Source organism: Hemitrygon akajei, chromosome 4, assembly GCF_048418815.1.
Source record: "Hemitrygon akajei chromosome 4, sHemAka1.3, whole genome shotgun sequence".
In the NCBI taxonomy this organism is placed as follows: Eukaryota; Metazoa; Chordata; class Chondrichthyes; order Myliobatiformes; family Dasyatidae; genus Hemitrygon; species Hemitrygon akajei.
Window position 1 is genome coordinate 159180645 of NC_133127.1, and position 137716 is coordinate 159318360.

Consider the following 137716-nt stretch of genomic DNA (forward strand, 5'->3'; position numbering starts at 1 on the left):
GAATGGTAGAGTTAAAGAACCATGGTGCACAAAGTATGTAGAAAATCTAGTTAAGAAGAAAGGAAAAGCATATAAAAGATTCAAGAAACTAGGTACTGTTAGAGCTCTAGAAAATTACAAGGTTGCTAGGAAGGAGCATAAGAATGGAATTAGGAGAGCCAGAAGCGAGCATGAGAAGGCCTTGGTGAGCAGGATAAGGAAAACCCCAAGACATTGTACAAGTATGTGAAGAGCAAGAGGATGAGCCGTGTGAGAACAGGATCAATCAGATGTGATAGTGGAAACGTGTGCGTGGAGTCGGAGGAGATAGCAGAGGTACTTAATGAATACTTTGCTTCAGTATTCACCAGGGAAAAAGATGTTGGCAATTGTGGGGATGACTTACAGTGGACTGAAATGCTTGAACATATAGACATTAAGAAAGAGGATGTGCTGAAGCTTTTGAAAAGCATTAAGTTAGGTGTCACCAGGACCGGATGAGATACACCCCAGGCTACTGTGGGAAGCAAGGGAGGAGATTGCTGAGCCTCTGGCGATGATCTTTGCATCATCAATAGGGACAAGAGAAGTATTGGAGGATTGGAGGATTGCAAATGTTTTTTCCTTGTTCAAGAAAGAGAGTAGAGATAACTATAGACCAGTGAGTCTGACTTCAGTGGCAGGCAAGTTGTTGGAGAAGATCCTGAGAGACAGGATTTATGAGCATTTGGAGAGACATAATCTGATTAGGAATAGTCAGAATGGCTTTGTCAAAGGCAGGTTGTGCCTTACGAGCCTGATTGAATTCTTTGAGGATGTAGCCAAAACATATTGATGAAGGTAGAGCAATGGATGTAGTGTATACAGATTTCAGTGGGGCATTTGATAAGGTTCCCCATGCAAGTCTCCTTCAGAAAGTAAGGAGGCATTAGATCCAAGGAGATCTTGCTTTGTAGATCCAGAATTGGCTTCACCACAGAAGGCAAAGGGTGGTTGTAGATGGTTCATATTCTGCCTGGAGGTCAGTGACCAGTGGTGCTCTGTAGGGATCTGTTCTGGGACCCCTCCTCTTTGTGATTTTTATGAATGACAGAATATAATATAAATGTTAAGTCTCTTGGCAGTGTGAAGCATCTGAGAGATCTTGGGGTCCGTGTTGATAGGACACTGAAAGCTGCTGTGCAGGTTGACAGTGTTGTTAAGAGGCGTATGGTGTGTTGGCATTCATCAACTGTGGGAATGAGTTCAGGAGCCGTGAGGTAATGTTACAGCTATATAAGACCTTGGTCAGACCCCACTTGGAGTACTGTGTTCAGTTCTGGTTACCCCACGAAGGATGTGGAAACTATAGAGAGAGTTCAGAGGAGATTTACAAGGACGATGCCTGGATTGGAGGGTGTATCTTATGAGAATAGGTTGATTGCACTAGGCCTTTTCTCCTTGGAGCAACAGAAGATGAGAAGGTACCTGATAGAGGTGTATAAGGTGATGAGGGGCATTGATTGTGTGAATAGCCAGAGGCTTTTTCCCAGGGCTGAAATGGCTAAAACGAGGGGGCATAGTTTTAAGGTGCTTGGAAATAGGTACCGAGGAGATGTCAGGGGTAAGTTTTTCACACAGAGAGTGGTGAGTGCGTGGAATGCACTGCCAGCGGCGGTGCTGGAAGTGGATACAGTAGGGTCTTTTAAGAGCCTCTTAGACAGGTACTTGGACCTCAGAAAAATAGAGGGCTAAGGAAATTCTAGGCAGTCTCTGGAGTAGGTTACATGGCTGGCACAACATTGTGGGCCGAAGGGCCTGTAATGTGCTGTAAATGTCTATGTTCTATGTAAGAAGGTTCAGTGGTTCAGTGATGAGGTAGAAATATTGGATTAGACTTTGGCTTTGTGGGGGAGAGTTGTAGTAGATGGTTCCCTCTCTACCAGCAGGTCTGTGACTAGTGGACTGCTGCAGGGCTCGGTGTTGGGTCAGTTGTTGTTTGTCATCTCTATCAACGATCTGGATGATAATGTGGTTGACTGTATCAGCGACTTTGCAGATAACACCAAGAATGGGGGTGTAGTGGACAGAGAGGGAGACTATCGTGGCTTGTAGAGGGATCTGGACCAGCTGGAAAAATGGACTGAAAAATGGTAGATGGAATTTAATGCAGGCAAGTGTGAGGTGTTGCACTTTCATTGGACCAACCAGGGTAGGCCTTACACAGTGAACGGTAGGGCACTATTGAGTGCAGTCGAGCAAAGGGATCTGGGAACACAGGTCCATAATTCATTGAAAGTGGTGTCACAGGTAGAGGGGATCTTAAAGAAAGCTTTTGGCATGTTGGCCTTCATAACTCCAAGTACTGAGTAGAGGAGATGGGATGTTATGTTGAAGTTGTATAAGACGTTGGTGAGGCCTAATTTGGAGTATTGTGTGCAGTTTTAGTCACCTACCTATAGAAAAGATTGTAAATAAGGTTGAAAGAACATAGAGAAAGTTTACAAGGATATTGCCGGGTCTGGAAGACCAGAGTTAGAAGGGAGGATTGAATAGGTTAGGACTTTATTCCTTTGAACATAGAAGATTGAGAGGTTGATTCGATAAAGGTATATAGAATTATGAGATGGGGGAAATGCAAGCAGGCTTTTCCCACTGAGGTTGCGTGGGACTACAACTAGATTCATGGGTTAAGGGTGAAAGGTGAGAAGTTTAAGGTGTACACGAGGGGAAACTTCTTCACTCAGAGAGTCGTGAGAGTGTGTAATGAGCTGCCAGCGCAAGAGGTGCACATGAGCTCGAATTCAATGTTTACGAGAGGGTTGAATAAGTGTAAGGGTATGGAGGGTTTATGGCCCCAGTGCAGTTTAAATGGTTTGGCATGGACTAGATGGGCTGAAGGGCCTGTTTCTGTGATATACTTTTCTATGGCTATAGCTGGATGACATACTTGTCACTGGCACATTCAAAACCAAACACATCATAACCCCCCACACTTTTCAAGTGCTTAAGGCAACATAGGCTAATTATTAATCCCACTAAATGCCATTTTGGGTTGTCTACTATTTCCTTTCTTGGCCACTGCACCTCCGTAGAAGGTGTAGCACCCCTGCCTTCAAAAGTCACTACCTTGCACTACCAAACCACTGCAAGAGTTTTAAGGTATGGTGAATTTCTATCACTGTTTCATTTACGAGCTGCTGAACGTGCTCCCCTTGTATAGTGTGCTTAAAGTCAGTACCCCTAATCGCACACTTGAGTGGTCAGCAGACATGACCAGAGCATTTGTTGACACTGGTGCACCCTCTCCCCACCGCGCCTACAATCACCACTACTGGTGCCTCAGATTAAACTGTGAGAGCTGTGAATGAACAGTTGGTTGCAGATGTGTGACCACCACTCACTTTCTTCAGCCAGCAGCTCTTCCCCCCCACCCCCCCCCACACCCCCGAGGGGAAGTACAGCATGTTTGACCGCAAGCTTCTCGGTCTCCACCTGGCTATCTGCAAATTGTATTTTCTACTGGAGAGATGCCATTTCACAGTGTTCCTTGACCACAAACCCCTCATGCATGCGAAGGCCTAAGCGTTAGAACCTTGGTCTGCACGGCAGCAGCGCCTCCTGGTCTGCATTTCGGAATTCACGACTGACATAAAAGACCTCGAAGGGAAAATAATAATGCTGCAGCTAATTGCCTCTCATGGCCTGCCACTAATGCCATATATATCGGTGTTGACTATGTAGTAATGGCATCCGCATGACATTCACAAGCGGCTCCTGGCCAGACTGGAGCAAGACCCTGATATGACTCTACAAGCTGTCACTCAAGACTGACAGTGTCTGATCAGCTTGAAGCACCATTCCAATATGGTCTAACAGATTCATGTCGATGCAGTTTCCAATGACATCATCATTCAGCAGGTCTTCAAGCAGCTTGTTGGAACTGTGGTGCATGGCGTTATACAAGAAACTGCCAATACAAGAAACACATTTGCAGCAAATGCCAATGCTGTGGTTCCAAAGAAGGCTTTAGCCTTCCTTCACTGAATTCTAGGCCAGTGAAACACAAGGACAAGAAGTTTCATAAGCCATCAAAATCTGGAAGAAATCTAATGGTCATGTTTGTTCAAAGTTGACTTCAGCTTAGGAGAAAGTACATCAACTCATTTATCAACAATCAGCTGGTCAAGCTGTAACTCAATGTGGCATTAGACATCACCATTATCTCCAAATGCATACAGTGGGCACTTGGGTCCCTACCAGTCAAATCAGCTCATCATTCCACCTGCAGTATATTGGGTGAAACATTCCAGTTGATTGGCAAAACGCACTCCATGGTGAAGCTGATGTCAATGGTGAGTTACCTAACAGACCAGCCAGATCGGAATGTCCTTGGCATTGACTGGATGGATAAGCTTGATCTCTGGAGCATCTCTCTGGATGAGGTCTATACAAAGATATTGGCCATTCAAATCACGGCAGTAGATGCCATACTGCCATCAGGTCGTGAGTCCTTACAACAACGACCGCAACAATGCCATGCAACAGTACTTCAAGAAGGTGTAGGTTGCTGGCACCGAAGAGCAAGCAGGACATCATCTCTATCTAGATGCAAAGCAAGTCTTCCATAACCAAAAGACCAGTACTGTACGCTACCTTGCCAATCACGTAGCAAGAGCTAGATTGTCTGCAACAAGTTAATTGGCTCAACGCAGTTAACTACTCATTTTGGACATCTCCAAGAGTAGTTATCAAGAAAGCCAACGGTACAGTGAGGTTGTGTGCCGACCTCTCCGCTGGTCTCATTGTGGCTCTGGAGCCAAACCAGTACCCATTACTGGTACCAGCAGATCTCTTTGCAAAATTGAATGATGATGGCTACCTTGCAAAGTTGGATTTGGCTGAAGCCTCCCTCCAAAGAGAACTGGTGGAAAATTCACAGGAGCTGTTTTCCTTCCTCCATCTACCTTTCAGGGAAAAGGTGGGCTCCTTCAATTTCCCAACAACTCTTGGACACCATGCTGAGTGGTATTGATGGTGTTGCTGCTCAGCTTGATGACATTATTGTGATGGGCACAGATCAGACAGAGCTCTACAAATTCCTGGACCACGATTTAACAAACCACAAGACTTTGAATTGTGACTTCAGGCAGAAAAATGCAGCCTCCTGATGTCTTCAATCAAGTATCTGGGATTCATCATAGACGAGCATGGTCATCGCCCAACTCTTGAAAACATCATTACAACCATCTTAAAGATGGCCCCACCATCAGATGTCAGTTCTTTATAATAATTTCTGAGCATGATCAGCTATTATTTAGCATTTCTCCCAGTAATGCCCTGACAGAGGGAGCCACTCAAGGCCTTGCTCAAAAAGGGTGCTATGTGGAAGTGGTCTAAACAATGCCAAGATCAGCTGAAGAATAAGCTGTCATCTGACCTTCTCTTGATGCATTTCAACCCAGAGTGCCAATTGTCGTCATGACTGATGCATCCAACTACTGGGTGGGAGTTGTCAGATCCCATATCTTCCCTGTTGGTTCCAAAAAAGCTGTCATGCATGTAGCCAGTTTGCGAAGGTGCCTCCATGTTTTGACAGACAAAGCAAGCACAAAAGGCATTGTGCTCATCGGGGAACAAAATCTATGTCACTTGGTTTCACTTTGTAGGAGCTGATAGCATTCAAGCCCTGTCACAGCTGTCAAGCATTCTTCATTGATTCAAGTTTGGTCACTTCACATGTGGGATGGCTTCGCGGAGGTTGTACCTGGACCTCTTGTATGATCGCCACTGATCTTGCCCTCAGCAGATTGTGGATCTCTTGGTTCATCCAGAGCTTCTGGTTGGGGAAGGCTCTAGATGAATTTGTGGGGCCACATTGGTCTACAACTGCTTTTATAAAGTCCGTGACAATTATGGTGTATTCATTCAGAGCCTCTGATAAGTCCTTGAACACGGCCCAGTCCACTGACTCGAAGCAATCCTGTAGCTGCTCTTCTGCCTTCCATGATCATCTTTTTGTTATCCTTATCCCTGGAGTCCTGCTCTTTAGCCTCTGCCTATATGCAGGTAGGAGGAGGATGGCCAGATGAGCAGTTTTCTGGAAATGTGGACTAGATATGGAATGGTTGGGATTCCTAATTATAGTATAACAGTGGCCAGGTGTGTTGGAAACTGTTGTGCTTCAGGTGATTTGTTGATGATAATTGGAAAGAGATGAATGAGGAGCATTTGACGGCTCTGTGGCTGTACTCATTGACATTTAAAAGAATGTAGGGGGTGGGAGGACTAATTGAAATTTATTTACTATTGAAAGAATGTTTCCTGTAGCAGGAGAGTCCAGAACCATGTGGCACAACCTCAGAATAGAAGGACATCCCTTTTGAACAGAGATGAGGAGGAATTTCTTTAGCCTGAGGGTGATGAATCTGTGCAATTTATTGCCACAAACAGCTGTAGCGTCCAAGTCATTAGATGTATTTAAAGTGGAGGTTGAAGGGTTCTTGATTAACAAGAGAGTCAAAGGCAAGAGAAAGGGATTAAGAGGGATAATAAATCAGCCAATGGCGGAGCAGACTAGATAGGCCACATGGCCTAATTCTGCTCAAATGCTCTGTGGTGGGGTTCCTAACCTTTTTTATGCCATGGGTCAATGCCATTAAGCAAGATGGACCCCAGGTAGGGAACCCCTGCCTTCTTGTCTAAAATTTTGTTTCAAGCTGCTTTACTGCAACACCTTATTTTATTTATTTAGAGATACAGCATGGAACAGACCTTTCCAACCCAATGAGCCTTATTGGCCAGGAATCCACCAATTTAACCCTGGCCTAATCACAGGACAACTTAAAATGACCAATTAAACTACTAGCCAGTGCATCCTTGGACTGTGGGAAGAAACTGGAGCACCTGAAGGAAACCCACGCACTCACTGGGAGAATGTACAAACTTCAACAGACGGCATTGAAATTGAACTCCAAATTCCAGCATGTACTAACCACTACATTACCCTGGCACCCCACTGCATCACACAAACCACGAATGGTGTAGTGAAAGAGGAAATGAGCACCCATGGTTTAAGTTGGTTTTTAATTTGCAATTGCTAGTTGGAAGCTTTGATTTTAACTGCTTGGAATTCACAGCCAAGTCGCCTGGTTTCAATCTTCAGTAAGCTTTCAGATATCAAAGTCAAAGTTCAGTGACTTCCTGCTTTAATAATTTTAAATGTATTTGACTGTAATTTAAAACTGTGTTCAAAATTCCCTCAACCATGATTCTGGAATGAAGATGCTGCCAACTATTTAGTTCTCAAGCTTGGTCAGCAACCTCTGAATCTAACTAACTCTGTTTCATTAAGAAATTAAAAGAGCATTAGGGACCAAACTGGAATTCAGAGTGATTTGCTGTAAGTTTTGATTGCTCTATACAGTCAAAGCTCTATTTTTTTATCCAACACTTTACTAATCAGTTCTCTCCAGAAAAGGGTGCGGGGGAGGTTGGTTGGAAGGAACTTGAACTTGAATTGCCAATACTTTGGTTTAAAACCAGGCACTAGGACTGAGAATGGAGAGAGTCAACTTAAAGATGTGAGACAGGGGCAGAGGTAATTGGACTGAGAAAGGATGAAGGTTAATAAGCATATCAGCTAGAAAGGGGAGGGGGGAAAAGTGGAGTTGGGGTTAGAAATCAGATTTGAATTTGAGGGTTCTGCCAAATTCCCTGAAATTCAGAAGAAACAAAAATAGACAAGAAATGGGCACCTTCCAACAGATTTGATGAAAACAGGAGGTACAGAACTCCATCTTAAAATTAAAAAACAGAAATGTTTAAATCAGGTGGGATTAAAGTTTCAGATCAAAGCCCAATCTTTAGAACTGGGAAAATGAGAAAACAAGTTTCTTTCAGGTTATTGAAAGTGTGGGTAAAGAATGGATAACATGAAGGGAAGATAGGGTGATGCCAGAATATAACTGGCATGCTCAGATTCGGATTTATTTATCACATGTACATCGAAGCGTATAGTGATGTGTCATTTGTGTTAACAACCAAGGCTGTGCCTAAAGCAGCCCACAAGTGTCAGCAGCAACATAGCATCCCGTCCATGCTCGGCGGAACAAAACAGAACCTACCAAATGTCAGAGCAACAACAGGAAAATAAGCCCGTTCCACCCATGCGTACATGCAGTCCTCTAATGCTAGACAGGCTGTCCTCAGTCTCCAGCCTCCAGTTTCCTCGTGGATTCAGATATTGGGCATGCAGCTTCCCCAGTGCACTCAGAAGCTTCACAGACTTGGGGCTCCAGCCACTGGACCTCGAATTCCAGATTTCCGATTGATCTTCGGTATTGACCCAGGACTCACCAATGATGATAAACGAGGTCCCTGGATGTGGACCTGAACTCTAAGCCTCGAGCTCCAGACTTGCTGCTGACAGGACCCCGAACACTAGGCCTCGAACTCCGGTCTCACCAACTCGCGTACTTAGGGGTCTCCTGCCCGCATGGAACTTCGATCCTGGAATATGCCAATGATTCACCGACCTGGGGGCCCACCAACATCCTCGCCAGTCTGGCGGGCCAACATCCAACTGATCGCTGGTTTTTGAATATGGAGCGGAGGCTGAGACTCTGACTTGTGTTCTGATCCCCCCACACCCCTGTCCCTAAATCCTAACTCCCCTGTCTGTCCCCAAAACCATCCCTACAAACCTAAAAAGAAACTAGAAAAAACAACTAAATCTGAGGTGCAACCTGGACAGAGACTGCATCATATTGATATTAACCTGGCTAATTGATTATTGAAGGCAGGTGCAAAGAGCTGGAAAACAAAAAAGGAACATGTAAAAGGTGTGAAATGTAGATCAGAGATAGAGAGAACTGAAAATAAAAGGAGAGTGTTCGAAATGCCCAGGAGGTCAAGCTATATCTGAGAAGGGATAAAATCTGAGTTGATATCACAGATGGCCAATCCTATCTATCAGTTCCTATACAGACAAAAAACACGAGTTACAGGAAATTGTTGAATTTGATATTGAGTCCTGGAGGTTGCAATGTGCCAAGATGGAGGATGATGGACCATGCCTCAAGCTTACATTGGAACCCAGCTGGAAACCACTGACTGCTAGATCAGATTGGGAGCAGGGCAATCCGCCCAAAATTAAAACCTGCCAATTTATACTTGTTACTATGGAGACACATTCAGGGAAGAGGTGGTAAAGAAACAGCTGAATTCTTTTTTCAAGAGGAACCTCTCTCCCTGGTCTGGCGGGGGAACCTGCTGTCACATTGTTTTGAAGAAGAGAGGATCAGCTGGTGATTTTTTACATAATGAGCCACCAAATGGTAATCTGACTATTAAGTAGGGCAAGCTGGGGCCATGAGGTCTACCACCTACAGAGACGACTAATACTCAGAAAAAGTTTCAGGAGTATAGTTTGTATTACAAATAAAATAATTGTGTTGTGCTTAAAAACAGATAAATGCCCCAATTACCTTATTTTGATTTGGGAGCTTTATCCCAACTCTGTCTTGGACTGCCAGGCACTTAGTACAGCCAACAAATAAGCAAGCACCTTGTAGAGATGTAAAGTGGGGAGATAGACAAAAACATGTTTTCAAATTACCATGCTTCAATATACTTATTTAAGTATTGGGTAGATTTTTTAAATTAGCATAATAATATTTTTAAATAATAAAAATGAATAATTAAATATCCTCCAATTGAAGATTGTTCCAGCTCAAAAGGATTTCATTCGGATATAAAGCATAGAAAAACATCAGCTTGTTTTCTTCTGCCCTGTTACTGGGCAGTATTCAGAAGTCTACATTCAGTTATTTTCTGAATATATCTTGCATTATGAATTAACCAAAGATTCACAAGTCAGAATGAATTTTTTAAACTAATTCAAACACACAGTAAATACTTTTTAAGAAACTCATCACAAGCCTATATTAAATATACAGAAATATGCATTCAATGTTCTGATCGGTAGCAATAATGAATATTAGTTTTGTTTTCTCTCTGTGTTTCTGTAGGCAATAGCTTAATGAGTCTTATTTGTGCAGAGTTATACTTAGCATAACAATGTTATCGGGGTGGCTAACATAAGACCAATTTACCATAATTATCATAAATCTATAAAAGACTCCTCTCCATCTGCAAGACTGCAAAATCAGGCATCAGCAATTGCTTTTATACTACAGCTCCCACTACATGTATAGAATACAGTTCAATAGTTCTTTCATGTCTGGTATTCCTCTTGGAGAACTTGTGCACACAGGATTTGCTAATTACATCTTCACATTGGATTGAACTTTGACATAGAATGCCATGAATCAATAAGGATTAATGCCTAAACCTACACGGTTTGTGCTTTGGAAGGAATGTTTGTTGCTATATTTGTATCGTAGCATCTTGGCAATGCAGTGCTAATACTCAAAAGTTTTCAATACTGGTTGTTCGAGATTATGAGCAATTTCTCAAAAGTTGCTGCAATTTTTTTAGTTGCTTCCCTGTAAAGTCCAAAGCATATGCTGCAGAAATATAGTGTAATGGCTGTGTTCATTGTGCAACTTTCTGGGTGGGAAACTGAACACATTCTCAGACCCAGGAATTCAGCACAACGTTCTAAGGACCGCTCCAGACAATTCACACAACGCAGTGGTTAGTCAATTATATGACTTTGTACTTAAGGTCGTAACCTTAAAGCCACAGTCATCCATTTTAAACACCCTGTACTAAATACAGAAGAATACAAGAGCAAATGAAGTAGCTCTCTTCTGCTTGTTCAGTATTCAATTAAATCACTGCTGAACTTCAGTGCCACTGACCTTACTAAACCTGTGTCCTTTCCTTCCCTTTTTATCTAAGAACAACTATGCCTCCACAGCCAAAGATTCTTCAACCCTTATTTTGAGACTCTGACCTCTGATTTTAGACATCAATTTTGTATCTATCCTTTCAGGCTTCTTCAATATATTGTATGTTTCAGGGAATCACACCTGATTCTTCCAGTTCAGCTAAAGCTCAAATAAACTCTTCTTGGACTTCCAGCCAGGTACAGATATTGATTATAACCAACGTCTCGGTTTCCTAATTGCTGCGGAATTAATTTTCCGTGATTTGGATACAAGAATACCCTGATCTCGCTAAATACCAACACCTTTCAATCTCATTGAAAACCTTCACTTTTTCTTTCCACCAAACTAGGTAACCTCATATTTTCCACATTATATTCCACCTGTGATGTCCTTGTCCCTTCATTTGATCTACCTAAATCCCCTCGCGTGTTCTCCTCACATCCAACAATGCCATCAAGCTTGATGTCATCGACAGACTCGTCTATATTACACATGGCTATATCAGTAAGGATAGTGAACCGTTGAGGTCTCAGCACCAGTCTCTGCTGAACCCCTCTGTTCAAAGCCTCCCAACTCCAAAGTTCTTTCCTACTGTAATCAGTCCTTAATTCACACTGTGTATTTATTCAGGACATTCATATGTCTAATTTTGCTTGATAATCTTCTCAGCAATGTCTAATCCAGAAAGCCCAAATATGGCACATCCACTGGTTCCATTCATCTGTTCTGTCTGGTTCAAACAGTTATCCATATGACTTCTGTATCATATGTTATTCCTGTTACTATTTTCTATATGTGCTTTTGCCACTTCTTGAATTGTTTCCAGTTTTTTCTCTGCTACAGACATCAAACCAACTGGTAATTTATTTCCAGTTTCTGCCTTCCTTTTCTCTTACATATTGGGACCTGTGCACCCAACATATCATTCTTTGCAACTTCCACAAACTCCAATAGGATTTTACCTCCAGCCATACCTTCCCTCCCTTCCAACACACATAAATTGCTGGAGGAACTCAGCAGGCCAGACAGCATCTATGGAAAAAAAGCACAGTCGACGTTCTGAAACATAGAAACCCTACAGCACAATACAAGCCCTTCGGACCACAAAGCTGTGCCGAACATGTCCTTACCTTAGAACTACCTAGGCTTACCCATAGCCCTCTTTTTTTCTAAGTTCCATGTACCTATCCAGGACTCTCTTAAAAGACCCTATCATTTCCGCCTCCACCACCTTTGCCGGCAGCCCAATCCACGTACTCACCACTTACTGCATAAAAAAACTTACCCCTGACATCTCCTCTGTACCTACTTCCAAGCATCTTAAAACTGTGCCCTCTCGTGATAGCCATTTCAGCCCTGGGAAAAAGCCTCTGACTATCCACACGATCAATGCCTCTCATTATCTTGTACACCTGTATCAGGTTACCTCTCATCCTCCGTCACTTCAAAGAGAAAAGGCCGAGTTCAGTCAACCTATTCTCATAAGGCATGCTCCCCAATCCAGGCAACATCCTTGTAAATCTCCTCTGCACCCTTTCTATGGTTTCCACGTCCTTCCTGTAGTGAGGCAACCAGAATTGAGCACAGTTCTCAAAGTGGGGTCTGACCAGGGTCCTATATAGATGCAATATTACCTCTCAGCTCTTAAGCTCAATCCCACGGTTGATGAAGGCCAATACACCGTATGCCTTCTTAACCACAGAGTCCACCTGCTTAGCAGCTTTGAGTGTCCTATGGACACAGACCCCAAGATCCCTCTGATCCTCCACACTACCAAGAGTTTTACCATTAATGCCATATTCTGCCATCATATTTGACCTACCAAAACAAACCACCTCACACTTCTTCGGGTTAAACCCCATCTGCCACTTCTTAGCCTAGTTTTGCATCCTATCAATGTCCCACTGTAACCTCTGACAGCCTTCCACACTACCCACAACACCCCCAATCTTTGTCATCAGCAAATTTACTAAACCTTCTCTCCACTTCCTCATCCAGGTCATTTATAAAAATCACGAAGAGTTGGGGTCCCAGAACAGATCCCTGAGGTACACCACAGGTCACCGACCTCCATGCAGAATATGACCCGTCTACAACCACTCTTTGCCTTCTGTGGGCAAGCCATTTCTGGATCCACAAAGCAATGTCCCCTTGGATCCTATGCCTCCTTACTTTCTCAATAAGCCTTGCATGGGGTACTTTATCAAATGTCTTGCTGAAATCCATATACACTCCATCTATGGCTTTACCTTGATCAATGTGTTTAGTCACGTCCTCAAAAAATTCAATCAGGCTCATAAGGCACGGCCTGCTTTTGACAAAACCATGCTGACTATTCCTAATCATATTCTAACTCTCCAAATGTTCATAAATCCTGCCTCTCAGGATCTTCTCCAACAACTTACCAACCACTGAAGTGGTCTATGATTTCCTGGGTTATCTCTACTCCCTTTCTTGAATAAGGGAACAACATCCACAACCCTCCGATACTCCGGAACCTCTCCCATCCTCATTGATGAGGCAAAGATCATCACTTGAGGCTCAGCGATCTCCTCCCTCGCTTCCCACAGTAGCATGGGGTACATCCTGTCCAGACTCGGTGACTTATCCAACTTGATGCTTTCCAAAAGCTCCAGCATCTCCTCTTCCTTAATATCTACATGCTCAAGCTTTTCAGTCCGCTGCATGTCATCCTTACAATCACCAAGATCCTTTTCCGCAGTGAATACTGAAAACTGGGCCAAAACCCTTTGTCAGGACTGGAGAAAAAAAAGCTGAGGAGTAGATTTGAAAGATGTGGGGAGGGGAGAGAGAAACACCAGGTGATAGATGAAACTTGGAGGGGGAGAGATGAAGCAAAGTGCTGGGAAGTTGACTGGTGAAAGAGACAGAAGGCCATGGAAGAAAGAAAAAAGGGGTGGAGGAGCATCAGATGGAGAGATGGAGGCAATGGACAGGCAAGGAGATGACATGATGAGTATGGTCTGTAGTGCTGTGACTATGGCATCATCAGTAGACCGATTCTGTTGGTATGCAAATTGTAGGGGGTCCAGTATGAGTGGTAGCATAGAAACATAGAAAACCTACAGCACAATACAGGCCCTTCGGTCCACAAAGCTGTGCTGAACATGTCCTTACCTTAGAAATTACCTAGGGTTACTCATAGCCCTCTATTTTTCTGAGCTCCATGTACCTGTCTCTTAAAAGACTATCATATCCACCTCCACCACCCCATTCCATGCACTCACCACTCTCAGCAGAAAAAACTTATCCCTGTCCTCTGTACCTACTTCCAAGCACTTTAAAACTGTGTCCTCTCGTGTTAGTCACGTCAGCCCTGGGAAAAAAAGCCTCTGACTATCCACACAATCAATGCCTCTCATCATCTTAAACACCACTATCAGGCCACCTCTCATTCTCCGTCGCTCCAAGGAAAGAAGGCCGAGTTCACTTAAACTATTCTCATAAGGCATGCTCCCCAATACAGGCAATATCCTTGTAAATCTCCTCTGCACCTTTTCTATGGTTTCCACATGCGGCAGATGTAGTCTTTAACCAGCTTCTCAAAGCATTTGCTTATAATTGAGGGGAATGCAATGAGGTATCACCCAATTATTGCAGTTTTGGATTCCACTAAGAAAGGATATATGGCAGGGGTTCCCAACCTGGTGTCCATGGACCCCTCAATTAATGATAGGCATCCATAATATAAACAAGGTTGGGGACCCCGAGAATTTGGCATTGGAGACAATCCAAATACACCATTTAATATCTTGAGATGAGAGGGTCGTCCCATCAAAAGCAGCTAAAGAAATGTCATCTATATTTAGATGAATGAGAAGTGACTTTATTGAAAAGTCAAAGATTCTGAAGCAGAACAATATATTAAGATGTATTGAGGACTTGTATTAAAATGTATTGAGGACTTGGACAAAACTGAGGTACACAGAAATTTCACAAGAAGGCTGTGAATCATTGGAATTCTCTAACCTGGATAACTGGAGGCTATATCGCAGAAAGTATTTGAGGAGAGAAATCGCACTTTTGAAATGTCAGAGCAGAGAGCTATGGAGAGAAGGCAAAGAGGTAAAGCCAATGGCAGATCAGACTAGGGCAAGTTTCTGTGGCTGAGTGCCCTCCTCATATTTCCTTACCTTAAGAAAGTGGTAGAACCTAAGATGTATTGATCAATGTGGGGAGATTAAGGACCGGCATAAATGGGTGTTTGATGTCAGTAAGGGCTCAGTGTGGCCCAAGTGCTTGTTATCTGAATATCGGATGCACAACATGCAAAAGTAATGGAATGAAAATCCTATTAGAACTTTCAAACACTTTAACAATTTTTTGCAGAGTAATAAAGGCCAATGAAACAAATGGCTCATCTATTCGAAAAATCATTGAGACACTGGAGAGGGTACAGTGATTTATAATTATACCCGAAAAGTGAGAATGACAACAGAATTTTCTAAAATCATGAAATGTTTGAACAGAGGATATGGAGAAATGATTGCACTTGTGAATAAGATTATAGCTAGAAGCCATATATAATAAAGGCACCAAGAATTCCAGATGAAGAATAGAAGAATCTATCCCAAAAAATGCTGGGAATTCAGAACTTGCAATGATAGGGAATAGCTGAGGCAGAAAGTATGGACACATTCAAGAGATGCTCAAGATTAGAACATTATGCTGAGAGATTTTGATGAGCAGACAGAACATAGTCTGAATGAAGTATTAACCCCCTTTTCTGTGCCACATATTCTTTGCAATTCTCGGGGAAAAGCAGCTGCTGAACCACTAACAGCTCTTTCAAAAAACTAGCATAAGCACAATGAGTAGAAAGATGTATTTACTATGAATCATAGCAAGATGCTATGATTCTATATTTTTATTCTTTTTTTTTAGAAATACAAGCAATACAAGGAAAATTACAGCTGTTATTTTAATAGCTCAACATTTTGAGCTTTATTTTACAGAAAGTTTAAACAAAATAGCATTCCAAATATATTTTGCTTGTTTTTAGATTTAAGGCAACAGTGTCCAGATTATGTAAAAGTCTTCCTGGAGTTTCTTTAGCCACACTGAATACTCAGACCACCTCACATTAAACATTTCAAACAGTAATACAAAGGACTGCACCCCACACTATGAACTCACAGCAAGACTAGAATTAATGATTAATCCTTGGGTCTAACAGTAAAACATCAAAGCTGAAATTTTAGTGCACTTTAAAAAATTAAAGGCAGTTGCTTCAAGCATTCCTACTGGTTTTAAGTGTTGTCAGCTCTCCCACCAGCCCTACCCTTTTGTACCTACCAACACTCATTACCTCCCAACCCCCACACCTTTTACACACACTCAAATAATTATCAGATATATTTATGAACCAGGACAATCAGCAAAACTCTGTACAGCAGTACAGGTACACACAGTTGTACAGCATTTCTCCAAAACTACAATTGGGACTGTAATTTATTGGTCAATATAGCGAACACAGATAGATACATAATACCTAATTAGAGGTAGGATTATTATTTTGACTAAAAAGACACTTAAAATGTATTTGATCCCAAGCTTTTGGATTTGTGTAATTTATTTTCTGAATATTACTTGGTATTTCACCAATCCACCAAGCTCACTTCCAATTTTTTAAAATCAAGATTTCTGTGTAAATAAAAACTAGACTCTGATCTTGAAAACAGATGTGATGAATATTATTTAAGTGCTAAATAAAATATTTTTTATTAACACATTAGGTCCCTGCAATACTTTACACCACATGGTGCCTTAAAATTTTTAGACATTGTGTTTAAAACACAGGCAAGAAATATTAAATATTTTTAATAACTAAACTTTAACATATATAAAACATGACAAGAAAAGGGCACCACTAACGATTACTCACCATTGCCATTAAATGACCTGCACCAGTAGCAAAATCCAAAAGCTCAAACATGTCTTTTTGACCATTTTACTTACCGGAAACATTCCCTACAACTTAAATGTCAGACCATCTGTGCAAGCAGTTCTCTCGTTACAGAACAGTTAGTATAACAAATCAGCAGCATTATATGCCAGTCTGCATCTTGAAGGGATCATGGAGCAAAAGCAAAAATAATATTCAAATTAAAAATATAAAATAAAGCACCAAATCTTATTAAAGGCCATTATAGATCATAGTTGAACAAAAGATTTGAAGGCACCCACAGTGGGAAAACTTATCCCTTCTCAGTGACTATCCTAACTCCCCAAAGGAAAGTGGAATGCTTCCATTGTAAGGGTACTAGTGCATGCAAATATTTATGTACAAAAACACATTTATCAAACAACTTTTCCTGTCCCTGGTGCACTAGATTTTATAAATTATAAATGAATTAATGAGTGAATGTTATTTAAACAAACAGTTGAATTAATTTGTGAACTTTCAAGATTGTTTCCCCATTGTTTAAAACATCATTCTTGCCCAATGTTATTTTGAGCTTCTTCCCTATTATTCTGTCAATCAAGTCCTACTTCGTGATAGCCATCAATGTGTTAAAAGATAGAGAGGCAATGTTGAAGAGAACTCCAGAATTCTTTGCCTCAGATAGAAAGGGGGCTGATTTAAATTAACTTAGTCTTCTCTCATTTCTCGTTCTCACATGACTATCCATGGGTAGTGCCCATTAAAATCAAAGCCCCCTGTTAACTCTGAAAATGCAACTTTCTACATTTTGTCACAACTTTTGTAAAAAAGTTAAGGTTGAAAGTAAATAAGTTTCGGAATGTCTGTCAACACTGCAATGAAAGACAAAGAACTTGCATTTATCTTGTAAGTTAAAGTGCTGTACACACATTTGTCTTAAACATTCATCCCTTTGTATGTTTAACTTGAAAAATCTACATTATTTGAAAAAGAATTCACGTAACTTTACCCGTTAATGACACATCAATCATTTTAAAAAGAGAACCAAGTGGGTGGCTTTTGGGCTTCAGAAAGCACTAATAAGGCCAATTTTCTAAATGCTCACTTCCAATATGAAGCCCTGCTGCCTAAATGTGCACATTTAAAATCTGCAGGCACAATCTACATAATTTAGTATCAATATAAGAAAACTGTATAGTGTCATCTGGATGAGAACTTCCTGTAAGATCCCTAATCAAGATTACATCTGAAAGAATGTATCCTGGTAAACATATTAGTAAATTATTACAGTGAGAATTCTCTCATGAATTATAATTATACTAAATTGTTAAATTAAATCTTCTACCATAATAAAGTGCAGATACCACATTAACAGAAAACACACAACAGAAATTCGAACACATCTATCCAAATTCTTTGTTACGGGTAATTTCTATGTAGCACAGCTCTGCAGCCTCACCTCACATCACAAAATTTGTAATTTTGATAGAATTCCTTTAGATTTCGATCAGTAGATTTAAAATAATGACTTTTAAAAAGGCTTAAAGGTTGGTGGTTAATATTTTTAGTATTTGCACAGTGATCATATACAATAAAAAGCAATTTTAATAGCTCTCTAATTTTTGAAAACCTGTGACCTTCAAATGACACTATCTAAAGGTTGTGTTCAACTTCTGTAAACATATCAAGATCAATATTATTAGTGCAAGGAACAGCCATAAACCCTGAGGAATATGGAGATACTCTACTATGGGGATGATTTCCAAGAACAGTCTGCACATTTCATGAAGTTGAACTGCTACTCTGCTTTTATATCTTATTTATATGCCAAGTAAAAGGAAGTGTTGGACCTCTAAACTACACCATATAATCAAGTCCAAAACATTGCAAATAAATCAAACATTTCAGCTACAGTGAAGGAGCAGAAGAGAAATATTTTTATGCTGATTTTAGCTGTATGGAGCTCCTATGGCTGACAAAATTATTTTCAACGATTCAGCAGGCTTCAACCTAATAGGGAGCATGATGAGCTCGGCATTGAGTACATAATTTCAATCCTTACAAATAAATTTACCCCACCTACCAAAACATATTTGCATATCATTTGTTTACCAGGGTCCTGGAACCCCCAAGAGCCATTTTAAGAATGATGATTTTTTTTCCCTCCCATTACACATTTATATGCCTCAGGCTAGGTAACAGAGAACCGTAACCAAGCTTATCCCTGAACTACATTACTAACAGTCCAGATTGGTTAATACAATTCACACATACTCCCAATATTAAATATACCCAACCTAGACAACAAATACAAGGAACAAAAGAAGTGGGTAACATTCAAAACAACAACAATCTGTCAAAGCCAGATCAATGCAAGTTTCCACCCCCCCCCCCCCCCACCCCCAGGGTCTAGATGCCACAAAATACTGACTTGATTCTCAGATATCCTTGCTCAAAAATAAATAGCAGTATGTCAATGCAAAGTCAGCTTCCCGGAATGCATCACATAAAGTATTTGTTTTAAGTATCAAGGTAATAATCAAGTCCAGAACATTCAAGTTAATTCCCTTTTTTAAAAATCTGCTTTTCCAGGATGTCATCAAGTTTTCTGCAAGAATAGTGGATGAGACAAATGCAGGCCATTTTCTACAGTTGGTTCCATGACCATGATTTGAAGAACACTATTGCTACTCCTGCTACATTGGACCTAATATAATGCTAGTCTAATGGATTTCATACTTTGGTAGCTGAACAGTAGCTGCAAGATTGTTCTGCTGTATTTACAATATTATTCATTATATTCTAATCAACAATTATTTTCCCCATTATGTTGCAGAGATGCTAAAGCTTCACAAATTACTAACTTTCAAAGAACCAATACCATTAATTGCACTACCCAAATTATTACAGGTAATTTCTTTAGTAAACACACTGCAAAACATTTAGACTACATTAGTTGAAAGAAAAATTTCTATAACTACTATATTCACAATTTTTGGGCAGTGCAACCTCATTGATTTAGATCGCAATTAAACGAAAGATAGTACATATTTTTAGATTGAAATTTTCAGATTTAGTCCATTCAAATTTTACATATCAGATAATGACGAGACATTTAAACTTTCTGAAACAAAATCAAATGGTGCGTAATTGTGCCATTAACCACAGAACTGAAGGCTTGTAGGCCAAGCATCTTTTTCCATACTACAGCACATTTCAGTTAACATTTTCTTGAAGGACTTCCCAAGATCTGTAAGTGATGTCTGTCTCTTTCTGAATTAGCAGGTCATCTTTGCCATGCCAAGTTCCAAATTAACCAATATGGGCTCAGCTTTAGAGAAACCAGACTTGAGATCTTTGCAACCATCTTCAGGAGCATTACCACCTTCCACTGTTCTAATCGGGTTATTTTCCATCATTGTTTGCTTTTCTTTACAAACATTTTCAGCAGTCTTTAGTGTCCGTGATAACTGGCTAACCGAATGAAAATGTTCCCTTTTGATAACTGTTCCTGGTTTTTCTCCCAAATTTATTATTTTCTGTAAAAGAACAAAGTAAACAAAAAATTCCTCAATTAACTGGAAAACCCTTTGACTTGAACTAAACACTGGACAAAATATTATGGTCAAATGTCACACATTTAAGATATGCAGATTTCCTTCATATCACCAAACACAGTGGATTTCGGTTAACTGGGACAACTCTTAAAGAACAAAAATTAATCAAGGAATTCCCCTTATTTATTTGAGATACTTTGCTGCTTAATTGGGACAGAAGACTGTTGCTGGACAAATTCTAACTAGTGTCAGTTGCATTCACTTGTGTGGTTGTTAGATGCTACACTGTGCTTCGAGCTAACAGTTTTAAAATAGCGTCAGTAGTGCATGCTTGTGTTCAAAAAGCAGTGATTTTTGTCACTGATAGTTGATGAGAAATAAGCAGTAGGACAATTCTGAACTTTGCTTACTGCAGTTTCAAGCTTTTAGGCTTGGAGATGCCCGAAACGGCGGGGACCGTGGATAGCATTGTATGAAGGCAGTCCATTATCTGTTCTAGGTGCCTGTGCTGACTTTGCTCATTGCATACACTGGATGAATTCCTCCGTTGATAACGATTAAGAATTAATATGCAGTTTTATAGTACTGTCATACTTCCGGCAGCATTCTCATTTACTCTATTTTATTTAAATACATAATTTGTTACTCATTTAAACTGTAGTTTGTCTTTTTTTATACCCTTTCAATAATTTCCATGAAACTTCACCTAATTGAGGCAGCTGCTTAATTGGGCCAAAATGTACTGGTCATGATGTGTCCCAATTAACTGCAATCTACTGTAGTTAAAACTATCTCCTAGATATGATGGAGTAGCTCAGAAGTGAAACCAAAGTGGCATTAAAAAAAGGTCTGACATTTGACACTATCTTTAAACAACTTTAGTGATAAAGGGGCTGTAATATTGTTCAGCAGTGCAGGAGGTCATGTGATAAAATCTCCAAGAATATATTGGATTCCAGCTGGAAGCCCTAACACGCATGAATCTCTTTCCCCCTACTGAGCTTGGGATGACTTTTGTATATCAGGTGCCAGATAAGAAGATAAATATATAAAACTATCCTGTATTAATTTCATGCAGGACTGTACTTGCAGCAATAAGGAAACCCTTAATTATGAGAAATTGTTGGGAACTTTCTTTTGCACCAATACCCTTGCTATCTTATTGTTAATTTTATTATTGCAAGGTAAAAGCCAATTTGTTCCTGTCACCAAGTAAAATATGCAATATATTAATTTATGCAAATACATCATGCAAAGCACCAAGTGGCACTATACTGTGGACCTTCGTGCCTAAGGCAGCTGGTATTAACTCACTTCCTCCAGTTTTTTGGCTTCAATCTCCAGTTGTTTATTCTGTTCACTGACAGATAGAACTAATCCAAGTTGTGATTGCCTGGGATGCATTACTTTATCAAACTGATGATACATACAGCGCCAAAACCTGTAAACGTAATTGAGAATTGGAAATTAAAGAAATAAACAAAGTTGCATATTTTTGTACAGAATTTTAACAAATATTGAAGCTTACTTGAAGTTGAAGGAGACAGTGTTTGGTTCGAGCACTTCATGTACACAAGGGAGATTCGGATTATACAGTGGGTTCAAATACTTATGTTGATTTTCCAAAAGATGTGACCATAAGGAATGGGTTTTGTGTTGAATTCTACGATTAAAAAAAACAATTGTTTCAAATATTGCTTCTCTAAGAAGTGTTTAAAAACATTATGACACTCATAAAAATTCCATTAATACTTATCAAATTTTGTTCTTATGTACATACCATCAATTCTCAATAACACTTAAAATGGAGCATATTAATTGCATCTAGGATTAATTCACAGAACTCTAGCCACAATGAATTTATTGGTAATACTCACATTACTAACATCAAGATACATGTCGTAAGGAATGGGATCCATAGGGACTTGGTTGCCTTCATTCAGAACTGGCATGCCCACAGAGGGAGAGTATTCTGCCTGGAGGTCAGTAGCTAGTGGTGTTCCACAGGGATCTGTTCTGTGACCCCTGGTATTTGTGATTTTTATAAATGACGTGGATGAGAAAGTGGTGCGGGATGCATTAGCAAATTTGCAGACGATATGAAAATGGGTGGTGTTGTAGATAGTGTAAAAGGTTGACATAGATTACAATGGAGAACAGACAGGATGCAAAGCTGGGCAGGGAGGTGGCAAATGGAAATAAATCTGGATAACATGAAGTGATTCAATTTGGTAGATCGAATTTGAAGGCAGTATACAAGGTCAATGGCAGGATCTATAATTTTCTAAGGCAATGTTTATGTCACAGATCTTCTGTTAAAAGTTCTGAAAAATTTGTCAAGGCAAGTCAAACATTTGTAAGAATTCATCATGCCTCAGATATCCTTCTTTCATCACCAATTAATTAAAATGATTCAAACCTATTCCAAACGTTATTGATTTGCATTATATACTTCGGGAAGTTGATTTGGTTAGTTATTCACTCTAGTGTGTGATCATACGTCTATGTTCATAGCACCCAGTATGAATTTAATTACATTATACTATCTGTTAATTTGCAAATAAGAATTAACTATACAACGTGCATACCATTTTGAATCTCAAATTTGCTTCATTAATCAGCACATTCCATGTGAGCTGCAGACAACAGATACTTTACCAAATCTACCATACAGATGTGCAATAACACTTACTTCATGTCTTCTCGTTCTCTTTGGCAGTTTCCAATGAAGTTCCCAAACTGGCAGGAATGAACGTGTTCATGGATCTCAAGCAAGAAAGCTTCATTGTACTCAAAAACACGAGGAAACTGTTCTGTCAGATGCCAAACACACTCAATAAACTGTGTAAACACCGGAGATATTTCTTTGGGGTCCCCATCAAGTTGGCCACATCTATAAAATAAAAAAGGGCCAAGAAGGAAAAGCAGCATTAAAGTAATTCCCCATTTTTAAACTTCTTGTTTTCTCACTAAAAACACTTTTCTGGTCTACAAGTCAATGTGGTTGTACATGAGAGACAGGTCCTATAAAAGCAATAGTGAAATGAAAACTCTCTAAATGGTTAATATAACCAGAAGAAATATCTTTTGCAATTTCTGCACTGTCCTCAGGGAAATCTCCTGGACCTGATGGGTTCCCTGTGGAATTTTATAAATCATTCTCCTCACTTCTTTCTCCTCAGTTACTTTCAGTATTATCTGACTCGTTTAATTACGGCAAATTGCCACCCTCTTTCAATGAGGCATCTATTATTCTTCTTTTAAAAAAGGGCAAAGACCCAACAGAGTGTTCCTCGTACAGGCCGATCTCTCTGCTCAATGTTGATGTAAAGATCTTAGCTAAAGAGTTGGCTCATAGATTAGAAACCGTTATTCCCTCCATTATCTCTGATGACCAAACAGGCTTTATTAAAAACCGTCTCCCTTTTTTTAACATTCGGCGTCTATTTAATATTTTATACTCAGTTCCAACTGGGACTCCTGAATGTGTTATCTCCCTTGATGCGGAGAAAGCATTTGACCGTATAGAGTGGAACTACCTTTTTGCAGTCTTAGAAAAATCTGACCTCGGCCAAAGTTTCATCTCTTGGATCCAATTGCTGTACCTGTGTCCTACTGCTTCTGTTCGAACTAATTTTCAGAAATCCCAAGTATTTAATCTCAAACGTGGCACCCGTCAGGGATGCCCCTTAAGTCCCTTTCTCTTTGATTTGGCTATAGAACCTCTGGCGATAGCATTTCGAAATTGTCCTGAATTGACCGGGATTTGGAGAGGGGGTGTTGAGCATAAAGTTTCTCTCTATGCTGATGACTTATTACTCTTTCTCTCAAATCCGTCTACATCTTACCTCTAATGTTTTCACTTCTTGACCAGTTTAGCCAGATCTCTGGCTATAAATTCAACTTACATAAGAGTGAACTTTTCCCAATTAATAAAGAAGCACAAGAACTAATATTTCGTGATCTCCCTTTTAAAGTAGTCCATAATCAATTTACTTATCTTGGAATTACAGTCACAAGGAAGTTTAAAGATCTCTTTCATGAAAACTTTGTCAAGCTTTCATATGCTATAAAACAGAGTCTGGTACAATGGTCACCTCTATCTATGTCCTTGGTAGGTTGTATTAATGTTGTTAAAATGTATGTTCTCCCCAAATTTTTATACTTATTTCAATCTATCCCAATTTTTATTCCTAAATCTTTTTTTGATTCCTTAGACTCTATTATTTTGTCATATCTGTGGCAGAATAAGCGCTCTAGAATTAATAAAATCCACCTCTAAAAATCTAAAAAAGAGGGTGGCATGGCTTTACCTAACTTTCGCTTATATTACTGGGCAGCTAATATACGTTGTGCTGCCTTCTGGTCTTTCTTCCACGGTCAACCTGAGTGCCCTAACTGGGTGGCAATGGAGTTGAGCTCCACTAAAGAATTATCTATATCTGCACTTCTTGGCTCTAGCAGTCTGCCCAGATCAATAGCTAATCCTCTGGTTAGACACACTTTGCGTATATGGGCTCAGTTCAGGAAATGCTATGGTTTCCAGGGGTTTTCCGTTTCTAGCCCTGTCGCACATAATCACCTTTTTTTACCTACTACGTACGATTCAGCATTCCATGTTTGGTACAGGAAGGGCATTAGACATTTCGAAGATCTCTTCATTGATAATCGCTTCGCTTCTTTTCAGCAGCTCTCCGTTAAGTTCAACCTGCCTAACGCTCACTTTTTCAGATATCTCCAAATCCGACACTTTACTGCTCCTTTAATTCCTAACTTTCCTGAAATGCCTGCGAAAAATGCTATGGACCTATTTCTTTCCATTAATCCACTAGGTGTTCAACTATCCGAGATAAACTAGCAGCCTTACGACGGGTCCCTGTGGATAAAATTAAAATGGCCTGGGAGCAGGATTTAAATATCTCCTTATCCGAGGAGAGCTGGGACTCAGTTCTCAAATCGGTTAACTCAACCTCCCTTTGTGCTCGCCATTGCCTCTTACAGTTTAAGATTGTTCATAGAGCCCATATGTCTAAATCTAAACTATCTCGATTCTACCCTGGCATTAGTCCGCTCTGTGATAAATGCAAGAGGGGCGTGGCCTCTCTCATCCACATGTACTGGTTCTGTCCTAGCTTGGAGAAATTCTGGAAAGATGTCTTCACTACATTATCGGGTATTCTGAATCAGCACCTAGAACCTAACCCCTTAATTGCTCTGTTCGGTTTTTGGAGCGAGACAGATTTATGTCTGGGTCCGACCAAATGCTGAATACTATCCTTTGCCTCTCTCCTGGCGAGACGCTTGATCCTCCTTAGATGGAGAGATGTTGCCCCGCCCACTCATGCGCAATGGCTTAACGACATTATGGCCTGCTTGGACCTCGAAAAAATTCATTATTCAGTTCTTAATTCGGATCTAAAGTTCCATAAGGTCTGGGGACCTTTTATCGAGTACTTTCATAACCTTCCTCTTGACTAGGGTTTTTTCTTCTTCTTTTTTTTCTTCTTTTCGGTCCCTTGCTTTCAGCTCCCTTTTTTTTCTGGTAGTAGGCATTATTATCCTCTGTTACTAAGTGTATTCACAGTCTGGGAGTTTGACTGTCCGGACTTATACTCTTTATACTGTGTGGTGGTTGGTCTGGAGTTGTTGTTGTTTTTTTCTTGTGTTGTGGGGCTTGGGGAGGACACTAAGCTCACTTGTCTTTAATTTAGGTGCTTTTTTGTTAAATTCTCTTCCTTTGTAGCATATTGTTATTGTATGCTTAATCTTGCACTGTATTAATGCTCCCCATTGGGATTTGGGGTTTTTAATTTTGTAAAATGTTTTGAAAAACTAATAAAAAAAATTAATAAATGGTTAATATAACTTAGTGTGCCTGGCAGATTGAAGGGCTTGTGATCTCATCACCAACAAGTCATGAGCACAAACACTGCAGAACTGCAGGGTACAGTTGCAGATAACGTTTGTGAACCCTTTGCAATTACCTGGTTTTTTGCATTAATTACTCAAGATGTAATCTGATCTTCATCTAAGTCACAATAATAGACAAACACAATCTGCCTAAACTAATAACACACAATAATACTTTTCATGTCTTTAATTATTCACAATCAAGGCAGAAAAAATGTGAACCCTTGTATTTAATGACTGGTAGAATCTCCTTTAGTAGCAATAACCTCCACCAAAATGTTTCTTGTAGCTGCTGATCAGACTTGCACAATGGCAAGAAGGAATTTTAGGCCATTCCTCCATACAAAACTGTTTCAGTTGGTCAATATTTCTGGGATACCTTGCATAAACAGCCCTCTTCAGGTCATGCCACGGTATCTCAAATGGATTAAGGTCTGGACTCTGGCGCAGCCATTACAAAATAGGAATTTTCTTCTTTTTAAACCTTTCTGTTGTTGATTTATTCTTTTCTTGTTGTATCAACCAACTTCTATTAAGTTTCAGGTGACAGACTGCTACCCTGACATTCTCCTGTAAAATGTCGATATAATTTTGAATTAATTGTTCCCTCAATGATAGCAGATCTTGAGGCAGCAAAGCAGCCCCAAACCATGATGCTTCTTCCAACATGCCTCACAGATGGGATGAGGTTTTGGTGTTGGTGTGCATTTCTTTTCCTCCAAACATAGCGCTGTGCATTTCTGCCAAAAAGTTCAACTTTTGTCTCATCTGTCCACAGAATATTGTCCCAGAATTGATGTGGAACCTCCAGGTGGTCTTCTGCAAACTTGAGACGTGAAGCATTTTTTTGGAGAGCAATGGTTTCCTTTATAACGTCCTTCCATGAACACTGTTCTTGTTCAGTGTTTTTCTTATAATGGACTCATGAACAGAGACTTTAGCAAGTTCTAGAGATTTCTGCAGGTCTTTTGCTGCAGGTTCTTCTTCAGGATTGCATATTGTGCTTTTGGTGTAATCTTGGCAGGGCACCCACTCCTAGGGAAGAGTAGCAACAGTACTGAACTTCCTCCATTAATAGACAATATTTCTTACTGTGGACTGATGAAAACTCAGGTCTTTAGAAATGCTTTCGTAGCATTTTTCAGCTTCATGCATCTCTACAATTCTTCTAAAGGTGCTCTGAAAGTTGTTTTGATCAAGGCATGTGACATAAACAGATCTTTCTTGAGAAGAGCAGGCTCTATCAGTAACGTGACCTTGTGTGTCTTCTTTTAAAGATATAGGGCAAGGAACCTCTACAAGCCACACCTTCAATCTCATTTCATTGATTGGAACGCCCTACTCCAAATAGCTTATGTAGAAGGCATTACACCAGAGTTTCACATATTTTTTTGAACCTAGACTGTGATTGTTTAAATTGTATACTCAGTATTGACAAGAAGAAATGCAATTGTTTGTGTGTTATTAGAGTAGGCATATTGTGTTTGCCTATTATTGTGACTTAGATGAAGATCTGATCACATTTTATGAGCAATTAGTGCAGAAAACCAGGTAACTGCAAAGGGTTCACAAATTTTTTCTTGCAATTCTACTTCCACTGGGGTATAATGATGCTATTCAAGGCAATATATGCTCTCTGTGCATTAGTGAACTCTTAGAAAATTGGATTTAATAGGATTCTTGCTCAGTGTTGAAATAGTAATTAAATAGCTGGTAATTAAATAGATAGGTAATAAGTAATCTAAAAGATAAATGGGTCATTAGTTTTACAATTAGACATCATTTCTAAAATTGAAGTATTATGAATACTTAGTTTTAAGAACAAATTAAGCATACTGAAAACTCGAAGTCCACAGGTAACATAAAGTGGCATTTGTAGAACATTGACTACATCACAAGTTTTTACCAACCAATATGACTTTTTGAGTAAATGAGCCATATGGTGTACAGCCCAATCCCTTTCCAAAAACTTTCCTTTTAGTTGTTCAGCTTTTGGGATCTCAATAAAATATGTCAGATTGGTCACATTTTGGAATATGCATTATAAAATTTACATATGATTCTGATTAAGTTTAATACAATAATGTTATGATGTCAGCATGATACCAAATAAAACCTAAGCCTGTTCAAATGGACATAAAATATCCCAAAGTCAAGCAGAAAATTACAGTTCAACATTGGGAGCAAGATATTGATTTATTTCTCCAACATTATTTTACAAGATACTTGGATTCAATTATTTTCAAAACTGTGGCATAAATCCAATGTCCAAACAAATAAAAAGTATGTACGTGTCCTAAGGACAATCTTCTATGTAGCTTATCAAGTAATGTAGATCAATAAACAGCAAAGGCAGTGAATCAGATTCTGCCAGTGTTGGTCAGGGGGACACTGGGATATTACAATTTTCTGCTCCTCCTTGAGATACTATATTTCTATTTGAAAGGCATGAGGGGGTATGGATAAAGTGAACGGTTATTTGGTTAGGTAAATGGAGATGAGAGACTTGGAGGGTTATGAGCCGAACATGGGTCACTGGGACCAGCAAGGTAGATGCTGTGGTCAGCAAGGACCAGTTGGGCTGGAGGGTCTGTTTCTGTGCCATCACCCTGGGACATTACACATTTTCCATTTGGTTAAAATCAATTTTCACACAAGTTCTACTTGCTTACCTTTCAGTAAATTTATGACCAAATGAAATCCAGTCTTTTTCTATCAAAACCTTACAATAAAAAACAGATCAATTATGATTTCATCAAATATTTAATACTTCATACTTACAGCACTATAGATAACCCAACATCAAGAAGAGAAACTATGTTTTAATGCTCGTGTAATATAATGAACTGAGACACTATATTGATTCCTAAGCTTTGCATTTGTTTTATTTGGAAAACCGCTTTTACCACAATTTGCCCCAGGAACAGCAGCCAAGCTGGACTGAAGAGAATGATATGGGTAAGAGTCAAGCTGCTCAAATCAAGGGCAGAGTCATGGTTGAGAAAGTCTTTGAAGTAATCCTTTCAAGGGATGTTGACCTTGAAAAATTGAACTTTATTCTGAGTTCTCTATCGAAAGGGACTATGTAGAAGGCCTGACAGCACTGGAGAACCCATGCACATAATGGCTGTCAGCTTGTTACTGGACTTTCTTCATTCTTTCCAAAGACCATCAGTTATTTAGGTCATGAGTTTCTGCTGGACCTTGGCATTCAGGTGCCTGTAGAGCTGTTTCTGTTCTGTCAAGGCATGATGGAGATTTTAATCCAGTATTGGGAGCCTTGGGAGCAGAAATCATCCCTGATGAAGTTCTAAAACATAGTTGGGAGTATTTAATATACATCTCAGGAGGCTATGCCAATGAATCTCAGAGACACAACAATTATAACCTTCAAGAAAGACAAAACCAGCTGTATTACAGAGAGTTCTCCCTGCTGTCTACCACAGGGAGGATTATCGCCAGAGTCCTCCTCAACCACCTCCGCCCACTGTGCACACAATTGCACTTAGACACTGTGGACCATACAACAAGTGAAATGTAGGGAATATCACAACCACCATACTTAGCAGTTTCAACCTTGCTAAAGCCTTTGACTCCATCAACCCTTCTCAATTCCTGCTGTGAGATGATCACCTTCAACTTACATTTCATTTATGTTTGTATACAAGTAATGGTCCCAACAAATGTATCCGTAGCACAGGCAATCTTAGCAAAGACCAAAATCAAGCAAGGCTGCATTGTATTCTGTCACCCTGCCCCACCAGATCTGTCTCATTGTGATACTACAATTCAACTCCAACAAGCTTCTCACTGAAGTAGATTTACAGGTCTAATAGGGAACTGTCTATCCTACTATGGACAGTGTCACCTAGCTTTTAATAATCAAAACTGCAGTAACAAAGAACTTACATTATGCTTGCATGCATTCCAAGTCACTGTACACTCAATCCCTGACACTTCAATTGAGGAAGTGTGTTTCAGGTCAAGAATTTAAATCTGGCATAAAAGCACTGGACTTCTTCCATCCTATATATCTCTGCTTGGACGATCAGAAACAAAGATAGTATTCATCCTATTTCCACTAAATAGCCCAATCCCACTGGAAGAATATATAAAGAAAAGTCAGCATCTTCGCCCACACCAACATGCACAACATGGGAGTCCTAGTTATACTCTATCAATTATAAAAATGGAGGTCAACAACGACTGCTTGAATGATTAGCTTTCTAAAAAGTAACCACAAACAGCTATAATGCTTTCATCCAGGATTCCTGCATTGCACAGAAGCCAAAACCCAGCTCATTCGCAGCCTTGAGTAATATCATATTGATATTATACTTGCACTCACATCTGCAAAATTAAAGCCCAACCTGCCTCTGCAGCACCCCAATCCTCTCCAAAATAAATGTTTATGCCAGGACTTGGGAAAGCGACAACCAATTTCCTTACCTTGGTAGCCATTCTGCAAAGCATATATGAATGTCGTTGAAAACCACCAATACCTGAAATGTGCCCGCAAAACCTTTGCTTAACTCAGGGAACAGGTATGTATGATCAAGAGCTCAGAACTGTCACAAAACTCTTCTGAGATCTGAACTATCTACAGCAGGCATTTCAAAGACTTCAAGGAAAAAAAATAACAACCATGCTGTTTCCTCAAAATCCACCAAATTTATTGGAAGGACAAGTGAACCACTATCAGCACCCTCTCTCAGAAGAACATCCCCGGCTGTGAGACCCCAATTACATTCCGTTAGCTATGTTGAGCAAACCTCATTCCACACATGGCTGATGCCAGTCTCCCTCAACAAACAGTATTTTAAGCTCTGTTACAGGAAGAGATTACAGATGGACAGAGGAAAAGATTTGCAAATGTACTTACAGCCTCCTTGAAAAAAAATGTAACAATCTGACTACTGGGAAGCACTGGCTCGTCACTGCTCAAAATGGAAAAGGACCACTTGAGATGTTACGGAGAGCCTAAAGGTCACGAATCAGGTGAACACCGAGGCTCAGCATAAGTGGCAAACCACCAACTCTTTCTCCTTGCAAGTCATCATATGCCCCATCTGTGGAAGAGTTTGTGCTTTCCCACATCTTATTTGCCATCTCAGAAAGCAGAAAATTGCACTGCACCTCCGGAAAAATACAAAAACATGTTGAAAAACCTGCTCAGTAACCTGTCACTAAAACCTATGCAACTACAATGCCAAACAGGCAAATTATCAGCAATTATTAATTTTTTTTATGCGGATGACATGTTCTGTTTGTGCAATGACAGGTCCCTTTCAATAGCCCTGTTTTGCCACCATGATTTCTAAGCAGACTTAGAAAGATTTATTAACTTTCCTTCTATCCCAATTCACTCAGCTTTTTACTGCCCATGTCCATTCTTATATGCTGCAATCATTTTAAGGTATAATTTATTTTCAATAATGTGCTATGGATATCACTGGCACATCCAGGATTTACTGCCCACGAAGAGTAGTTTGCAAGGCTATGCGAGATCTAGATCTAGGTAAAATAAACATTAATAGATTTTTATGGCAATATATTCATTTCATTAATAGCATCAGCAATTAATAAGTTTATTTGTATTGAGAATTATAATTACATTTACAGTACATTTTCTAAACTGGGACTGGACTACTAGACCCATCACAAATTCATGATAAGCAGCACTCTTGTTTCATTCAAGTGATTATTAATATGAACCTGGAGGATAAAAGGTTGACAAGATATTAAACATTCCAGCTCTATTACATATTCCCTGACTCTTATCAATGTAGCTAATGGTCAATCCAGGAGTACACAGAGGCTCGGCATAAGCTCTGTCTGGATGCTTAAGGCTCAGTATGCCAATTGCTCTGCAAGTGACCTCAAGAAACTGCAAAGATGTAGACACAGCTTAGCACATCACAGGAACCAACCTCCCCTCTATGGACTGTCTCTACTTCTCACTACCTCAGTAAAGGAGCCAGCATAATCAAAGACCCCACCCACCCCATTCTCTCTTCTCCTCTCAGACATCAGACAGAAGGTACAAAAGCCAGGCTCAAGGACAGCTTCTATCCCACTGTTAAAAGACTATTGAACAGACCTATACTGTATACTGTGATATACTGTATCCGGGAGTGCTCCCGATGTGGCCATTTATACATTGGGAAGACCCGCCGCAGACTGGGAGACCGTTTCGCCGAACACCGGTGCTTGGTCCTCCAGCAGTGGCGGGATCTCCCTGTGGCCACACACTTCCAATTCCACAGACCACTCCCACTCCGACATGTCTGTCCATGGCCTCCTGTACCGTCAAGATGAGGCCACACGCAGGTCGATGGAGCAATACCTTATCTCCCGCCTAGGTAGCCTCCTTCCTGCCGGCATGAACATCCAACTCACTGACCTCCGTTGATTCCCCTGCCCCTCACCCTTACCCCCATCCCTATCTATTATTTTAGTCTGGTTCTCTTTCTCTCTCTTTCCCCCCCTCTCTATAATCTCTCCCCCCAGCCCTACCTTTCTTTCTCTTTAATTTCCCATAATTCTCCACCTTCCCCCAGCCCATTTCCCTCCAGCCTATCACTTCCCAGCTCTCTACTTTATCCCTCCCACCACTTCTTATCCCCCCTTGACCATCCCATGTTACTTCACTCCTGATGAAGGGTTTCGGCCCAAAACGTCGTTATTACCTCCTCCCATAGATGCAGTCTGGCCTGCTGAGTTCTGCCAGCATTTTGTGTTTTTTATTGAACAGACCTCTTGTATGATAAGACGGACACTTGTGATTTTACACTTCATTATTTACTTGCATTGCATTCTTCTAGTAACTTTTACACTTTAGAACATAGAACATTACATCACAGTATAGGCCATTTGGCCCACAATGTGCTGACATTTCACCCCTTCTCTAAAACCAGAGGTTCTTAATTGCCCCTAATGCATCAGCCTCTGTCACTAGCCCTGGCAGGACGTTCCACCCACTCACCACTCTCTGTAAAGAATATACCTCTAACATCCATACTTTCCTCCAATCACTTAAAACTACGACCCTTGTATTAGCCATTTCCACCCTGGGAAAATGTTTTAGGCTATCCACACTATCTATGCCCCTTGTACGCCTCTATCAACTGTAATCATCCTTCACTCCAAAGAGAAAACCCAAGCTTTCTCAATCTATCTTCAATAGGTACATCCTCTAATCTAGGCAGCATCCTAGTAATTCTCTGCACCCTCTCTAAACTTCCTCACTCTTCCTATGATGAGGTGGCCAGGGCAATATTCCAAGTCTGGTCTAATCAGGGTTTTATGGAGCTGCAAAATTACCTTGCGATTCTTGAACTCAATCCTGACTTTATTCTGCATTGTTACTGTTTTAACTCATTTTAGCTTAATGAACTGTGTAATGATTAATTTGATCTGCATAAACAATATGCAAGTCAAACTTTTCACTGCATGTTGGCCCATGACAATAATAAACCAGTATTCCTTTAGTTACCTTGAGTACATTTCCCTCCATCTTACTTCCTGCTGGATTATTCTGAGTTCCTGCATCTGATTCAATATAATCCTCCATATCAATGCTTTGGCCACCCACCAATTTCTCAAAGCATTTCTCTACAGAGTGATCGGACAGGCTCTTTTTAATAGCTCTGTTCTCATCCCATTCCCTCTTTTCCAGGATGGTGACCCACCTTATGCTTCTTTTGTCACCTTTTCAGCTGCACCACAGTAAGGCAACATCATTATTCTCTTACCTAATACAGGCTTTTTTGTTCTTTCCTCACCCCCACAAACAAATCCATGTGGTGCCTCCGAACCTAATAATTATTTTAGCTCTAATTTTCTCTTTCTAATAAAAGGTATTTCGCCTTAAATACTGGCTGTTTCTCTCTCCAAAAATTCAGCACAACTTCAGTAAAATTATAAGCATTCTCAACCAGAGTCAAAAGGGTAGCGGTGAAGGACACTTTTACTCTCTCAAGCTTCACAGGACTTTCCAAGGAAACTTTCAAAGGAAACTGTGTTTTGTATGATACATACAAAGAGGTACAATTGTTTGTTACATACAAAGGAGAAATATGCACATGGACTGTAACAAAATATCAACAAAGGGAGAGTATCTCAGATGATAAGGCTTTTCAGAATACACAAAGGTATATTGTCTTAAAACATTTATCCGGCTCCTTCAACAATCTCTGGTACGGGCCTCCTGGTACTTCGGTAAATAGTGGTGAGATCAATCTGGGTCAGCAAAGAACTGCATCAACAAATGGCAACCAAATAGAGAAAAGCTTATTTGTGGGTGGAGTTGCAATCCTTTCTCGTTGGGTGAGCAACAACATCACTGAAATTTCCCCAAATTTGATAATCAATGGGATGAAAGATGGCCTCCGTGTCAAGGAAAAATAATTGATAATTGGTTTATTATTGTCATATGATCAGAGCCATAGTTAAAAGCTTCGTTGGCATGTCATCCTAACAGATTACTTCATGCACAAGTATATTGAGATAGCACAAAAAGAATAACAATAATGGAATTGAATAAAACACACGAGATTTTGCAGATGCTGGAAATCTTAAGCCACACACACAAAATACTGGAGGAATTCGGCAAGTCAGGCAGCATCTATGGGGGGGAATAATAGTTGCTGTTTCATGTCCTGATGTAGAGAGTTGGCCTGATAGGTCAACTGTTTATTCTCTTCCATTATTGCTGCCTGACTTGCTGAATTCCTCCATCATTATGATTTACGATAATAACTACCATTTTAAGTGGGCAAGACAAAAGGACAAGACTAATTTAGTTTGCAGAGACAGGGTTAGATTTTCTCCTTCCTAATCTGTTACGAAATTATAGACTATGACAAATGAATTGCAGTTGCCAGGTTTTCCCCGTTTCTTCAATTATTCTGGATGAATCATAATTCATCCAAATCATCCATGGTGTTATGCATGAACTGTATTTGCCAAAGTGTTGGATGATAGCAATCAAAAAAGTGAAATACTTGCATTTAAATATCCTTTTCAGTGATAAGATCATGAATTTGAACCAAGTTAGAAATAAACTAATTTGTGGACTATACAAGAATAAATGGTATAAAGTGCAATGCAATTTAGCCTCCATCATTCAAGCAGCAGCATGCACAGCAAGTATATTTAACAGGAATCCAATCAACCTGGCTGCCTACAAGGTGTACATTTGAGTGACTAATTAAAGCCACTTCAATTTATTAATCACCGTCAAATGGAAAAATAAATTCTGAATTCTTATTCATCAAATTGAATTCAATCTGCAGAGAACTAAGATGATGAAGATTAGCCTTTCTTACCATAAATCCTTTCATTGTTCTGTAATACGGATCCAACAGCAAAGAACCCAAAGAACAGACCTGTGCTGTACGATCCCAACCATCAGAGCAATGGACTAAGACACTGGCACCATCATATCCTACAGCCTGCACAAATCAGAGAGATAATCAGCTCATGAAAGCATTCAGGCAAATATTTCTTTAAGATATCAAATAAAAAGGTTTATATATTTATTATTTTGCAAAGCTTTTGACTTTAATCAATTTAGCATTATTGATATCAAAATTTATAACCATATAACAATTACAGCATGGAAACAGGTCATCTTGGCCCTTCTAGTCCGTGCCAAACACTTACTCTCACCTAGTCCCACTGACCCGCACTCAGCCCATAAACCACCATTCCTTTCCTGTCCATATACCTAACCAATTTTACTTTAAATGACAATACCGAACCTGCCTCTACCACTTCTACTGGAAGCTCGTTCCACACAGCTACCACTCTCTGAGTAAAGAAATTCCCCCTCATGTTACCCTTAAACTTTTGCCCCCTAACTCTCAACTCATGTCCTCTTGTTTGAACCTCCCCTACTCTCAATGGAAAAAGCCTATCCATGTCAACCTGATCTATCCCCCTCATTATTTTAAATACCTCTATCAAGTCCCTCCTCAAACTTCTACACTCCAAAGAATAAAGACCTAACTTGTTCAACCTTTCCCTGTAACTTAGGTGCTGAAACCCAGGTAACATTGTAGTAAATCTTCTCTGTACTCTATTTTGTTGACATCTTTCCTATAATTCAGTGACCAGAACTGTACACAATACTCCAAATTCAGCCTTACCAATGCCTTGTACAATTTTAACATTACATCCCAACTCCTATACTCAATGCTCTGATTTATAAAGGCCAGCATACCAAATGCTTTCTTCACCACCCTATCCACATGAGATTCCACCTTCAGAGAACTATATACACCATTATTCCTAGATCACTCTGTTCTACTGCATTCTTCAATGCCCTACCATTTACCATGTATGTCCTATTTGGATTATTCCTATCAAAATGTAGCACCTCACACTTATCAGCATTAAACTCCATCTACCATCGTTCAGCCCACTCTTCTAACTGACCTAAATCTCTCTGCAAATGTTGAAAACCTACTTCATTATCCACAATGCCACCTACCTTAGTATCATCTGCATACTTACTAATCCAATTTACCACACCATCATCCAGATCATTAATGTATATGACAAACAACATTGGACCCAGTACAGATCCCTGAGGCACACCACTAGTCACCAGCCTCCAACCTGACAAACAGTTATCCACCACTACTCTTTGGCATCTCCCATCCAGCCACTGTTGAATCCATTTTACTACTTCAATATTAATACCTAACGATTGAACCTTCCTAACTAACCTTCCGTGCAGAACCTTGTCAAAGGCCTTACTGAAGTCCATATAGACAACATCCACTGCTTTATCCTCGTCAACTTTCCTCGTAACCTCTTCAAAAGATTCAATAAGATTTGTCAAACATGACCTTCCACGCACAAATCCATGTTGACTGTTCCTAATCAGACCATGTCTAGCCAGATAATTATATATACCATCTCTAAGAATACTTTCCAATAATTTACCCACCACTGATGTCAAACTGACAGGCCTATAATTGCTAGGTTTACTCTTGAAACCCTTTTTAAACAATGGAACCACATGAGCAATATGCCAATCCTCCGGCACCATCCCCGTTTCTAATGACATTTGAAATATTTCTGTCACAGCCCTTGCTATTTCTACACTAACCTCCCTCAAAGTCCTAGGGAATATCCTGTCAGGACCCGGAGATTTATCCACTTTTATATTTCTTAAAAGTGCCAGTACTTCCTCCTCTTTAATCGTCATAGTTTCCATAACTTCCCTACTTGTTTCCCTTACCTTACACAATTCAATATCCTTGTCCTTAGTGAATACCGAAGAAAAGAAATTGTTCAAAATCTCCCCCATCTCTTTCGGCTCCACACATAGCTATCCACTCTGATTCTCTAAGGGACCAATTTTATCCTTCAATATTCTTTTGCTATTAATGTAACTGTAGAAACCCTTCGGATTTATTTTCACCTGACTTGCCAAAGCAACCTTGTATCTTCTTTTAGCTTTTCTAATTTCTTTCTTAAGATTCTTCTTACATTCTTTATATTCCTCAAGCACCTCATTTACTCCATGCTGCCTATATTTATTGTAGATATCTCTCTTTTTCCTAAACCAATTTTCCAATATCCCTTAAAAACCATGCCTCTCTTAAACTTTTAACCTTTCCTTTCAACCTAACAGGAACATAAAGATTCTGTACCCTCAAAATTTCACCTTTAAATTACTGCCATTTCTCTATTACATCCTGCCCATAAAACAAATTGTCCCAATCCACTCCTTCTAAATCCTTTCACATCTCCTCAAAGTTAGCCTTTCTCCAATTTACAGGCTATTTCATGGAAAAGAGTAGTAATTTGATAGCATAATTAAACCAAGAGCATGAATATTCAGTGGCAGGGGCTTTTTACTCAAAAATGATACATAAAATTTATAAGCACACCCCACCAAATCCACAAAAGCTAATAAAATAATAATATTCTGATTTTAAGATTTTATCTTTAAAACTTAACTCATCTAACATCAAGTTTACCATCCTTTTCATCAACAACACTGGAGACTATGATAGTTCTTAAGTATTGATAATAGTGTTATAGACCCAAAACATCCAATTTCACACTGAAAACTTGTTCTATGTGAGCCACCTTGCTGTGAAGGCAGATAATGATGATGAAATTCACTATCTTTGACTGTCTGACAAAAAGATAGTTTGAGGAACAAGGATCAAGAACATAATTCATGGTATCATTGCTGATAATAAAATAACTAAATAACCAGAGTCAGAACACACACACTCTTACAATCTCAAGCATTCTTTTTAATTTACTTATGCACAAGGAGAACTGCATGGGCAGCTGCGCAGGTTGACTCTGTAGTTAAGGCAGCGTATGGCTTATTGGCCTTCATCAATCGTGGAATTGAATTTAGGAGCCGAGAGGTAATGTTGCAACTATATAGGACCCTGGTCAGACCCCACTTGGGAGTACTGTGCTCAGTTCTAGTCGCCTGTCTACAGGAAGGATGTGGAAACCATAGAAAGGGTGCAGATGAGATTTACAAGGATGTTGCATGGATTGGGGGGGCATGCCTTATGAGAATAGGTGGAGTGAACTCGGCAATTTCTCCTTGGAGCAACAGAGCATGGAGGTGACCTGATAGAGGTATAGAAGATGATGAGAAGAGGCATTGATCATGTGGATAGTCATAGAGGCTTTTTCCCAGGGCTGAAATTGTTGCCACAAGAGGACACAGGTTTAAGGTGCTGGGGAGTAGGTAAAGAGGAGATATCAGCAGTAAGTTTTTTACTCAGAGTGGTGAGTGCGTGGAATGGGCTGCCAGCAACGGTGGTGGAGGCGGATACAATAGGGTCTTCTAAGAGATTCTTGAATAGGTACATGGAGCTTAGAAAAACAGAGGGCTATGGGTAAGTCTAGTAATTTCTAAGGTAGGGACATATTCGGCACAGCTTTGTGGGCCGAAGGGCCTGTATTGTGCTGTATGTTTTTTATGTTCTATGTTTCTAAAATCAATAAAATATGTCAGTTATGGTGGAAAGCTTTTTTCTCACAGTGATATTGAGTGGTTCTAAGCAGTTTCCCATTAAATTGATCCTTTCCTAAGGCAAATTACATGTAACATGAGAAACAAAGTACATACCTGATTAGAACAAATACTAAAGATCTGAAACACTCAAAAATATTAAACCCCCAGTAGGTTAAGATGTACACTTGAGTTGCACAAACAAGTTAACAATAAAATTCAAGGACTTGGATCTGAAATATTTATTGTGTATACTCCTTGAGATCTGCTGGAAGTATATTTCAACAAGTTTGCACCAGGGGACTCATTTATCCAGTTGTTATTTTGTTGTAAAGCTGATTATTTTGCATCAACTTGGCTTGATAATAACTTTGTTCAAGAATTGAGTTTTTTTTTAAAAAAAACAGTACAGAATGGCTATGCAGCTTTTACAATCTTGTTTCAAGAGTAAAGATTCAAATTTAGGACTGGTTATTCCTGGCAGATTACTTCCAAAATCCATTAGAAACTCTATACAAAACAGAATGTGGCTTTCTCTGATGCAGTTAATGGTAATGTCAAAGAACTGAAGCACTTACTTGGGCGTTTATAATTCTTACATGAATATCAACATGTAAACTGAGAAAGCAACTACCATATCATCTATCTTTGTTCTGCAGAAATATCCTTTTCCAGAGACCAAATTTTAATCCATACTAAAGTGCATGCTTCAGAGAAAAAACCAACTGAATTGCAGAACTGTTGGTTTGTCACGTAAATTAAGTTTAGGGTGAGGCTCAAGTCTAAACAATCTTATGCTTCCTTAGTTCAACTAATTATGGAAAGCAGTAGCTCAGCCAAAAAGATCCCAGAATCATTCAACATCCTATGCTGGGTCTCTTGATCTTTTCAAGAGTGGGGATGAGAGAAGGACGATATAAGTTCTTGTTCCTAATATTATTTTGTATGTAGAGGTGTGGGAACAGGTTAGGGTAGGCTTCCTTGTGATGTTGCTACAGAGGCATAGTCCACCAACTTACATGTGAAGCTTATTTTATCAGCAGTGAGATGGCAAAATCAATAAGGAAAGGAAAGTTTTTAAATTCCACCATGAATGGCCCCAAGCCCAGCTACAAAAGGAGGAGGGTTGGGACTGGGACTCACAACCCCATCCCATAAAAAATCCCAGAGCTACATAAACACCAACAGAAGCTCCAAGACTTCATTCCTAGGAGAGGAACAATCTTTGCCTAGAAGAATGTATAAAGTTGTATTGTGAAAGCAGAAGCCACAGAGCTGATCAAACTTCTATCGGTCCAGAACAGAGGACTCTGGCAAGCTACAGTTGGGAGCCTATGCCTCAGTAGGGGTGATGGGTTTAAGAAGAAGACAAGGAAGAAAAGATTTAAAATAGCAGAGAACTATTTTAACTTTGGAAACTTTTGTGCACCCATTTACATTTCATCAGGTTATTAATTTTCCCTTTCATGCTAAATTAAAAGATTAAATTATTTCTTTTCTGCAGTAAAAATTGAAGTTAAAAATGTATAATGAAATAACATACTTTAGCAAGCTGTACACCAGCATCCAATATAGCTTTTATGTGACGAAGCCATCCAGAACTCTCCAAACCACTCAGGAAGTCACTTGAAGTTAAAGCTTTGGTCCCACACACTAAAAAAAAGTATATATTCAGTACAATTCAGAATTTCCTTTCAAGCTTGTGTATTTGATAAGAGCAACACATTTTTTGCTTTTTCAACTATAAGCTTTGCTTTTTCTTTCATAATGTAACATAAAAGAACCTTCCTCAACATAAACTTTGCATTATATCATCTACAAGCTTACAAACCACTCTGCCTAAAATCTCATCCTAATTAATATACATGACAACACAGGACTGATGCCTGCAGCCAGTCACAGGTCTACAATCTGGAAAACAACTCTCCACCACCACCCTCTGCCTTTTACCACCAAGAAAATGTCAAATCCAATTTACTAAATTGGTCTGGATCCCAGATGTTCTAACCTTCTGGACCAGCCTACAACCTCGTCAAAGCCCTTGCTAAAATCCTTGATAACGATTTCTCATGCACAAAGCCACGCTGACTACTCCTCATCAGTCCTTGCTTTGTCAAATGTAAATAAATCCCATTGTCCATCATGCCTTCCAACACTGATGAAGTGCTAAGTAACTTGGATCCAAAGATGGCAAATATGCAATAGCATCAAATGAGAAGATGTAGATGCAATACCTCATTCTATTTAGTACCAAGCCAAAGTTTTACTAAGATGAGCAAAGCTGAAGTTGTAACTGACTGGAGGAAAAGTGAAAGAAAATATTCCTTCCGAGGAATATCACACACTTTCCTGCATCTCCCTCAAATGACCAATTAACCAATGGCTTGAGGAAGGGCAGGTCATGCAAATAACAATACCACAGCAAACTTATGAATATGATTCCCTGGAAAAGGAGAAATTTCGAGAAGAATTTAACATTACCTGAAATACCCAGTGGTGTTATTTTAAGGTGAGCAACTTTGTCATTCACAACCATGTCCTATGTTGAGCTCAGCAAGAAAAACAGCAGAATTTTTTCAGATTGCCTAAGATGGGTTATGAAATTCAAAATATTGAATAAATGATTATGGTAAGCTCCATTATGATAGCCTTTGTTGGAAAACTAAATCTAGATTGAATTCAAATAACCTACTGTTTGAATTCAACCTTGAATGAGTTTTTCAAGAAAATTTGAATTTGCTATTTTGACTGGCCAGAAAGAATACTGAAAAACTTCAATGCTTTTGGAATAAGACTGCATAATTCATTATCTTCAAATGTAGAAGATAGGGGGGAAAAGTACGTACACTTACATGACTTTGTCATGTCAATATGAGAAAGTTACTAAAACTTACCTTCACTGACTTTCTGCAAGCTCGCTCTCATTACATGAATATTCTCAATCCCAAAAAACTGGAACCTGATATTGGAATAATTATCTTCATTTTCATATCCTTTACCTGCAGCTCGATTTGCCATTGCATTCAGCTGTGAAATAAAATGTGATAGTTCATAAAACCTGCTGTAGATCTACGATAAACAAGGTCATGCAACAAATGAGAAATGAAATTGTAAAATTGACACACACCTTTGGCCTTGTATCCATTACATACATGAAGTAACTGTTGGGATTGGCTTTACTTATAGCTTGCAGCATGTTTTCATCTTCCAGACACCTAGCACTGAAGCCAGATAATGGCTGGCTGCATCTGCATATAGCAGCCTGAAAGAGAAAAAAATGTATTATCAACTTAACATCTAACAATGTAGAGAAGACAAGTTCAGACACTACTCTGCTAAGTGTCCCATCTCAATTACATACAGTATGTGACAAGTTTAGCAGATAACAGTAACGAACACCTGAGTTATGGAAACCCATACATTTGAACAAGCATTTAGGAGAAGAGGGTGGGGGGTGGACCGGGATGGTTTTGCCAGTTGTTACAAGGCATTTCCGCAGGACTTCTCACCCCACAGCTATTTCTGTGATTCTCTCCCACACACTCATTAGTTAATTTCTGACTTATGAATAGTTCAGGTTACAAACAATTCTCAAAGAACCCTCTTGTAAATTTGGTAACTGCCTGGACTGTGAATCAAACCTTGCTTCTATCGGTATCAATCTCTATTGCGTAAAGAAGTTTAAGAAAGCCCTTTATGTTGTGAACTTGAATGGATAACTAGTGGGCAAGTTCATCACTACTGTGAAAACTACCATAGAAACAGAAACAAGCTGTTTATTATGCCTCTTTGGTGCAAAAGGAAAAGAATGGTAAACTTATCTGACAGCTTCTAGGTTATTTAATCCAATGTAAAAAAAAAGCATCATGTCTACCTTCCCACTGGGGAACAAACAACATAAATCTGGGACATTCTTCAGGCAAAGCCTTGGCCATGTGACTCTGTTTTAATTCTCAACCTGCTTTCCTGTTTCAAATTTGCTGAGAGACTATGAAGCCGAGGAGCTTGTATGCTATATAGTCCATAGAATGAATTACTTTTTAAATACACAACTTCAAAAGCGACATGAATTTGTACAGATGTCAGATGAGTTTACTAACTGATTTTTTTTGTGCTGCTTAAACAATAAATGCTATCGGGATACTAGAGAGTGACCCTTCTCCCCTTGGAAAAAGCATCATGGAATTCAGAGGACTGCCTTTTTAACATGGCAACAACAATATGCATTTATATGGCACTCTTAATGTAGCAAAAATCTTAAATGGACTTACTAGATCGCTAATGGTGCCGACGACCTTCTGCAAACAGCTCATTAAACTATCTCTCTGCTAATACTTCTAAATATGCTTCATCTCCTGAACAGCAATCAATTGCAACCTATAACGGTAATTTTGTTGATTTATTTTTGGACCAACTGAGCAATCTGGCACTTTTGCTATATCCTGGAGAATTTGGCAAGGTTGAGATTAGACTGTGTAGCCATCGTTTCCATGATTGAATCCATTACTCCTTGCCAATTAAAACATTGAGAAAGATTGAAATTGAGGAGTACGAGGTCTGAGGATAAGAGGGGGTCAGTGACGTATGCCTGCATTTGACCAGTCTTCCTTTTGCTGCTGCCAGAGGAAGGTGTAGGTTTGATCGCCTTGGCAACCTGGCTTGTGGCTTTTTTTCTGGGGACTTCACAGTTTGATGTTTAATGTCCTCCAGCGCTGAACACGCTCTGCGGTTGTGAATTCATTTTTGGAAGACGCTGCAGCTAATGTTCAATGTGTTTCTGGTTACCCTATTTCGCAGTTTGCTAAATTTAATCAAGGCACTTCAGTGAAGAACTGACTCTGTGGCTGAGACATGCAGTCAATGACATAGTGTTAAATTGAATTGACTCAATGGCTGTGGCTCTTGGAACGTTTTGGTGATTGTTTGGTTTGATGTTTAATATTCTGTGTGTTATTTACACCCTTCTAGCTGTTTGCACAATTTGTTCCTTTGTTTCTGTACTTGTTGGGTGATTTGTTTATTTTAAATGGGTTCCCGGGGTTTTGTGGCTGCCCGGGTGTGCGGGGGGGGGGGGGGGGGGGGGAGGGAAACAAATCTCAGGGTTGTATACTGTATACATACTTTGATAATAAAAGTACATTGAAGCTTTGGTATAGCTGAAAATACAAAATATCATCCATTTGTTGATGATACCAAGCTATTTGGGTTTGTAAATATGGAGTAGGAAAGATGGAAGCTTCAGGAGATACAAACAATCCATTGAGTGGACAAAAACATGGCAGACTGCAACATAATTGAAAAAAGTGAGATCATTAATTTGCTTCATAAACTAACATAGCAGAGGACTGTGTTAAAAAGGTAAGTGACCAAACAGTTCATTGTGACCTCATAGTGCTTAAAATAAGTCATTAGAAGCCAAAATCTAGAAACAATAAATGATATGCAAGGTAAATAGTAAGTTATTCTTTATTACAAAGGAATCTGAATATACTAGTAAGCAAGTTTTACTGCAATTTTGTAAGGCCTTAATATGACACTACTAGGAAGCACGACATACCATTTTCCCTAAAAAAGAACAAACATCCCATAGACTGAAACAAAGATTCATCGGTTGGTTTCAGGGATACCAGGCCTGTTGCAGAAGAGTTTGAATAGCTTCAGCTTGTACACTCCAGTTTAGAATGAGACATCTCAGTGTAAATTACAAAATTCACAAAGGCTGGATCCTTCCCTGGCTGAAGGGTCTAGCATCAATGATTAGTCACAGAATAGGGGATAAGGCAAGTGCAGAGAAATTTCTTTATGCAAACAGTGATAAATTCACTACCCTAGAAGAATGTGGATGCTCAGCTGCTATTGAATTTGTCCTGAAAGATCAAAAGATTTCAGAATATAAAAAGAATCAAAGAAAATAAGGAGAAATGGTGTAAGCCCAACAATGATCTAAACGAATGGCAGATAATTGCTGTGGATAGATGGCCTGCTCTTGCTCTGATTTTAAACATTCTCAAGTAGTCTTTTCATATCCTCTGCTCTCTTTTGTAAGTACACAATTATTATTTGAAAGTCTCCTGTTCAAATATAAATGTTTTAAAATCCTTATTTCTCAGCAATAGCTAAAGTTATTCCTACTTTGTTCTTGCTGGTTTATTGATTATTTTTAGAGCAAAATAACTCCTGCAACATTAGTAATTATTTCATTCAATGTTCACTATCTTTTCTTGCTTTATTTTGTTATATAGCTTTATCAATCTAATTTAAAATAGGTTCATTACCAAGGGAGAAAATATAAACAATGGGATCCTCCAATAAGTCTAACCTGAATGTGAATACACACCTCCATGTATTACAAATCATACCTGCTTTTGCTGGTAAAAATAGGACAATGTAGGGAATCTTCCTTTGCTCCTGAACTTGGAACTTCCAACTATAACAGGCTTGGTGACACTTTTGGGAACATACAGGTCTGTTGGGTATGTGTCACAAATCTATTGATGGGAAAACAAAGGCAATTATGAATCAATTTTTTTTTAAAAACAACATTCAAGTTACTTTATAGTTTTGCCAACAATGGCCTTATGGTACAACATAAACATTAATTTGATGAGCAAATCATAATAAACCAGAAAGAATGCTACTTCAGAGCAATTTTTAAATAATTAATTTTAGTCAAACACTGCTATGCAGGTGAAGCAAGTATTATGAAAGGATTTTGAGCATATAAGTAAAGATGTTTTGTTGTAGTTACATAGGACACTAAATCTCCATCAGAATATTGGGCATACTTTTGATCTCCTTACCCTAAAAATATGCGTGTGCATTGAGGGAAGATAGCAAAGATTCATGAACCGGTTCTAAGAACATTTGGTTTGCCATACCAGAGATTTAACAGACTAAGCCCATATTCTCTAAAGCAGGAGATCCCAATCTTTTTCATGCCATGGACCCCTATCATTAACCAACAGGTCCATGGACCCCCAGGTTGGGAATCCCTACTCTAGAGGTTAGTAAAATGAAACATCTCATTGAATCTTATAAAATTGTTCTAGGGCTTCACAGGCAGCAAACACATAAGACAAAGATAATTCCCCTGCCCAAGTTGTCCAGAAGCAGGGATCACTGTCTCAATTTCTACAGACTGAGTAGTGAATCTTTGGAATCCTCTATCCCAGAGGTTCAGGCATCAAGTTTATTCGAAATAGAGATAGATTTCTGGATATAGGGAATCAAGAGAAATGATGATGGTGAAAGACAATGGCTAAAATTCTTGTTCCTATACAAAGTTCTTATTAACATATGACTAAATATTCTTATTTAATAATTATTTTAAACTTTCAGTTCCCCTTTACCTTGTAATTCCGGTTTACATCTGTTAACTGCCAGTTATCGTTTGGAATTCCCATACGACAATATTCATCATTTAAGTTAATGATCTTCCAACCTACTTCTCTTTCGTATTCAGTCTTCTTAGGATTGAACGAAAATGCATATAGGTCTTCGTACCTTACTGAAATTGAAGAATATATTTAAATGCTTCAAGAACATTTTTGAAGATTTTTTGAAACAATAGGATTTTCTAACAAGCCTAACCTTAATTATCCTTCACAAAATAATGTTGAGCTAACTGCTGGGCTTCCATTTGGTAAGAATTCCCATATTTAAACTCAAAGAAATAGCTATAGATATTCTTCCAAGCAACAGAGAAGAATTTATACTTGGAGTTCTGCTGCCTTCCTCCTTTCCAGTAGGAGTGAGTGAGGGTTTGAGAAGAAGCCTTGACAGGATGCAGCAGTGCTTCTTTCAGTTGGTCTACTAAGCAGCCTTGCTGATCTGTGCTGTGGGACTTAATGTTTAAGGTGACAGACTGGGTGTCTATCAGAGCCCACTTTGACCTGCATCTGGTTGAGCTTCAAGAGTTGTTGGAGTTGCACTCATCCAATATTCTCTAACATTCTCAACATGACTTCCAGCTGAATAGAACTGAACAAATTTAGTTGCTGGGAAAGATTGGAGGCTGAACTTCTTTTTGCTTGGATAATAAGAGTCTTGTCAGATAAAAGTCTGTAGAGGAAACATACCAGAGATTGGTTAGGTCATAGTTCTTTAATTTTGAGGAGAGGCTGAGTTAGGTTTTCTTGGAACCGAGGAAGCCTAACCCAACCCAATGCAGCAATACAAAATTTTGGGAGCTATTGATGGGCTGGATAGAAATAAACTTTCTCCCATAACAGAAATACCTGATATCAATGGGCATAGGTTTAATGAGAGAAGATGGAAGGCTAAAGGGGAGCTGAAGGAAGTTTCCTTCACCCAGAGGATGGTTGCAATCTGGAACTCACTGCCCGAGAAAGTGGTGAAGGCAAGTACTCTCACAACATTTAAAAAAAATCTGGATGAACACTTGAAACTCTAAGTCACACAAGACTGTGGATCATGTACTGGGATTGGTACAAATGAATACTTGAAGTTTGACATGGACCTGCTGGGCTTAAGTACCTCTTTTACTGCTGTATGTTTTCATCAAATGGAACCAAAATAGACAGAGAAAACTAAGACATAACAATGGGTAACTTTACAATGTTGTTTCAGGTATAACTGGCGATGGTGCAAGTTCAGGCACAGAAGGATAAGTTTTTACATGCTCTTCGAGATGAGTGACTTTATAGATCTTCATTAAAACTCACGAGATAGGAAGATTTTCTCAGTGAACAGTGCATTCGTGAATTTAAAAACATGAATGACAGAAGTTCACTGAGTAACTATTCAGACATCATCTCTTTTAGCTGGATCCCTTGTATTAACCTTATCCTGATTTGCTTTGGACTTGCCTATTCAAAGCAGTCACTAACTTCAAATTATAAAATTCAATACAAAATTATTATTCCAGCCTATAAGGTGTATATTGCACAATGCCAAATTAAAAACATAACACAACATATTCCCCAACTGGATATCATGTCTAATAAATAAAAAGACTTATTTAACTTTAATAACTTTAAATGCTTTCAGAGTTTTAATTTTCAAACATTCATTCCTGAAAAATATCACAAAAATGTTGGAAATACTTTGTAGGTCAGGCAATACTTACTGAGAGAGCAAAAAGAGTTGTTTCAGGTCAATTACCTTATAGTTCTGATGAAAAGGTATCAGCCCAAACCATTAAGACAAAAGACACATTCATCCATTTTTCCACCCACCAATGCTATGTGACCTGGTGGGTATTTCATTTGCTTTCTCCTTTAATTCAAAGCTTTAGCATCTGAAGTAGTTTGCTTTTGGGAAACATACATACCCGGTCGTGAGAGCTTAAGTAGAGAGTTGTAAATATCATGACAGTCCCTTTCTCTTGGAATGATGAAATGAATGACACGAAAGTTCTTACACCGAATTGCTAGTGGGCACCCAACTGTTGTCAGAGCAAGTTTCTCCACTACAGCAATGTGATGATGCATTATCTGAAGAATAGAAATGAAAGATAGAAATAAGAACACAAGAGAAGAGGAGAAGTGGTAGGCCATCTGGCCCTTCAAGCCTTTCCCAATGCTTAATATGTTCATGATTAACCTATGCTGGCCTTAACTCTTCTTCCGTGCCCATCTATTCCTAAATTTATCAAGTATTTACCTGGTTCCACTTTAAAAACTTTGAACAATCTAGTTTCCGCCACCAGCCAAGGTTGAGAGTTCCAGAGTTACCGTCCTCGGCAAAAAGAAATTCCTAAACACCACTCTTTCAAGTAACTGCTCCTTATCTTGTATTATGTCTGCTTGTTCATGACTCCCTTACACACTCTGTTCCTGAGAGCTATTCATGAAGGAGTGGGAGAAGAGCACAAGACTGGGAAAGACGTGGGAATGGTGGGAGCAGTGTTAGTTGAAATAATAATGGCAGTGACTGTACAAGGGGATAATGAGCAAAGGGATTGGCCTCCAGGATTGTATCAAAGTCAGCAACTGCCAGTGGGTTGGAAAATGGTGAACACGGCAGACTGCCTGCAGGTATCCAACCAGTATTAGTGGAAGGTCAAGGCAGTTAATGGCACTTGTTCCAGGAATGGATTAAGCACCAGGACAGTCTACTCCCCCAGCCTGGATCTGCAAGTGACCAATGCAACCTCATTCTATAAATGCCACCCATTCACTTTCCAGCCCTGGATGGAGGCCAAGGAGCCACAAGATATAACTTTTAGAAGCTTTTTAGAAGATATAACATTTTTTGAAGCTTTATTAAAGTTTGCTCTTGTTCCTCCCAAAAAGAAAGACTTGTATCAACTACCATTACACTATTTCTGAAAAGTCAAGGCAAGATTGCAAATTGGATACAAAATTAGCTTTGTGATAGAAGGCAGAGGATAATGGTGGAGTATTGTTTTGTGCTTAGAAGCCTATGACCAGTAACGGTTCACAGGGATCAGTTCAAGGATCCTTAGAAAGTCATACATATTAATGATTTAGGTATGAATGATTACTAAGCACACAGATGTCATGAAAGTAACGAGGCAAGCTTTAGGTTACAGAAAGATATTGATCGGTTGATCAAATGTGCAAGCAATGGCAAATAGTATATATCCTGACAAATTCAAGATAATGCAAAATGGGGAGGACGAGTAAGGGAAGGACATACACAATGAATGGTAGGCCCCGAGAGGGTATTTAGGAAGAGAGGGACTTCAGCCTGCAGGTCAAAGAAGCTTGTGAAAGTGGCAGCATAGATAACATGGTGAAGACATTGTATTGCAATAACAGCTCTCATTAACTGGATAACAGCATAGAACGGAGGTTAAGATTCAGCTTTATAAAACATTGGTTAGGGGAATGGAGTACTGCATGCTCTTCTGGTTATCATATTATAGTAAGGATATGGTTGCACTGGAGAGGGTGCAGAGAAGATTTACAAGGGCGTTGCCTGACATGGGGCATTTCATTTATGAAGAGAGACTGCATATATTAGATTTGTTTTTCTTAAGAGTGGAAGGGATCAATAGAGGACTTGTTGGGTTACAAAAATCATAGGGAACATAGATATAGTAAACAGCAGGAAACATCCCAATTATCAAAAACTAAAAAGAGGGTGGGGAGAAGATGTTTAGGAGTGATTCAAGGAACAATTGTGTCATTCAGAGGATGGAAGCACTGCTGCTACACAACATTTAAGGAGCATCAGGACAGGGCATGAAAGGTTACAAACCAAGAAAAAGAGATTAATATTGATGGGTACTTGATAGCGAACGTGAACACTGCGGACCAAAGGGCTTGTTTCTGGGCCATAGCCCTGATTCAGTGAAACAGTCTATTGCATGGAGATCTAAAGGAGGGAGTGAAAAATGAAGCAATGACAGACACATTGTTCAAAGAAAATTGTCTAAATTATGCCTTTACAACACTGTGTTCATGCAAAATGTATTTCATCAACTTCCACTAACGAAAATAGTGAAAAAATGTAGACTCATCATGTCACTTTTGAACTTGAGATATATTCTACTTTATTCCACTGTTGCAATTATAGTTTTAAAAAATTAGAAATTTGCCGACAAAAGATAAAAACATCAAGTATATGCACATTTTCAGAACCATACCCAAATTTCCTTTGGATTGACTGTAGTTGACTCTCTATAAATTAAATGGCTTGCAGTCAGATACAAAGTTCCAATAACTGACTTATTACTTCCAAATCGATCCAATAACTTCACCTGTTCCACCTAAAAAAATGCGAGAAAAAAAATCTGACAAATAAAAGCAGTAATAGGTGAAGAATAAAAAGGCATTGAATTTATTGCATCTTTCTGGACACAGTATTTCACAGCCAATTAAGCTATTATTAGGTCAAGTCACTGTTACAATGTTCTGCTGTAGGATAATGTAATGGGCTTCACAGATGTGAATACTCCTAACTTACAAAATAGACAAAAACACAGTTACTCAATTAACAGGAGTGGCACCACTGGAATAATAGGGCAAATGAATGTTCTCAAAAGATTTTTCTATAAGTGGCAACATTACAGTATGTAAATTTATATGCAAGGGGAAAAACAAGAATAAAAACTTTTGCTAGGTTGTAGCAGCAAGAAATGATGGACCGTCAAGAATTGCTGCAGTTGAACAAGACTACACCAGGTCTACGCACAAGCAATCTAGCCGGTCCCACTTCTCCCTGAGAGAAGTAGTAGCCGGGGTGGAAATCAGGATTGCTGCCATGAAATAAGGGAAGGAATGTATTCCAGATGTGAAGAGTGACCTTTTACTATTCATCACTGAGATTATTTAAAAATATCTAGTTTATTCCCATATTATGCAGAAAATATATTTTATTCAGATCACAATTGGTGCCGATTTGTTGTGAAATCCTTTTTAAGATTATTAGCATCCAATGACATCCCAATAGTTCAGTGGGCACAGCATAAGAACTAACTTTAGGCAACTCTGCCTAGAGCCTATAACACCAGTTCCCCTTGCTTAAACATTTTCTGCCTCTAACCTGTTAATAAAAAAAAACAATGGTGCTAGGGTAGGGGTAACTTGGCAAAAGAAATCTAATTACAGCATAATCCTATATAACATAGATGCTCAGTCAGTGATTATTTGTATGCATTAATTGACAACTACATTAAGAAACTAGCCCTTTGCACCCTCTTCATCAAATGTTTGGACAATCAGAAGACCGTCTGAGCCCAAGCTCAAATACCATCTATAAATTTGCTGATGATACAACCTTTGTTGGTAGAATCTCAGATGGAGACGAAAGGGCGTACAGGAGTGAGATATACCAGCTACTTGAGTGGTGTCACAGCAACAACCTTGCCCTCAATGTCAGTAAGACCAAAAAGCTGATTGCAGACTTCAGAAAAGGTAGGATGAGGAAAGACAAACCAATCCTCATAGGTGGATCAGAAGTGGAGAAAGAGTGAGCAATTTCAAGTTGATGGGTGTCAAGATCTCTGAGGATCTAACCTGGTCCTAACATATTGATGCAGCTATAAAAAAAGGCAAGTCAGTGGCTATATATCATCAAGAGTTTGAGGAGATTTAGTTTGTCACCTGAAACACTTGAAAACTTCTACAGACGTACTGTGGAGAGCACTCAGACAGGCTGCATCACTGCCTGGCATTGGGGGTGGGGGGGCTACTGCACAGGATTGAAAGAAGCAATGAAAAGTTGTAAAATTAGTCAGCTCCACTTTTAATTTTGATTATTTAATATACATATATACTTACTGTAATTAATTTATTTTTTCTCTATATTTATCATGTATTGCATTGTACTGCTGTCACTAAGTTAGCAAACTTCACAACATATGCCGGTGATATTAAACCTGATTCTGATAATGGCTCAAGGAGAGAATGATGCCCTTCAATGAGTTCTCAAATACACCTAGTTCTACAGCCATAGATGTCCTTATTGTGCAGTGACCTCATAAAAAGGCTTGGTTCTTGACTACTGCTGCAATTCAGTGAATAAATATGATATTCCTACATCATTATGAATAGGATCTATAGCCACATTAGATTGATTCTGCTGCCTTTTAGAAATCTAAAAGCAGTTTGTGCACTTCCAGTGCCAGGAAGAATACATTTAATATCATTTACAAACAGGAATATTGGTTTCTTTCCCAGCAAGTACTTTCTTTTCATAAAAAGGCAGGCTCATGACTTTTGACATCCAATAAGGCTCTAAAGAGATTTATAGAAAAAAATGTGGAATTAAAAGGTCTTTGACAGGTATGGAAGGCAATGTTCAAATTGCCTTTACGCACTCTACTCATTTCATAAAAGAACTAAAGAGCGATTTGGAAGAAATTAACATATCAAATCTAACTAATAAATTATTGAGACCACTGAATTAAGTTTCGATTTACAGACTGGACGTTTTACAATATCAATGCAAATAAATGGCTATGACAGATGCACAAAAATAACTCGCCTTTTAGCAATAAAAAAAAAGTGGAGTAAAATGCCTGCGTCAATTTCTTGCGACATATTCTCAATGTAAATAGAACTGATCTGTCAAATCTAATTTCGATTCAAAAAATAATAAAAGCCCAAGATATTTTAATAGGAGAATTGGAGCAGAATAAAAAATAGTTTCTCCCTTCTAAGAAGCAATGCAATTTCTCATTGCGAAAATGCGGCTAGCTACACAAACCATCTGAATTCTGGTTTCTAAACGCTCCACTTTCCAAACCGGGAAAGATAACTTGAGCAACGCCTCATTTTAGTGGAGTTTGTCATAGACCGATTAATAAATGTACACCCAAGAATGTATACCCATTCTTTATCAAGAATTACCCAGAGTGATGGAACACCTCTGTATGTAGTTTGGATGTAGTTTAAGCATTTGAAATAGCAAACCTGATAACCTCGAATCACGAAGTTGTAAGCACATGAAAGGTATTTATACCGATGGATGTTTTACCTAAATGCTTCGCCCATCTAGGCACACACACATATGGTAGGTACTTCTAGTACCGACCTAATTACCGATGCCTTGAGATTCAGCGGCTCTGCTGAGGCCCGAAATAACCATTAAATGAGAAAACAAATCCACACCAAAAAAAGTTTAGATTAATAACACCGACCTTCGGAGTTCTAATATGCTCCATTTTCACTGAGGAAAATCACACACAACGGGGAAACGGATGTTATTTTCAGTCCAACCTTTCCTCCACAAGAAACTGATTAACCACCATTCCCACTGCACAGTCCCCACCTCCCAGAGCCGGAACTTCCCGCCTTCGCATCCGGCTTCCGGCTGCCAGCGCCGGTTGTTCACACAGCGCCCCCTGTGCCGGAGGACCGTTCCGTTCCGACTGAGGCGCCATCACCATGGAGACAGCGAGCGGCTCAGGCAGCCTGAGGTCCATCTTCGATTCTGCGGCCGGGGCGGGGGGAGACCATCTTAAAATATTTTAGCAATTATATTCAATTATTGAGCGGGTTTTTACACGTACGTGAAGAACACGATCTCACTACATTTTTAAAATCAGTGCAAATCATTGCACTTAAGGTAAAAAAAAAATTGGATGATACAGTATAACAAAGAAATTGTTAGAACTCTTTAAACTAAATGAAAAGAAATTTATAGATACCACCAATCTTAGTATGTGAGGTTTCATATATTTTTCCATATGACATAAAAGTTAAAAGCAAATTTATTAATCGAAGTATGTATATGTTACTGTATGTTACCTCGAGATTAATTTTCTTGCACGTATTTACAGGGGGAAAGAAATACACCAGTATCTACAAAAACCTATACATAAACAGACAAAGACTGACAACCTATGTGAAAAAAGACAAACTGTGCAAATAAAATTAATACTGAGAACATGAGTTGTAAGGAGTCCTTGAAAGTGAGACTGAAGGTCATAGAATCAGTTCGGAGTGGTGGTGATTGAAATCATTCACATCAGTTCAGGAGCTTGATGCTTGTAGGGTAATAACTGTTACTGAACCTGGTGATGTGGGCTCCAAGGCCTGATGGTAGTAGTGAGAAGAGGGCATGATATGCATGTCTTTGATGATGAATGCTGTTTTCTCATGGAAGTACACCATGTAAATGTATTCAATGGTGGGCAGGGTTTTGCCTGTGATGGATTAGGCAATCTCCACCACTTTCTATATAAATTATATACAAATTTGTCATGATTTTGTGTGATATGCCAAATCTACACAAACTTGTAAGAAAGTAGAGGCACTGAGTGCAATAAAATGAAACCCAAGTGGCATTGATAAGGAATGATTTCCTTGGTTTAGAGGATTAAATATCAGAAAAGATTGGAAAATAAACTTTTGATCTTATGAAACAACCATAGAGATAACATTTACACCAAATGATAGATAAAAATAAACCCCAATGAGAACCACACTTTAATTTTAAGATGGTACTTGGCTATGTGGCCATAAGTCCAAAGTAATGTAAAACATATTCTGGATAATGATAGTAAATTCGTAACCCAAAAATGATTAAAACTACAGATGAATTTCTTGCTAGAATAATAGAAGTAAAACACTATACACCATTGAAAAAAAATCGATACTGTCAAGCAGGAAGTTGTATGCATTCTGGATTCTGATTCTAATCCATTAGTCTAGCCTCTTCCACAACATTTGTAACCCTGTTGCTGGATTATTAATATGAACTGCCCTAAGCCTTGGTGTGTGTTGCAGTGACTCCCCACTAAGCCACTTATAGAGAAGGTTTGTGACTTAGTCCTTCAACTGCATTGCAAAAGCTTGATTTCCAGGTCAGATAACTGGCAGACTGGTTGTCAAACACCTTTAATCCTGTTGTGACTAGGTCTCAACGAATCAAATACCGAGCTAAATCTAATGCATCTGCACTCCTGAAGGAGGCATTGCAGGGACTAGTTTGCCAAATGTGCGTCCTGGGGTGGATGGAAGTCCAGTCTGTGCAGATGGGGTTGGTATTGGTAGCAACTCCTGACTGACGGTTTTTGCTGTAATGAAACTGCAGAAAGGGTATTGTGAGTCTTTGATGCCTACAGACCTTGACTATCAATATCTGGACTATCTGAAGGCACATTGGCTGTGTGGTATGGACAGCTTCTCCTTGCAGAGCAAGAGTACTGTCTTTTTCCTAGCCAAAGTGCATTTGGACATATTCTTTAGTAAGTTGCATTGGCTGTTGTGATGGCAAAACATGATTGATTCTGGTTGTAGACTTGCCACTGTCTAAGTCAGCTGCTCTTCCATATACTTTTGCCTCTGCTAAGGCAGCTTTACACTCTTCCTTGAGTACACTTAAAGTAGCCTTTACACATGTTCTCTCCATGTCTACGTGAGCTCTCTCCATGTCTCTGAGAGCTTTCTCTGTACACATCTTAACTTCGCGTTCAGCATAAGCTGCTCTCATACTTGCTGCTTCAACTCCTGTGTGGGTTCATGCTGCAGCTATGCTAATCACAGATTTGTTCGAGCATGATCGATGCACCACATTCTGACCTCACTTCCAGGTCTCAGCGATCAACATTGCTCAGATCAGGAACTGACATTGTCGTGTTCAGATGTGTCTCTAGTCTGCAGATAATGCCTTTGAAGATAGGTTACCTTTTCACTCTATTGCCCTCGCAGTGCAGTAATACAAAGCAATGGAGTTAAATACCTTATCAAAAATCACCCAAGATGGAAGCTTCCTTCTGGGTTTTTAGCGAGAACTTACTTGTGAAAAGATATTGCGGTTTCAAGGGCAAATAAAGAGTGGATGCAGTTAGACGTCTTTCCACTGTGTGTTTCAAGTTGAAATCCAAATTAATCCACACAGGACATTAAAAAAACAGCTTATATATAGGAAGCAATGTTCATGCAAAACAAGCTGCATAGAAAATAAACTGCACCTCCAGAGGTCAGAACAGTGAAGGTCTCTGCTGTGTTCAGAATTTCCATTATGAAAATATATATTTTTAGTTTTTTTCACAATTGATTTTAGTCATGCGGAATGAACAGTGATGATTTTATGAAGGTTATTATGATGAGAATCCATCACACACTTTGGTGTGTAAATGAAGGGAAGGCTTTGGAACATAAGGAGAACCCAATACTCACTGAGCTTCTCCGTTCTTAGAAAATAATTCTAGGACTAATCAGGATAAGCTCTGGTCAATGGTACAGTTGATGGCAAGTGTTTCAACAATGATTGTGATGCTTTGGAAGGTTAATAGAAAGTGGTTGAATCTTGTTTCATGATATGCTGGTTTATTGGCTGGCTCATACAGAATAAATATTACATCACTTCTCCTAGTGGTCTAGCCCATACTGTTTCACTATCAGAGGATGCATGGAGTTGAAACTAATTATAATAAATATAATATCAATTATAAAACAACTGAAAAATATTGTGATATGGCTGCCAGGAACTTCATCATGAAGAAAGTTGGGTATGATTTCTACTAGTGGAGTTTGCATTTTATTATGTCCTTTGACATGAAAACCTGTGAAAATATTGCATCTTTTCCTATGTGAAGCAGGCTGTGATGAAAGCTGACACGTGGACTTGATGGAACTAAACATATGTGAAATTATTGCTGGAGACGTAAGAGACTGCAGATGTCAGGAGGAACAAACAATCTGTTAATGAGATTGATGAGCTCAATGTGGGGAAGAAGCATCTGTCAGGAAATGCTTGGCCCAAAAGCAGAGCAGCAGAGTCAATTTAGCAGTGAGCGATAACTTCAATAATGAATTGCAAAATAACAAGCTAAGAGGGGCCACAAAACAAGAGAGAACAGATATTTAACAGGACAAGTCAACAAGGTAACTTAATGCTAGGGGCAACTGGTTGAGGTCTAAAAGGACCCCCCCACCCCCCATGGCCAGCACCATACAGCCCAGACCATCGGCACGGGTCCGATGGAACTCTGTGATGAGTGATGGATCCAAGAGGTAATTGAACTACCCAGGACCTCTCTTTCTGGCTGTGCCCTTCCCAGTTGACCAGGTACTGCACACCCCGTCTACGATGGTGTGAATCCATCAATCAGCAAACTATGTACACTAGATCACCTTCCACCGTCCTTGGTTCAGAAGATGCAGGCTCAGGTAGGTGGTGTGGTCCATGGACAATGGGCTTGAGGCAAGACACGTGGAAGGCAGCTGTGATCCTGAGAGACAATGGTAGCTGGAGGTGGTAAGTGGGTTGATGTTCTGGGTAATTCAAGATCAAATTTAATTATCATTCAACCATACATGAATATCCATGAATACAGACAAACAAAACAGCATTACTCTGGGTCAAGGTACAAAATCACACTACCAACAGTCGTACACAGCACAAAGCACATGATGTGAAAAATCGATCAAAAAAATGGAGTTGTACAAAAAATATAGTCTAAGACCTCGAGTCCATGAACTTTGCAGCAGTCTGCAGTCAAGCACAATACAACTTGTTTTCTGGTGAGTGAACACTGGGGGGCAGCAGTGACTCCAATGTAGACGTCACACCACACTGCCTCTGGTAGAGGGTACCGACTCTGATGTCTCTCCTGGGCAGTGTGAACAGGCAACACTGTGGATTGAGGCCTAATCCTTGCTTCCACTAAGGCTACACAGCTTCTCTGCTGTACATCAATAAAATCAGACTCGCAGCATTCCACATTAACAATGTCCAACAGGTCTTGCAATCACAAGAGAAGCAACTAAGACAATCACTGGTTAGACTGCACACTGCCTTCGCACACTGCTCCTCCAACGCCTCTCTGATGCAGCCATGAGCACAACCTACACCAAGTCCAGCTCCTTCAGTTTCTTCCGCCAACAAGCAACTTGCTGATGGGATAGACCTGCAGTACTTTAAGTTCTTAATGTCTAGCAGGGTCTTGCAACCATAAAAGAAACACTTCAAAAATACAGTACCACCGTTAGTTGGTGCCATAGAAACCACTGTGACCAATCATGCTGCCATCTTACCACAAAACAAGGACTTAAAGGAACCTTCTGAAAAGTTCAAATAAATTTGAATCTTCAAATAAATCTGAAAGGGACCATGAACTGAGGTAAGAGCTCGAGGGACTTGGTGCATAGAGGCAGATCAGGTGGACAGCCCGACGCAGTCTCCGGGCCAGAGTAGTCTGGCTAGGCGCCAATGGTGGTTAGCCTGGTGGCAGTAGGCACAGTTGGTAGCTAGGATGGCCCTCTGTGTTCTCTTTTAAGCATTCTGGCATCAGTGAACCAGGGCCCTGGCAGACAGGATCTCCACTGTTGACTCCTTTGTGAGGGACAACTGGAGTTGGTCATCATGAAGCACTTCAGAGGGTGACATACCGGTATTTGTGGCAATGTGTGTAGATTGTGGGACAGTTCAGCCAGATCAGATACTTCTTCTATGTGGTAGAGTTCAGAGTTGGCGAAGCAGTATAGAAACTTTTCGACTTGCTGATTGGCTCTTTCTAATTGACCATTGGTCTATGGATGATATCCAGAAGACAAACTCACTGAGAGGAGGAAGAGGGAGAAGCTGGCTCATTAGAAGCGGGAGAAGAATTGAGGGCCCCAGTCTGACACAATGTTCTTAGGGGAATCATGAAGGCGAACTGCATATTGCAGAACCAGGTCCATTGTCTCTGCCAGTGACAGAAGTTTGGTTAGGGCAATGAAGTGGGTCACTTTGGAGAACTGGTCCACACTGTCATGATCACTGTGGCCCCATTGGAAGGTGGCAAACCCATGATGAAATCCATGGGAATGTGGGACAACTGGCTTGGGGGACTGGTACGGGCCGCAGAAGCCCAGGGAACACACAAATTGAAAAAGCCGCAGGAGTTTGAAATCTCAGAGCATTAGCCTCCCCAGCATGGAGGACTTCAAAAGGTAATGCCTAAAAAAAAAGCAGCTTCCAACATCCATGTCATGCCCTCTCTTCCCATTGCTCATATTAAGGAGGTGGTACAGGAGCTTGAAGAGACACACTCAATGTTCAGGAACAGTTTATTCCCCTCCACCATCAGATTTCTGAATGGACAATGAACCCATGAACACAACCTCACTATTTTTGCACTATTAATTTAATTTCTAAATATATGCTTCTTATTTTAATTTATAGTTTAAAAAATAATATTATGTAGTGCAACATACTGCTACCGCAAAATAACAAATTTCACGGCATATACCAGTGATTGTAAACCTGATTCTCACTCAAACCCACCTCCAACGCTAAACAATTTGGTCCTCCAGTATCCCAGCAAACCATCGAAGGGACGGCGATTTCCGGAATTTTCTCCGCCTGTTCAGGCGAACGGCAGGAAACCGCCGGATCAATGATTAGTTTAAAAATAAACACCGGTAACTTGTATGGTAGATTCATTTCCCCTGAATCGAACTGGTTTTCTTGCAGACATTTTACCCCTCGTCAGATCGGGGGTACTTTGTTCTCCGTCTGCCGGTGGAGGGGTTGCGGAGAAAGCGGCGCCGGACCGGCCGGGCTGTAAACCACCAGCAGATACAGAATGACGACTGGATTCGGATTCGGCACGGCAGGCACCACCACTGGTGGCGGCTTCGGCCTCGGAGCTTCCAGGTACCCGATCACCGCATGGTTCCGGTCTACCACTCGGGCCTCTCTCTCTCTCTCTCTAGGCGGCATCAATTATTCTTCGTGATTAGCGGGTCAGACGTGTGGACAACTGTCTAAAACGTGCATGAGTTAGTAAAAGATCACAGATAATCCCGGCCAATAAATACGTTGTGCATTTAAACAAGAAATGTGGGAAATATATAACACATCAGGCAGCATCTCTGGATGTTGGAACCGATGATCATTTCGGGTCGTTGACCATTCTTTTTCTCTTCCCATCGATGTTGCCTGGCTTGCCGCAGTATTTCTTATTGGTATAACACAAAAGTTATTGCTGGCTGATTAGAAAACTATCTTCAAATGAAAAGTAAACATTTTAAAGTTCTTAGATCCTTTATGAATTAATACATCAAATATTCTGGCTTATTAAATCAGATTTTTCTAATTCGGCTGAATTTCAAATGATGGAACAAATAATTTAAATGAATAGATTTGTCATTTAAAGTTGATATATTTAGTTGTACTTTTGTCAAAGTCAAAAGTCAGTTAAATTATTGTCATAAGTACATAGAAAACCTACAGCACAATACAGGCCCTTCGGCCCACAATGCTGTGCTGAACATGTACTTACTTTAGAAATTATCTAGGGTAACTCATAATGGAGATCAACCAATTATGAGTAAATTGACTTTGACCTGATATGTTTCTAAAACTAGCAATAATAATGTTTTGAAGTCATTGATGACAGCATACAGTATACATTCCAGTAGTTTAATTATGGGTAGTGTTGCCAAATGGCCTGTATCCAAGGGATTTAAAGGAAATAGAAGCAGAAAAAGCAGGATACTTTGATGAAAATGTTCGTAAGTAACTGAATTCCAGGAAGATATCAGTGATTGAACTCCCTTGATGACAAAAGGGAGGCAAAAAGTAGAAAATTATGGGGCATTTGGCATACCATCTGTTGTTCACAAGATAATTGAATTCACTATCAGGGAAAAGGTTAGTTATTTAGAGAAGCTGAATGTAATCAGACCAAGACAACGCAATTTTATAAAAGGAAAATCACAAAATAGAGAAAACCTGTAGTTGCTGGAAATCCAAGCAACACACAGAAAAGCTGGAGGAACTCAGCAGGCCAGGCAGCACCTATGGAAAAAAAGTACAGTTGATGTTTTGGGCTGAGGGTTCTTGGCCCGAAATGTCAATTGCACTTTTTTTTCCATAGATGCTGCCTCGCCTGCTGAGTTCCTCAAGCATTTTGTGTGTGTTGCTTTTTTTATGAAAGGAAAATCTTCTTTAACAAATTTGCTGAAATCATTAAAAATGTAAGAAGCAGAGTCGATGGAAGGGAACCTGTAGATGTAGTACGATTGAAAAGGTACCGCCTAAACAGCTAGAACACAAGATAAGACCTTGTGATACTTGGAGAAGTGCGTTAACATTGCTTATCACTTAAAAGGCAAGTCAGACTAAATTGAACTTTTTTACACAGGCTGGATGGATAGGAAGGCAAGGTGGCCTACTAATAAAGCTGTTGCTTCACAGTTTTAGTGACAGAACCCCCTTCCCCCGGTCATTTCTGATTTTGTGTGCTGTCTGTGTGGAGTTTGTACATTTTCACAGTGTCAACGTGGGTTTCCCTGGACACTCTGGCTTCTGATGTCCTGATGATGTGTGGGTTGATTGGTTCATTGTCAGTAGTAAATTGCCCCGATTTTAGCTGAATGGTAGAACCTGGATGGGAAGAATAAAATGAATTAGTAAATAAATCATGTTTTTCAGTTATATTGCTATAGTGTAATTAGTTGAGTGTCAAAATTATCAGTTCTTGGCCAATAAATATTTTTTGAGGCCCTCTGTTGGTTAGGGTTGACCGTGAATGTTGCATCCTAGCCATCTACGTAATAGCAAGGCAGGGCTGTACAATATGGAGAGCAGGCTTCCCCTCTCCACACAGCTGGTGAATCCAAAGGGACAGCAGAGGCTGATACAGTTTGAGACCTGCAGTGTCACAGGCATTGTAACTCTATGCCTTAGGGGCTCCAGCTCCAGGATTTTCCTCAGGGATTACTCCTGAAGCCTTTCCCTTAAGTAGTTATAAGGCAGTGGAAATTTCAGATAAGAAGTTTCCTTCTAGATGAACTGCCAACTACAGCTCACAAGCCCCATCTGCCCAAAGTGACTGGTTTAAAGATGCCAGTAACCTGCCTTTGCCCCTTCTGCTGTCAGTAGAAATGTTTCTAATTTGTTTTGCAAGTGCAAACCAATAACTGATTTTTCTTAAGAACAAATAACGTTTTTAAAATAATTTAATGGATTTATCAGCAGGCTGATTGTATTCATTATATAATCACAGAAAAAGTAATTGTATTACTGGTAGCTACTGGGAGAACTTATTTTTTCCAAAATACTTTTGATGTATTTTCTGAGTTCTGTTAGGTGAAGGAATTTTCTTTTTTCACAAACAGAATGATCGAAGTAAATCTATGATGCCTAGATCCAATCTGTCATTAGTTGCAAATGTTTAAGCATTTTTTTTGGTAGCATCTCTATGTTGGAACAGGGGATGGGATGCTGTTTAGATGTAATGATGTTAGGAGAATGCACTAAATTACATTTCATTTTAATGAAGAATTGGTGGAAGTGTTGTGGCGACCCACTTCCCAGCGCACTCGAACCGGCTCACAAAGCGGCGCGCGCTGGCATTGAGGCAGGTCCCAAAGAGGGTGCCAAGCCTGCTTCACCAGCAAGGGGAAAAGCCCGCGCGCAGGACGGGACTGTGAATACGCGCCCCCTACAGCATTCCCGCCCGGGGAGGGCGGGATCAGGAAGGCTTTAAAGCGAGGCCGCGAAGTTTGAATAAACCTCTTTTGTAACTGCAGCTCACCGACTCCGTGTCATTATTGCAGTGCTGCGTGTAGCACACCGCTACAATTGGTGACCCCGACGGCCCAAACGATATATTTGGACCGGAGATGAACAACGCCGCGTCTGTTCATGTGGTTTCGTTAAAATTGCCGAGCTTCTGGACACTGCGACCTCACCTACGGTTCCAGCAGGCAGAAGCCCAATTCCACATTCGGCAGATAACCTTGGATGCCACATGTTACTACTACGCGGTGAGCTCCCTCGACCAGGAGACAGCCGCCCAGGTTGAGGAGTTCATACAATCGCCCCCAGCGGACGGGAAATACACAGAATTCAAAGCTTTGCTCATAAGGACTTTCGGACTCTCATGGCGCGAGCGAGCTGCCCGCTTACTGCTCCTGGATGGTTTGGGGGACAGGCCACCGTCGGCTTTGATGAACGAGATGCTGTCCCTGGCCGGAGGTCACAAGCCCTGCCTCATGTTTGAGCAGGCATTCCTGGAGCAGCTGCCCGAGGACATACGCCTGCTGCTGTCCGACACGGATTTCAGCGACCCCCAGAAGGTGGCGGCCCGGGCGGACGTGCTGTGGAAAACCAAGAAGGAGAGTGAGGCATCCGTCGCACAGATCATCAGGCCACGCTCCCAGCAGCAAACCAGACCAGGCCCAGCTGCAGAGCCCGCTAACCCCAGAGGCAGGGGTGAGGAGACCAACGAACAATGGTGCTTCTACCACCAGCGGTGGGGCGCAGAAGCCCACCGCTGTAGCCTACCCTGCAAGTTCCTGGGAAACGGCAGGGCCAGCCGCTGCTGATGGCTACGGCAGCTGGCCATCGGGATAGCCTCCTGTATGTCTGGGACAAGCAGCCGTGACGCCGCTTTTTGGTCAACACCGGAGCCGAGATCAGCATCTTACCTTCGACAAGTTACGACACCCGCAACAGAGAACTGGGTCCCACCCTGAGGGCCGTGAATGGCAGCACAGTAAGGACCTACGGCACCCGTATGGTGCGGCTATAGTTTGGCTCCAGCCGGTTCACGTGGGACTTCACACTGGCCGCCGTAGCCCAACCGCTCCTGGGAGCGGATTTTTTGCGAGCTCACAGCCTACTGGTCGACCTGCCCAGGAAGAGACTGGTCCATGCCGAGACCTTTCAAACATTCTCCCTGGGTGAAGCCCAGTTGCCGGCCCCACACCTAGACTCCATCACACTGTCCGACAACGACTTCACCAGAGTACTGGCCAGTTTCCCATCGGTTCTGGCACCGCAGTTCACGGCAGCCATGCCCAGACACGGCGTACAGCACCACATCCCAACGCAAGGACCACCCCTCCACGCCCGTGCTCGAAGGCTTCCCCCGGACAAGCTCCAGCTGGTGAAGGAGGAGTTCAAGAGGATGGAGGAATTGGGGATCATACGGCAGTCCGACAGCCCATGGGCCTCCCCCCCTGCACATGGTGCCCAAAGCAACAGGGGGCTGGAGACCATGCGGCGACTACCGCAGGCTGAACGAGGCGACAACACCGGACAGCTACCCTGTGCCGCACATTCAGGACTTTGCAGCAAACCTGCACAGCGCACGGATCTTCTCCAAGGTAGACTTCGTCCGGGGATACCATCAAATCCCGATGCATCTTGACAACGTCCCCAAAACGGCACTCATCACCCCTTTCGGCCTTTTCGAATTCCTCCGCATGCCGTTCGGCCTAAAGAATGCCGCACAGACGTTTCAGCGGTTAATGGACGCGGTGGGACGCGACCTGGACTTCACTTTCATCTATTTGGACGACATCCTCACAGCCAGCAGCAGTCGTCAGGAGCATCTGTCCCACCTCTGCCAACTCTACGCCCAACTGAGTGAATACGGCCTGACAATCAACCCGACCAAATGCCATTTCGGGCTCAACACCATCGACTTCCTGGGCCACAGGATTACTAAAGACGGGGCAACCCCTCTGCCCGCCAAGGTAGACGCGGTCCGCCATTTCCCCGGACCCTACACAATCAAAGGCCTTCGGGAATTCGTGGATATGGTGAATTTCTACCACCGCTTCCTCCCTTCAGCTGCCCGAATCATGCGCCCCCTGTTCGCCCTGATGTCGGGTAAGGGCAAGGACATTACCTGGGATGAGGAGTCCGCCGCCACTTTCATTCAAACCAAAGAAGCCTTGGCAAACGCCACGATGTTAGTGCACCCCAGAACGGATGTCCCTACCGCCCTCACAGTGGATGCATCCAACACGGCCGTCGGTGGGGTGCTGGAACAACTCATCGAGGGTCGCTGGCAACCCCTGGTGTTTTTCAGCAAACACCTACGACCACCCGAGCTCAAATACAGTGCTTTCGACCAGGAACTGTTGGCGCTCAATCTGGCATTTCAGGTACTTCTTAGAAGGTAGGCCCTTCACCGCGTTCACGGACCACAAACCGCTTACCTTTGCGTTCACGAAAGCATCCGACCCCTGGTTGTCCCGCCAGCAGCAACATCTGTCCTACATCTCCGAATACACGACGGATGTCCGGCATGTCTCGGGAAAGGACAATGTCGTGGCGGACGCCCTCTCCCGCCCTAACATCCAACCCCTGTGTCAGGGGGTAGACTATGAAGCACTGGCGGAGGCGCAGCAGGCAGACGAGGAGATCCCTAGCTACAGGAGTGCAGTCTCCGGTTTGCAGCTCCAGGACCTCCCCATAGGCCCAGGTGAGAGGACCCTACTCTGTGACTTCACCACCGGCCAACCCCGCCCCGTCATCCAGCAGCCTGGCGGCGGCGCATTTTCAACTCCGTTCACAACTTAGCGCACCCCTCCATCAGGACAACCGTCCGGATGGTAGCCAACAGGTTCGTTTGGCACGGACTCTGCAAGCAGGTCAGTGAATGGGCCAGAACGTGCATGCACTGCCAAACAGCCAAGGTGCAGCGGCACACCAAAGCTCTGCCACAGCAGTTCCACCCCACCCGCCAGCATTTCGACCACATTCATGTGGATATCGTGGGCCCCCTGCCAGTGTTGCGAGGAGCGCGGCACCTCCTGTCTATCGTGGACCGGTTCACAAGATGGCCAGAGGCGGTCCGGCTCACCAACACCACCTCCGAATCTTGCGCCCGGGCACTGATTGCCACCTGGGTATCTCGCTTTGGTGTACCGGCCCACATTACCTCCGACAGAGGCGCCCAGTTCACCTCCAGCCTGTGGTCAGCTATGGCCAGCCTTTTGGGGACACAGCTGCACCACACAACTGCCTACCACCCACAGTCGAACGGACTAGTGGAGCGTTTCCACTGTCACCTGAAGTCGGCTCTCATGGCCCGCCTCAAAGGGCCTAACTGGGTGGACGAGCTCCCCTGGGTCCTGCTTGGAATCCGCACGGCACCCAAAGAGGATCTGCACACCTCGTCGGCTGAGTTGGTGTGCGGTGCACCCCTGGTCGTCCCAGGAGAGTTCATACCAGCCCCAAGGGGGCAAGAGGAAGAACCCGCAGCAATCCTGGGCAGACTACGCGAGAGGCTCGGTAACCTGGCCCCCATACCCACTTCGCAGCATGGGCAGAACCCGACCTGCGTACCCAAAGACCTGCAAAACTGTAAGTTCGTTTTTGTATGACAGGGCGGACATTGGGCACCGCTACAGCGGCCCTACGAGGGGCCGTTTACAGTGATCAGAAATAACGGGTCCACATTCGTGTTGGACATTGGGGGGAAGGAGGAGGTTTTCACGGTGGACCGACTCAAACTGGCCCGTGTGGACTTGGCGCAGCCGGTCGAGATTCAGGCACCGCGGCGCAGAGGCAGATCTCCCAAACAGAGTCCGACCCAGACTGTGGACATTGGGGGATGTATCGCCGGTTCTGGGGGGGTTGTGGCGACCCACTTCCCAGCGCACTCGAACCGGCTAACAAAGCGGCATGCACCACCATTGAGGCAGGTCCCAAAGAGGGCGCCAAGCCTGCTTCAGCAAGGGGAAAAGCCCGCACGCGGGACGGGACTGAATTTAAAGTGAGGCCACGAAGTTTGAATAAAACTCTTTTGTAACTGCAGCTCACCGACTCTGTGTCGTTATTGCAGCGCTGCGTGTAGCACACCGCTACAGTAGTGTATTTGATTAGAATGTGCTGTGGTTTCCTTCACTTATCCCAACCCTCATTTATACAACAGTTGATTTTGTTCTGTGATCACGGGTATGAGAGATTGTGCCTATGGTGGAAATGATTTAAGGACTTGGACTTTATAATGTAGCTTTGTAAATTATTATTATTAATGGCTTAGACAAATAATGTTCATTTCTTTTCTAATTGATTCTAAGTTTTTAGTGCTTTTCCTGTTTGTAAGTGCTTGTTATCTTACCTTTTCCCTAATTCGTTTTTCATGTTTTCCTGTAAAAGATTACTTTGTTTTAACAATGTGCAGACCAACCATTGATTTAATTTGACTGGAACATCAGTTAGTTCCTACCTTTATTCTTGTACTTGTTTTTTTATTCTGTGGAAGTGTTCTCTTGAAATTAAACTTTCTTTTGAAATAGTGGCAAATTTCTGACATTTCTATTTATTCCCAGAAATTGTGGATATTTGTAAATGCATGGTATTTTTCTTAATATCATCTGTATGAGAGACTAATGATTGCAGAATATACATTCTCAGCAGCCATGTAAATTCTTGTTTCACTCAAATTGTTCGTAAGATACAATGATGATTTTGGAGCAGTGTATGAATCAATGTTTGCAAAATAAGTTTAGCCTTATGATTGCCAACCATTTGTCCTCAATTTTATTTCAGTAATACCAGTGGTACTGGATTTAATTTTGGAAATCTCGGTACTACTGCTGCAACCACAACCACAACAGCATCTGCATTTGGAGGCCTTGGTGGTGGACTGTTTGGACAGAAACCAACTACTGGATTCTCGTTTGGTGCCACCCCAACCGGTAGGCTACATTTCTAAATGCAGAGTTTATTTATTCTCTAAATTTATGTTCCTCTACACGTCTGCTTTTGTAGATGTGTGTTACAGAGCACAGTTTGTTCCGAATATATAGGTGTTTTCATTCCTAATCATCCTGGCCATCTTTTGTGGTTATGTTAACTCATTTATATTTATCTTTTTGGTTTGTCCATATTTGGCTTTCCACATTTGCTCACCTCAACCTGAAATTTGCTCAAATTCCATCATGATTCAAAGAAGAACCTATGAAGATAGGATGTTGGCCTTGCATGAGAATCCAGTAATGGAATAACAAAAGATTCTGATTTTCTCTTGTCCACAGAAAAATCTGGAACAAAGATCTATTTGAAGATAGTCCTATTACTGTGATCCTAGAAGGAAAATGCCACTTGTTTTATTCCCCCCCCCCCCCACCCCAACCCCTTCCATGTCATTTTTCAACCATTTACAATAACAGGTATTAGAATTCTGAAATAAAACAAAAATTACTGAAAATAAGATTGTTAAATTAGGCATTATCTACTGTCATGAAAACTGCCAGATGCACATTTTAAACTATTAGTGTAGACTGTTATGAGTGGTTACGTTCCAGACAGTAGAATGGGGAGAAACAAAAGAGCAGGTTTTGCATTTCCTAACATTGTATTGGATAGTAAGGAGATCACATGATAAAGGAAGTGATTATAGGATCACTTCTTTCGGAATATAGGAGGAAAAGGGAGAGATGTACAGTAGGAACAATCAAGGTCCACAGTGGAGAAGAATGAAAACTGGGATAAGACACACGTTTCTGAAGTGTTGAAGTGATCAATGATTTTGAAAGAATAGATACAACAGAACTAGACACTAGTAGAAAGAAATGGCTCTGCATGTTCAAATGGAAAAAAATCAGGTATGATATATCACTAAATAGATCCACAAAGCACCCCTAAAACAGGTAGAAATACTGTCAAGTATTCAAAAATGTCCAGAGAAAGGGAAGATCTAAAAAAGCAAACTGAACAAATAGCTGCAACAATTAAAGAATACTCAATAGCCTTTTGTATAAGCAGACCTCCTACCAGTACTTTGCTACACTGGTATCAGATTTGGATATTGTGGCAACTGGATTAGGAGTGTGTTGAGAGTGACGGGGGCAAAAAACAGCATTAACAATGTTATTAGATAATACAAAATTGGAAGCCTTTCTGGATAAGTCTCAGTTGGCTTTGCACAACATAATGGAGCAATATTTTCCCATTAGGTCAAGCTGTGCCAGGTTAGTTGGGGAGCAGTGGTGGACAGTAATCTTGGTCATGCCAGAGAAGTTCAATTGGGTTAAGTTCAGGACTCTGACTGGGCCACTCAAGAACATCAGTTTTCTTCATTTGAAGCCACTCCATGGTTTGGTAGTATGCTTTGGGTCATTGTCTTGCTGAAAGACAATTTTCCTCCCCAGCTTTAGCTTTCTTCCAGAGGTTAGCAGTTTTTTATTCAGGATCTCTCTGTATTTAGCAGCATTCATCTTCCCATAAATCCTGTCTCTTGTTTGAGCCAAATTTTTAAAATTTTGACTTGTCAATCTGGAGTACTTGCTGCTATCGTTCAGCACCCCAGTCCTTGTGTTTTTTGTGCATAGGTGAGTCTCTTGGCTTTGTTTCCACTTTGGAGGAATGGCTTTTTAGCAGCAACTCTTCCATGAAGACCATTTCTGAAGACTCCAAACAGTAGAGGGGTGTACTTGGGTTCCAACGAGTTCAGAGCTGAATGCATTGGCTTCTGATTTAGAAGTGACGTCACCTTGATGTATCTCGTCTGCTGCACTCAGTTTCCATGGCCGATCACTGCATTTCTGGTCCTCAACCTTGTCCACTTCTTCAGACGAGTTTGGACAGCATATCTTGAAATTCCTGTCTGTTGTGCAATTTCTGCTTGGGAGAGACCTTGCTGATGTAGGATGAGCACCTTGCGTCTTGCTGCTATGCTCACTCTTGCCATGGTGTAAGATGATTTGAAGATTAAATTGTCACATCTGCCACACCCTCACCTTTTGGTTTAGTTATCCTTTGCTCAGTTTGATTCCTTCTACACGCATTAGTGAAATGATATAGTCAGAAGGTCTTATAGTGCGACAAACAACTGTAAGGTAGGAGCACTGCAAAAGATCAGTTTGACATATTGGACCAGTCCATTTGCTTGGTGGTAAACACAGACATGTCATTTGCCAATCTGCAATTATCGGTTTGAGCTCTGAAATCAGTTTGGGATTATGATGGTGTAAGAGGGTTAGGAGCCAGATAAAACACTGGCTTAAAAAATGATAGGTCATACTGCATGAACATTGAATTCTAAAATCTTCCATATGAGAATGAAAATCTTTAAAATCAAACTGTTAAAATGAATAAACTAAAAAAGAGTTTTGAGACTTATTTTTAAAATGTTGAATGAGATTGCTAAATTTGCAGGGAAGTATTTTAATACAATTTAGCCAACATATTGTAGAATATTCCCTTGTTTTGCATTTAGTGCCTATCTATAGAAACATTTCTGTGAACTATTATATCTTGGAATTACAAGAAAAGAACAGCAAGTTCAGTCTTACTGATTGCTATTTCAATACTTTGCATTTCATTCCTGACTTCTTGTGGATTATTGACTCTGACTATATAAAGATGTACTGATAGTAATATGCTGAGTTTAAGGAAAGAGAAGAATGCAGTTTCCTACTTGATTACTTCTGTTTTATCCCCCCCCTAAATACAGGAACTACAACAGCAGCAACTACAGGATTAACCTTGGGTAAGTCTGATTAAATGGGAAAAAGTTTGATAATCTAATCAGTAATGTGTAAGAAATACAATTCTTAAGTACATTTCATTATTTTATTCAAATATAGTTTGTCTATAAAATTATCAAGTCATAATTTATGTTGTAAGTTATTATTTGTTCAATTTGACCAAACTAAATTCATTTCCTAGGAGCACCCACAACTACAACTTCAACTGGTTTTGGTTTAGGATTCAATAAACCAGCTGGTTCAGCAACACCTTTTGCAATGCCTGTTGTACCTTCTGCAGCAGGAGGACTCTGCCTTTCATCTGCATTGCCAGCATCTACCGCAGGTAAAGGTTGGCAGACTTTGTACTTGTTTTCATCAGTTCACACTCCATTTAAAAAAAAAACTTGTCTGCATTATGTGTCTTGTTTGGCCATCTCAGAACGAGAACTTTATGTACTATCAATCTATTGTGCTGAATCATAATGCACTGTTTTCCTGGAGTCAGGGTATGTATCATGCATATTTTTAAAAAAAAGAAATTGCTGGAATATTTAGGTCTGGCAATATCTGTGAAAGAGAAATAGGGTCAATATTTTGGATTGTAAACCTTGTGACTTTGAACTGCAACTCTTCTGGTTTTCACAGATGATAATTCATCTGTGTGTTTTCAGTGTTCTACTGAACATTGTGGGCATGCTATGTTGGGGCTGAAATGTGTAGCAACACTCTGGGGCTCTCCCCATCACATCGTTAGGTGTATTGGCTGTTAATGCAAACAACACATTTCACTATGTTTGATATACATATAAATAAATCTGAATGATACCTATAATGCACATTTTTAAATATGTGAAAATGTGTCATATCAGGCAATTATCAGGTTGAGATTTATTTCAGCATGAAAAAATACTTGATCGCAGAGGTTTAGTTTGAAGAGCAATTATAGGATCTCCTGTTGAAAATTTCAGTTAATTTATTATGATTAACTGAAATTTTGTGCTTTATAAATTAAGATATAATAGCAGCAAGCAATATTAACTTGAAGTAAGTCATTTTCGATATATGTTGAGTGAATTTTGCGGTGAGAAGGGTGTAACTTACAGAAATAAGCAATTCCGCAACTTAATTAATTCACCTTATTTGTGTACAAATTTTTTCACCTGTTTCAAAGAGACATGGTACTTTTCAACAGTACAGACACAGCACAAAATAAACTGATTTTTGATTGTCTAGTACATAAGGTCAGAAAATGATTTACGCAGCTGGTTCATGTGCATGGAATTCTTTCAACCTTAACAATCCAGCCATTCCAACTGGTGACCTCTTTTGCTGGGTAACTAGAAAACTACCAACAACTAGTCTGGTATCTTGCATAATTGTTGGATAGCAACTGAAGCAAGACAGAATGGGGGAGTTTTCTATCACGTTTCGTAATTTTGTGCTGCTTTGAGTGGGATTCATACATGCTTGTAGCTTGTCCTTAAATAAGTACAAAGTATACTGCTTAGCCTGACATGAAATGGGTGCAGCTGTGATGCATATTGCATATACATTTAAATTAATCAAGGAAGCAAGGATTGTGGAAACCCTTTAAAATTAATTTACTTTGTAGTTATCAGGAAGTAAATTAGATCAGGAATATACAGTATAGTGATGTTATGGGGTAAGGCTTGTGAAAACCAAATGATTTATTTTTGAGGTGGCTTTCTTCATAATTTATTTACTTGGTTAAATGCAGGTTCGACAGCATTTGCATTAAATTTAGGCGGAACCCCTGCTTCCACTGCATCGGTACCCACAGGCCTGACTTTGGGAGGGGCTTTAACTTGTTTAGGTGGCAACCTCTTTCAAGCTACAAGTGCCTCAACTGCAGGTAGGTAAGGTGTTTTTGACCAATAGAGTTCTTGTAATCTTGTTTATGCCCATCTATGTACGGAGATGTATATTAGCATGCATATATGATGCTGAAAATATGAGCGGTTTCCAGATCTGATTAGAACTGGCATTATTGGCCATATTTATTATAACCTCCAAAAGATAGCAATGAAGAGTGATGTGATTTTAAAATTAATTTGATTGCACAATTTGGGATTCCATCTTTTTATAAAAAGTGAAATTTCAATGCTGTTATTTACGGATGCATCTTAATTACTGAAAATCTCATGACTAGTTCCGTATCTCACTGGGGGTTCACTTTCCTCATGCTTCACTTGGAAATATTCTTTTACCCTAAGAGAAGACTTGTTCCAAAACTTCATTAATTTGGGCACTAGCCTCCTCCATTGAGATTTCCATTTATTAATAGAGAAAAGCTCTCAGGAATATTACAAGTGCACTGTGTGCAGCCTTTCCTCCACTGTTCATCTGGGTGCAACTGACCTTCTTTCATTTCATTTTTTTGCTTGAGACACATCAACAATGGTGTATTTTCCCATTGTCTTATACATCCGTATGGTTACTCTTTGGCCACATTAAAAACAAAGTGTGATTTAATTTTCTAGCAGAACCAAATTTTTATTCATCTCCATTGTCTGATACATTTCATCCATTTTTGGATATGCAGAAATTTCCTGCAGTTAAGTGTTGGGTGGATATTAAAATTGATACTGCTCTTCATCACTATTTTCTCAACTGAAAATTGAAAAAGAACTGCAGATGCCAGAAATAGAAAATAAAAGCAGAAAGTGCCTATAATACTCAATAGCAAAAGCTGAATGAAAAAAAGCTATCATTTCCAGACAAAGATCCTTCATCAAGGCTGGGAAGGACACAAAGGCTTGTTAAGCTGAAGCGAAGGCAGGGAAGAGTAGGAGACAGTTTACAGGAGGAAACTTCTTTATAGCAGAAGTATTAAAAACTTCATGAGGTGTAAGAGTTTTGAAGGAGATCTGAAGAAGAACTTTCTCATCCAAAGGATGACTCAAATCTAGAAAATCCTGCTTGAGTGGGTGCTGGAGTCAGGTGTGCTCGGAACATTTAAGAAATATCAAAATGAGCACTTGAAATACAAACAATCTGCTGGAGGAATTCAGTGAGTTGAACAGCATCTGGTGGGAAAGGAAATGTTGACATTTTGGTTTGAAGAACACATGAATATCTAGGCATAAAAGTCAATGGACCAAGTGCTAATAAACAGTGTTAGTTTAGGTACATCTTGATGGTCAGCGTAGATGTGGTGTTTCTGTGCGGTATGATCCCGTGACTTTTTTTATATTTTCAACTCCCGTCTGATCCTACCAATTAACTGAAATCTGTTTTCTCTTGGTTACCAAGAGAAGCAAAAAGTATAATCATGGTGGCTTTGAATGGGAGAGAAAAAGAGAATGACTTGGGACAAAGATATTCAAAACAAGTGTTTGTTTGAAATTGAGTATTCTTTCTATATTTATTTCTTCATTGTGTTCAGTATTCTCATGGCTTTTTAATTATTGAAGTAATAGAAAGCAAACCATTTCATGTTTTAATTTGTATTTAATTAGTTTTATGCAGTTCATAGTTCGTGCAATGATTACAAATAAAATGAGTGCTTTTTAACTGTCATTCATTAATTATTTTTTTCTCCCAATTTTAGGACTTGGACAACCACTAGGTTTAAATCTTGGTGTATCTACAGTTGCTCCCACCACTACAGCTAGTGAAGGACTTGGTGGAATAGACTTCAGTGGATCTTCTGATAAGAAAAGTGAGTGTCTCAGAATTTCTTTGCATGAACTTCCTGCTGAAGTAACAATGCCTATTCTAAGATACAGATTTCATATTGTTTCTTGGACATCAGATCAAAGTTCCTCCATTTGGGTTATATTGCCATGAAGTAAACTTTTGGAAATTTACTGTCAATAATTTGCTGTCAAATTCTAACAAGATAAATTGAGTACAACACAGTAGAATATTAAAAGAAATTCTGTTTTGAATTTGACTAACCCTTAATCTGAGATTAAGCCAGAGGAAGCAATCTGTCATTCATGCTCAACATTGTTTAATTGAGATTACTTATTTTTCCAAAATCCAGTAAGTATGGGCAGTTCTGGTATCATTTGTATGAAAGTTTCCTCATTTTAGGAATCCAGCTGCCAAATCTGCACTACCCACAAAACAGATATGTTCTGCTTTAGTGTAATGATCAGAGCTACACAAAGTTGTCTCGGAGTAAATGCCAAAAATCTTTACAATAGCAGTGAGACTTGTTACTGTTGTAGTTAATACAGCTATACAGTGAGAGAGAATGTATGATTTGCTTTGCCAACTGTATGTTTGGGATAACATTCTGCATCAAGTCAAGTTCAAGTCACTTTTTATTGTCTTTTCGACCATAACTGCTGGTACAGTGCACAGTAAAAACGGGACAATGTTTTTCAGGACCATGGTGCTACATGAAACAATACAAAAACTACACTGAACTATGTAAAACAACACAAAAGCTACACTGGACTACAGACCTACCCAGGACTGCATAAAGTGCACAAAACAGTGCAGGCCTTACAATAAATAATAAACAAGACAATAGGCACAGTGGAGGACAGTCAGTCCAGACTCTAGGTATTGAGGAGTCTGATGGCTTGGGGGAAGAAACTGTTACATTGTCTTGGTCGTGAGAGCCTGAATGCTTTGGTGTCTTTTCCCAGATGGCAGGAGTGAGAAGAGTTTGTATGAGGGGCGCGTGGGGTCCTTCATAATGCTGTTTGTTTTGCGGATGCAGCGTGTGGTGTAAATGTCTGTAATGGTGGGAAGAGAGACCCCAATGATCTCAGCTGACCTCACTATCCACTGCAGGGTCTTGCGATCCGAGATGATGCAATTTCCGAACCAGGCAGGATGGGGGGGGTGGGTGGGAGATGGACTTTTCTCAGCCTTTGCAGAAAGTAGAGACGCTGCTGGCTTTCTTTGCTCTGGAGCTGATGTTGAGGGACCAGGTGAGATTCTCCGTACTAGATTCATACTAGTGTATGAACTATTAATAATTTCTCAATAATCATGACATTTTCTAATTAGCTATTCAATCGAGCAAAATAAATAAATAATCATATATTTTCACACGCTTAATATTCTATGCTATAGTTGGTTCTTTTGTTGTGGTTCTTTTTGTTTTCCCTGACAATTTTGTAATTATTATTCATGTATAGCATTCATTTTAAAAATAGTATTGAGGTATTAATCTTTACCATATTTATCCTTCACAGATGACAAATGTTCTACTGGAAATAGAACTGAGTAAGTAAGTGTTTAGGTTTATGTGTGTATCGTTTTTAAGCAAAAATCTGGGGAGCTTTGGTTAGTTTTTAAGGACTACCAGTGCTTTTGATATTACAGTGGATTTTGGTTAATTGGGACACATCAGGACCGGTACGTTTTGGCTCAGTTAAGTGGCTGTCCCAATTAGCTGAGGTTTCACAGAAATAATTAAAAGGGTACAAAAAAGACAGACTACCATTTAACTGAGTAACAGATTATGTATTTAAATAAATTACAATGAGCAAAACTGTGTGGCATTGTCTTGCTGCTTATTCTCACCAAATGTCAGTGATAAAAATCGCTGTGTTTTGAACGCAAACACATGCAACTGGCACTATTTAAAACCCGTTTACTCGAAGCACAATGCGGTGTCTAACGGCCACGGAAGTGTATGTGACTGATGCTAGTTAGAAACTGTTCAACATTAGTCTCTTGTCCCAATTAGATCTCAGAGTGTCTCAAATAAATGAAGGGAATCCCAGCTATTTTCCTGATTACTTTTTGTTCTTTAAGAGTTGTCCCAAATAAGTAACTGCCCTGATTAACTAATAGCCCAATTAACTAGAATCCAACGTATTAAGTTTTGGAAAAAGATTTCATTAAGCTTGTCTTTTCTTTCATTGTCTGTTATTAAGGTAATTAAAAAGTGCAGTTTTCTTGCGAGTTAAAGCATTAATTAAAAGAGTACGGGTGCAGAGTTGTTAATAGAACCTGTAAATACAGCTATTATAGATGTCCATTTACCTTGGTAAGCCAATGTTAAAAATAATAAGCAACTGAACTAAGGATTTCACAGGAGTAAATGAAAGAGAATCAAAACTATTTGGACAGAAGTAGAACAAAGGATATGATGAGTCTTTGCTGTTGAATTTTCATAAACAAAATAAACGTTCTGCATTAAAAGGCAGTGAGCATTACAAACTCAACCCAGTCCACAAAAGTAGTTCTTAATGTACTTGACTCCACCTTATCGTCAGCCATTGTGTAAAACCTGACTGTTACTAATTAAAGAGATCTTTATGTGTTTTGTATAGTGTGCATGCACAATCTGCCATTTGAATCCAGTGGCATTGGGGGTATTCAAACCAACATCTAAAAGATTGCAGTTATTATTGAGCTGCTATTATTATTCAGCCATGCAATTCAGTGGTGAGTTGCCATATGCAAACATTCCATTAGACCTTGTAGCGGAAATTCCTCACCCATTGCTTATGTCCTATACAAAGCACAACCTTCTCCCTTCTTCAAGTTTACAGTTACTAGTTCTTTGAGCCTGCTACCAAGACTGCATCTTAATTAAATTGCAACTTAGCGATCTTCATACTAAGTTGAGTCCTGTTGAACTGTATCAATGTAAGTTGTGCCATTTGCACATATTGAAAAGGCGGTGTGTCAAGAAGGCAGCATCCATCATTAAGCATCCTCGCCATGAAGAACATGCTGTCTTTTCATTACTGTAGTCAGGGAGAGGAACTGGAGCCTCAAGATGCACACTGAGCATTTTAGGAAGAGCTTCGTGCCGTCCATCATCAAATTTCAGAATTGTTTGTGAACTCATGAATACTACTTCACTCTTTCCCTTTTGCACTCTTATTTATTTCATTTTTTATTGTAACTTATTTCTTATGTATTGCACTGTACTGCTGACGTAAATAAACAAATTTCACAACATGGCAGAGACAATAAACCTGAGACATATAAGAAACACATTTAAAACAGAAAAAAATACAGCTGGTAAAAATATTGCAGATCTGTGAGAATCTGATATTTAAAAAAAAGGAAATTAAGTTTCAGTATTCATCAAAGTAGCACATTGATTTCTATAATGTTATTATAGAAATGATATTCAAATTTTAATGCAAATATGTTCATTAAGTTGCAATCATTGCAAAGGAGTTCTTGCAGCTGTGTTAATATTTTTCTTTTTTTGTCTTGCAGTGAAAGCAAAGCTCTTAAGGATGAAAATTTACCACCTGTTATCTGTCAGGATGTGGAAAACTTTCAGTGAGTTTGCTTCCTCAGGCTTGCAAGCAATCATTGACTTGTTTTACAGCATGAGAGCATTTAAAATTATGAATTTTCTTCACATGCCTACAGGAAATTTGTAAAAGAACAAAAACAGGTACAAGAAGAGATCAGCCGAATGTCTTTTAAAGCAATGCTGAAAGTACAAGAAGATATCAAGGCATTGAAACAGTTGCTGGCTGTGGTTGCCAGTGGACTTCAGAGGGATTCACTTGCCATTGACAAACTCAAGATAGAATCTGCACAGGTAAATTAAACGTCCTAGTAGTTTCTTGCATTGAGTTGAAATAAGTGCAGTGTGATCATGTATTTTATTTCACCTCAAACCTAACACATTTGTGACTTCAGATGTAAAAATCAGAGATTCATAATGCCTAACTTATATTGTTGGAAAAGTTTTAACTGATTTTTCTTGCAAAATAAGGAAGAAATTGGAATGCAAGGAGAGAGGACAGTGTACTTCAAATCAATAAACTAAACATTTTTTCTATCTATTGATGATAACTTAGGGACTGAGGTAGTATCATAAAATGATACAGTTTGACCTTCTATAATCCGGCATCATTGGGACCTGAGGAGTGCCGGATTAGTGAAATGCCGAATTACAGAAGGATCACATTAAGCAATAGCTAACCACCTCATCATACCTTTAAAATATCATGTAAATCAGTACAAGTTAGATAATAATGAAACATGTATTAAATGAAATTTAATTTAAAGGGAAATTTTAATAAAGTAATATACTGTACAGGCACAGATAAAATAAAGGGTACAGGTAAATGTACAGGAATTAACTTATACAGAACAGTTGAGCACTTCTGCTTCTAAAGTGAGACGTTTAATATACCTTCAGGCAAAGATACATGTTTGCAAGTGTGGAGTTGTCAGGATCATCATCTTCATCTTGAAAATTGAGTGAAGCATCAGGAACTGGTGCTGAAACTGGCACAACAGTTTCTTCAAAAACTGTTGATGTTGGTGGCAGCACATCTGGGTGAGCAGAAGCAGAAGTCGAAGAAAGGAGGTCTTCTATATGCCACATTTCACGCGACCGCCAGGCGGCCCGCGCATTCAGAGTTGGACTCTTCCCTCTTCAATTGCAGTTACTGAGGGAATCCTGGTTAGTTTTTGTTCCTCCGCTTAGTAATATGCTTAAATTCAGAGGGTCACCACGTCTAATCTAATGTCGTAGGCAGAAGAGAAGGGAGCGCCGGCCAGGCGACGCCGGAGGGCAGTGCGTGACTGCCGGCAGGCGGGTGTGAAGGTGGACCGACCCAGCACGCGCAAGCTCTCCCTGCCGCTGGCGGGTGCAGGGCGGCCACGCCTCACACAAATGATATTAATAAATGCGGGAAAACAAGCAGAAATAGCCTGTTTGTGTTTACAAGAGCACACCAACACATGAACAGATCTAGCGCAACCAAAACAATGTGCACCAGATTGGTACGGTGGCCCGGGAAATTTGAAAATACAGTTGTGGGGAAAATTTAAAATCAGTGCCGGATTATCAAAGGAAACAGATTACAGGTAGTCTGATTAGTGAAGGTCGACTGTATCACATAAATGAAGATCATTACGCTCTCAACAGAAGTTGCAGATTTTTTTTTCCTCAAGTTGCGTTGGTTGTCTGAATAGGCTTTGGCTTCAAGGCCTTATTCAAATCCTCCCAATAAATTCTACTCATTCACGGGATATGGATGTTGGTGGCAAGGCTGACATTTACTGTTCTTGTCTAATTATCCCTGACTTGAAGAATCAGTTAAGATTCAGCCATGTTGGCAGATCTGGAATCACACATGACCAAACTGGGTGAGGATATTTGATAATCTAAATGTTCATCCCAGGAAAATATAGTTGAATGAGAAATTAACAAACTGCATTTTTTTGTTCGCATTGGGAAGGAGCAGAAATCAGATACCTCATCCTACTCTGGAATAAAAACCACCCAACTAAGCTGCTCTTTGAAGTATGGAAACCTTGCCAATGGAGTTCCTCCTGATTCCTCTTCCACTTCTCTCCCCTTGAAAAATGGCCTAAAATAGCAGAACTTGTTTTTTGTGACACACACACAAAATGCTGGGGGAGCTCTGCAGGTCAGGCAGCTATGGAGGGGAATAAAGAAATTATGTTTCTTGTGCTTTTTAGGTGGGTGAAAGCTTCGGAGTTATCAGGTAGAGGAAAAATGGAGAAATAAAAACAGCTGACACAAAATATTGGAGCAATCTCAGAAGAAAGGCCCCTTTAAATCTGATAATATTTTGCCTTTCTCATAGGAGCTTAAAAATGCTGAAATAGCACTAAGAACACAAAAGATACCACCAGGACTTCAGCATGAAAATACAGCACCAACTGAGTAAGTCAGTGAATTTCTCTTAAGCAGTATATTTGCCAAAACATTCAATATTTGATTGAAAATTTTAAAACTAAAATCATACTTCTGGTTAAAAAATGTTAGTGATACACTTGCATGTTTCTCACATGAATTAAAAAATAAGATTTATTACAAAATGGGAACTTTGCAGAAGAATCAGATGCTCAAATTGAAATTTGGCATTTTTATTTTAATGCTGTGTCTAGTTTCACAGTCAGTGGAAAGAATTGGTGCTATAATGTTAGCTGACCGGAAAGCAGAATGCCATTTATAAGAAATAGTATGACATAGTTTTCTGATTGTTGCATGCCTCCATTGAGGCTGGTACTGCATCTGCATGGAGACACCTCAAGTAGCCTTCTTCCCTTACATGCCCATACGGTATCTCACATATACCACATATGACTTGGCATAGTGTAATCGTGTAGATCTGGTGTCAGAAACCATCTCCTGGAGGAAGCACAAACCACTATGTTGCCAAGATCACCCACATTAAAAAGAAAAGTAAACCTCAACCTTAATAATTTTCTGTGTACAATTATTTTTTGAAAAATTCTGAATATTCACCTTCCCTGTTCCCTCACCTTGTTTTACCTTTTTTCATTCTTAAATGGCTCGGGGAGAGAGAGAGAGAGAGAGCTGGTGAAATCAACCGTGGTTCTTCTGCACTTGCCACCTAAATAGTAATTTGGCATAGTTGACAAAACTGTCTTTCAAACTTCATTTAAAATGTTATGGCTATAATATTTATAGATGTTTATGAAATATTTATTATCCTGCTCAGCAAGTTCTAATGTGTATTTGACAGCTATTTCAGGCAGTTGGTGGAACAGTTTGAGGTTCAGTTACAGCAGTATCGACAGCAAATAGAGGAGCTGGAAAATCACCTTGCTACACAGGCTAACAGCTCTCATATGACTCCACAAGGTTTGTACTTCTAAGCAAAAACTCATATGTTTTCTATTTGAAGTACCCAGGAAACAGAATAAAGTCATCATTTATGAAATATGGGCTTCACTGATGAGTCCAGCAATTACGGTATTATCCATCGCTAATTGACACCTTGAACTTCTGTATTTCTAAGCCTGGATGTTGTATGATTTGTGGAGGCAGAGTAGGGAGGGAAACCTTAATGGTAGCATTGCTATTTGCCTGCTGTCCTTATTGCTTTTGGGTATTGAAAGGTAATGAGTTTGTAATGTACTTTTGGTAAATAACTGCAGCTTACTTTGTTCCTTGAATCCATACTACTATTCAGTGAGATCAGGATGATCTGTAACCTGACTATATCATCCTTTTTATCCTGTCCATTAGCGTCTACTGTTACTGAAATTTTATCAATTTTAAATTTAATGTTTTGCGTTACTTCATTTGCTGTTTTTTTTTAAATGAATTCCAAATTTCTAATGTCTTTAGTGTGCATAAATATTTAATAATGTCTTCAGTCTAAATTTAGACTTTTGCCTAGATTTTGTGGGAAATTGCCTATGGGATCAATGGTGCTGCTCACTGACAGCAATCTCTGAATTTTGTCCAGAAGTTGATAGAAGCAATGCTTTTCACAACTGTGCACCAACCACTCTCTGCACTTGAGTTGGAAAATCTGCTTCAGTAACTTGCAACCGGTTGCTTTGAGCATAAGGAGCTTGTCATGGATTTTGTATAGCTATTAGAATAGATTCTATCCTTGGTGCATTAGTCATCTACATATAAAGACCAATATTCCATTAGCTACTTTAATTATTCTATTTAACTCTCCATGGCATGTATTGATCCTTACTAATTTTGTCCAAACTTTAATTGACGTATCGTTTTCAGATCTGAAGTTTATTTTTACCATATTGAAATAAATTGTCATAGTTCACTCCATTTACTGTATCTCTTGTTGAATGTCCCATCTACAAAGATGTAGCTCCCCATCCAGTCATTTATGTCAATCATAAATATGTGTGAACCAATCTTTTAGATTATCACCAGCACACTGCTAGTTTGAGTAGCTTCTCCTAAAGCATTCAGTCACTTCTTGGCCAACTCTTGCCGTTTTAAACCCATCAGCATAGCATGTTCATCTGAATTATTTTTAACTGCAACAGCCATAAATTCTTGACACAGTTGTTGAACGTGTTAACTCTGATAATTTTCCATATTTTCTTTCACACTAATTTTTTAAAGTTTCAAGTGTTATGGAATGTTTACTAAGTCACAAAATATTTTCAAAATTACATGTAAGACACTTCCACCTAGAGTACTTTGTAGAAGTCTTAGGCATGCTAGATTTTTTAATGTAAATTTTGTTTTAGATGTGTTTTTTTTGCCTCTTACATTAGTGTGTCAGTAGAAAAGAGTAAATTTAGATTTCCAAAAAAATTAAATGTCACAGGGAAAGTAACATATTAAATAATAGACATGCTTTCAAATAAAAACTTGATTACTTTGTAGGTATATAACTCAATGCATGATTAAACAAAGATAACAAGATGCTAATGTTCAATGACATAATGAGCTGAATGAACATCAGTTGCAAGAAAATGATTGTGAACCCTTTGCTTTGCTTTGTGAACCTGGTTTTCTGCTTTAATTACTCATAAAATGTGGTCTGATCAACTAAGTCACAATAATAGACTGATAAACACTCAGGTCTTTAGAAATATTTTTGTAGCTTTTACCAGCTTCATGCATCTCTCAGTTCTCTCCTAAGGTCCTCTGAAAGTTGATTGAGGCATGGTGCACATCAATCGATCTTTCCTGAGAAGAGCAGGCTCTGTCAGTCACATCCTGACTTTGTGTGTCTTTTTTATAGGGCAGAAAACCTCTACAACCCGCACTTCCAATCTCATCTCATTAGTTGGAACACCTGACTCAAAAGAGCTTTTGTAAAAGGCAGTGCCCCAGAGATTCTCATACTTTTTTTCAACATAGATTTTGATTGTTTAAATCGTATACTCAGTATTAATGAGAAGTACAATTGTTTGCTATTAGTTTAGGCAGATTGTTTGTCTTTTACTGTGACTTAGATGAAGATCAGACCACATTTTATGATTAATTAATGCAGAAGACCAGGTAATTGCAAGGGGTTCACAAACTCTTTCTTGCAACTGTAAACTGAGAAACTAAAACAGAAGCAGGTATAGAAGGAATCAAACTGGGCGAGGGACAACCAAACTAAAAGGTGAGGATCAGACAGATGTGACTGTTTAAATTATCAATTCTTACACCATGGCAAGAGTGAGCACAGCAAAAAGACACAAGGTAATCATCCTGCATCAGAAATTGCATGGCAGACAGGAGTTGCAAGATATGCTGAACAAGTTCTTCTGAAGAAGTACAAAGAAATGGGCAAGGTTGAGGATCAGAAACACAGTGGTTCTGCAGATGAGAGATACATCAATCTGACATCCCTTCTAAACTGGAAGAAGTCCAGCACTGTTCTCAGCTGTGAACTCACAGAAACCACTGGAACCTAGGTACACCACTCTGCAGTGCAGAGAACTCTTGTCAGAAGTGGTCTTCATGGAAGAGTTGCTGCCGAAAAGCAATTCCTTCAAAGTGGAAATAAAGCCAAGAGACTCACCTATGCACAAAAACACAAGGATAGAAGCACTGAGTAATGGCAGCAAGTGCTCTAGACTGACAAGTCAAAATGAATTTTTTTGGGTCAACCAGGAGGCATTTTGACTGTTTAAGAGCTGAAGAGTGCCATATTGAATAGTGTCTAGCCAACAGTGAGGAACCTTTCCTAACTCACTAGCCATCTGAATCTGAAAAAATTGCCTTGTAGACAGAGAGTGCGGTAGTACTGTACTCTGAGAAGTCTTTTCACACGTCCTTAGACTGGAGAGAGTGTGCTGATGATCACAATATTGATTATTTTCTAAGAATGCGACCCCTCTGATGTAGGGATCGCCTGTGTGTTAGGTTACCTTGGGATGCCGTGACTTCTTTTCCTCACTCATGTAAATACTGACGCAATGTAGTTTGAATGGTATAAAAGTGGAACTAATAACATACATATTCACACACATAGCACACACATGCTGAGGTGCACCAGTGTTGATTGTTACTGAGGTGGTGGTGCTATTACCGATCTATGCAGATTGTGGCCGTCTTATTAGGAAGTTGAGGATCCAGTTGCAGAGGAAGGTACAAAGGCCTGGGTTCTGGAGTGTTCTGATCAGAACTGTAGAAATGATTGTGTTAAATGCTGAGCTGTAGTCAATAAATAGCATCCTGCCATAGGCATTTGTATGTCCAGAGGATCCAAGGCCACATGAAGAGACAATGAGATCCTGTCTGCCATAGACCTATTGCAGTGGGTCTAGGTCCTTGCTGAGACAGGAGTTAATTCTAGCCATAACCAACATCTCAGGGCACCTCACTGTAGATATGAGTGATACTGGACAATAGTCATTAAAGCAGCTCACCCTGCTCTTCTTGGGCACTGCTGTAATTGTTGCCCCTTTGAAACAGGTGGGAGCTTCCGACTATAGCATTGAGAGATTGAAAATGTCTTTGAATATCCTGGCCAGTTGGTTGGCACAGGTTTTCAGAGCCCTACCAAGTACTCCATTGGGACCTGCTTACTGGCCAAGACTGATTACTGGTAGCACATTAATTCCAAGTTGGGAATGATGGCAATTCCAAGCTAACTCATTATATATTCCAAAATCCAAAAAAAACTTCCAAAGCATTCCAGTCCCAAGCATTGTGGATAAGGGGTACTCAACCTGTATCTGTAAAAATTAATTTTTAAAAATTTTGAAAACGTGATGCATGTAATTGACTTTGGTGAAGAGATATTGTATACTTCATCAGTTTTGTCTCCCTATATAACTATTAGTATTATCAAGATGGGTCCAAAATGCATTTTGTAAATTTTGGCAGAAACAGCAAAACATGCTTTTGTCTTCAGAAAAGTAATACTAAAGAAAAAGCTATCATCCTGAACAGGAGGACCTTGCTTACAGCTTAATTCACAAAGAATTTTTTTGCTAATATTATGTGACTTTCGATAATATTTCAAAGGAAGCACACATAAAATGCTGGAGGATCTCAGCAGGTCAGGCGGCATTTATGGAAAGGAGTAAGCAAATGATGTCTCAGGTCGAGACCTTCCATCAGGAATGGAAAAGAAAGGGGGAAGAGACTAGAATAAGAAGGTGGGTGGCAAAGGTGAAGAAACTAGGAGAGAATAGGTGAAATAACTAAAAGGTTGAAAAGGAGGAATCTGATCGGAGAAAACTGGATTTCCCCCCTTTATCCATTCCCATTCTGCTTCACTTCTCACCCCTTCTCATTGGTTTATCACCTCCCTCTAGTTCTCTTTCCCTTTCTTCCATGGTCCATTGTCCTCTCCTAACAGTTTCCTCCTTTGGCCCGTCACCTCTTCTACATATCACTTCCCAGATTCTTACAACTGCCCAACCCTCATCTGAATTCACCTATCACCTTCCAGTTTGTACTACCTTTCCCCCACCATTTTATTCTAGCCTCTCCTCCCTTCCTCTCTAATCTTGATGAAGGGGCTCAGCCTGAAACATTGACTGTTTATTTCTCTCTGTAGTTGCTGCCTGTCTTGTTGCATTCCTTCAGCGTTTTGTGTGTGTTGCTCAAGATTTCCAGCATCTGCAGAATCTCTTGTGTTTATGTTTTGAAGGGAATTATTGGAGCATATCCATTGGTCTATACCTTGTGTAGAAATTGGCACAAAGGAGAGTGATAGGGAGAATGTGTAACAAAAGCACTGCAGAATGGCAACAGAATTGTTTTTTGCTATTCATTTATTTTTGTCACTTCTACAGACTTGTCTCTTGCAATGCAGAAAGTATACCAGACATTTGTAGCTCTGGCTGCTCAACTTCAGTCAATACATGAAAGTGCAAAGGTATGGTAGAATCTCAAGTGTTTGCTTATTATCTAAAAATCTTCAATTTAATACATTGAAAATTGTGTTTAATATTCAGTTCTCTGCATTCATGAATATAAATAGGGAAGATTTAATACAAAATAACAGATTTTTAAAATATGTGAAAAAGTATCTCCACAGAAAATGCAACTAGGATTTTGTTTAATCGTATTTTTATTTTAAAATCGAAAGTCCACAATCAGTTTTTAATGAGTAAAATTGGTCCTGTAATGGCAGCAAAACGAACTATTAAGAGGAATTAAGCTGGTCGGGCAGCATCTGTGGAGGCAGTTGGATAGCATTTTCTGTTGAGACCATGCATCAGGTAGATTTCAGTAGGCTGCTAACAAAATGCTCTAAAAGCAGGTTTTGTTTTAATTCTGCAGCAATAGTTTTTACTCCTTTTTCTGAGTATGATCTGATGTGTAAGCTATTTCAGAATTGTTGTTTAGAGTCACCAGGGTTCCAGTCTTAAAAAAAAATAAATCCAGGCTCTTTCATTATGTGAAAGATGTTCTAACCTTTTTTCCTTTGAAGATCTGGATCTCCTGTTAGCCTTTGGGAAAATAAACTTTGTTGTGTAACACATCAAAGTCCCTCTATCCTTTGTAAGGCCTTATTAAAGCCAAATAATATTTCTAAAAAGCAATTATCAGAAACTTTTATTGCCTAACCCTTGCCAGCTCAGAATAGGCATCTCAGTTATTTTGAATCGTGCTTACCTTAAAGAAAGAAATAATGTTACCAGCGTGAGAAAGATAAGCAGTCAGACAGATTTATCACTTGTTAGAAGAATCAGAAGTAATATGAAAAAAAAAATTATATACCCCAAGTTGTATTGCAGCAGTGTATAAAACTGGTCTACACTGCATTCAATTCACGAGATAACCAACTTTCTGTAAGCTTCAACCTGAATAGTCCATATTAAATCAACAGGCTAACTATTTTGGCTGTAGTGAGATTGGCATAAAAGAAGAGCAGTTAATGTGGGATGGCGGGAAAGAAGAAGTATGAAGTAGATAAGATAGAGCAAGAGAAATAATTTCATCCCCTCTGCATCATTCTGTTGCCCTCTTTTTTTCCAGTTGTCCTTTTCTCCCCCTCACCACCCTCTCACTTCTCTCTCCCTCTCACCTCCCACCTCACCTCACACCCCCTCTCTCTCACACACCCCTGCTCTTTCACACCCCCCCGCTCTCTCTCTCACGCACCCCCGCTCTCTCTCTCTCACGCACCCCCGCTCTCTCTCTCTCACGCACCCCCACTCTCTCTCTCTCTCTCACGCACCCCCGCTCTCTCTCTCTCACGCACCCCCGCTCTCTCTCTCTCACGCACCCCCGCTCTCTCTCTCTCACGCACCCCCGCTCTCTCTCTCTCTCACGCACCCCCGCTCTCTCTCTCTCTCACGCACCCCCGCTCTCTCTCTCTCTCACGCACCCCCGCTCTCTCTCTCTCTCACGCACCCCCGCTCTCTCTCTCTCACGCACCCCCGCTCTCTCTCTCTCACGCACCCCCGCTCTCTCTCTCTCTCACGCACCCCCGCTCTCTCTCTCTCACGCACCCCCGCTCTCTCTCTCTCTCACGCACCCCCGCTCTCTCTCTCTCTCACGCACCCCCGCTCTCTCTCTCTCTCACGCACCCCCGCTCTCTCTCTCTCACGCACCCCCGCTCTCTCTCTCTCTCACGCACCCCCGCTCTCTCTCTCTCACACACCCCCGCTCTCTCTCTCTCTCACGCACCCCCGCTCTCTCTCTCTCTCTCTCACGCACCCCCGCTCTCTCTCTCTCTCTCTCTCACGCACCCCCGCTCTCTCTCTCTCTCCCACGCACCCCCGCTCTCTCTCTCTCCCACGCACCCCCGCGCTCTCTCTCTCCCACGCACCCCCGCTCTCTCTCTCTCACGCACCCCCGCTCTCTCTCTCTCACGCACCCCCGCTCTCTCTCTCTCTCTCTCTCTCTCTCTCACGCACCCCCGCTCTCTCTCTCTCTCACGCACCCCCGCTCTCTCTCTCTCTCACGCACCCCCGCTCTCTCTCTCTCTCTCACGCACCCCCGCTCTCTCTCTCTCTCTCACGCACCCCCCGCTCTCTCTCTCTCTCACGCACCCCCGCTCTCTCTCTCTCTCTCTCACGCACCCCCGCTCTCTCTCTCTCTCTCTCACGCACCCCTGCTCTCTCTCTCTCACGCACCCCCGCTCTCTCTCTCGCAACTCCCCCTCTCTTGCACCCCCCCTCGCACCTCCCCCCTCTCTCCTCCCACCCTCTCTCTCTCGCACCTCCCTCCCTCTCTCGCACCTCCCACCCTCTCTCTCTCTCGCACCTCCCACCCTCTCTCTCTCTCGCACCTCCCACCCTCTCTCTCTCTCTCACCTCCCACCCTCTCTCTCTCTCTCTCACCTCCCACCCTCTCTCTCTCTCTCACCTCCCACCCTCTCTCTCTCTCTCACCTCCCACCCTCTCTCTCTCTCTCACCTCCCACCCTCTCTCTCTCTCGCACCTCCTCCCACTCTCTCGCACCTCCTCCCACTCTCTCGCACCTCCCTCTTTCTCTCTCTCACCTCCCACCCTCTCTGTCTCTCACCTCCCACCCTCCCTCTCTCGCACCTCCCTCCCTCTCTCTCGCACCTCCCTCCCTCTCTCTCGCACCTCCCTCCCTCTCTCTCGCACCGCCCTCCCTCTCTCTCGCACCGCCCTCCCTCTCTCTCGCACCTCCCTCCCTCTCGCACCTCCCTCCCTCTCTCTCGCACCTCCCTCCCCCTCTCTCGCACCTCCCCCCACTCTCTCGCACCTCCCTCCCTCTCTCGCACCTCCCTCCCTCTCTCGCACCTCCCACCCTCTCTCTCTCTCGCACCTCCCACCCTCTCTCTCTCTCGCACCTCCCACCCTCTCTCTCTCTCGCACCTCCCACCCTCTCTCTCTCTCTCACCTCCCACCCTCTCTCTCTCTCTCTCACCTCCCACCCTCTCTCTCTCTCACCTCCCACCCTCTCTCTCTCTCTCACCTCCCACCCTCTCTCTCTCTCTCACCTCCCACCCGCTCTCTCTCTCTCACCTCCCACCCGCTCTCTCTCTCTCACCTCCCACCCTCTCTCTCTCTCTCACCTCCCACCCTCTCTCTCTCTCTCACCTCCCACCCTCTCTCTCTCTCTCACCTCCCACCCTCTCTCTCTCTCGCACCTCCCTCCCTCTCTCTCGCACCTCCCTCCCTCTCTCTCGCACCTCCCTCCCTCTCTCTCGCACCTCCCTCCCTCTCTCTCGCACCGCCCTCCCTCTCTCTCGCACCTCCCTCTTTCTCTTTCTCACCTCCCACCCTCTCTGTCTCTCACCCACCCTCCCTCTCTCGCACCTCCCTCCCTCTCTCGCACCTCCCTCCCTCTCTCGCACCTCCCTCCCTCTCTCTCGCACCTCCCTCCCTCTCTCTCGCACCGCCCTCCCTCTCTCTCGCACCGCCCTCCCTCTCTCTCGCACCTCCCTCCCTCTCGCACCTCCCTCCCTCTCGCACCTCCCTCCCCCTCTCTCGCACCGCCCTCCCCCTCTCTCGCACCTCCCCCCACTCTCTCGCACCTCCCTCCCTCTCGCCCCTCCCTCCCTCTCTCACCTCCCTCTCTCTCTCTCGCACCCCTCTGTTACACACACCTCTTGCTCTCTCTCTCTCAAACCTCTCTCGCGCACCCCGACTCTCCCTCTCCCACCCCGTCCCCCTCCATCTTGCACCGTCGTGCACCCCCTGTCTCTCTCGCGTACCTGCTCTCTCGCACCCCTCTCTCTCTCACCCCTACCTCTCTTCCTCTCTCTCAGCCCTACTCCTCTCTCTCTCACCGCTACCCTCCCTCCCTCCCTCCCTCCCTCTCTCTCTCTCTCTCTCTCTCTCACTCTCTTTCACCTCTCTCTCTCTCTCTCTCTTTTCTCTGCCACAGCATTGTTCCCTGTACACTTTTAACTTTGCTAAATTCACACACAATATTTTGCACTGGATGCTAAATTCAAAACCTCTGCTGCCTTGTAAGAAAAGGTCTTGAAAAGACTGATGTCTAAACAAAGGTGGAAAATAAATCCTCAAGTTTCCTTAGAAGTTTTCTGCAGTTAGTATTCAGAAGTAATGTTCAGTAACTATTGATTGTAAAATTATCTCGAGTGTTATAGGTAGTGTAATCTGTTTTAAGATGAAAGCAAAGCTTTGATACATTTGTCCCTAATTCATTGCCAGTCTAGATGGGGGAAGGGTGAAAGCACTCACATGTTGACGCATAGGTAGCAACAACCTAAAATTGATTATTGTATCGAGTATTTTCAAAATCCACAGGTATTGGAAATAATTGATTGGGAATTGTGCAAAATTTTTAACATAGGTTTAAAAGTGAGATACAATACTTTTTGTTTGTGAGTACTTACAACTTAATAGTGATTAAGTGGTTTATATTTGGTGATTTAAAGGTAATTAGCAGTTTTCATAAATATAGTTTATGTTATTAGCTTTTTACTTATTTTGTCTGTCATAGTTTGCCATTCTGTATAATGAAGCTTGACTTTTTCTCTTCAGATTCTAAAAGAGCAGTATCTTAGCTATCGTAAGACATACTTTGGTGATACCACTGATGTCTTTGAAGCAAGGCGTGCTGAAGCTAAGAAGTGGCAGAATACTCCACGTATCACAACTGGACCAACTCCCTTCAGCATACCAAATGCAGCGGCAGTTGCCATGGCTGCAACATTAACACAGCAGCAACAGCCTGCTACAGGTCTGAATGTCTTCAAGTTATAGATGAATAGTGCTGAGACAAATATATGATTACATTGGTCATATGTTAAAATCTATACAGTATTTACAAATACTTCTCTTTTAATTTTGTCTTCCTAAATACATCTCAGTGGTCATACTGCTGTATTAGAAAGCAACTAAGACTTCCTTGTACCTTTTTGTCATTTTTTAAAAATTAATGGTACCTGCATAGAAAAGTACTATTTCATGGTTATGCAGGACCCACAAAGCAATAATCTTAAAGCTGTAAGATACCTAATTTCTTAAATTGGTAATTTAGAAAATGTGAAGTGACTTTTTATACTATGGTAAAGGTGACTAAGATTCTAGATAGAAGTGACCTTGTAAGGCTTTGAATGTTGTTGAATCACTAAATTCTGATAACTTGCAGAAAATGTGAAATATTTGTTAAAATTGTTATGTTTTTGTTTTAAAAAAATTAAAAATTTTAAGAATGGATAAATGGGTGAATTTTAGGTGCACATAACCCTAAATATTGTTTTAGGTGAGGTTGCTTACAAACGATAACTACTGAAGGATGATACAGATACCATATCCTTTATTCAGTGAGGTCTTTTTTCTTCATTTGATCATGGAAAACAGTATTGTATAATACACTGGTATAATAAAATGCGCTGCAAGAAATTGATTTATGCTAAGGTACCCAATGTGGCACATTCCTGATCTGAGTTAAAAGGTGAATAACAGGAGCTAGTCAGTTTTCCTGCAAAAATTATCATTTAAAAAGTCATTTAGTCCAAGTCATCTGTTTTTTCAACTCCTAGTATCTTTAAGAATTTGTTACAAGACATGACAGATCATATATAATCTATCAGTTGCAGACTAGATTGACAGGGAAATTTTAACATGACTTCTTATTTGAATAAAAATCCCCGCATTTAAAAAATAGCAGCTTTTCATTGTAGTTGCAATTCCCAATAAAGACAGGATGCCAGGGGTATAAATCTATTTTATAATTGAAGTTTCAGGGATATAAACAAATGTAATGAATTAAAATACCTTGATATTTTTATGAAGGTATAATAAAGTTTACATTAAGGAAGTACTACAACATTAATATATGGTCAATTTTTAAGAATGAAATTTGACACAAAAGAAATTGTTTACAAGGAGTAGCTAATAAGTGTTAGCAAGCTGGAATTTCTTATACTTGCTCCATAATATTATATTTTACATATTCACGAACAGCATTTAGAATGCATGTCTTAATTAACATGTTCCAGAGCAACATTTATAATCTGAATCTTATTTGTTGATCTCAGCCACAAAACAATTGTTTCACACAGTAAATATTTATTGATGGCTTGCCTCTTAACTCTCCCACCTTTCCACCAGTATAACTGGTTCCAGTTAGGATGTGTAGAATTAAAAAGACTTTTTAAAAGAATTTGAAGTAAATGCCAGAGTATTTGCTATTATTAATCAATTAATAGCAGTGTAAACATTTAATTAAATTAAAATTTGTAAGATATTCTCAAAACAAGGCTGCTAGAAAAAAAGTGCAGGTAAGTTTGTGCACTTTTCATGTGCTATATTTTATCTTTATAAAACAAATTTTCTAACTTTGCTTTCTGAAAGAGCAGCAATAGTATTGTTCCCTGAAAACAATTGCCAAAAAGTTTTATTATATCCCAGTATTGTAAAATTCCAAACGCACTACACAGAATTATTTCTTTGAGTACAGTATACATAAATGTGCAGTGCCACAGTTGCCTTCCTTATTAACACTAGGTTACTACACTAGTTTGGTTATGAAATCAATCTTTGTAAACTATATATTATATAATACTGCATTATCTGTAAAACTAATGTTACACTTATTTATGTATCTGTCTCTTTTCATTGTTCATTGAAATCTATGATAAAAAGGGACAGTGTCAATTAATTGGCCTACATGGGCTGAATTTTTCCATGTGAATATTGTCAAATATATTCAAAATTTTCTACTTAAACCATCTTTTAGTAAATGCTCCAACTAGTTTTGCAAATTTTGCAATACCATATGCTAGCATTCCTTAATGCTATAAATTTTTATTCAAAAGTTGATAGCATTTTTTTAGTTCTTAATATTGTCTATAGTTGTGTGAGAATTGTGGAAAGTTTTGAAATGAAGCCTACGTAGGCACACAAAATGGTACTGTCTCTTCAGAATTTGATCCATAATTTGATTAGATGGTTTTGGCATTTCTTTTGGCATAATTATAATACTTTGCTTTCACCTTCCAAATTCCCTTTTGACAGTTAAGTCATCTATAACATCAGACTACCAAAAGCAATAGCAAAATAAGTGGTGTGTTTGAACTGTGAAAGGATGGATGTGTTTAACCGACATTTGAAGTGTAAATTTAGTGGTGCCTTTTTAAAACTGCACACGCAAAGAAATTCACTTCTGGTTGTAACTGCCTTTAGAATTTGGATGATTTTTTTTCCCGCCGTTTATTTAAAACGTTGCCTAATATCAAACTGTAGTGCACTAAAATCAAGAATATAGCATTTATGAATTAACAAAAATGAAAATTTTATTGTTGTGTTGACATGTAATTGAGATGTTTCAAAACTAAACAATAAATTGAGATGTGAAAGATCTTATTGTCTTCTTATGTATTTTTGTTCTTTAAGTATTACTAAATTGACTCATTTGAGCATGATGTACATATAAAGTTTAAACATAAATCTGAGGCTTTGTGACAGGACGTAAGCTATTTGCTGACTTTTAAAAAGCAAAATTAGGGGCATGATATTGTGCTGGTTATACAAATCATAGTGTGAGCTTATTTTCTGAAATTAAAGAAGAAAATACTGACCGAAGTAACAGTAAAGAAGGGATTTCGTAGGATTTTGCTCTGGTCAACCTTAGTGTTCTCCAATTGCTACTGAGTGGCTGAATTGGCAAAAAAAAAGTGTTAAAAAAGATTAAATAAATATGGATCAATTATATTGTTAAGTTTTTCTAATGCTAAATTCTTCTTGGATCAGTTTAAGTCTAAATACATACACTTGATGTCTTTGTCCATTATTTCAAGTGTAGTTGAAATAAAATTCTCATTGGAGAGTCATTTAATTAAAATATATACTTAAAGATATTTCTAAGTGTAATGGAAATTTTGTCTTTTTTTCCCTCAATTATTTCTATATCAGGACCACAACCAGCTTTGGGAGTTAACTTTGGAGCACCATTCGTCTCAGGTATTGGCACTGGCTTGCAGTCAAGTGGCTTAGGTTCTTCAACACTTGGAGGTACTATTTTATAAAAACCTTTTTCTAATGTCCAAGTTTTTATGTTGATGCTTTATAAATAGTATTCAAATGTATTAAATCAGTTAAAGTGACTTTAATTAATCCAAAAATAATTGCAAGCTATTTCCCAAATCAAAATTTCCTTACATGTAATGTTTTATATTTTTAAATAGTTCCATAAGGAAGGTTTTTTGTTTGTGATTAGTGAGTTATTGTAATATTGACTTAAGCCTGTCCAGAAGTTCTGAAAATTTAGTAAATGCCGTGCACCTTCAAGAAGAATATCCTTAAGTCTAGTATTTGGGTATGATACCTTTTTTTAAAAAAACCTTATTGAGTCTTAATTATTTTTTATTATTTTCCCTAAACCTGGCAGGTAGTGTTTCCTCTATAATGTGCATAAGCTACTAAGGAAATGGCACTTTCACCCTTGTAGAACTTCCATATGTGAACACTTCACCTCAGCTTACAAAATCTTTTTGTGTAACTTTTTGTTTCAGTTTCTTTACTCAGTTTCCAAGTTATAGCACTATTTCCCATTTTTTTCAATTGATTTATGTGCACTTCCACTTCCAACCCTCTCACCCTCTCTTTCACCTGCCAGCCTATTACCCCTCTGCCTGCTCTTGTAAAAACAAGAAACAGTAGAAACGTACAGTGGGTCTATCAGAATATAATTAGGTCTGCCAGAATCTAAAGTACAACAATTGTTGGTGCAGGCACAGTTACTACATAGTGTATTAGCATTAATTAACAGTGTTCATATATCTATAGTGCATCTCCAGTTGTCTGCTATCTGCAGCAAAATCGGAATAAGTAAAACTGATCATTCGCTATCTGATTATTCTGAAATTCCAATAGATCAGTATCTGGTTCATCAGATAATGTTTGTTTCAATCCCATACACTCACTGGGGCCACCTGGTTCCTGTGCTCCCTATAAATTTACCAGGGTCACTGGAAAATTTATTATTCACTATGTAACATCTCAAAAGAGTGAATTGTGTTGGAGTATTAATAGAATAACATTGAATAATTCAAAAATATTCTTCTGGTCCAGCACCATCAAAATACCTAGCATGTTGGATTAATGCAATTTTACTATACATTCATCAGAAGATCTAGCATAATGTTAGAACAGCAGAACACTGGGGATGCTGGAAATCAGAAACAAAAGAAAATGCTGGAACTACCAATAGGTCAGGCAGCATTGATATTTCAGGTTGATGATCTTTGATTTGAACTGGCAAAACCTAAAGATTAAACACATTTTAACTATGAAGACAGTAAAGAAAAGGGAATGTTTGGGATATTTATGAAATTAAATAATAGACAATGATAACAAAGGGAAATGATAATAGATGCATCTAGGTGCAATGAACATGGAAGTAACAGACCCATTATCTGTAACACAAGAAAATCTGCAGATGCTGATAATCCAAAGCAACACACATAAAATGCTGGAGAATCTCAGCAGTCTAGGTAGCATCAATGGAAAAGAGTTATCCGTTGACATTTTGGGCTAAAACCCTCCTTCAGGACTTGCAGTCCTTGATGTCTCAGCTCAAAACATCGACTGTTTACTCTTTTCCATAGTGCTGCTGGCCTGCTGAGTTCCATGTGTGTGACCTGTTATCTATAATTGCTGAACACAATATTAAGTGGAAGCTTGTAGTGTGCCATAATGGAAACTGGGGTTGTTCTTCATAAGCCTTGAATTTCATTGGAACGAACAGTCTAGAATACTGGTATGTGTTGGGGAATTTGACTGACAGACAACTACATAAGCACATGTACTTCACCACTATCTCTTCTCCCTCTGCCATTTTAGAGAAGACTGCACCCAAAGTGGAAATAGGGTGTGCTAAATTAAAATAGGTATAAACAAATCACACTTTCATTTGGAAGCTGTGCAGGATCCTGGATAATGGGAAGGTGAAGATAAAAAGGAAAGTGTTATATCATTTGGCAAAGGAAAATGTCATGGATAAAGGGAGGTGGCATTGATCATGTGACCTAGGACATCTGAAAGGAGTTGTTCCCTTGGGGAAAGAAAAATATTAGGTGGTGGCATTATGAATAGGAAGTTGGGGAAACCCTGCTGACTGAGCTTTCTCTGCCATTCATCAAAATTAAAGCTGATCTACATCATCACTGTTTTCCTGCACAATCCCCATATGCCTTAATTCCCTCAATAAACAGATATCCATTTGACCTCTGTGTGGAATAAACTTAATGAATGAGTCTCCTTAGCCATCTGGGTACAGAACTTCAAAGACTTGCCACCTATGGGATGAAAATATTTCTCTTAATATCAGTTCTAAATGGCCTTTCTCTTATTCTGAGACTGATTCTGGACTCCTAAACCAGGAAAAACATACTTCCTAATCTAGCCTATTGAGTCTTGAATGGTTTTTATAAAGTTCAATGAGATCTAAACTCTAAAGAATGCAGATCTTTGCTGTACATACTACAAAGCTGCCTTCTCTGAAACTAGCATAGCATATCTTTGTTGCACTTTGTCTATGGCAATCATATCTTTTTTTCTAGGTAAGGAAAACAAATTTGTTCACATTATATTCTCAGCAAGGCCCTATACATTTGCAAAACCTTTGCTTCTGTTTTCATTTACTCTCATAATAAAGGCCAGCATATTGTTTGTCTTCATTTACGTTTGCTACACCTGCATCTGGCTTTCATTGACTTGCCTACAAATCTTCAGACATCCTTGTACATCAACATTTCCTAGTTTAACTATTTTAAAAAGTACACCCTTTTCTGAATAATGCACTAAAGTGGATAACTTCTCATTTTTCTGCAGTACTTTGCATCTGCCGTGTTCTTGCCCACTCATTCAGCTTGTCGAGATGAGGACAGGAACGATCCTTTTCTAGATCAGGGAAGGAGATGGTAAATAAGGGCAAGAATATTAGAGTTGAAGACAATTTGTTTTGGAATGTTGTTAGTCATGGTGGAAGGAAGTAATTGAGCAAATGGGATGACAGTAACATGGAGGGTGATGGATTCAGAACAGATAAAACAAATATTCAGAAACTGGGAGAGTAGATTTAGAGTCGTTGTATGGACTGGGGTGGGGTGCTCTTTTCCTTCAATAGGAGTTACGGCCTGAGTACTGGAAAAACGAGATTTGTATAGGTACTTGATGGTTGTCAAGGGTAAAGTTTCTATTATGAGTTGCATGGGCGAGAAGCAGACCAAAACAAGACATACAAATGCAGACTTACTTGTGGGTTGCAGCATGGTGGCTGTATAAAATTTTGGGGATTATGACATTCAGGAAATGAGCTTTAAACCTTGGAGGCAATGAAGTCACTGATGATTTAGGAAAGAATGGATGGATGCTTAGTTGTGGGATTATGTTCTGCAAGGTATAGACTTATTCCACAAATTATCCATTTACATACAAGTAGTGCAGTTTGAATTTGGTCATTAGTTTCAAATTTGTTTTTGTCCTTCCTACCTGAATCCATACCTTGTCCCTCCCATCTAACTGACTATATTCTCTCAAAAAATAATCCAAATGTTAAAAATTTTGTACTTAATGTCTTGATTTTTCAGTTATTAACAATGCAATAGAATTTGCTGCTGGTATCAAAGAAAACTGCCCACAAAGATTTAGTGATCTCTGTGGTGTGAAACTTCCACTAATGTTATTTTTTTAACCAACATTATAAGGAACACACTTTTTAATTCGAACGACACTACTAGTACGTTAAAATCCAAAATATTCTGAAGTATTTTTCTGCAGACAGGAAATGTTTCTGCAGATATATATAATACAGTTTCTTGGTTATTTAGTATTTGAAGCAGTAATTAAAACTCGGTATGTTATTTAAAAATTCATTTTTACTGATGCAACAAAGTTCTCATCAGATCACTGATTTCTGAAGGTTGCATTGAAGTTTCCATAAGACCATAAGATATAGGAACAAAATTAGGCAATTTGGCCCATTAAGTCTGCTCTGCCATTTTATCATGGCTGACCCATTTTACATCTGCGCTCTAATCTCCTGCCTTCTCCCCATATGTCTTCATGTCCTGACTAATAAAGAATCTATCAGGCTTTACCTTAAAGGCTTGGCTTCCACAGACACACTTGACAATGAATTCCACAGATTCACCACTCTAGCTAAAGAAATTCCTCCTCATCTCTGTTCTATAATGACATCCCCTTATTCTCAGGCTGTGTCCTCTGCTCTTAAAACTCCCCCACCATAACAAACATTCTCTCTATATCCCTCTTTCAATGAAATCACCCCTCATTCTTCTGAATTACAGTGATTAGAAACGCAGAGCCATCAAACACTCCTCATATGATAAACCTTTCAATCCTGGAATGATTTTTGGCCTCACTAGTGCTTTATAAAGCCTTGACATTACATCCTTGCTTTTATATTCAAGTCCTCTTGAAATTAATGCTAACATCGCATTTGCCTTCCTCACCACTAACTCAACCTGCAAATTAACCTTCAGGGAATCCTGCACCAGGACTCCCAAATCCCTTTGCACCTCAGATTTTCATATTTTCTTCATTTAGAAAGTAGTTGTGCTTTTATTTTTTTCTACCAAACTGTATTACCATACACTTTCTGACACTGTATTCCATCTGCCACTTATTTGCCCATTCTCTGAATCTGTCTAAATCCTTTTGTAGCCTCGCTGCTTCCTCAAAACCATCTGCCCGCCACCTATCTTTGTATCGTCTGCAAACCTGGCTGCAAAGCCATCAATTCCATCATCCAAGTCATTGACATATAAGGTAAAAAGAAGCAGTCACAACACAGACCTTTGTGGAACACCACTATTCACTAGCAACCAACTGGAAAAGGCTCCCTTTATTCCCACTCTTTACCTCCTGCCAATTAGCCAATGCTCTGTCCATGCTGGTATCTTCCCTTCAATATCATGGGGTCTTAACTTGTTAAGCTGCCTCGTGTGGCTTTTTTTAAGAGATACTCTGAAAATCCAGGTACACAACATCCATTGATTCTCCTTTGTCTATCCTGCTTTTTATTTCTTCAAAGAATTCCAACAGATTTGTCAGGCAAGATTTTCTCTTAGGAAACCATGCTGACTTTGGCCTCCAAGTACCCCGAAACCTCATCCTTAATATTTGACATTTTCCAACCACTGAGGTCAGGCTAACTATCATTTCCTTTCTTCTGTCTCTTCCCCATCTTGAATAGTGGAGTGATATTTTTGATTTTACAGTCCTTCAGAACCATGCCAGAATCAACTGATTCTTGAAAGATCATCACTAATACCTCCACAGCTCTTCAGCCACCTCTTTCAGAACCCTGGTGTGTAGACCATCTGGTCCAGTTGACTTATCTACCTTTAGACCTTTCAGTTTACCAAGAAATTTCTCTCTAGTAATGGCAATTTTACATACTGTTGCCCCCTGACATCCTCAAACTTCTGACATACTGCTGGTGTCTTCCACAGTAAAAGATTTATTCAGTTGTCTGCCGTTTCCTTGTCCACCATTACTACCTTTCCAGCATCATTTTCCAATAGTCCAGTATGTACTCTCACCTCTCTTTTACTCTTTATATAGCTGAAGAAACTTTTGGTATCCTCTTTAATATTATTAGCAGGCTTACCTTCGTATTCCATCTTTTCCTTCATTATGACTGTTTTAGTTGCCCGTTAATTTTTATAAGCTTCCCAATCCTCTAACTTCCCACTAATTTTTGCTCTATTTTATGCCCTCTCCTTGGCATTTATGTCGCCTTTGACTTTTCTTGTCAGGCACAGTTGTATAATCCTGCCTTTAGAATATTACTTCATTGAGATCAATATATCCTGCGTCTTCTGAATTGCTCCCAAAAATTCCAGCCATTGCTATTCCGCCTTCAACCCTGCTAGTATTCTCTTCCAATCAATTATGGTCTGTTCTTTTCTCATGTCTCTGTGATTCCCTTTACTCCGCTGTAATACTAATACATCTAACTTTAGCTTCTATCATTGCAGGGTGACTTCTATCATTTTATGATTATTGACTCCTGAGAGTTCCTTTACCTTAAGCTCTCTAATCAATTCCAGTTCATTACACAACACCCAATCCAGAATAGCTGATCCCCTAGTAGGCTGAACCACAAGCTGCTCTAAAAAGCCATCTTTTAGGGATTCTAGAAGTTTCCTCTTGCAATCAAACGCCAACCTAATTTTCTCAATCTACCTGCATATTGAAATCCCTCATGACTATTGTAACATAGCTCTTTTGACATGCATTTTCTAGCTCCTGTTGTAATTTGTAGACCACATTTTTACTACTGTTGGGGGTCTATGTAACTCCTATCAGTTTCTTTTTACCCTTGCATTTTCTTAATTTTACCCATAATGATTTGACATTTTCCGATCATATGTCACTTCTTTTTAATGATTTGATTTCATTTTTACCAACAGAGCCTCCCACCTCTTCTGCCTACCTGCTTGTCCTTTCAATGCAATGTGTATCCTTGGACATTAAGTTCCCAGCTATATTCTTCTTCCAACCACAATTTAGTAATGCCCACAATGTCATACATGTCAATCTGTAACTGTGCTACAAGTTCGTCTACCTTTTCCGTATACTGCATGAATTCAAATATACTTTCAATCCTGTATTCAACCTTTTCGCTTTTGTCCACTTTTTACATTGCAGCTCATCCCGTTGACTGCAATTTCGCCCTATCATCAGTCTCTCCTTGCTAGCAGTCTCACTACATACTACCTCTGTAAGCCAACTACCCCATCCTTAGCACTATCACTCTGGTTCCCTTTCCCCTGCCAAATTAGTTTAAACCCTCTTGAGCAGCTCTAATAAACCTGCCTGCAAGGATATCGATCCTCCTCAGGTTCAGGTGTAACCCGTCCCTTTTGTACAGATCTCTTCCCCAGAAGAGATCCCAATGGTCCATAAATCTGAAACCCTGTCCACTGCACCAGTTCTTCAGCCATATATTCATCTGTCAAACCATCATATTCTTGCCTTCACTGGCACATGGCACAGGCAGCAATCCAGAGATTACTACCCTGGAGGCTCTGTTTTTTAGCTTTCAAACTAGCACCCTAAAATCTATCTTCAGGGCCTCAACACCTTTCCTACATGTTTTATTGGTGCCAATATGTACCAAGACTTCTGGCTGCTCATCCTCCCCTTGAGAATGCTGTGGACTTGATCCGAGACATCCCTGAGCCAGTCACTTGGGAGGCAACGTACCATCCAGGTGTCTATCGCGCCCACAGAATCTCGTCTCTTTTCCTCTGATTATGGAATTTCCAATCACCACTGCAATCTTCTTCACCTCTGTTCACTTCTGAGCCACAACGCAGGACTCAGTGCCAGAGACACAGTCACTGCAGCTGCCCCCACCCTGATAGGTCATCCCCCTTAACAGTATAGTGGTATACTTATTATTGACAGGAACGGCCACAGGTGTACTCTGCACTGGTTGCCCATTTCCCTTTCTTCTCCTGACAGTCATCCAGTTACCTGCCTCCTGCAACCTAGGTGTGATTACCTCTCTAGCTCCTATTGATCACTTTATCAGTCTCCCATGTGAGCAGAAGGTCATTGACCTGCTGCTCCAGTTCATTAACATGTTCTCTGAGGAGCTGAGAAGGTGCACCTGATGTAGATGTGGGTTTCCAGGAGGCTGGAGGTCTCCCAGAATTTGTATTTTCACACTCAGAACAAAACACAGCCCCAGGATCTGTTCTCACTGCACTTCGCCCTAACGGACAAGGAATAAGAATATCAGATACCTACCATGCCAAAACCTCACACTCTTAACCCTGATCCACTCACAACAATGGCCTCTCCACTTGCTGCTGCCTTTTTTTTAATTCGCTCTTTCTAATGAATCATGCTCATTGATTGGGTGCAGACCAAATCTGAAAAACTGCTGCGAAGCACTGCCTTTTTAATCTTGAATGCAAACCTAAGTGAAAACGTAGCGCTCTCTTCTTGCTCCTGCTCACTGATTGGGTGCAGTCCAAATCTGAAAAACTGCCACAAAACACTGCCTTTACAATCATGAGTACAAAATTAAGTGAAAATGTAGCTTTCTTCTCATACTCCTGCTCACTATTGGGTGCAGTCCAAATCTGAAAAACTGCTGCAAAATGCTGCCTTTGTTATCTTGAATGCAAATCTTAAGTGAAAGCATAGCTCTCTTCTCATTCTCCTGCTTGCTGACTGGGTACAGTCCAGTCTAATTTTCTTTTTGGAAGAGCAGGGAATCTCCGAGAGGAGCTTCTACATTTCTGCAATTAACTATGCATATCTATATCCCAGAAGTTCTTTTTAGTTCACTGCTATAATGATGACAGATATTGATAGATTTGCTGTCCCTTTTTTGACAGCAAAATTCATTTCATATGTGAGCCATCTATAGGCATACAGAACACTTGCAAGATGTTATAAAACATTATTCATTTCAGATTATTTAAGCATTAAACTTTGTTTCATTTGTTACCTTGTATTTCTCTAGGAAACTGATAATTAAACTGGTAATTCCAGATTCCTGAACTTTGAGAACAGTAAATTGTATACTGAATTAGATTATTAGGATATAGAACAATACAGCACAGTGTGGGCAGATATTGTGCCGTCCTGTATAAACTGATCAATCTAACCCTTCCCTCCTATATACCCGTAATGCTTCAGTTTTCTTACATCATGTACCTGTCTAAGCCTCTAACACTCCCAGCAGTGCATTCCAAGTACTTACCACTTTATGTGGAAAAAAAACTACCTCTGAGATATGCCCTAAACTTCCCTCCACTCACAAAACCCCCTCTGGTATGGCCACTGCTTCCCTAATAATTGGTGCTGGCTGTCCCCTCTGTCTATGCCTCTCATAATTTTATATATCTTTCATAATCCATCACACCAATGAGAAAAGCAAAAGCATGCTCAACCTTTCTCATAATTATTCTGTGGCAGTTTTCCTATTTATCTAACTGTTGATTTTCTATCTACTTTCAATTAAAAACCCTTAAATGCAATGTCGGTAATTTGATTTTTTACGTTATTATTCAGATTGTTTAATTCATATTCAGAGCACCAGATAATTGTATTACATAGTTGTGAATATCAGTAGTAAACTTTATTTTATTAAAAACTGCATGTGATGATGTACTATAGTCAGCCTTTCTCACTTTATTTGTTGACCACACTAAGGCAAATGCTGATTCTGATTTTTGTTCAAACAATTTTGAGCAACTTTCTTTTCTTTGGAGAAGTAATCCTGGCTTTACCAGGAGAAGTTGTTGTAGTGTGTTTCCTCTGTTCTCGAAATAGACTCTTCTGTATTCTTACTTTAATTTTCTATGATAGTGTCTTCTGTATTTCTGTAATCAACTATGCATATCTGTATTCCAGAAGTTTCTTTCAGTTCCACACTATAATGGTGCCAAGCACCAACAGTTTCACTCAGATTTCTCACTAAAGCTCTCAGGCAATATGTATGGAGAGCTTTCATTAGAGCTGAGTAAATTGATCTTGCTACAGAATTGACATATTGCTGCCAATTGTGCCTTATCTCCAATTCTTTGCCTGAGAAAATATTGTCAATAAATACTCTGCTTTCAGTGCTAATGCTATTTCCAACAAGATGAACGATAAAGTGAGTCCTTAATCAAGCATGGTGTCCATATTAAGAGTTTCTTTACGGAATTTATATATAACTGTTCTCCACTCATTTTTGGAAAAATTGTTCTCATTGGTAGAAGTTACTGTAGTTTGTTTGCTTCATTCTTTAGATTCTTGAGTAAATTGAAATAAAAACAGAAATTGCTAGAAATGCTTAGTAGCACAGGCAGTATTTGTGGAGAAAAATAGTTAATATTTACGATTAAGTTCTGTCAGACTGAGTTCCTAGATGACAGTAACTTGCATTTTCTGATTTTGTTTTACATTTTAGATTTCCAACATCTACAGTTTTATGTCTTGATTAAATTAACTCTTTTGCTTTATTACTTCTTGTGAGCCATAGACCCACTTCCAACTCTCTGGCTGACATAGTATTATCAATTAATGCTATAGTAAAAATACCCCTGACCATACAAGATGTTCATCCTTTTTGCTTGTCTTCTTTTCATGGGAAGAATTATTAACAGTAAAATAATTGTTCGTAATACCTCTGTTATGAGATAACCTATTATTTTAAGTTTGCAATTGTAATCTTCTAATGAACTTATGAGCATGACTTTGCATTGTCAACTTATTTTGCTGCCTGAATGTGCTTTGGATTGTTAGCGAGATTGTTATCTCTTAACATTAATATATGTGTTGGTAGTTAAATTAGCTATAAATACTATCAGAATAGTTTAAGAGATGATAAGAGGAGTCACCAGCGCAAATATAAATTATCCTTGTTGAATTGTTGGCATGGAGTCATTTTTGGTTTCTCTGCTCCATGAGTACTTTAACAATGTGTACAGCACTTCAGTCAGCAAGTTCTGTTTTGAAGTTTAATCTTGACCATTATCTGAATCGTGTAGCTATATGCATGAGCTGCAATGTGTTAGCCTGTTACTGCCCAGCATTTTTGTATGGTCATAGTAGGCTTTTTCTGTAGTATGTGTCCAAAACTTCAGGCAGATGAAGTGTAACACAGCAGTACAGCTTTCCACTATCCACATTTGGTAGTTATTCTTCAAAATAGGTTGGTCAAAGAAAACTTTTCTGGCTTTTCATTAAATGAAATTCTTCTTCTTATTATTATAATAACCTAGTTCATTGCTTATTATTTCCATTATTTAACACCAAATTAAAATAGGACTAATGGATGTTTGTTTGTCTGGATCTTTTTATCTCCCTATTTAAATGTGGGCAACATATTATGTTAATTGATACTTCCTTGGAAGCCGAATAGCAATTAGCAGTGACTCATATCAAACTCTTGTCTACCCAGGACTTTCATATGATCTATATTTTGATTATTGTTTGTTTTGAAAAAGAATTTAATTTGTTTTGAGAAAGAATTTAGTGGTCTTTCATGAAAGAGTACTTGGAGAAGGTAATCTTTCACAGTATTTATATGAAATGTCAAATTCTGTTTCAAAGTTATTTGCATTTTTGCACCCACTCAAATCCATGATAGAAAAATGTCATCACATTGAGAAAAAATACTTAATTTCATTTTATGTTCTTAATTCATCATCACATTGTCTGACAACATTAAAAGTGAAAATGGAGTATAAATTTAAGAATAAAATTATTCCTTCCAGTTAGAATTCCTGCTATGTTGTGTTATCATGACTTACGGTAATCTTTTTTTGATAGATTAAGTTTATTAAATTTGTTTTGTTCTCTCTCATTCACTCTTCTCTGTTTCAATAGAGCCCATGTTGTAATTCTCAAAGGTACAAATGCTTCATTAAGGCGATCAAATTCCTAGTTTGTTTTGAACTACATTTTAGTGAATGTTGTGGTGTAGCAGATTTGCTGTGTATTGTGTTATAGGAGACTCCAAAGAAACTTACTGATCTCTTTTTTTTTCATTTTACTGGAAATATTTGCAATGAAGGATATTGTTGTTTGTTTTTGGCTGCAATTTTTAATGGAATTTTGAAGCAGAATTGATTCCCATTTAGTTGCATGATGGATTTTTTTAAGGCTATAAAAATTTATAGCACACTGTATATTAAGTGTGCAGTACTTATTCTTGTAGGATTTGGAAGTACTTCTGGCTTTGGAAGTAATACTTCAGGCAACACCTCATTTGGATTCGGATCAGCCACTAAACCCTCAGGAAGCCTCAGTGCAGGTTTGTTTGTAATTTTGTTTCTGTAAGTGGTTGTGCTGGTAAAGAAGTGATTTCAGATAACTGATTCTTACCTGGCATAACAAAAAGCATTTGGGTTTACAAGTGTTTTAATGAAAGATGTCAAAATAAATACCTGAGATTCTGCTGTTCATCTGCATTTTTACTCTGCATTTTGAATTGTATTGTGTTATGTTTTGTAACTCCAAAACCAATCAAAAGAAAAACACGGGAGCCAGTACACATTTTGTTTATTTTGTTTTCTCTAGTAGGCGTACACTTGTGGCATAATGACATATAGTGGCATGCAAAAATTTGGGCACCCCTGGTCAAAATTTCTGTTATTGTGAATAGCTAAGCAAGTAAAAGATGACTTGCTTTCCAAAAGGCATAAAGTTAAAGATGACACATTTCTTTAATATTTTAAGCAAGATTACTTTTTTATTTCCATCTTTTACAGTTTCAAAATAACAAAAAAGGAAAAGGGCCCGAAGCAAAAGTTTGGGTACCCTGCATGGTCAGTACTTAGTAACACCCCCGTTGGCAAGTATCACAGCTTGTAAATGCTTTCTGTAGATAGCTAAGAGCTTTTCAATTCTTGTTTGGGGGAAGCAAAAGGCTTCTAGTTCTGAGATTCTTGGGCTGTCTTGCATGCACTGCTCTTTTGAGGTCTATCTACAGATTTTGGATGATGTTTAGGTCGGGGAACTGTGAGGGCCATGGCAAAACCTTCAGCTTGCGCCTCTTGAGGTAGTCCATTGTGGATTTTGAAGTGTGTTTAAGATCATTATCCTGTTGTAGAAGCCATCCTCTTCATCATCAGCTTTTTTACAGATGGCGTGATGTTTGCTTCCAGAATTTGCTGGTATTTAATTGAATTCATTCTTCCCTCTACCAGTGAAATGTCATTCATGCCACTGGCTACAACACAAGCCCAAAGTATGATCGATCCACCCCTGTGCTTACCAGTTGGAGAGGTGTTCTTTTCATGAAATTCTGCATCCTTTTTTCTCCAAACATACCTTTGCTCATTGCGGCCAGAAAGTTATATTCAGAAAGTTCAAAGGAACATCTAAACAAGCCTGATGCATTTTGGAAACAAGTCCTGTGGACTGATGAAGTTAAAATAGAACTTTTTGTTCTTTGTCATCCTAAAATTGCTTCTAGGTAACACTGAATGCCTGGGCAGCCTTGCAGCACCTAGTCCATAGCTTTCTGCCAGAGTGCAGGTGCAGACGCTACTTCAAAAATAAGCCTATTATAGCGATAAAGCTTATGGTGAGAAACACTTTGGATGATTCTTCCATCTCTATCTGTAGATTGGACTCAGCTATGTCCACTTTACTGAAGTGCTTTCCTCTAGTAAGTTTTGCAAAGATATCCTCTATCCTGAGCAGAAGGTATTGATCTACTTTCAGTACTGGGTTGATGATGACCTTAAAATTAACACAGATCCTGACAGCCCATTCTTCTTGGCTTCTGGAACCACTGGTATTGCCCAACCATGGGAAGAATTCCTTCAGCCTCCATGCGATCTAGCTCACTGGCTACTTTATCACGGATAGGCTTTGCAAAATGTGGGTGTGGCATTTTTATTTAACATGATCTCATCCTTGATATGTTTGAGTTTACCGATACCTTCCTTGAATACTGCTGTGGGATCATCCAGTACTTTTCTTAGTTTGCTTTCAGCTGACTCTCTATTGCAGGGGTTGTGGCATGCAAATGGTGGATGGATCTCCAATCAAGTTGTCTCAGCAGTAAATCCCACAGTGCAGTCCCTCCTGTTTGTACCACATACACACCCAAAGTGGCCTGTTCACTTATGAATATCATTCCCACAGGAGTTATCTTTTCTCCATTATAGTTTCTTAGTTAGATATCTGTAGGCTTCAGTTCAGTATCTTTGAAATGCCATTTTGTGAAATGACTGAAACAGCTGAGCCAGTGTCCAATTCCAATTTAATTGATTTGCTGTTCATTTCTCTCTGAGACATATTACTTGTCTCTAGTTAGTTTTCACATTGTAACTCTCAAGGTTACTGAGTTCTGTGTCACTCTCATCATTATCAGAACTTTCATTAACAGCATGCAAATTAGTGCTCTTTTTCAAAGTACCGTTATTATGAAAGAATGTATAAATTATACATCCATGATTTGTTTGCTTACAGGTAGACAAAAGGCAAGAAATCCAAAAGAGCACAATTTAAAAAAAAAATAAAGACCAACACCCGACGTGCAAGAGAAAGGGGAAAATAAACAAATCATGCAAACAATAAAAGCAGCAACCATTCCAAACCAAAATGAGTCCTTAACTCTGAAACCCAGAGTAGGCCCAAAGCCTCAGTATTAGTCATCATATTTGCGCAGCACAGCAGCCAAGGCAGTCTTCATAGCCTCCTGGAGAGAGGAGTGAACAAAATTCTGACACCCTGTCTTTCCAGTATATCTCAGTCAGCATTTAAATTGTCAAAATAGCATATAGTACCTTGCACTAGGACCGCTGCAATGAAATACACTGGGCCTAGACCATGCTGGCCAACAACTTGCTCTGGGCCCAGATTTTGCCACCCAGCCGGAAGCCACTCTCGATTTCTCCAAATCGCTTGGCACCCTGAGCGTTCCAACCTTGCACCCCGGTCACAATTGACTTCACATAAGGTGTTAGTAGTATTTTAGTCTAATTTCATGCCTTTTGAACTACCAGTGAGCTGTTGTACATGTTCAGTAGCGGCATCTTAAACTGGAAGTTTTTGAAACTGCAACTTTTTCTTTTTTTCTCTTCCCTGTAAAGTCTGCTGAACATGCTTTTTGTATGTGTCCTACTTTGTTGCATTTTCTGCAAGTTTCTGCTTTAAACCTCCTTTGGTCCAGTGTATGTGAGCTCCCTCCATAAGGGTAACACAATTTGATTGGCCAAGCAGGTTTCTGTTTAGAGGTTGCAATTTTTGTTCGTGCTCACTTATTTCTGACTGCAACGTCTCTGTTTCCATTGACACAGCAATTTAAACTGCTCTTTTAAATGTGAGTTGTGCTTCAGTTAGGAGCTGTCTTTGAATGCTTTCTTATGAGATTCCACAAACTAAACAGTCTCTTAGTGCATCATTAAGCCTATTACTGAACTGACAGTGGTCAGACAATCTATTCAGTTCAGCAACATACACTGAAATGGATACCCCTTCTTTTTGATTCCACGTATGAAACCTGAAACATTCTGCAATCAACAGTGGTTTAGGTTCTAAGTATTCCTGCATTACTTTCATGATATTAGCAAAGCTCATTTCGGTTAATTTGTTTGGAGCATCAAACTTGTAAACACACTGTATACTCTTTCACTGATTACACGCGGCGAAGCTGGAGCTCATTTCTCATTGGCTATTCCATTTGCTTCAAAGTACTGCTCAAATTTATTCAGTATACATAACCTATATATCTGTTGCGTGATCAAATGTGTCTATCTTTCCAATGTAGCTCGTCTTTCTGCTTTTTAAAAATGTAGTATTATTATCACGCGGTACTCACTATTTAAGAATCCATGGATTTTGTGCATTTTCTGCCTTTTTTAAAACTTGGAACATCCTTCTCCCTTTCTGAGGGAAAAAAGATGCTGCGCTTTTTAGAAAAATTGAATATCTGTGTCTGCCTTTCAAAGAAAAATGTGTTGCACTTCAATGGGTAGATAGTTATCTCGGATTTGTTTTAAAACTTCCTCTTCACCACTGTTAAGTTTTGTAACTCCAAGACTAATCAGAAGGAAAACACAGGAGCTGGGACACGTATTGTCTACTTTGTTGTGCTTTAGTAAGGCATGCGGACATGGTTGTGTAATGAAGTGTGCCATTCACATACTTCGTACATATAATCTGTAATGAATTATGTAAACAAGGAAGAATGCTTAAGCAGTATAGTTACAATATTACTCATATTGCAGAAATATTAAATATACATATTGATATTACTTTGTGTTGATGGTAGTTACACAGGTTTTCTTCACCGTAGAACAGTATAACCTGAAAATTTTACACCCATTTTAATGATGCCAATGCAAAATCTAAGGATCTTCAATAAAGAAGGAAGTATGGTTGATAGAAAGTGCTTGAAGACCTTGGCTTTAGTTTTACTGCTCATCTTTGTCCAGATTGTCAGGGTAGTCATGCTGGTTTAGCAATTGTAAGTTTGCCATTGGTCTTTTGGTTAAGATGTTGGAGTTCTTATCACTCCTTGAACTTCTTCCTTGTTTTATTGTATTGTTGAACAATGGTTCAGCGATGGTTTTTGGCAATCAAAGCATGAATATTCTGGGCATAGGTAAATAATATTTGTGTATACAGTCGGCCCTCCTTATCCGCGAATTCCGCATGCGAGGATTCAACCAACTGCAGATCAGGAAAACCCGGAAGTTCTCTCTCCAGCACTCGTTGTTTGAGCATGTACAGACTATTTTTTCTTGTTATTATTCCCTAAACAATACAGTATAACAACTATTTACATAGCATTTACATTGTATTAGGTATTATAAGTAATCTAGAAATGACTTAAAAGTACAGGCAGTTCCCGGGTTATGAATGAGTTCCATTCCTGAGTCCGTCTTTAAGTTGGATTTGAAGTCTGAACAGGTACATCCGGTATTATTTAGCGTCAGTTAGTCAAACATTTTTCTTAGTATATAGTACATATTTTACCTTTCTATGCATATAAAACACTTAAGAAACATACGTATTTCAATAATTAAACCACTGCGTTGCTTAGTAATAATTGTACCTTTCATCGGGGCAGGGCCTTTCACATGCTCCATTAAAATTGTTCCAATCATTGACCAACTGTAGTCTAACGCTTTTCCAATGACCGATGGCGTCTCACCTCTTTCCAATCGCTTTATTACTTCCACCTTATTTTCAGTAGTGATCGTGATTATTTTCATGAACAGAAACACTGCTATTTCAGAGCTATGCCGCCAGGTCCTAATGTCCACCGCACTGAGACATGTTAAATAACATCCGGGGTTCTGCTGGTTCCTAAAGACCACCGCACTAAGACAGGTTGAATAAGGGACTTGAGCATCCGCGTTTTTTGGTATCCGCGGGGGTCTCAGAACCAGTCCCCTGCGGATAAGAAGGGCCGACTGTATATCTGTGTGTGTGTGTGTGTGTATGTATGTATGTATAGATACCTCTTCCTCCCCTCCCCCTCCCTTATCAGTAATTCCACTTAATTAAGAATTTTAAAAACCCTTACTTACCTTCTATTGTAGAGTTGCATGGAATGTAATCACTACCCTGAGGTTATTTTTAAGTTTATTTTCATCTCATAATACAAGTCTGAATCAAATGTTGAAATAACAAAATTGTCAAATGTCAAAAGTACCTATATTGCTCTTCTATAACTCAGCTACCAACTATTCAAAATACAAATGGTGATAATTCCTTAAATTCCATTTGTAACTATTTGCTTTCTTGTATGCTCCCATTTAAGACTGGATATAATTTACAAACAAAAGCTTATCTTGACACACAAAATCATCACTATGGCTGCTTCTAATTAATGAGAACTAAATTAATGCTGTTAGACAGTGAAGTATCAAGAACCATTAAAATTTCTGTGTAATTTTAGAATAAAGTTACTTGATAGCTCCAATAGGAGTAGAGAAAAGTAGTGAAAAATAGTGCATTAAGTGCTAATTATAAGTACAACGTGTGGTGCTAATGGTGTCGAAGGAAGAGTAAGAGGAGGAGATAAAGAAAATTGTGTACTGCTTTATGTTGATGTTTATATGAGTGATCTGTGACTCTATATTTTACCAGATTCACTATTTCTTATTACTTCACCAGAGCCTTTTTCTGTTTTCATCTATAGAATTTTATGCATGAGCACCTGTTTGGATTTCATATTTTATTCAGCAATTTTCATGTTTTATTTGCTTTATTCTGCACATTATTCTGGATCAAGTACCCAAGGAACATGTTAGCCACATAACTTTAGGCTAAAAAAAATCACACTATTTTTCAGATACATTTGTCAAATTAGCTCCATTTATTAAATCATTTTGATTTCACTTTCACTATTTGTCAGATGTTACTAAGTGTACAGCATAATAATTTCTGGCATAGAGATGTTTCTTTTGAGGTGCAGAACATGCTGTGGAAACATTTGTGTTCTTTGTGGAAATGTCTGGACCATTCATTGGAGTGCTTCAGGCTTTAGGAGCCATATCTCAGTGAATAGAACTTATTGTTAAAACAGTCCTTTTTATGGGGTGAGAAAACAAATAACATCTGACATTGTGTTTGTGGTTAAGATCATACACTTTTTATGGAAAATGTTTTCCTAGGCACTTTGCCTATTGGCACAGAATTAAATCTTGGTTTCATGAGAGCTGTAAGATTACACCCTTAAAATCTAGGAAATGGAACTATTTATGGCAGTTTTAACATTAAGGGCCCCAATAAATTGTTTCTTATGACCGATTTTTTTTTCTCTCCTATACAAAAGCAAAGCATTGTAGACGCTCAACTTGAGTTAAATCAGGTGGTTTTAGAAGTACTCCAGCACAACAGGAGCATCCCTGTATGTTTAAAATGTTTTGTTTATTTGGCAAATGTTAATCATATTCAAAAAACAGATTTTAAGTCCAATTGAAGGAAATTGAATTTGCATTCATAATTTCTATTTGTTTTATTTTACCAAGAGACACTGGGTAAACTCTGTTTTACATGCTATCCATTCAGATTTATCCATCAGGTAGATGGAGCTTGTCAGCCCCTGGGAAGGCAGTCCATCTAAGAGAGGGAAAACTCTGATTTAAAACCTCCGCTGCCTTGCGGCCATACCCACTCATAGGAAAGACTTCGGGAATAAACCGTGAGGACAAATCCGGAGCTGGAGTCCCTAAGGCAGTCCGACGTTGCCTTCAACCTCGTTCTGGCAACTCCTGCGATGTCATTGGTGCCAAGCTGTATCAGCCCTTGCCCTTCCCTTGGACTACATCAATGGCGTGGAGAGGGGAGACTTGCTGCTTGGGCAACTCCGGTCTTCCATACAGCCTTGCCTAGCCTGCACCCTGGAGAGGCTGAAGCAAGACTTTCCAGGCACAGATCCATGGTCTCGCGAGACTAACGGATGCCATCCATTCAGATAATTCTGAACCATTAATACTTCTGGGTGGTGGAAAGGCAATAATAGAATGCAGAATATAATGTCACCATTCCTGTTACAGAGAAACTGTAGTGCAGGTAGACAAATAAGGTGCAAGGGCCATGACAAGGTAAAAATGAGTTCCTGATCTCTCATTCTATCATCCAAGAGGTCTGTTCAAGAGCTTATCATAATGGGATAGAAGATTTACTTGAGCATCCACAAAATGCTGAAGGATCTCAGTGGGTCAGGTAGAATCTGTGGAAATGAATGAACAGTCAACATCCTTCATCAGAACTGGAAAAGAGGTGGGGAGAGGGGAAGAGGCCTGAATAAGAAGGTGGGCGGGGTGCAAGAGAAAGGAGGACATGTTAGTAGGTGATAAGTGAAGCCAGGTGGGCTGGGTTGGGGAGATGAAGTAAGAAGCTAAGAAGGAGAGGAGTGTGTATCATGGGAGAAAGGGAAGGAGGGTGGGCACCATTGATAGGCAAGTGAGGAGAAATGGTAAGAGGGGACTAAGAATGGGGAATGGAAGAAGAGGGAAGGGGAAGGAGGAAAATTATTGAAAGAGGAATCATTCATGCTGTCAAGTTGGAGGCTACCCATACGGATATGGTGCTGCGTGCTTTCAAACTTTTGTATCTTCTATCCAATAAAAGGGGTTGGGGGAGTCTTTGAATTATGTTGGCTGCTTTTCTGAGTTGGGGAAGAGTGGACAGAATCCATGGATGGGAGGCTTGATTTGGGATAGACTGAGCTGTGTGCACAACTCTCTGCAACTTCTTATGGTCTTGGGCAGAGCAGTTACCATACAAAGCTGTGATGCGTCTGGATGGGATGTTTTTTGTGGTGTTCCTATAATGAAGGATGTCATGGATGCTAAATTAAGAGATGAACAAGGAAGCTTCTGCAAGAACAGATCATGTAACTGACAAAATAGCCGCATTGCACATCATAGTCGAGCAATCATTTGAGTGGAATTCATCTCTGTACATCACCTTCATCAATTATGAAAAAGCTTTTGGTAGTATACACAGAGAGACTCTAGAGAATCCCTGTGCACTATGGAGTACCAAGCAAGATGGCCAGATCAAGGATTCATACAAGGAAATGTCCTATAGAGTCAACCATGGCAGAAGGCTCACCAGCAGCTTTCAGGTGAAGAAAGGAGTCAGACAAGGGTGTCTGATGTCCCCTTTCCTGTTCCTTCTGGTCATAGACTGGACCATCAAGATATCTACAGCACAGAAAAGGAATGGGAGCCAGTCAAATCCAATGGAAACATCTGGACACCGGGATTTTGTGATGATATATCTGTCCTGTTCCATATCCACAGGCAGATGCAAGAAAAGACAACACACCTGGCAACTACATCATCACAAGAGGGCCTTACCATCCACAGTGGGAGAACTAAAGTCTTCAAGAGCAACTCGACCTGTATGGACCCAGTCACTCTCAAGGGAAGTCCACTTCAGGAGATAGAAGTCTTCACCTACCAAGATGCAGGATGTTGGAGATCTTTTACCAGTCTGTTGTAGCAAGTGCAGTCTTCTTTGTGGCTTTATGTTGGAGGAACAGCATCGGTGCTGGTGATGCAAAAAAAAACTAAAACTCATCAAAAGGGTTGCATCCATCCTTGGCTACAACCCAGACTCTTTTGAATTAGTGATGGAAAGGAGGTCACTAAACAAACTGTTACCCATTATGGACAATCTGGCACATCCTCTCCATGACCTACTGAATAAGCAGCGGAGAACCCTTTCGAACAGACTCATTCAGCTCCGCTGTCACAAGAATCATCACAGAAAATCCTTCCTACAAATGCAATAAGCATATACAACACTTCATCTTTGTGTGACAGGAGAACACACATTATAGTACAATTGTCTCTGTTTTATTATTTTATACATTATTATTGCACATTGGTAAATTATTGCGTATATTATTATTCTGTACTTTATTAGTTAATGGTACTGTATTATTATTGTTAGGTGTATTTTTAAATGCTGCCTTAAGAAAACAATTTTCAACTCTTGATCAATAAAGTACTTATTAATATTACCTAGCAGTGTCATTAACAGTCAGGGTGGCACCGATCCAGATGTCAAGGATCGGCAAAGTTAGGGTAACCTTCATCCGTTTCAAGAGCATCTGGCCCTCCAAGGAGCTGTCACAGGGCACTAAGATGAGGCTGTTCAACTCCATTTTGAAGTCAGTTCTTCTGTATGGGGCAGAGACTTGGAGGAGAACGACGATTATCATTAGGAAATTGCAGCCCTATATTATTAGCAACCTGAGAAAATCCTCCAGACCCACTGGCCAGAAGTCATCAGCAACACCAATCTATGGCAGAGAACCTACCAGCTAGCAGCGGATGAATTAAGGGAAAGAAGATAGAGATGGATAGGACACACCATGTACCAACATCACCAGGCAAGCACTAACGTGAAATCCTCGAGAAAGCAGAAGAGAGGCCGGTCCAAGAACACCTAGCAACGTAACTTAAAGCTTGAAGTACTCTTGTATTTGCACAGTTTTTGTCTTTTGTACATTAGTTGTTTGTTTGCGCTGTTGGGTGTGATCTTTATTTGATTCTATTACGGTTCTTGGATTTATTGAATTTGCCCGCAAGTAAAGAAATCTCAGGGTTGTATATGGTGGCATATATGTACTTTGATAATAAATTTACTTTGAATTTTGAACTTGAAGAGTGGGAATAAAGGGGTCCTTTTCTGGTTTGTTGCAGTGACAAGTGGTGTTCCACAGGGTCAGTATTGGGACCTCTACTTTTCACATTATATATCAATGATTTGGATGATGTAGTTGATGACTTTGCAGCTGAATTTGCAGAATATACAAAGATAGGTGGAGGGGCAGCTAGTATTACAGCTGGGGGTTTTGGAAAATGGGCAAATAAGCAGCAGATGGAATACAGTGTAGGGAAGTGTATGGTCATGCACTTTGGTAGAAAATAGCACATAGGCTATTTTCTAAATAGGGAGAAAATTCAAAATTTAGAACTGCAAAGGGACTTGGGAGTCCTTGTGCAGGATTCCCAAAAAGTTAACTTGTAGTTTGAGTCAATGGTAAGGAAGGCAAATGCAATGTTAGCATTCATTTCAAAAGCACTCTAATATAAGAGCAAGGATGTAATGTTGAGGGTTTATAATACATTGGTCAGACTGCACTTGGAGGATTGTGAGCAATTTTGGGCCCCTTATCTAAGAAAAGATGTATTGGCATTGGAGAGGGTCAGAGCAGGTTCACAAAAATTTTCTGAGAATGCAGGGGTTAATGCACGAGGAGTGTTTGATGGCCCTGGGCCTGTACTTGCTGGAATTTAGAAGAAATAGGGAGTATCGCATTGAAAACTATAAAATATTGAAAGGCCTAGATAGAGTGGATGTGGAGAGCATGTTTCCTATAGTGGGCGAGTCTAGGACTAGAGGGCACAATCTCAAAATAGAGTGACTTGGATTTATAACAGAGATTAGGTGGAATTTCTTTAGTCAGGAGGTGGTGAATCTGTTGAATTCTTTGCCATGGAAGTCACTGAGTATATTTAACATGGAGTTTGATAGGTTCTCAATTAGTCAGGGTGCCAAAGGTTATGGGGAGAAGGCAGAAGATTGGGGTTGAGAGATGTACTCTATGATGAAATGGTGGAACAGACACAGCTGAATTGACTAATTCTCCTATCTCTTATGATCTTATGGTCTCTTCATTTCTGTGGACTTTAGTCCATGTGGCTTTTATTAATATGCAAAGCACCCAGCAACCTCTTTTGATTCTGAGATTCACAGATACAAGCATTCTGTGGAGGGAACCTTAGCTAGTTATCACCTCCTCAATATGTGGATGTTGCATCCACTATGCTGTCCTTTCATGTAGATATAGTAACAGCATTATCCTAATGCGCAAAGTTGGGATGTCTGATCTAAGTAAACAGTTGAATTGAGAAGGTGGGGATCTGAGGGGGGCAGGATATGTTTAATATGTTGGGAAGATGCAGCAGCATCTTTGGCATCCATAAAGTGATCCTGTCAGATCTTTGTGGCTTAGCTCTCTTTGTTAACGGATACAGTTTATCTGAAGCTGACTAGATACTACTAATGTTTTGATTTTAATTAGGATGTTTTTGCATAGTTTTATTTCTTATTACCTGCTGTGCTTATTGGTCTCATTTTGAGGAGGCTTGCATGAACAGCATGAGCAATGAAAAGTGAAAATTAACATGCAGGCATGCTTGTTTTGTAAGAATGATACACAACTCAGATGCATCAAATACTTTAGCCTCAGTGTCATGGCTAAATGCCACTAAATGTCTATGAGCCATTTCTTACAGAAATGTCACTGATTATTTGCTGGTTTTAATTTTCATTGTTTAAAATTCAATTACTTTTTATTTAGGGAACTTCCATGTGTATATTTTGATATTTATTTTTATAAATTGATATAATGTTTCTTAGAATAGTGTGCAATTTGATTGTCTCTTAGTTAACTCTCTTCCCAAACATTATCATCATAGTACTTGAAAATATTATTTTGCAGTACCAATGCCATCCATTAATTATACTCATACATAACCAGATGAAATGGAACATTTAATTGCATGGTTAAATATCACTTTTGAAATATAATGCTTGAAATTATACAAAATATTTGTTTTCTTACCGTTTTAATACATATATTTAACCTATTTATATTTTGGGTGGATTTGAAAATAAATGGATGAATGCATTTAAATTCCTCAGCTTTTACTTGTAAATAAATGATTGGAAATTCAATCTTGAGTTTTGGTTCTAAACTTACCATGTTGGGACATGTCCAGTTTGCGATCTTCTACTAAAAATATTTGATTCATATAATTAAAACTGGACCAGATTGGATCATTTAAAGCTATATGATATTGTTTTGAAAACTACACAATTCACAATTTATGAATCCTGTTTGCAGTTCAAAAATGCCATTTTAGATGTTTAAACTCTGTGGTGTTCTTATGTTCTTATAATTAATTCTTATATTCTGTGCATTGAATGTAGAAAGAAAGTATATCTCTCTTTCTTCTTGTTAAAAGAGTCTCACTAATTTGTAGACTTAAGAGTCCATTCAACACAATGATTTGCTTTTGCTACTTAACAAATGACTGCATTTTGAAAAAACTGAATGGATAGAAGAAAGTTCATGAGTAATTTTTGTTTTTTTTCATGTGCAAGGCTTTGGCAGCTCAACCACATCTGGATTTAACTTCAATAATCCTGGGATCACAGCGTCTGCTGGCCTGACCTTTGGTGCATCCAATCCTTCAACATCAGGCCTTAGCAGTAATCCTGGGGGACAGCTACTTCAATTGAAGAAACCACCAGCTGGCAACAAACGAGGCAAAAGATAGAGAATTATCAGTTAGGACAGGGGCACATATTTCTTAAAATAGGCATGACTCATGGTTCTGTGTCCCAAATACGTTTTTTTAATAGCTGTAGATAGAAAACTACCAACAAATAGAATGTTTATATTTGACCAGGTGAGCTTTAATCAGGGATTCCTCATTTTCCAGAAGGAATCTGATATCAATGAGTTTTCACAGTGAAGATTATATTTTTGAAAGTAAGTTTGAGTTATCAAGGTACTTTGGGTGAGAGCTTTGGTAGTGGTGACCTTCCTTTAATATATAATGTCTATTTTTGTAATGTTAAAGGATACTCCAGTTGTATGCCTTTATTAGTAAGGGAGGAAGTGTGATATGTTGAGTTGGATGAGATTGCAAGTGAATGTCACTGATGTCCTAAATTTCACCATGTCTGTGCATGAGGAGCTGCTTTGTGCAGACTTAGTTTGGTATTCACTTTTCTGTAACTTTTCAAGGCCAGTTTTGTTTTCAAAGTAATTTTCTTTGTGACTTCCAAGTTATTTATGTATGTTTGTTTCAAAACTGTAGTTAAATGGTCACGTATATGACAACGTATTTGAAAATTGTTGTGAAGTCTTGAATTAGAAAAAAATTGTATTTGGGGGGAAATTGTTAATTTTGTTAAAATAAAGCAACTTCTGCAAGTTTTATTTTGCTGTATATTTTTACCAAAACCTACTTCTATGATTTGGATGCCTCATACCACTCCCTGACTACAGTAACATAACAATGGACTTGTGGAAATTGGCTATCTGTATTTTCTTTTTAAGAAAAATAAATTTGACTGGGTTATTTGTGTGTCAAAACTACAGTACATTTTCCAGTTTTGGAGAATGCCTTTAAAATGCTTGAGGATCAGAATTGTCCTACAGAAAATTTCAATATTATTTCAGTTCTGCAAAATTAATCTTAGTTCAGTTCTAACTGCAAGAATATTTTTAACATTATGGAAATCCATTAAAATGTTGATATTCAAGATTTTTACTTTACAGAACTAGCACTAAGACTTATTAAAGTTTCTGATTATAGGACTGCATTTGAATTTGAAATTTCAGTACAGAGGTTTACAAATGCTATTCATCTAGTTTTCACAAGAATTTGAACACCATCTCATTTATACCATAAGATTTAGAAATGTTTGTATTTCTACAACTGAACAGAGTGCACAAACTAAATACAGTATAAGGGCTGAAGAACAGAAACTTCAAGTTTCATTACTCAATTTGTTCCACTGTTCAAAACCATCATAAGTTCTTCTCCAGCTGTAGTGTTATACTGTTGTGAGAAAGCAAAAGAAGCATTAAAGCTGGGGAAATTCAGTATTGTTATCATGGTTACTATCAGTCATATATTTATTGTAGTTGATAGTATAATGGAGAAGAGAAAAAATGAGGATTTGCACCAGTAGGAAATACTTGAAAATTGTAGACTTTGAGGTGAAATTTAATGTCACTAGAGTAGAGAAATAGTTTATGTGTTGTAGATCTAGGGATATGCCTTCTATGGAAGAGAAATTTCAACAAATTCCTAAAGAACCGGAAAGTTACACCACTTAGAAATTCTGAGATTCTTGCCCAAAAGGATGAGTTGATAATCAGTTTCCACATCCATGAGAGCAGATGAAAGTTAGAGTAGGTCTTGGGGGGGGGGGGATCAAATGAAATTATTACATAAGACGATACCTTGGTTTAAAGTCAGTGTTTATTAAAGAACTTCATCTTTACTGGATTGCATTCTTGGTTCTGACCCATGCCAGGAAGAAGAAAGAAGTGTTGGAAATCTCTTTCAGGGCTCGAATCATGATTCAGGACCTTTATATATTAAAGGAACATTTAGTGAATATTCAGATATAGAAACATAGAAAACCTACAGCACAATACAGGCCCTTTGGCCCACAAAGCTGTGCCAATCATGTCCTTACAGTAGAAATGATCTAGGGTTACCCATAGCCCTCTATTTTTCTGAGTTCCATATACCTGTCCAGGAGTCTCTTAAAAGACCCTATTCTATCCGCCTCCACCACTGTCACCGGCAGCCCATTCCACACACTCACCACTGGATAAAAGAACTTAACCCTGACATCTCCTCTGTACCTACTTCCATTTACCTTGAAACTGTGCCCTCTCGTGCTAGCCATTCCAGCCCTGGGGAAAAGCCTCTGACTATCCAGACCATCAGTGCCTCTCATCACTTTATATACCTGTATCAGGTCACCTGTCACCCTCTGTTGCTCCAACCTATTCTCATAAGGCATGCTCCCCAATCCAGGCAACATCATTGCAAATCTCCTCTGCACCCTTTCTATGGTTTCAACATCCTTCCTGTAGTGAGGTGACCAGAACTGAGCACAGTACTCCAAGTGGAGTCTGACCAGGGTCCTATATAGCTGCAACTTTACCTTCGACTCCTAAACTCAATCCCACGATTGATGAAAGCCAATGCACTGTATGCCGTCCTAACCACAGAGTCAACCTGCACAGCAGCTGTAAGTGTCCTATGGACTCAGACCCCAAGATCCCTCTGATCCTACACACTGCCAAGAGTCTTACCATTAATACTATATTCTGCCATCATATTTGACCTACCAAAATGAACCTCATCACACTTATATAGGTTGAACTCCATCTGCCGTTTCTCAGTCCAGTTTTGCATCCTATCAATGTCCCGCTGTAACCTCTGACAGCCCTCCAGGCTATCCACAACACCCCTAACCTTTGTGTCATCAGCAAATCAAGTCAAGTCAAATCATTTTTATTGTCGTTTCAACCATAACTGCTGGTACAGTTCATAGTAAAAATGAGAAGTTTTTCAGGACCATGGTGTTACATGACACAGTACAAAAAATAGAAAACTAGAACTACAAATCTACTTTCCCATCCTCCACTTCCTCATCCGGGACATTTATAAGAATCACAAAGTGTCGGGGTCCCTGAGGCACACCACTGGTCACCGGCCTCCAAGCAGAATATGACCCGTCTACAACCACTCCTTGCCTTCTGTGGGCAAGCCGTTCTGGATCCACAAAGCAATGTCCCCTCAGATCCCATGCCTCCTTACTTTCTCAATAAGCCTTGCATGGGATGCCTTGCTGAAATCCATATACACTACATCTACTGCTCTTCCTTCATCAGTGTGTTTAGTCGCATCCTCAAAAAATTCAATCAGGCTCGTAAGGCACGACCTGCCTTTGACAAAGCCATGGTGACTATTCCTAATCATCTTATGTCTCTCCAAATGTTCATAAATCCTGCCTCTCAGGATCTTCTCCATCAACTCACCAACCACTGAAGTAAGACTCATTGCTCTATAATTTCCTGAGCTATCTCTACTCCCATTCTTGAATAATGGAATAACATCCACAACTCTCCAATCCACTGGAATTTCTCCTGTTCCCATTGGTGATGCAAAGATCATTGCCAGAGGCTCAGCAATCTCCTGCCTTGCCTCCCACAGTAGCCAGAGTATTGTCTGGTCCCAATACCCCAGATAATAATTATCAGTCAAATTGGTTCACAAAAATAATGTTAATGTGTGTATCAAAATGTTACAATTAATAAACACAATTAGTCCCGTGCTCTTCCTAATAGGACTAAGTCCCCAATAAGAACTCTGATGTTTTCCCTTAAATGTCCTCTCGCAGAGGGTGAAACTACCTGACTGACATCTGGCACATAATACAGAAGCATCTTCCCCTTCTAAAGCATATTGCTTAGTTTCATATTCATAAAAGGACAATTAAAAGTTAATTATGCCTACTTTTAAAAGAGCCAAAATTCTGAATTTTAGAAAAACAGGTTCTGTACATTTCCTCTGTTAATTGTGGCTTTTGTATTAACAGCAATGACTATGGATATTAGTAGCTTGTGTTTACTTTCTTGTTCAGGAACTGGATGATTGTGATTCAAGCTACACAGTGGATTTGAATACTTAATGAAGATTGACATTTCACTGTGGTCGGGGAAAATTGCATTATCAAAAGAAGCTGCCTTTGGGTTGTCCAGGAACTAAGTCTTTCTGCTGAAGTGACTGTGAAAGAGTCCATCACACTGCTCTGATGCAGAGGCTATGGTTTGTTCCTGAAACAATATTACTAATCTCTGTGCTGTTTATCATGTCGTTATTATCTGTGTCTGGTAAGTAAGATTAATTCCAGGCTTTATAATGTTTTGCCAGATGTCTTTAAATAGCAAAGAGGGGTTGGGAGAATGTGAGCACTGGATGGCACATAAACGCCTATGATGAGGTTACCTAAGACAATTGGGTTGACAAGGGTAGTTGGGAATTATACTCACTTATCTGTGGGATATGCTGCAATTTGCCCAGCAGGTCAGACTTACTAATGTATAGGGCCAAAATCATCTGTGGTTAACTTGCAATGGCTGGTTCTGATTCAGACAAACCAAGTTATTTATAATTGAGTGTATGGCATTAAATCCAGAAGCTGCACCATTTCCCATAAAAAATTAAGTGTTTTCTTTAAGCTTAAATTGGGCCTTATTATAACAGTGCTGGAAGCCACAGATAGACAGGGGTTGGAGTAAGATGGAGAATTGAAATGGCAGGTTCTATAAAGTGCTGGTGTTGTGCAAAGCAGTTACCCAATCTACTGTATACTTGATTTCTCCAATGTAGAGGGGACCTCAAGAAGAGAATTACAGATTCTCACCAGTTCAGAAAGTTTATCATCAGCTCACTCCTTACATTCAATGCCACTTTATTATCTGACTCAAATTAAGTCTCCCCATTCACCCTGACTGAAAATTTCATTTATGCACTTTGGTTAAATCTGCTCTTGGCCTCCTTCGTTCTAGAGAGAACAACCTGACTGAAGAAAGCCTCCCCATAACTAAAACCCTGTACCTCTAACTGCACCGCTCTATCTGCCAGTATTATTCAATTCACATAATTTAGTCCTGAACTAACTGGAGCTTTGTGCTGTCGTGCACAGCCTTTCCTGTTCTAATGTACAGTGTCTCAATCAATAAATGTAAATATCCCCATTCCTTCTTAATCACTTTAACCGCCTGCTCTTCTACTTTAAGGACATGTGCTCTTTGTCTCTCTATGTTTCTGTGTAGCTTGTTTATATTTCCTAAGTACATTAACTCACACCTCTCAGGGTTGAATTCTATATGTCAACTTTTTGCACAGCTACTCAATTTATTTTAATTTAGTTTTAACCACACAGCTAATTTGAAAGCACTTGCAGATGCCTTGGTTGCGGCTGTTGCATTCAGGTCCAATTTCTGGAGAACCATCACAAAAAGCCAGGAACCTGATGGTAAATTCCACAGTATCTAACTGCCTTCTTATTAGAGAAACATTGTCCTTGGCTTTCAATTTAGCCAATCCCTTTGATTCCAAGTTTTTTATTTTTGCATTAGTCTACCATTTGGGACATTGATTTCAGAGAGGTATATAAAATAATGAAGGGCATAGATAGCGTGAATGCAGTCTTTTCCAAGGGTTAGGGAAACGAGAACTAGAGGGCATGGGTTTAAGAGGAGGGGGAATACTTAAGCAGAACCTGAGGGGCAACTGCTTCTCACAGAAGGTGGTAAGTGTATGGAACAAACAGCCAGATGAGGTGGTTGAGGCAAGTTCCTTTAACAACATTTACAAGACACTTGGGCAGGTACATGAATAGGAAAGGTTTAGGTGGATAAGGGTCAAATGCAGGCAAGTGGGACTAGCTTAGATGGACATCTTGGGTGGCATGGACAAATTGGGCCTGTTTTTTGTACTATATGTCTCCATAAACCTTACCGCCTCAAGGTGTAATTGTCAAATAGATTTAGATATAAGACATTGAAGCAGAATTAGGCTATTCAGCCCATCAAATCTGTTCCACCATTTCATCACGTTGATCAATCTCCCTCTCATCCCCATTCTCTTGCCTTCTCCCCATAACCTTTCACACACTGACTTATCAAGAACCTATCAGCCACTGCCATAAATACTCTCAATGACCTGGCCTCTCCAGCTGCCTCTAGCAATGATTTCCACAGATTCACCCACTGGAGAAAGAAATTCCTCTTCATCTTCATTCTAAATGGATCTCTTATTCTGAGGTTGTGCCCTCAGGTCCTAGACTCGCCCACTATAGGAAACATCCTTGCAACGTTCAATGGGTTTCAATGAGATTCCGCCCCCCCCCCCCCCATTCTTCTAAATTCCAGCAAGTATAGGCTCAGAGCCATGAAACATACCTTATATGATAGCCTTTCAATCTCAGAATCATTATTATGAACCTCATTTGAACCTGCTCCAATGTCAGCACATCCTTTCATAGATAAGAGGCCCAAAGCTGTTCACAATACTTCAAGTGAGGCCTCACCAGCACCTTATAAAGCCTTGGGGGATTGTATTGGCTCCCTGTTTACCTGTAAACCTTGGACTTTAGATTGAACGCTGAGTCATGTCATGTGCAGAAATTCTCTAATGCCTCAGCAATAGTTGGGTGTATAAAGGGAGGACAGGAGGATGAATACAGGGCCCTGGTGGAGGACTGGTCAAATGGCAAAGCTGAATCATCTGCAGCTCAACATCAGTAAGACAAAGGATATGGTGATGGACTTTAGGAAGACTAAGCCTGCACTGCTCCCTGTTACCATTGATGGTGAGGACATGGATGTGGTGAGGACCCCTACAAGTACCTGGGGGTGCACCAGGATGACAGAGTTGAGTGGAGCATCAACACCAAGGCTGTGTACAAGAAGGGCCGGAGTTGCTTCCACTTCCTGAGGAGACTGAGGTCCTTTGGAGTATGCAGGCCTCTCCTTCACAAGTTCTACCAGTCTGTTGTCGCCAGTACAATCTTCTATGCAGTGGTGTGCTAGGGCAATGGCATCAACACGGGTGATGCCAACAGGCTTAATAAACTAATTAGAAAGGCTGGCTCTGTTATAGGAGTCAAACTAGACACACTGGAGGCTGTGGGAGAACAAAGGACCCAATGGAGAAACCTGGCGATTCTGGACAATGTTTCTCACCCTCTGCGTGTCACCTTGGCTGAACAAAGGAGCACTTTAGTAATAGACTAAGACAACAGTGCTGCAAAAAGAGTGCTCTATGAGGTCAGTAGTAGGCTCTATAATGAGTCAACTATAGCTGGGGAAGTGATGACCCCCCCCCCTTCCTGTTAAACTATTTAAGTTAACTTATTTTTTATTCTTTCTTACTTTTCTTCTAATATTTGTATACAGTATCTGTGCACATGTAATGCTACTGTGTAATTTCCTTTGCGATCAATAAAGCATCTATCATTTATTCTGCTTTTACATTCTAGTCCTCTCAAAATGAATATGTACATTGCATTTGCCTTCCTCACCACCAACTCAACCTGCAAGTTAACTTTTAGGGAATTCTGCACAAGACCTCCCAAGTCCTTTTGCACCTCGGATTTTTGAATCTTCTCCCCGTTTGGAAAATAGCTCACACTTTTATTTCTTCTACCAAGGTGCATGAACATACACTTCCACCTACCACTTTTTTTGCTCACCCTTCTAATCTAGGTCCTGCAGCCTCCCAGCTTCCTTAACATTAACTGCCCCTCCACCTACCTCCGTAGCATCCGCAAACTTGGCTACAAAGCCATCAATTCCATCATGCAAATCATTACCCTACAATGTAAAAAGGAAAGGTTCCAGGACCAACCCCCTGTGGAACACCACTAGTCACCAGCAGCCAATCAGAAAAGGCTCCCTTTATTCCCACTCTTTGCCTCCTGCCAATCAGCCAATTTTCTACCCATGCTAGTGTCTTTTCTGTTATACCTTGGGCTCTTATCTTGGTAAGCAGCCTCGTGCGTGGCAGCTTGTCAAGTGCCTTGTGAAAATCCAAGTACAGAACATCCATCAATTCTTCTTTGTCTATTCTGCTTGTTATTTCCTCAAAGAATTCCAACAGATTTGACAGGCAAATCTTTCCCTTAAGGAAGCCATGTTGACTTCGGCCCATTTTCTCATATGCCTCTAAGTATCCTGAAACCTCAGTGTTAACAATCAACTCCAACATCGTCAAACCACTGAGGTCAGGCTAACTGCTCTATCATTTCCTTTCTTCTGCCTCTTTTCCTTTTTGAAGAATGGAGTAACATTTGCAATTTTCCATTCCTATGGAACCGTGCTAGAATCTATTGATTCTTGAAAAATCACTACCAATGTCTGCACAATCTCCCCAGCCAAGTCTTTCAGAACTCTGGGGTGTAGTCCATCTAGTCCAGGTGACTTACCTTCAGACCTTTCAGCTTCTCAAGAACCTTCCCCCTAGTGATGGCAACTTCATTCACTTCTGTCCTCTGGTACTCTCAAAGTTCCAGTATACTGCTAGCATCTTCCATAGTGAAGATTGATGCAAAATACTTATTCAGTTTGTCTGCCATTTCTTTGTCCTCCATCACTACCTCTCCAGTGTCATTTTCCAGTGGTCCAATACCACTCTCACCTCTGAAAAAGCTTCTTGTATTCTCTTATATATTACCTAAGGGTGCATTATGTTATATACTATATTATAAATGCTCTTTCATTGAAGATGATTCCAGTGAGGTATTAAAATACCGTGGTTCTAAAATACATTCTCAGCTTCTTCCACGGTTGTAATGCTAATGTATTATTCTTGCTTGGAATCCTGTGTCTAAACCCACCCTGTATTTGTCCATTAGGGGGCGAGCCTGTCATTTACAAACACAGACAAGTTGCTCGAAGCAGATGGGGGGAAAAACATTAGCAGCTTCTTTCCTACACTAAAATTCTTTTGACAATAATTGCAAATCAGTATAGGTGTTGAAATTTGGGACTAATTTGATTGGAATTGATGAGAATTAAATGTTGAAGTTAAGGGAAGGAGAAAATTCTAATTACAACATTCTTGTACTTCATTTTGTCTCAGTGAAAGGACAAATTCCCACAGTCATCAAACAAAAAAATACATTATTCACTTCAAAAGAAAGAAGAGATTTTGCTTACCTACAAAATTAAGGCTTACCCAAGAAGTTTTGATTTAATAAAAGGCATCAAGTGAAAAAAGTGCCAATGTATCACTCACTTAGTCCTGCAAGAGACATGGCTAGATATCCTATGTGATAGCATTTGTCATACGGGAGAGTCAAATGAAATGTGTGAGAGGAGTTGGAACAAAGGATTGCATATTGTGTGTGTGTCAAACCAAAAATTGAAGGAGATGAGGTAAAACGTTGACATCACAATGGAAAATGTTGCTATTGTTAAATTTAAATAAGATCAGATATAAAACAGTCACAATATATGTGTATCAAAAGCAAGCAAATAAAGTTTCTTCTGCAATATAAAGCCACCTGTAATGATGTGCCTACAATACAAGTTTGCAAAATTCCAAGGTCATAACCAAAGCACAGAATTTAGTCAGTGTGATACAAAGTATGTTGATCCTATTTGAGATACCATCTTCCAGTTAACATTTTAAACCAGTGTCTTGCTTACAGTTCATGGACACAAAAGATCCCATGGCACAACTTGGAGCTGACCAGGTATCTAGACCAGCATTTGTATCTCAATCAACATTACTGAAATGGTTTAACTGATCATTTACTTTATTACTGTTTACATGACCTTGCTTTGCGTAAGTTTGCTTCTGTTTCCTCACATTAAAATAATGGCGGCACTTGAAAACTAGTTAATTGGTTATGAAGTACTTTGGTTTGTCCAATAAATGTCAGAGCGCCCTTATAACAGTTCTAAGCTGTTTGGGAGAAGAAGGAAAGAAGCCACATTTACCACTCCCCAAGTGCACTTGGACCTCAGAGTGTATGTGAAAATTTCTGTTTGAAATGTTACCTTTTACAGAGGTGACTTCCACGATTTGAAAACGAATTTTAAGAAATACAGTTAATACTGAAATGTAACAGAAAACTTAGAATGATAAAATCATCAGTCTTTGTGATGCAGGGTTGTCCTTTTAAGTCATCACTTTTTTGTTGTTCTTTGGAAGAAGTGGAACATTTTTCCCTCTCCGACTTCTCTATTTCTAAACTATTTTTCATATACCCTCTATTGGCTTGTTTCAGGAACTGATGTTAGCAAACAAAATTAAACTTATTTATTAATTAGATGAATGTTTAGCTGTTTCAGGTAATATTGACTGAAGGAGGAACACAAGCCAAGTAAAGGGGAGAGTTTTCTCCAATTTATACCATGAGATTTCTTTTTAAAACGTTTCCTTAAACCACAGATTTTTGAAGGTGACGCTTTAGTTTGTTGCTGGATCCTCCAGCACTCCGGTCCACTCTCAGGGTGCAGATAAGCTTGCAAATGTGCTGACATTTTAACATGTGGTTTGGAATAGCAACTTATGAACTCAGAAACAAACGAACCAACCGAATCAAAACCTGAAATATGTACAGTATGCCTACAAATATCAATGACTATCAAACTGGGGGAATCCCTTAAAATCTGTTATCAATTAGGAGTCTAACCAAATATTAAACAATACCTGGGCTTCTCGTTCAAAGTTCCTGTCTTCCTGAAGAGGAGCCAAATAATGCATTGAAGTGTCAAATGGTTATACAGGTTAAATTAATGACTAAAATGATCTGACCACAACTGAAGTTAATTTATCCAAATTACTCCTATTACAGGTAAATTAATGTGCTTTCAACCATACAAATTTATCACAAAAACTATGGGTTTTGAGCTATAATTCTTGATCTTGTTATTCCTTCTTGAACAAACCAAAATAAGAACAGTTATCTTTTTTTCCCTTATCACCACAGCTATCATTTTAGTATGTTTTAAATCAGGTGTCAAATGCGGATATTTTTCAAGATGCACCAAATACAGGAATAATCTGTTTTTCTAGGATTGGCCTGAGAATTGAGCCCTCTGTATACATGTGTGTGCTGCCTTTTAGGGTAGAAAGTCAGCATCCTTATTTTTGATCTTTTTCACCTATATCTTCTCAAAGCGAGCTGACAGGTGCAGAAAAGCTTAAATATTTTGAAACATATCACTACTCTGTGTTTTATGTACGTACTCACCCATGGAATCTGTAACAAAAGAATAGTAAATGTTTTTAAACAATAATTTAGGTTTAATGCCAATCTCTTAATTGAGGTGTGATTATGTAATCGGAATAGGTTTAATTGCATTCTGAAATAAAGGGAAACAAGCACAGTGTGCCATTAAGTTCCCCATCACACTATAGGAAATGCATGGGTGCTAGTGCCACAGTTTCTCAAAATCTACCAGCAGCCAAGATGGTTTTGTATTGATGTGCTAAAGATAAACATTTTATTCACAATTTTTAATTCAGAGCAGATTGGAAGAGTGAAAGCAGACTTTAATTATTGTTTTATTTTGTATTCAGATATTATTGCAAATATTTGGTTATTGTGCCAAAGAGTAATTCCCCTTTTAATGCACAATCTATTAAAGCAATCATGTTGATGGTGTTAATTTGCTGATACTGCAGGAAAGATCAAATAGCTGTGGGAATACAGGTTTTCAGTTCATTAGTGATGAGACACTCAGCAAATCATTCAGCAGGGCTCAATCCGTGGCTGAATGGATCTTGCATGGTAGACAGTTTGTGAGTTCTTCCAGATGAGATCTATGAGCCATTGATCTCTGCCATGTTGGTCTGTCAAATGTCTTGTGTGAAGGAGATGATAAAAATTGAGATGACAACTAGGGAATTTGGTTCTTTGAACTCTGACACCTTCTAGATTATTATTCAACCTGAATGGGCCATTAATACAAGTCAATTAATTGAATTACGTGAGGTAAGCTCTAAAGCTCGTACAGAAGTGAAATAGTTCTTTTCTATGGAAAACAAAGACAGTATGAAACTTTAGTAAGCAGATTACTTGTAGCACTAAAAGCATGAATGATCAAACACATTATGTAAGAAATTCCACAAAAACTAAAAATATTCTAAGTAGAACAATGTAAAATACAAACTTTGCAAATACCGGGGAGGATACAATTCTATAAGAATTGGAAGAAATCATTAAAACAAATTTTGCCCAGAGGATTAAACCAGTCAAGAGTTCAAGATGTTGAATGTGATCCTTAATTTGAAAATATACATTATTACAGTCAAAAATTCATATTCCTAAGAGGTATCTGTCAAAAAACTTACTGTAATTTGCTGACTAATTTGAGAATATTGATCTCTATGTGGGAGGTTCAATGAATGAACGGGATTTGGGATTAACATGGTTCATCAGCCAAATCATTCTTTGAAGCCCTTACAAATGAAGTACTCAGTATGGTATAGTTTATTTTGACTTTCAGAGAGCTTTTGATTAAATTCAAGGTGGAAGTATTTGAACTAAAATAAATACAATCAGGATAATGCAAAAATAGAAATCTGTTTAAAATAATACATTGATTAGACTACACTGTGGTGTAAAGTTCTAATTACAATGCGGGAAAAGCATTGACAGGAGTGGGAGCAAAGTAAATGTTCAGGAAAGGCAATGAGCTATTATACAATTATTGATCAGCTCCATGTGAAAATAAATATTATATAGTCAGTTAGCCAAGAGGCAAACATTAAATTAGTTTAAGTATTACCAAAGTAAATAAACTTAAATTGATGTAAAGCAAATTTAAACAAATAAAGCTATATATCTGCTTAAGCATACAGGAAAAATGTTTATGCTTTTAGATACAAGCTAACTTTTTCTATGTGTAGTTTTATAATAAGTGGCTCGTACAATGTAAAACTAATATAAATGTTAATGTAAGAAGTAGCAAAATGTTCAACTATCACATAAAGTCATAATTTACTGAAATTCATAAAGCTAGATTAACTAATTCACATTATATATTTTATATGGATCAATAACCTGGTGTAATTTAAACATTATCATTTGATAGACAAAGATTTTCTTTCCACTTTTGTGCTCCGCAAATCATTACTCAGCTTGCACAGGAAATTATGTGAATGGGAAAATAGTACCTGACATAATAGTAAGTAGCATGTGTAGAAAGAAAAACATCGATTTTCACTTTTCTCCTCTTGGAAGTTCATATGTTGTTAATATATAGTAAAATAATTTGCTGTTACATGTTCAGTTTATTAAAATGTCTTTTGTAAAATGCAATGTAGAACAAAAATAAACTGACTAATCATAGTTAATTAAACTAAATAAAACAAATCTTTATTAAAGAATTGCATGTTTTTTTAAAAATTTTAAATGTACAAGTAAGCCAAAACTAGTGATTTACTAGGTGGAGGGTTTAATGACTTCTAATTCACCTTTTATTTGCTGGATGGCAAAATCATTAAAAGTTTTTCACAACTTGTGTGATCAAGGCAACACAGTACTAATTACAAAATTTTGAGGCTGATATCAAATTACTCAAGGTATGTGTTTTTTCAGCTTATGGGCTCTCCCCCTTTAAGGTACTGCCACACAAAAAAACTAGCAGGCATTGTGACCCCGTGACTGTGGAGGTCAGACATGTTCTGTAAATAAGCAAGAAGCTAGTGTCTTGGGAACATGGAAGCCATAATCATTCAAGAATCTTGCCGGTGAGGTGTGGTTGTTGAAATCTGTTGTCGCATTTTGTTGAAATTCAACAGTTCTGATGTTACGTTCTCTCTGTATTCCCAGAAAAAATGAACTGATACCAGGCAACATCAGGTAGCAGCTGCAGATCACTTCTTCAACATGCTAGTCCCAGTTAGGAATTTCGTTTTTCATGTAGGCAAAAGCTTCTCCAACAAACTATGGCTTTCGTTCTTTCTCTGGTACTCCTAAGAATTATAAGACCATAAGACAAAGGAGCAGAAGAATTATCTATATACGTGTATATATATATAAAAGAATTGGTGTACACATTGTATCCTATTAATAATTTTCTGTTAAGTTGATAAAGAACTAGTTACAACATATAAAAAATCATCAACAACACAAATCATTTCAATGACAACAAGAAAATGATGTTGCATTTAAATAAGTGCAGGCTGGAAAACAAATTACTGGGTAAAAATTTAAGTTCTACCTAGTTTGATTTTCCATCCTGGTAGTCACATGATAAAATGAGTTTTTGATAATGATAGTAGCGATTAATCTCATTTAATTGCTCATTATAGTAGTTAGTCTCTATTAATTAACCAAAAGCAGATCCATATGAGTTCTGAATAAATTCCCAATGTTGGAGAGCTTTAACTGCTGAAAATGCAACACACAGACTGGCAATAGCACAGCAAGAAAATAGAAAAGAAGTGATACTAATTGAACAAATAATAAGTCAACCTGAGGAGTTGAAATGACCATACAGTAGTACTTTGAGTGGTCTTAGATGCTTTCTTTAAAAGTATTCAGCAATACTTTTTAAAATCACAGATGGTTAACTGTGAATTCAACACATTCTTTGCATCCATTATCAACTGAACAAACAAATATTATTTCAAAGATGTTTTGTAGTATATAAATTGAATGAGGAAAGATAGGTAAACTTCAGTAATACCAACACATTTTTGTAACTTCGGCACCACCTTTGACATTCAAGATGAGGTAGTAAACTGGATTAGACATTGGCTTCATGGGAGAAGCCAGAGAGTGGTAGCAGATGCTTTCCTCTCTGGCTGGAGGTCTGTGACTTTTGGTGTACTGCAGGGATCGGTGCTGGGTCAATTGTTGGTGTCATCTATATCAACAATCTGGATGATGATGTAGAAAACTGGATCTGCAGATTTAAGAATGACACCAAGATTGGGCACGTAGCGGACATCGAGGAAGACTATCAAAACTCGCAGCAGAACCTGGACCAGCTGGAAAAATGGGCTGAAAATTGGCAGATGGAATTTAATACAGACAAGTGTGAAGTGTTGCGTTTTGGAAGCACAAACCAAGGTATGACTTACACAGTGAGCGGTAGGGCACTGAGGAGTGCGGTAGAACAGAGGAATACAGATTCATAATTCCTTGAAAGTGGCGTCAAAGGTAGATAGGATTATAAAGAGAGCTTTTGGCACATTGGGCTTCATAAATCAAAGTACTGCGTACAGGAGCTGAGATGTTATATTGAAGTTGTATAAGTCATTGGTGAGGCCCAATTTGGAATATTGTGTCACCTACCTACAGAAAAGATGTTAATAAGATTAAATGAGTGTAGAGAACATTTAAAAGGAAGTTGCCAGGACTTGAGGATCTGAATTATAGGTAAAAGTTGAATAGGTTAGGATTTTATTCCCTAGAGCATAGAAGAATGAGGGGAGATTTGATAAAGATATATAAAATTATGAGACATATAGATAGGTTAAATGCAAGGAGGCTTTTTCCACTGAAGTTGCATGAGTCTAGAACTAGAAGTCATGGGTTAAGGGTGAAAGGTGAAATGTTGAAGGGGAACATGAGGGTGGTGAGAGTGTGGAATGAGCTGTCAGTGGAAGCAGTGGATGCGGGATCAATTTTATCCCTTATGAGTAATTTGGATAGGTACAGGAATGGGAGGGGTATGGAGGACTATAGCCAGGTGAAAGTTGATGGGGTTAGGCAGATTAATAGTTTGACATGGACTAGATGGGCCAAAGGGCCTGTTTCTGTGCTGTATTTTTCTATGACTCTGACCTCCAAATCCATGACTACTTAATGCCACACAAAAGATAAACACAAGAGGTTCTGCAGATGTTCAAAATCTTGAACAACACAAAATGCTGGAGAAACTCAGCAAGTCAGGCAGCATCGGAGGGGGATAAACAGTCAATATTTCAGGCCAAGATCCTTCATCAGGGTCTTGGCCAGATACATTAGAATACACCATTCTGAGTTGGCAATGTAACACCATTTCCTCACTGGTCAAAATCCTAGACCTACTTATCCTAATGGCTCTGCAGGAATACTTCCACCATATGGAATGCGTCAATTCAAGAAGCAGCTCACTACCAGCTACTCAAAGGCCAGTCGGAAATGGCAATGGATTCTGGTTTTGCCAGAGACAACTACAGCTGATGCACAAATAAAAATAATCACTTCTAACCCATTCATTCCTTGGAATGCGATTTTACAAGGGGAACACTTGAAAATTTTGGTCTAGTTATTTTATTAAATATAATGTACAAAGATAAATTGGAAGCATTAATCTTAAGAGATGAAGTTTTTTCCATCTCTCAGAAGGAGATGAAGCCTTGGAACTCTTCCTCAAAGAGCAGTGGAAACAAAAAATATTGAACATTTTTGAGGTGGAGATAAACAGATTCTTAATGAGCAAAAAAAGTTGAAAGGATACTAAGGAATGGTGGGAATGTGGAGTGAATGTCATTCAGCCATGGTTCTTATTGACTGGCAGAGTAGGATCAAAGGGCTGAGTGGCACACCCTTGCTCTGAATTTGTATGTTTACTACCGTATTGTGAGTGCTTGCTTGTCAGTGTGCTTGGGAAATCTCATATCCTTTTAAAATTATTGAGCTGTAGGCTTTTAAACCCATGCTCCACCACAATGTAACACAGTATCAAAGTACTGGAGCATCACAACTCTTCTGACTAGAGTGAAAGGAAGGTTTTATTTTTTATTAACCAGGAAATAATCACTCTCCATTGTCTTGACTAATTAGCTATTCATTAAGTGGAAGATTTAAAAAAATAATTCACATCTCCCTGTGCATACTGTGAAAACACACTGGAAATGATGCCCTAATACCACCAAGGTCGAGGCTTTCTGTCTGTTTCAATTACCGTAGATTCCGGATTTTAAGCCGCTACTTTTTTCCCACATTTTGAACAGCTTTGAACTTTGCGGCCAATAATCCGAGGCGGCTAATGCATGATTTTTTTTCATGCCGCCTCGTAAACATTTTGCCTCGTAACAGTAGACCAATAAAATTGATGAGTAGTTCACAGAGGTCCAATGAAATTGTACGATAAATCAAGCGCACTTTCACAATTAAATTATTGTAAATCAGTCATTTGTACTCACCCTCATCAACATGGAAAACACTCGAAGCATTGTGCTACCTACCCTACTTAGTTTAAACTATATTTGTTTTCTGTACTACATCGCGGGATGCTATGACGACACACCCGGTTTCGCGGTGTCTTGTGGGAAAATGCCGTTTGCGATGAAACGGAAAGGAGGGGGGAGCGGATTACGCGAGCGGCTTTGGATCCGAGCGAACTCTGCTTTTAAGTTAAAGGTATCAATAACTTTTCCTGGTAGGCTGCAGTATATATATTTTTTACCAGTCGTTAGGAGATATTGGAATGTTGTTCAGTAAAGAAGTATAAGCAATGTATATTTAAAAGTAGCCGCGTACGGGCACGGTTCGAAAAAAAGCATTTGCAATATGTATTTGTTTTTGTTACCATATGGATTTAATTAAAAGTTAAAAAAATCCTCACGTGTAATATCTTTCTGTGTAAATATCTCATATTACAACGTGGGACACCTGTGGCCGAAAATCCGGTGCGGCCTAAAATCCGGTGCGGCCTTTACATTTAAAAAAATGATTTTATTTCTAAAATTAGAGCCAGCGGCTTAAAATCAGGTGCGCTCTGTAGTCCGGAATCTACGGTACTGGGTGAAGTATGTCTGGTGAGAACTTGGGATAATCTTGGAAGGCTGTATGCACTGATCATAAATCAGGTATTTTAACTTAATCCAGTCAACGGTCTATGTCATAAACATTTTAGAGAAAAGTCAAGGAATCACTAAAACTGATACAGGAATAAAGGGTATTTTCTCAACAGAAATGTATTTTCTTCTCTTCAGAGGGTATTATTATTTTAATCATGAATGAGGTTTTTTAGTAGTTTGTCTAGCACACCTCAGCTCAGCTGGTCCCAACTCCCTGTAGATTAGTTAGAATGACAGATGCAGGGTGAATGTAATGTCTTTTTTCACTGTACGATCTCAGTGGAATATGCAAGTATAATCTTCTCTGTATGTTAATTCAAAATGCCAGCAGAATAGCAGCAATGTAATCTTGCTTAAATTACACAGGTCATAATGTCAGCTTTGGCTTAGCTGGGAGTACCCTCATTTATAAATTATAAAGTTTCATGTTTAAGTCTCAATTCAGAATATTGTGCACATAAATCCAGCCTGGTATTCCAAAGTGAGGGAGTCATGAACTCCATGGAGGTGCTTTCAGTGACTTTGTTAAATGAGACCCTGTCAACTCTCTTGAGTGAATATAAAAGATCCAATCAAAGAGGTAGGAGGCAGTTATCTCTCAATGTCCTGGGCAATATATCCATCAATCAACACCTTTGAAGAAATTTGTACACTTTCAGATTTCTTAAAGAAATCTGCTGAATGCAAAAATGAAAGGGTGAAAGAAACTTAATCAACAATTAGTTATATTTGTAATTATAATTATTAGGTCTGACTTTTTGTTGTGTTTATTGGGCAATTAACATGCAAGTCCAGCAAGTGAAAAAAAAACTCCGTGTTTCTACCACAACCCTCTACCTTCCCTCCCTTCGCACCCCCAGCCTGGCTCTATCTGGCCCTTTTCTCTCTCATCTGTTTCTATCACCCTCCAGCCTATCTTCCAATTCCTCTCCTCCACCTTTGGTTCTGCCACTTGGCTCCATATGATCATCATCTGCCAGCCCCTACCTCACCCGTCCTTCTCACCTCTTTACTCTGGCCATCTCTCCTCTACGCTCCCAGTCCTGATGCAACCCAAACTATCCATAAGCACAAGAGATTCTGCATTTGTTGGAAATCCAGAGAAACACATACAAAATGCTGGAGGAACTCAGCAGGTCAGGCAGCAGCTATGGAGTAAATGTTTCTGCTTGAGACTAAGACCTTTTTCTCCCATATGCTGCCCAACCCACTGAGTTCCTCCGGCAGAATGTTATTTGCTCCAGATTACAAGATCTGCTGTCTCCAGAGTCTCCATCAGTTCGGGGAGCATCTCTGGATAGAGAAACCGTTTCAAAGACGTGCTAAAATGTCATCCACGACAGCTTTTGCAAACCTGCTGATTAACGATGGGTATTCCCAAGAAAGTTCCATTGAGAAGAAATTTAATAAATCATCAGCAAAATTTAATTCTTGTGGAGAGCTACGCCAGTTATGTTAAGTCTGGAAAATTAACTCATTTTAAACCATTTTCACATTTGTGCATAAACAGTGAAA

General features: G+C 39.6%; 2 protein-coding genes across 5 annotated transcripts; one reads left to right on the forward strand and one right to left on the reverse strand.

The window, feature by feature from the left end:
* Positions 1–15646: 15646 nt before the first annotated feature.
* mtmr6 (myotubularin related protein 6) lies at positions 15647–53899 on the reverse strand. 2 transcript variants are annotated; one of them, XM_073043750.1, is made up of 14 exons: positions 53762–53899; positions 50765–50887; positions 48482–48644; positions 46539–46696; positions 45549–45677; positions 42317–42451; positions 42084–42216; positions 40733–40842; positions 35516–35641; positions 28859–28908; positions 22969–23169; positions 21805–21939; positions 21591–21717; positions 15647–20258 (listed from the first exon to the last, which is right to left on the reverse strand). In XM_073043750.1, exons 1-14 carry the CDS (start codon positions 53783–53785, stop codon positions 19998–20000), a joined length of 1875 nt encoding a protein of 624 aa, XP_072899851.1. In that variant the 5' UTR covers positions 53786–53899; the 3' UTR covers positions 15647–19997. The 2 variants fall into 2 exon arrangements, with proteins under 2 accessions (XP_072899851.1, XP_072899852.1); XM_073043751.1 differs by lacking the exons at positions 48482–48644; positions 53762–53899 and having other exon boundaries at positions 50765–50873.
* Positions 53900–59886: 5987 nt separating this feature from the next.
* On the forward strand, positions 59887–119288 carry nup58 (nucleoporin 58). Of its 3 annotated transcripts, XM_073043754.1 has the most exons (17): positions 59887–60213; positions 67858–68006; positions 70766–70801; positions 70981–71124; positions 72520–72654; positions 74353–74463; positions 75959–75989; positions 77949–78014; positions 78108–78282; positions 80309–80388; positions 81215–81333; positions 86205–86287; positions 90846–91044; positions 94224–94322; positions 106006–106101; positions 106559–106615; positions 118446–118581. In XM_073043754.1, exons 1-16 carry the CDS (start codon positions 60143–60145, stop codon positions 106567–106569), a joined length of 1605 nt encoding a protein of 534 aa, XP_072899855.1. In that variant the 5' UTR covers positions 59887–60142; the 3' UTR covers positions 106570–106615; positions 118446–118581. The 3 variants fall into 3 exon arrangements, with proteins under 3 accessions (XP_072899855.1, XP_072899853.1, XP_072899854.1); XM_073043752.1 differs by lacking the exon at positions 106559–106615 and having other exon boundaries at positions 118446–119288; XM_073043753.1 differs by lacking the exons at positions 106006–106101; positions 106559–106615 and having other exon boundaries at positions 59888–60213; positions 118446–119288.
* Positions 119289–137716: the final 18428 nt, after the last annotated feature.

Bases quoted from the DNA above. Each gene is read 5' to 3' on its own strand.
- nup58 (XM_073043752.1), top strand. From the start codon at position 60,143: ATGACGACTGGATTCGGATTCGGCACGGCAGGCACCACCACTGGTGGC. The intron at 60,214-67,857 runs GTACCCGATCAC...ATTTTATTTCAG, and splicing joins TTCGGCCTCGGAGCTTCCAG to TAATACCAGTGGTACTGGAT. The intron at 74,464-75,958 runs GTGAGTGTCTCA...TATCCTTCACAG, and splicing joins TGGATCTTCTGATAAGAAAA to ATGACAAATGTTCTACTGGA.
- mtmr6 (XM_073043750.1), bottom strand. From the start codon at position 53,785: ATGGAGCATATTAGAACTCCGAAG. The intron at 48,645-50,764 runs GTATGGTTCTGA...TCTATTCTTCAG, and splicing joins TCAATCCAAAGGAAATTTGG to ATAATGCATCATCACATTGC. The intron at 46,697-48,481 runs GTATGTATGTTT...CTTCAATTTCAG, and splicing joins ACTTAAGCTCTCACGACCGG to TAAGGTACGAAGACCTATAT.